At 38.0% G+C, this 132,316-nt stretch overlaps 3 protein-coding genes, 2 long non-coding RNA genes and 1 pseudogene across 8 annotated transcripts; 3 read left to right on the plus strand and 3 right to left on the minus strand.

Annotated features, from left to right (window-relative positions):
- Nucleotides 1-5,007: 5,007 nt before the first annotated feature.
- On the minus strand, nt 5,008-22,098 carry LOC106800010 (myeloid cell nuclear differentiation antigen-like; annotated as a pseudogene). Its single transcript, XR_015548599.1, has 7 exons — nt 21,453-22,098; nt 20,343-20,455; nt 11,007-11,174; nt 9,813-9,896; nt 8,092-8,511; nt 6,252-6,549; nt 5,008-5,253 (listed from the first exon to the last, which is right to left on the minus strand). The product of XR_015548599.1 is annotated as a myeloid cell nuclear differentiation antigen-like (transcript).
- A 5,143-nt stretch (nt 22,099-27,241) lies between these two features.
- Nucleotides 27,242-32,123, minus strand: LOC106803943 (uncharacterized). The gene is made up of 2 exons (XR_015554721.1): nt 31,807-32,123; nt 27,242-27,353 (listed from the first exon to the last, which is right to left on the minus strand). It is a non-coding gene; the product is annotated as an uncharacterized LOC106803943 (long non-coding RNA).
- Nucleotides 32,124-38,971: 6,848 nt separating this feature from the next.
- On the minus strand, nt 38,972-52,134 carry LOC101400583 (myeloid cell nuclear differentiation antigen-like). Of its 3 annotated transcripts, none has more exons than XM_087441092.1 (8): nt 51,862-52,134; nt 49,278-49,659; nt 46,040-46,324; nt 44,941-45,101; nt 44,253-44,405; nt 43,193-43,615; nt 41,568-41,756; nt 38,972-39,260 (listed from the first exon to the last, which is right to left on the minus strand). In XM_087441092.1, exons 3-8 carry the CDS (start codon nt 46,302-46,304, stop codon nt 39,150-39,152), a joined length of 1,302 nt encoding a protein of 433 aa, XP_087297218.1. In that variant the 5' UTR covers nt 46,305-46,324; nt 49,278-49,659; nt 51,862-52,134; the 3' UTR covers nt 38,972-39,149. The 3 variants fall into 3 exon arrangements, with proteins under 3 accessions (XP_087297218.1, XP_087297215.1, XP_087297208.1); XM_087441089.1 differs by having other exon boundaries at nt 49,255-49,659; XM_087441082.1 differs by lacking the exon at nt 49,278-49,659.
- Nucleotides 50,970-94,645, plus strand: LOC147917893 (uncharacterized). The gene is made up of 4 exons (XR_015554718.1): nt 50,970-51,151; nt 89,514-89,690; nt 90,452-90,630; nt 91,567-94,645. It is a non-coding gene; the product is annotated as an uncharacterized LOC147917893 (long non-coding RNA).
- A 13,268-nt stretch (nt 94,646-107,913) lies between these two features.
- Nucleotides 107,914-113,062, plus strand: LOC147917894 (putative NBPF family member NBPF5). Its single transcript, XM_087418872.1, has 3 exons — nt 107,914-108,129; nt 110,167-110,269; nt 111,868-113,062. Exons 1-3 carry the CDS (start codon nt 107,952-107,954, stop codon nt 111,872-111,874), a joined length of 288 nt encoding a protein of 95 aa, XP_087274998.1. The 5' UTR covers nt 107,914-107,951; the 3' UTR covers nt 111,875-113,062.
- Nucleotides 111,915-121,260, plus strand: LOC147917895 (putative NBPF family member NBPF5). Its single transcript, XM_087417459.1, has 4 exons — nt 111,915-112,083; nt 117,102-117,153; nt 119,879-120,042; nt 121,142-121,260. The coding sequence occupies exons 1-4, from the start codon at nt 111,915-111,917 to the stop codon at nt 121,258-121,260; spliced, it is 504 nt and encodes a 167-aa protein (XP_087273585.1).
- Nucleotides 121,261-132,316: the final 11,056 nt, after the last annotated feature.

Consider the following 132,316-nt stretch of genomic DNA (forward strand, 5'->3'; position numbering starts at 1 on the left):
AGAATACAATCCCAATTACAATTGCAACAAAAAGAATAAAATATCTAGGAATAAACTTAACCAAAGAGGTGAAAGATCTGTACACTGAAATCTATAAATCATGGCTGAAAGAAATTGAAGAAGACACAAAGAAATGGAAAGATATTCTGTGCTCTTGGACTGGAAGAATTAACATAGTTAAGATGTCCATACTTCCTAAGGCCATCTATAGATTCAATGCAATCCCTGTCAAAGTTCCAACAACATTTTTCACAGAAATAGAACAAACAATCCTAAAATTTATATGGAACAACAAAAGACCCGGAATAGCTAAAAGAATGCTGAGAAAAAAGAACAAAGCCGGAGGTAACACACTCCCTGATTTCAAAATGTACTACAAAGCTATAGTAACCAAAACAGCATGCTACTGGCACAAAAACAGACACACAGATCAATGGAATAGAATCAAAATCCCAGAAATAAACCCACATATCTATGGACAGCTAATCTTCGACAAAGGAGCCAAGAACATGCAATGGAGAAAAGAAAGTCTCTTCAACAAATGGTGTTGAGAAAACTGGACAGACACATGCAAAAAAATGAAAGTAGACCATTACCTTACACCATACACAAAAATTAACTCAAAATGGATTAAAGACTTGAGTGTAAGACCTGAAACTATGAAACTTCTAGAAGAAAACATAGGCAGTACGCTCTTCGACATCGGTCTTAGCAACATATTTTCAAGCACCATGTCTGAGTGGGCAAGAAAAACAATAGAAAAAATAAACAAATGGGACTACATTAAACTAGAAAGCTTCTGCACAGCAAAGGAAACCATCAACAAAATGAAAAGAAAACCTAAAAATTGGGAGACAATATTTGCAAACCATACATCTGATAAGGGGTTAATCTCCAAAATATATAAAGAACTCATACATCTCAACAGCAACCAATTAAAAAATGGGCAAAAGACATGAACCAACATTTCTCCAAAGAAGATATACAGATGGCCAACAGGCACGTGAAAAGATGTTCAACATCATTAACTATCAGGGAAATGCAAATCAAAACTACAATGAGATATCACCTCACACCCATCAGAATGGCTGTAATTAACAAGACAGGAAACGACAAGTGTTGGAGAGGACGTGGAGAGAAGGGAACTCTCATACACTGCTGGTGGGAGTGCAAACTGGTGCAGCCACTGTGGAAGGTGGTATGGAGATTCCTCAAAAAATTAAGGATAGAACTACCATATGATCCAGCTATTCCACTGCTGGGTATTTATCCAAAGAACTTGAAAACACCAATGCATAAAGATACATGCACCCCTGTGTTCATTGCAGCGTTATTCACAATAGCCAAGACGTGGAAGCAACCTAAGTGCCCATCAAGGGACGAATGGGTAAAGAAGATGTGGTATATATACACAACGGAATACTACTCAGCCATAACAAATGATGAAATCCAGCCATTTGTGACAACATGGATGGACATTGAGGATATCAGGCAAAGTGAAATAAGTCAAAGGGAGAAGGTCACATACCGTATGATCTCACTCATTAAGTAGTAGATAATAACAACAACAAACAAGCACGTAGAGACAGAGATTGGATTGGTGGTTACCAGAGCAAAAGGGGAAAGGGAGGAGAGTGAAAGGAATATTTCAGTACATGTGTGTGGGGATGGGTTGTAATTAGTATCTGGGTGGTGAACATGATGTAATCTATGCAGAAATAGAAGTATAATGATGTACACCTGAAATTTATACAATGTCATAAACCAATGTTACTGCAATTAATAAATAAATAAATAAATAAATAAATAAATAAATAAATAAATAAATAAATAAATATAAAAGAACAAAAGACTCAGGAAGAAACTTTGATCTTTCCCCTAACTGCCTAAAAGAATTTGAGGAAAGAGCTATCCCCACAGATAACTATAGTACATATGAACTATGTGTGGTAGACAGGGAGGAACCTAGCAAGGCCCATTTGGTCTAAAAGTCCTCTCTATTATCTCTGCAATCTCTGCATGACATGGCAAACATTTGTTTACCAAACATTTGCTTTTCCCTCTCTGTGTAAATTGCCTTCCTCCCCTTTGAAGTCCCAAACCACTACCCTTGACATATTCCTTTGTCTTTAGCTGAAGATAGTATTTAAGGCGGTGGCTTCAGCCTTTTGCAAATTTACTCAGTTTTGCTGGGTCTCTCCTATGTATACATGTTATTAAACTTGTTTAATTTTCTCCTGTTTTTCTGTTTCATGTCAATTTAATTCTTAGACCAGCCAGAAGAACCTAGAAGGGTAGAGGAATATTTCTCCCTCCTTTACAATGTCCATGACAGCCCTATTACATAAGTACTATTATTAGCCCTATTTTTACAAATGAGGGAACTGAGGCATACTAATCACAATTTCTGTACTAAAAATTGCATTTCCTTGTGTACATAATCACCTACAAATGAATGATAAAATGTCTGGAAGCAAGCACAGTAAAACAAAGGTGGTGATTTTCTTTGGGTATGAAGGTATGATTGCTTTGGTTTTCAACAAGGATTTTTAAATTACTTGAATTTTTTTACAGTAAGAATATAGTCATTTAGGGCCGGCTCTGTGGCTTAGCGGTTAAGTGCGCGCGCTCTGATGCTGGCGGCCCGGGTTCGGATCCCGGGCACGCCCCAAGGCACCACTTCTCCGACCAACCCGAGGCCGAGTCCCACGTACAGCAACTAGAAGGATGTGAACCTATGACATACAACTATCTACTGGGGCTTTGGGGGGAAAAAAATGAATAAATAAAATCTTTAAAAAAAAAAAAAAAAAGAATATAGTCATTTATTTTATGGAGGAGTGGACATAAATTTTAAAGTGGCTTTTTAAATTAATCATGAATATTATAGTATATGTAAGATATATAAAAAGTAATTCATATATCATCATGCAACTTGAGAGAAAGAATCTTGCCAATACAGTTGGGTATGCCTCTTCTAATCATAGTCATACTATGATGCTCTAGAGATCTTCTCAGAGATAGCTCTCTGCCTCTTGCATACCTTAAAACCACTTGGTACAAACTATATCTCTAAGGTGTCTATGATGGCAGGTAAGAATTTTTATGTGCTGTTGTGACCTTCTCTTTTGTCTACACACTTCAAATCTAGGGGAAGCCCCAGCTTTTTACTTACTTGATGTTGGTCCCAAGGAGGAGCTCCAATATGTGGCAAGGTGCAAAAATATAAGATGAGTAGGGTCACGGCATTATAGAATGAAGATGAAGCTATTTAAGTGAAAACAAAATCAAAGAGGCAAACTCTTTAGGATAGAGGGTCATTTCTTTCTTCTCTCATTTAGAGACACAATGTCCTTGGAAGTTACAAGTTCAAAGGGGAATCGGCGTGACATTAGGGGTAGCAAAGACATTGATTGGACAGGTCCCTGAAATGACTCATTCTCTAATTCCTAATTACCATCATCTACATATTCAAGAATAGCCAAATACAGGAAGTTTACATAAAGTGATAAGAATATGATGTTTTAGAATAACTCAGAATGCAGATTTCATTTGTGTATGAAGCAGTCATTTTCCTCAGTGTTCATAAGTCAAATTTTATTTGGAGGAAGTTTTAGCAGTCTGTGACATCTCAGGATGAAATCTGTTCCCTAACTAGCTGAGTGATGTTCTGATCTTGAGCGCTTCACTCAATCTGTCTCATCTGCAACGAGAAAACTAGATATAGTAACTTCTAAAGTTCCTTCAAAACCTGGTTTCCCAACATTATCTTGAAAAAAATGTCTATATATATATATGAATGTTATTAGAATGATATTGGGCAAGAAAATAAAAAAAGGTCTAAATTTTATTCTTGGCATCTAACCCTACCATAATATAAGACACATAACCAGAAAGGAGGCAGTGCAAGGGAAAGCAACTCATTATTATTCCTTGGATCTTTGGCCCCAACCATAAAGACAGAAATTTAATGCTTTTTTTCCTTAGATTAATTGTGCATAAATAGCCTTGGACCTTACAGTGGGAGATTTCCAATCTATCCTTCACAGCTTCCACCTCATCCACATTCCCCTCCCCATAACACATTTACCCCAAATCAAAATAGTAGCGTAGATTCTAAATGAAGGACTATAATTTACAATCTAAGTATCATTAGGAAACAGATTTTGCTTCTCTGTTACTTGTTTTTCTCATTAGGAAAATAAAAAGGAGAGCCCTATCAACCCTCTGGAGCTAGTGTGAAGATTAAGTGATACAAAATAATTGCAAAACACCAGGTATCGAATATGTGATTATTAAATATACTATAAATTACAGTTTTAGATATCTAATTTCTGCCATTGTACCCTAAAGTGAGTTAATTATTCCTCAGCGTTTGCCTAATGCAGGTCTTTGCTTGGCGCAACTTCCTGATGGAATCCACATATGTGAAATGTGAGAACCAGGAAATATTTTTGGAGAGCTACTGAGCTGTTGGTACTCTACTTAGTGAATGGAACTGGTTATTTCACATCAGACAGGGCTAGAACTGCTTTCAACATATACTAGTGTCTTTGTGCAAATCACCAGAAGCTGCCTCATTTGGCAGACAAATTAACTAGCTATGCCTGCTCCAAGAGATCAATTCTGAAAAGATATTCATTGTTCTGGGCTAAAGCCACCCCTCCTAGGACACAGAGCTGGGCAATTGAAGCACAAACTGGATTTCAGCCCCTGTCTGCCCTCTCGCTGGGTTTCTTTGAGCAGAGCAGAGCCTGTTCAACCTGTCCATTTTTGACCAGAACCTTACCCTGTAAAGATAACACCCAAAGTATAAATCCAAATATTTCTTGGGGCCTGTGTGCCCCACCCTGATTTGTAGGCCACAGACCATTTACTTTTAAGCAATTCACCAATGAATTAGACTCCTGGAGAAACACTCCTTTAGGGAAAAAAAAAAAAAAACAATGTTTATTATTTTTTTTAAATTATGAATTTTATAGATGTAAATTATGGCATTGAGCTGGTAGAGAAAAATATAAAAAAGAAAGTAACAAGCACCTGTAACACACCATTCCCAAGACTTAATAGCTGGTATGTATATCGCTGTATTTCAACCATGTATATACATATATTTTTTTCTGTGTTTAGATCTTGTCTCCATAAACATCATTATTAATGGCACCCAGGTTTTTAGAAGGAGAACTCTAGAGAGGTTTTCATATATGAATCAGGATTGAGCAGTTGTTTCTTGCTTTTCCTGGCCTTGATGACCTTGAAGAAGAAAGAGATAAAGATAGACCAGTTGAGATGCACCTGATCATACAGTTCTCCCTTCACTCACACTGTGTTTCTTTGCCGCAGGCTGTATCCCATTCTCTCTTCCTTTCTAAAAGGCTTTTCTCTCACTCTCTTCTATCTCCTTTAATGATGTCCCGTCTATTTGAATCATTACCCCCTCCTCTTGGTTGGGACCCGGAAATGAGATATTCACTCACACCCAGCATGAGTACATGTGGACAAGCAGGAGCTGTGGGGAATAAAGGGGAGAGGAAGGAGCAGGTGTACTCAATGTCAAGAGTTGAGGGGAAAGTTCTCACTGAGAAGAAAAGTGGGAGGAAGTTGCAAAAGATATTTCTGGTGCAATGTTGTGAGGGAAGGGTTGGAATGTTTGATTGATGGTCGTGAGAACTGGAAAGATCTAAGACCAAGTGCATTTCCGAGCACCTGGACATGTCAGCCTTTGTACTTGATCTGTTTGCATTCCAGTATTAGCCTTTGTTAGTGTCCCAAGAATCCCACATGGATGTATCCACATGAGTGTGATAAGGATTATGTACCTTATCATATAGAACTAACCACCTCTGTTTGTTATTGATCAGCATGTGTATCTCACAAAACACAGGTAATTTTGTCTTCTGAGACACTCAGGGGCATCCTTGATCATTTAATCTGGTATGATCTCTGGTAACCATCCTCTGAGATTGAAGATATTTCCCCCATTTTATAATTGACTAACCTGAGGTTCCTAATGTTTAAGTTCATTAGTCAACTAGCAAATCACAGAACCAGTATTTGAAACAAATCTGCCTTAAAGCAGCCCAAAGTTGCTAAATAATCTCTCTGCTTTGATAAATGCAACCAATTCTATATATTTATCATAGGTATAATATTCTTTGAATGCCTATCTGAAGTTTCTCTCTTTAATATGATTAAAAATATCCTTCTTTAAAACAGAAAGACTGATGGAAAGAAAGAATGTTTACACTCACTAAAGTAAAAGGATCAGTTTTCCACATGCTCAACTCGGTGTAATAGCAGCAGTCTGTTCTTTTTAAAGTCTGCTACTTTGGAAGAATGATGTTTCCCAGAAGTTCCCATCTTGATGAAACTGTGAATTACAGATCTCAGCTTCCTCTTATTTTCACTTAATGCCAATTCAAAGCAGATGAATTGAAGTTTATCTCCTTCCTCACAGTTGATTTGGGCCAGTCATCCATACATCACGACTTCCATCTTCCCTGTATTATCTTTTATTTCATAATAAATGAATTGAATCTTAACTGTTTTCTGCAAAAGAAAAATCACATTCATCCTCTGAGAACTGGATCAGGAATATTCACATCTATGAGAAATATAGAATGTTAGTGAAACTTTTGTCTGACTTGTTACTATGAGCTATAGGTCCAGAATTACAGGTACCAAATAGCTTAACACATCTTATTCAGAGAATTCTCCCTTTTGAATCCTCTGTCTAGGTTTCCTTCTTTTAGGTTTTGTCTGCTGGGTTCTTCTGAAAGAATTGATTACTTTCCTGATTTTTCCTGCTTCCACCTCAGAATAGCTGACATTTCTTAAGAAACTTGGATATATAGTCATGTGCTGCACAATGACGTTTCCGTCAAAGACGGTGGTCCCATAAGATTTACCACGTAACCTAGCTATACCATCTAGGTTTGTGTAAGCACACTCTATGATATTCCCACATCAACAAAATTGCCTAAGGATGCTTTCTCAGAATGTATCCCCATCTTTAAGTAACACATGACTGCATTGAGGTCTGATAACTTTTACAGGTTTCTTGGCACCTGTCTGAGAATAGAGAAGGAAGGCCATTTATGCTTCATTATGAGTTTGAGAAAGAGTGTTGCAAGTCCTAATTAAGTAGATTGTTATATCAACATGTAATTCTTTCTTCTGTCTTCTCTATTTATTCATTCCTTTCCAATCTGCCCAAATCTTGAATCTAGATCATCTAGTCCCATTATTCTTGTTTCTATCTCACTTACTTTACTCATTAATTATATAAACGCATAGGTGTGCACAGTCGTTTAAACAGAATGTACACAAAACAACAGGAGTAAAAGTAAAGAGCCACCCTAGAAGACATATATAATGGAGTATGAAACAATGTTTCATATAAAAATTTAGGTCAGCTAAGCTTAGTATTTCTATGATGTTTTGGGTTGAAATACCTACACTGATTATAAGAATTCACAAAAATTCTGCATTTTATTGTCCATGTTTATAAATTGAAGTGTTAAACTACATGATTACTCTATTCTTTTCAACATCTATATCTCTCTTATTAGTTAATGCCAAAGTCAGTTGCTCAACAATTTTTTGATGAATGAATGTGAAGAGGAAAGGGCATTTTAGCTGTCTGTTGGAAACAGCTGCATTCTAGGGCAGAGTAGTCTATTGATGTCTTAGTCTGGTTATCACAACTGGAATCCAAGCTTGAGAGGGCAATTGTTTATTCACAATTAAGTTAATCTGTCACTGAAACAGATGAGGCAGAACTCAAAGAAACAAAATCAGAAAGATATGTCTATTGACATAAACTCTGCACTGTTCTGGACCAGGGCAGCTGTTAATGGGTCATCATAGCTGATAAAATGCCAAGGTTTCTAAGGAATCTCTTTCTAAAGAACTTGCATGTTGTTACCTTGGGAAGAGGAATGTTCAGAGATTGTCTCTCCCATACGCTGAAGTAGTCAGGGGGACTTTGAGTTCCTGTGTTTAGGACTTTAACCAAACTCAAAATGGCAAGTTAAGACTCAAACTCTGAGGTTGTGAGAGAAATATTACAAAATAGTAGTGTGGGCTTACCTTATGCACCTGATACACTCCATTCACAAATGTTCCTGGAGCTTACGAGTACAGATGAATGATTTTAGGAGTTGCATTTGAATTTTTAATGAGTCTCTTTGAGACCTCCATCTTTCGGTCAGCATTAACATCAGACACAGATGAGGCATTGTAGATCTCCAGGAACCCATTGCACCCAATATAATCTGATATGGCGATGACTTTCTTTGGGATGAACTTCCCCTTCAGGCTGACAGCAAAAACCTTCACTTGGAAGAATTCGTTCTCAGTAGCCACTGTGGCATGAAACATCTTTCTCTCTCCTTCACTGACGGCATATGCAAATTGTACTGTTGCTTTCAGTACCATCACTTCTTTGGGGCCGCTCTGGAAACCTTCTTCCCTTGAAGCTTCTTTAGGTACAGCCTTCAATCTTGGTTTCTACTTAGAAGTACACACCAAAACCAGGCACAATTTAGAAAGGAAATAAAGACTTACTCTCTAGTGAGAACCTTCTCAGGCTTGATGTTGAGCCTCAATGAACACCCTAATTGGGTGAACTTGGAAAAAAACTAAACAAATATGGCTGACATGGCATAATTTAGCTAATGGAAAAAATGGAGAAGATTTAAACAGCAATATTATTTCTTATCGTCATTGTTTTATTACTTTTGTAGGAAGTATATTTTTATTTAAGAAGGATTAATTCAACAAGAAAAGTATTTATCCTATTAGAGTATAGGGGCAGTGAGCAATAGCAATGTTGTTGTGTAGTGATTACGAATAGGGATAAAGATGAAAAAATAGTCTTAATTTATCCCGTCAACTCATTTTAGTGAGCAAAGTAAGATATAAACAGGGAAGAAAATAAGTCATCCGTAATATCACTGAGCGTCAAGAATGGCTCCAGTCAGAAACCATTGATTTCATCTGGAATTAATCCCAGTAGACGTGGCAATTTAAAGGGAGCCCATTTCCAAGAAAACAGTACTGTGTTGAAAGGGGTTAGGAAGACAGTCCCTGGAAGAACCCCAGTAACTTCCCTAATTTAGAGATGTCCTGGATAGACACTTTTGAAGAGTAGTGGAATCACCCACCCCAAAACATACCTTCTCAGCACAGGATTATTTTGAAAACCAACAGACACAAGAGAAGCTCTAAAAACAGCATAGAATTTGTCCCTTTATAAGGGAAATTTACAGCTATAAAGGAAAGCTCCATTTGTAAGGGTGTCTCCCTCTGTACCAGGAAGAGAAGGATGATTCTAAATAAATGACAAAAGAATCTTATCAATGGAGGAGAAACTGACTTAAATCAGAATAACAAATATTACCCTTCTTTATCCTGCTTTTCCCTGGTAACCTCCTCATAACTGGCCTTCTCCCATCTTTCTTTTTTTTGACTTTAGCTGAAGATGATATTTGAGCTGATGGCTGAGGCCACCTCAAGGAGTTACTCATTTATCCTGGGTATCTCTCATGTATACATGGTATACATGTTAATAAACTTCTTCTTGTTTTTCTCTTGTTAATCTGTCCTTTATTACAGGAGTCTCAGCCAAGAAATCAGAAGGGTAAAGGGGAAATTATTTTTCCTCCTCCATCTTCTCCTGTTGAAATAATGGCAAGTATCCTGGATAGAGGCTTAGGAGAAGCCCTTTAGGAGAAGGGGCTCCATTAGGAGAAGCTTCTCCTTTAGGAGAAGCATGTCAATGGAGAAGCCAGATATTAGGGGATTTTTGCTGACCTCCTGGAGAAATCACTCAGTGATCTGCACCATTTCTGAGTTTCAGGAGATCACTTTGAATTGGAGGAGAGACTACTGATCTGTAAGAGGAAATATGAAAGCAAGGGTGGGCATGGCAGTCCTAGGGAATAGCACATGGAAACAGACTAGCTGCCTCCACAGACCAGCAGTGCTTCTTGTGGTCTGACCTGGGAAATTACAGTCCATTGGGTGATGAAGCTTAACTCTGATTGACTTCCCATCAATGTGGCCATTTCACCCTAACATCACGAAGTTCATTCCCAGTGCAAACTAGTCAGTAACAAGAAACCTCACGATAATAACAACAGCAGCACCCTGACGAGAAGTGCACAGGACTTAAGGAGGAAATTATGTATTTACTCTGAGGGTCATGAAAGAAGACCTGATGGACACACGTTCTTATTATGTTCATTGCAGGGTATAGGGAATACTAGAAATAACCTAAAGTCAAATGATACAAGATTATTTTTCTAATTTATTAAATAGCCATGCAATTATTCTTGTATATTTAAATAATAATTTAAATCTGTACTGTTGATTGAAATAACATTTCAAGATATAGTAAGTGAAAAAAAAACCTGAGTTATAGAAAAATATGTGTAATGTGATCCAACCTGGAACAAAATGATACTCTTTGTGTATATATATATATATGTATAACAAAAATCAGAAAGACTTTACCGAAATGTGGCATTTGATAGAGTATAGATTTCTGATAGTTAAAATTTAATTATTTTTGTCTACGCATCTACATTTCCTAAATTTTCTAAGATGATATTATTTACGCAATAAAAATGAAAGAGAAAGAATTGGTGATAGTGCTTTGGTTGGCTCTATATTTCCCCACCCTATTTCACCCTAGGCTGTGTCTTTTACTGCATATTGAGGGAAACAAAAAGCAAACAAATGACTAATTATACTCAGCACAGAATAGGGATGATTAGCTGCCCATGAGGTCATAGACTACCTAATGCAGATGGTGGCAGAGGAAGAGTCGGAATTCGCATATAGCTAAGCATCTCAAAATATACACTTGATAAATAAATGAGTGATTTAAATAAATATAGAATTGTATATAGTTGGAGGTTAGTGAATAGCTCTTTCAAGGTTCTGTTGATCTCTGTTATTATATCATAGGGAAGAAAATATAGGGAACAGGAACCTGGTACCTTGGTTAAGGAACTGCTGGATGGGGTTGGTAGAGGCATCTGAGGAGTCTGGGGAAGGTTCTCAGTTGGGCATGTGCTGGTCCCTGAAGGTTCTGGAAGCTGACTCTGTTCCTGGGATACCTGCGTCCTCATGATGTCATCAGTTTTGGTGGTTATGTCGTTCCTTTTCTGAAGAAAAATAGATGTTTGTTCTTTTTTTCTGGTTAGTTGTTTTCAAAATCAGACAAAACAATATATTTTAATTTCATTCTTACTTTTTAAAACAGGACCTTCATTCTGCTGATTTTCTCAGAAATAATAGCACACATTCAGATACCCTCACCATCTCTACTGCTCCCACCCCACCCAGTATTAAACACTTCACTCTAACAAGTGAAAAGCTCAGATGATTGAAATTTTATTGTTCTCCGATGGAATCCTGGCTCTGCCTAAACTGAAATCTGGCCTGAGCCACTGGGTCAAACACAACCCTTGGGGTTATTCTTTAGTAAGGAAACAAGTCTTAGAACACAATGTTCCGTACTTCTGGATGTTTATTAACTAAGACTTTCACATCAACCAAGTACTCAAATTAGGTTCTATCCCCTGCTCTTCAGGCTTCAGAAAATACAGCTCGCCATTTTTTGTGGTGCTCTGATCTTCACCTTATCAGATGAATTCTCCTAAAGCCACAGTTCCAGAGGCAGGATTCTGCTCTCCTTCTAGTATGCATCAGACAGACAGTTGTTACATTTATTATGTACGTACTGGAGATCATAGAGAAATGATGATCGGAGAGTGAATAAAGCAGGCAGTATATCTATCTTTTACACAAAGAAACAAGAAATGTGTGAGGAATGATAAGACAAAGAAACTTAGATGTGAGGTATGTAATAGTGAGCAATTTAAGCAGAGTTTAGGCTTGAGGTAGTAGATTATCAAGGTTTGTTTACGCAAGCTTCTCAGCCCTGACTTCTCTAGCTCTGGTGATAAGGATACAGGGAGAGAACCTTTCTCACAGGAGATTCATTTCCTGCTTTCAGGGAGGACAGAGACAGCAGGGTCAGAAAGCCCTTTTTGCTTCTCAAGTAACTTTAATTCAAAATAATCAATATGCTATTGTGGGATATTTTGGGGTGGCCTTCCCTGAGCCCCAACACACCTAAGCATTACCATTACCTTAATTTTTATACCACATATAAGCAAAATCATATGTCTTGATTATCTTCAACATCATTAATAAAAAACTCCTTTCTAACATTCATATTTTGATGTTAATTTGCCTCTGAGTTTACCATTTCTAGCATTCAGTAATCTAATTCATATAATGCCACCTGTTGACAGAGAGGTGGAGAAGAGAGCTGCTTAAAGTTCCTGCCTAGGGAGTGACTAAAATATCCTTTTACCATACCAAGCACTTCATTCCTCATTAGAAAACTTACAAAAGCTGAGATAATGAAAACAAGCAGACAAACAAACAAACAAAAAAACATTGCTGTATTGTGAAATTTTTCAAAATAAATTATAGTCATTGTAACAACTGTACTCTGATGCTGGAAGTATTATATGCCTCTTAAATGCTCATGTTTTAGAATTAAGCTGGATTTGAATCCTGGCTCTAACATTCACTAAGTTTGTGATCTTGAGGAAGACTTTTAAACTTTACAAGCCTCGGTATTCTCATATGTGAAATGGCAGTAACAATATCATGCTCATGGGGACATGTAATAAAGAAAAAAATGAGATAATGTACATAAAGAACGCAAGTTTTAGAGTCCTGCTCCCCAGTAAATGCTCAATAAATGCAAATGTCATTATTCCACAATATGTTATGAGTTTGTGTGTCTTCTCTTATGTACAGATGTTTTATGCTTTATGATGACCCTGTTGATGGAAACCCCAGGTTGAGGACTTATGGGAAGCACCTTATAAAAGAAACCTCTCTATTTATGTCTGCCATATGTAGTAATGTAAGCCCCTTGACAGAAGCATCTTGACTATTTTCTTTTAAAAATGAATTAAATAATGCTTCCATCACAACTGTAGAATTTAGATATCTAAAAGCTAATGTTTTGTTGGGTAATACTTTTAAATGGTAACTGGGTTTTCTCCCTCAGTGTAATTCTTTCTAGACTACCATTGCTCATTCTATGTTCACTCATGCCCTTCTATGCTCTTTGTTTGAAGGGAGACGCGATAGAAGAAATTAGAGATACTAATGGTCTGTTTCTGGTTCTGAATCCAAAAGCATAAAGCATCCATATCGTAGACAAAATCTTTGGCAGAAGTCATGAAGAATAAGAGCAAGAATTTCCTGCTCACCTGGTAGATCATACAGAGTGTGTGCCAGGATTATTTTGTAGGCTTCCTCTGAAAGTGGGTGGACACCAAAGAAGAAATGACAGTATGGTGTGTTTACATGCACGAGACCATGGAGGCATATCATTCTCCTTAGGATTCCTGTACTCAAGGGGTTCAGGTAAAACAGAAACATTACTGCGGATGAAGAAATGGCAGAGTCACCCATTTAGGCAAGTGGGATCTTAGCAAGGGTCACACAGACCCTTCCAAGCCAGTATGCATGAGAAAAGTTGAGTTGTCCTAAGATACTCACAAAAGTCAGTGAAGTGGCATCTGAATTGGTAGTGCCTAGACATGGGCTCCACCAATGGCCACCTGTGCCAAGATGGTGAAGACACAGAATGCTTGTTCTACTCCAAAAGTAAAACCTTTAAAACTACCAAGAGAAATATGGACTTTTGGATCTAACAAAAAGAACAACAATAAACATTTAAAAATTAAGAAACCCAGTATATAGGAAGCCTGTCTTCAACTGGTATGCATGGGGTGGTGGTGGAGGCTGCAGCCTGGGTCAGAGTGTGGCTTGGGGGTTGGGCAAGAACCTGGAATAGTCACTTAAGGACCCTCTTGCCTTTCTCTCAAGTTGCCTGCTAGTTCACTGCAGATATAGGCTTCTGTGCCCTGGGTAGAGGTAACTGCACAGGTGACATCATGGCCAAGCAAAAGGCAGGCTAGGATAGGATTTAATGCACATGGATATGAACTCAATATTCCAACCTGTTTTCTGTTCCCCTTGAACAGGAGCTGATAATCTGAATTTATTTCTAGTAGGAACAAAAAATATAGACTTATTACAGCTATGACAAATTCTATAAAGGAAAATATAGGGACCTGTGAAAGGGAACAGTAGGAAGATGTGATCTATTCTAGGAGGGAGCATTCTAGGAGGAGACCTTGCCCTAAGAAAGGAGTAGGTTAGCATCGGAAAATATTGGAGCAATAAACAGACAGGAGAAATAGATTTCAAACAAAAGGAAAGTAGTACATGTCAAAACACATGATATCGGAAGGAGAATGGAATATTGAAAATAAATGGTGACATACGGTTAGTGAGCAAAGGTGAAAGGTGTGAATGGAAACTGGAATATAAGGGATGAACAGATGTAGCCTGTTCATAGTCCTCTCTACTTGTCTGGCTTTTTTTGGTTAGTTCTTGGACCAAAAAATGACAAGAATCATCTTGAGATCAGGAATGATTTAAAGAATGTATACCTTGTAAATAGCAAAAGACTTAGAATCTGGTGGTGTGTCCAATTATATTCTTGATAAATCAATAAGAGATGTGGCAAACAAATTGTATTTAGTCAGAGATTAGATGAGGAACCCTTTCAAGATTCGATGGCACCTGTAAGTAGATTTTAGGCAGGTGTAAGGAATAGGGACAGAAGGATGGTACTTTGTTTAGGGAACCGCTAGATGGAGTTTGTCGAGGATGACCTAACTGAAAATGCATTGATTGCTGGAGTTAGTGGAGGCTGACTCTGCTCCTGGGAGGAACTTCATTCTTCTGGAGTCATAAGTTTGTGTGATTGTGTCTTCAATTGTTTGAAGGAAAGTAGACTATTTTTTTTCCTACATAATGGTTCTAGAGGAACAGATATTTAAGGACGAGATTTCTGAATTATTTTTGGATGGGGTTTCTGAAATTGGTTCTCCAATTTTATTTGATGTAAAGGTGTTAATAATTCTATTTGCAATAGTAAAGAGTGTGAATAGTTCATGGCATAATGTGGTAATAGAGATATGCAAAATATCATCATTGAATACTCATGATCAAATGCTTATGAGACACAGTTCTAGGTGATAATTTATATGACATTTTTGAACATTTTTGTCAAACTAACAAGTATAGTGAGACTGGCTTCTTGCTCCTGATTTCACTTGACAAAGCGGAGAAAGAAAAGGATGGGGTCAGGAATTTGAATTCCCATCTCAAGTGCTGCATAAATGACCTGAAAGCTTCTATCTCTGTCTTGAAAGAGACACTTATCTCCTGTAGCTGTGGAACTGAGATTGCTGATAACCAAATGTAGGGTTATCTCATCCTGTGAATGACTGAAGGGCAATGCAAACTGAATTCCCAACCTTACAGGATACCTAGTGAGGGCATTGACTGGTAAAGAACGAGATTCCGAAAATTGGAATGGAGACATATGGGAAGATCCTGATGAAGCTGGAGACATTAAGCCCTTAAATTCTGATAAGTCTTCTTTGTCAGTAAAAGCAGCCACTCCTCCTCATCTGAGATTAGCCCTGCTTTGCTGAAAAAAACTGCAATGGCTTCCCCTGACGCAGTTGCCTTGCAAGACACTACTGATTCTCCTCAGGACTCACCCCACCATCCTTCTTTGCTTCTAGACTTATAACTAGACCCAAGTCCCATTAGGCCTTGAATATGCAAGTAAATTACCTGATGAAGTGGCCTAAATGCCTGTGGTCTCCACTCCTGCTACACTACCTTCTCTCTCCCTGTCTGCACCTGTGTTCTCATGGGAAGTTCATCATGATCGGTTGACAGAAGAAGGGAAAATTCTGACCTGGTTTATGGATGGTTCTGCATAATATTCAGGAACCACTCAGAATTGGACCTATTCTGAGTCTATAGCACTATAGAACCTCTATCAGATGTCCCTGAAAGATGGTGGTGAGGGGAAATCCTCCTTATGGGCAGAACTTCAAACAGTTCACCTGGTTGTTTATTTTTCTCGGAAGGAGAAATGAGTCAGGCATTTTTATATACAAATTCATGGGCTATGACCAATGGTTTGACTGATTATCAGGAACTTGGAAGGAATATGATCAGAAAATTGGCAACAAGGACATCTGGGGAAGAGGTATGTGGGTAGATCTCCCTAAATGGGAAAAAATATTTGTATCCCATGTGAGTGCTTACCAAAGGATGACCTTAGCAGAAGAGGACTTTTATAATCAAGTGTATAGGGTGACCTGTTCTGTGGTTATCAGCCAGCCTCTTTCCCCAGCCACCTCTGTCATTGCCCAATAGGCTCATGAACAAAATGGCCATGGTGGTAAGGGCGGAGGTTATGCATGGGCTCAGCAACATGGGCTTCCACTCACTAAGGGTGACCTGGTACAGCCACTGCTGTGTGCCCAGTCTGTGAGCAGCAGAGACCAACACTGAGTGATTTCAGTATTGGCACCATTCCCCAAGGAGATCAACCATCTACCTGATGGCAGGTTGATTACACTGAGCTGCTTTAATCATGGAAGGGGTAGCGTTATGTTCTTACCATAATACCACTTATTCTGGATGTGAGTTTGCCTTCCCTGCATGCAATATCACATGCATGCAATGTTTCTGCCCAAACTACCATTGTGGATTTACATAATGCCTTATCCACAGTCAAGGTATTCCATACAGCATGGCTTTCCATCAAGGAACTCACTTTATAGGTTCTTTAGGAGCCAGGATCACAGGTTCAGGAATCAAGGAGAGGAAGTGGGAGTTGCACCATTCACTATTACTGCTGGTGATGCGCTAGCAAAATTTTTGCTTTCTGTCCCCATGAACTCATGCTCTGCTGGCCTAGAGGTTTTAATTATATAAGGAGGAATGCTTTCACCAAGAGACATAACAATGATTCCATTGAACTGGAATTTAAGACAGCCGCCTGGCCACTTTGGGCTCTTCACGCCTCTGAAGGAACAGGCACAGAAAGGAGTCACAGTGTTGGCTGAGGTGATTGACCCTGACTACCGAGGGGAAATTGGACTACTACTCCATGATGGAGGTAAGGAAGAGTACATTTGGAATACAGGAGAGCCCTTAGGAGGTCTTATGCTCTGCGATTAAAGTCAATGGAAAATGCTGTCTCCTTGAGCCCTGACATTGAGAAATGCTGTGGTGGTGGAAACAGTATTCACCAGAGTGCCTCTAGCCTGAACCTATTTAGATAAGGGGCTTTTGGGGGATTCCACCTCTGTATTTTCTCACCTGTTGTAACAGTATTGCATCTTGGATAGAGGCATTTTTAGTTGTACTCTCAAAATGGCTCTGTCTACACTGTAATAACTGAAAACTCTTGATATCTGTAGTTTGTGATAGGCTCTATTTTCCATATCAGTGCCAGTCAATTTTACATTCTCTATTCTTACACTCTCTGGTCCTTTAATCTGGTAAGAGAAAGACTAGAAATTCATTAGTTTATTCTAAAATTTTCTTAAATTTATTTCATGCCAATGCTTTCAGCATCCACTGCTCTTTTGCTATTATGCTTTGCATGCTAACAGAAAACCAGAGATCAGAGCGATTTATCTTTAATGTTGTTTCTCTTTAGTGTCCTGGATTCCTTGAATTTCAGCAGAACACTTTAAATGGAGGGTAGGATGCCTAATCAATGAGAGGAAGTGCTAGAGGCATGAGTGTGCCATGGGCTACAGTGGAACCAGTACATGGAGCCTTCCTAGCCTCACTCACAAATCAGCAGACCCTGGAGTGGTCTGACACAGGATATTACATACAGTGATCATCTGTGGGTGATTGTACTTTACTTGGATCTTACTTTTCATTAATGTGACTAATTCAGCCTGACATTGGAAAATCCTTTCCCCGATGAAGTTAATCAGTAACAGAAGACTCACACATGAGAATAACAATGGTAACAGTGATACGAAACCTGGCAAGGAACCACATGAATACAGGCCCCACGTGAAGAAAATTATACAACTACTTAGAGAGATATAATAGGACAATGAGAGACAAGTAAAAATATGTTCATTGCAAAGACATTTTTAATAGGAGATATTGGAAAGTCAATATACACAACTATTTTTTTAAATAAACTTTAGTATATCAATACAATTGATATACTAAATTTTATACCCATTAAATAATTATTTTTATCTCTATGGACTTGAAAGAATGGTCATAACATGCAAAATAAAAAATAGGTTACAGCATATTAATCATTATACAATACCATTTTCAGAAAATTGTGTATATACTTACATAGGAGAAAATCTGAAAGCGTAGAGAGGAAAATGTGGTATAATCTGGAAGTTGGAATTTCAGGGAACTTTAATTATTTTTAGCTTGATTTGCTGGTTGTCTGCATTTTCTATTTTGTTTTATGAAATAACCTTGTATTAAGAAAAATCTTGTATAAGGAAAATATAACAAGGTATGATCAAATTATGGCTGGTGCTGTGATTTCACCACTAGTGGCCCATCATAGTCTAATCTTCTTTATTGTTTATCAAGGAAATATAAAACCCTCATTTTTGGAGGGTTTTATATTTGGAAAGCTCATTGGAGTTTCAATTGGTTATTAGACTGTCTATGATGAATGAGGAACATTGCAAAAGGCTAGCCAGTCCAATTTTGAGAAGAGTACAGTTTAGTAAGTATTATAAGAAACATCTGATTATAGATTGCAACCACTTCCTTTCATTTCCAGGTCTTGGTGTATGTTCTTCCTTCTGCCTAGATTTTCCCAAACTCCTCAATTTCCCTCCCTATTCCACTACTTCTGTTTGTTTTTTTATACCCTTTAGAACTCACAATAGATATCACTTCTTTGACTGGATTAGATGACACTCATTTGTCCTTCATTAGCTGTGCTGATTCATATTTTAGTACTCAATTTTCGTTTTTCCATTGAGTAAATGTATTTATTGAGAGTTTTCTATGAGGAAGGTACTGAACTAGGCTCTGGGTTACAGGAGTTCCACACATCTGACAAAGTAGCTGTCAATTTGGAACTCAGAGTAAGGTGGGGTAGACAAACATGTATTAAGTCTAGTTGTCATAAGTGATGGAAAAAGGAAGAAATAAGGTCCTACCAAAGAGAACTTCATAATGATTTCACTTAGGCTGCTCGGGTCTAAATGAGGACTCCCTGAGAGTAGGATATCAATATTGAGATCCAGGGGGTAGATAAGTTTGGTCAGTTAAGAGATGTCCAGGTAGAGGAAAAATGCTGTGTGAAAATCCTGAAGAAGAAAGGAGCATGGTGTGTTGAAGAAACTTTAACAGATTAGTGAGCAAAGGGAAGAAGTGTGAAAGAGACTTGAGCAGTAGGCAGTGAACACACTGCTGTATTCACCTGGACTATTCTGGACTCACTCTACATCTCTATCTCCCCCTCCCAGAACAGCACAAGAGAGATACCTAACTGTGGTCAGAGATAACATCAAGTTCACCAAGTATCCCTTGTGGAAGCAAAAGGTTAAAATGTAGTGAATTCTCAATATACATATTTTATTAACTGATTAATCATAGGAGCTATTTTTAAGTAGGGGATGAGATCAGAATTTCAAGGTCTCATTCCTATATTTTGGGTTGAAGAAAATGAAGGAAAAGGGAAACAGGAAGAAAGTACTTCGGTTAAGAAAGTGAAGGATGGAGCTGATGATGAGATCTGAGGCGGCAGGAGATGGCCCGTGGTTTCAGATGTGCCAGCTCCTGCAGGACGGAGAGGCTCAGTGTGCTCCTGGGATACCTTATTCCTTTTGGTTGCCGTATTTTCTTTGGTTGTCTTTTTCTTTTTCTGAAAATAGTTTCATTTTCCTGTTAATGGTTTTTGTATCAAATGAAGCAGGGCATGTTTTCATTACTGAGTGGTCAATTTACTTATAGCTGAAAATGTTTTTAGATATAAGAGAGAATAGAAAATTATACACATCACTCCTCTAAGAACTTCTCTGGTAGGATGTGACTATCAGAATTAGAGAAACTGGGTTTTTGTAAACATGGGCAGAACATTTTCTCATCTGTTTCTCCAGTTAACACATCCCTGTAGAAGAGATTATGTCATTCATATTATATTATTAGAATTATGTCATATATATTCACATTGTGTTTTTAAAGCTCATTGCCTTTCACAAAGAAGATGATCAATTATTATTTATTTGGTATATCTGACCTTGATGGGAAACTAATGAAGAACCAAGTGTCTAATGGGGAGAATGAGTGGAAGTGTCTTAGCAGAGTTTCTTCTGTGGGACTTCAAGCCTGTGTCTTTCTTTCAAGCATACCTGAGCCACAGGAGTCTCCCCTGCTCTTTCAGATGTCAGAGCACTATTCATGGTGGGTGCAGGTGTAGCAGGACCTGCTTCTTCCTGCTTCCTCTTTTTCACTGGAGTTGTTCCTTTTGATGGAGTGGATTTAATATTCTCAACTGATGCAGAAAAAGGAGGAAATGTAAACCCAGAGCAGCTGGTCTCAGAGCGCTGAAGCAGTTTCAATGTTATTTCTTCTCAGCCTCTGCTTGTGGGTCTAGGTATGGTTTTGTCTACCCAGACATTTATTAGCCAGTGGGGCTGCAAGGGGACCAATTGTAACAACACAGGCAGGGGCACTGTCTCATGTTCTTCAGTGGTTTCCATACTGGTCCCATGTGCAGTGAGTACATCCTTTCATCATCTGGATTCCCATGCACCTCCGTCAAACCCTTTTCCTATTCTGTTCTATCATTTCCTTTTAAAAATCCAAGATTTCCTTAATACTGCCTGGTGGGTCACCATCTGTAAAAGATCTGTTCAAAGTGCAGAAACCAGCGAAAAGAAATATGCTCTGGATTTGTGAGGTAACAAGGCAATGTTATTTGCTTTTGCATTTACAAAATCTTTTTGTTTTTTTAACCCAGTGATTTTACAAAAGAAGAATTTCTTCACATCTTTGAGGGGTAAGATTTCATTTAAGTACTGCCTCATCTTTTTTGCCATAAAGAGTAACGACGGAGAAAATAGTCTTAATAGACCAAATGCATTGATTGGTTAATGTAAATATTTTGAATAGAAAAAACAATTTTTGCAATTTTGCTTGTCATTTTCTCATGTTTTTCATGTACTAGAAGTCTCAGTATCTCCTCAATTCCCTCTTGCTTTTGTTTTTTCTCTGCATCCCTAATATGCCCTCCAACATATATCAATCCCCATTAGAAAGGAGATGTCCTAAGTGATCAACTTGTTGACATGTGAGGTACTACGATTATCATGACTACTGAGTCATAATTAGGGAAAGAGATGTATCATCTATGACCAAGAAGGGTTCTATTCAAGCTTGGGAAGCGTATGGGCAGAGTGCCAGTGAGGGGGTATTCCTTATTTCCTTTTACCTTCTCACTTCGTTCTACTCAAGATTGCGAAGGGTCAGGGCAGGACAGTCCTGCTTGGGATCTTCCTTATTACCTTTTTGCTTCTCCTTTCTGAGTTTTTTAACAAGGCCTTTAAATTCTGCTATGTCTTTGAACAATTTTATTTGTTTGTCCACACAGGCAGCACCTCGGAACTTTTCTTCAGATCAGCAATCTTAATTCTGTTATATTCATCTTGCATTTTTGTAGTCAGTCCCAAATCATGGGCCAATAAGGACTTGACTACGTTAAAATAATAATGATCGATGTGCTCTAATCCTTTCAGCAGAACTATTTTCTTATACTCATTCACCATGTCTCAAATTATGGATGAGCCTACAAGAGAAACATGACATGACACATTTATACAGACAATTTAAAAGATTGGTTGTGTCTATGTGAGAGAGTGGCCCATATGAAAGAGCTGTCCATGGGGGTGTGTGACAAAGAGGGACTATAATTACTAGACATGTCACTGTGAAGAATGGGTTGAAAATTACTACAATAGGAACATCTAAGAAATTCTTCCTTATTAATGATGATATTTGAGTTAAGTCAGGGGTGGATATCATGGAAGGAGGTCTGGAAATAGGCAATCATTGCAGTATTTAGAGTATGGGCCGTATAGTGTCCGAGTCCCTGGTTCCTCCTCCCATCCTTATTAGGGCTGCAGTCTATCCCTGAATTCTGCCTATTGGTTCCTGACTCTTCCCATCTACTATGACTAAAGTAGCCTATGTACAAAATTGGCTGAAGCCTCTCACTTTATATGAATAATCTTCAGCCACAGCACTACAGTTCCATGCTGGGATATTGACCATTGTCAATTTGGCTCTTTCCTAATTTGGTCTCATTAGCATGCACTCTCCTTTGGTGTTATTGCCCAAAATGCATACCTTCAAAATTCATATGTTGAAGTCCTAACTCTCACCACTTCAGACTGACTGTATTTGGAGATAGGGTCTTTAAAGAAGTAATTAAGGTTAAATGAGGTCACTAGAGTGGACCCTAATCCAATATAACAGTCATCTTTATAAAAAGAGGAGATTAGGACACAGACACACACAGAGGAAGGACATGTGAAGAGGCAGCAAGATGGCAGCCATCTGCAAGCCAAGGGGAGAGGCTTTAAAAGAAATCAATCCTGCTGACCCCTTGACCTTATACTTCCAACCTCCAGAACAGTGAGATAATGATATTCTGATGTTTAAGTCACTCAGTCTGTGGAACTTTGTTATGGCAGCCCTACCAAATGAATAAACTTTGTGTTTGACCATGTCCTCTGTGTCCCATGTGCCCATATCCTGGTCCTTTTGCTGGGCATCTACCTGCTCCCTGGTGCAAAATCATGGCATTTATTGGATAGAATTATTTTAACAGTTGCTTGATTTTTCTCCCTCCAGGCTTAATTTCTCTAATCAGTTCTTTTTTAAGAGCTAGTTATCTTTTTCCTTCAATAGTTCCCCATTTTCTTTAGGAAAATTTCCTTTCTCCTTAGACTATCTTGGAGACCTTGAATAATTTGTCTCTTTTTCACTTCTACTTACCATTTCTCATATTTAAGCTCCAGAAATATAGCACACCCTGCTTTTTCAGGCCCTTTGTCCAAAAAGAACCTCCTACCTTTCTTCTTGAAAGGTAGAACTAGAGAATCAATGGCCTGCATTAAACCAATCAAATTTAATTTAAGATTCTGCCAAATTATGCAAATAATGGAGATATATTCAGCCTGTTACCAGTCAAATGAAAACCCTTGCACTGAGTATTTTTACACATAGTGTCCTAAACTCCAAATATAATTTCACAAATTCACTGTTTGTGAAAAATGACATTTCTATCAATATGGCATTTTTCTTCCCAATATCTGCCCTCAACACAATGACTCAAGAAGCAGAATATGAGTGCTAAGAGCTTAGGCTTTGGAATTCAGAATACCTGGTTATGGAACTTAATATTTTGGCTATAATGGGAATACCTAGAAAATGAATGAGTGTGTAGGAGAGCAGAATTTGCCACCCCAAAATGTGTCTCTTTGGCTTTATTATTTTTAAGAACAAAAAACTCAGGAAGAAACTTTGACCTTTCCCCTAACTACCTAAAAGAATTTAAGATAGAAGGCCCACTTCAGGAAGGAGCCATCACCATAGGTAATTACAGTACAACGTGAACTAAGTGTGGTAGACAGGGAGGAATCTAGCAAAGCCCATTTGATCAAAGTCCTCTCCATGTCCCATTGTCTCTGCAAGGCATGGCAAACATTTGCTTATCAAACACTTACTTTTCCATCTCCATGTGAATTGCCTTCCTCCCCTTTGAAGTCTCAAACCACTACCCCTAACATCCTCTTTTGTCTTTAGCTGAAGATGATATTTAAGATGATGGCTTTGGCCATTTTGGCAAGTTACTCATTTTTCCTGGGTTTCTCTCATGTGCACATGTTATTAAACTTGTTTGATTTCCTCTTGTTATTATGTCTCATGTCAATTTAATTCTTAGACCAGCCAGAAGAATCTAGAAAGGTAGATGAATATTTCTTCCTCCCCTACAAGTGCTGGTAAAATCAGATTGATAACTGTCTCACAAGGAGATAGGGTGGAACTAAGAAACAGAAAATATAAAAGAAAATGTAAGAGATGTCAGAGTATGGGTTAAAGTGTCAATCAATATCCACACATTATTCATTGCAAAAGGAGAGAAAACCAAAATGGAAAGGAAGACATATTTGAAGAAATAATGGGATAAACTTCGTGGAATTAAAATAACACAAATGTCCTCAAATTAATCAGGCCAACGGAGTGCCAAGTGGGAGAGTTAAAGAAAAACTCATACCAAGACATAATGTAGAGACACCAAAGAATCTTGACAACAAAGCAAAAATTCTAAAAGCTTCCTGAGATACAAAGGCTGAAGAATCAGATTTGCAACAGCAAAACTGCATGTAGGAGGACAATGGGGTAATTTTCTGCATGACTTGTCCTAACTACCCTATCTGAATTTTTGAAACAGAAAAAACTTTTGAAACCAAAAAGTTTGTGTATGTTTGCATGTGAGTGTGTGAATTTGGTAGCAAAATTTATTAGCAAAATAAAAACTGATCTGAGGAGTCCATGTATAATCTTTTTAAAATCCCACTTGAGTGTGAATGTTGTATTTTTTGTGCAGAAGTATCTGTATATTTGATTTGGGAGGCATTACCTAGACCCTACACCATGTGTGGTGTGTGCATTAAATAGCCTTTCTTAAGTCACTCAAATTCTAAATTCCAAACCCAATGTGACTTCAAGAGTTTCAGACAGGTGTTGCCAACTGATCTCAAAGGAAAAATCATTTTGAAACTAGAATGTCATATCTAGGCAAAGTTGCATTTTAATGTAAGGACCTAAAAAACAATTCTGTGATATTAACTGACATAATTAATAATCAGAAGACTTGAAAAACAAAGACACCCATGAAAACACTCTTTTAGGTATAGTGTTCAATAAGAAAACAAATAAATAAAGTCAAGAAATACTTCACGATAAAGGATGAGTGAACAACTAACTTAATTAGGTCTGTCAATGTCTTAAAAAGAAGTCAAGCCTTTACCAAAGAGAAACAAAACAGGAAGAAGATTCACATGATGTGTGGCAGGTAGTGAGAAAAGAGGATATGAGTTTACTAAGTTACTTGTCCTTAAAAGGACAATAGAAATACACATTTAAAAATATTGACAAAGAAGGAGAAGGAAGCCTAGAATAAGGGCTACAAATTGAAACAAAGATGGTGGAAACTAGCCAAAATATAGCATTCAACAGAACATCGTACAGGGTGAACCCCTCAAGAGGCAAAATTTCTTTTTTTTTAATCTACCTATATGTTGACAAAAGTTCATTTAAACGTTGAAAAAAAGTTGGAAAGATTTTATCATGCAAACTGTAATTTAAAAAGAGACTTTTATCTCAATTAGTTAGCTTTAAATAGACCATAAGACAAAGGACTGAAGTTTCATTTTTGAAGGGTAGCAGAATGTACCACCTCAAAATATGTCACTTTGGCATGTGGAGCTGAAGGCAATCAAGACTCTGCCAACTTAGGAAAAGCTTTGTACTTCCCCCTTAACTGCCTAAAAGAATTTAGAAAAGAGGCTTGTACCAGAAAGAGTGCTATTACCAGAGATAACATTTTCATCTGAGAAAATTATCTGCATGGCAGGGCAAGCATTTGTGTACCAAACATCTGCCCTTCTCATCTTCCTGTGAATTGCCTTCTTTTCCTTTGAAGCCCAGACCCCAGACTGCTGTTAATCTGTCTTTTTATTACAGGAGGGTCTCAGCCGAGAACCTACGATAGACGGAAAATTATTTTCCTTCCCTACGTTTACACGATGATAAAAGGTTTAAGACCCAAGAATATACAACAGTTCTAATTATGTGTTTCCTAATATCAATAAATATATATTATGTTTTACTACTTTATATTCTTTCTAGTTACTAAAAATAATATTATGTATTATGTAGTATATTTCTCTATATCTCTTTATACATACAGTACGTGCTGCCTAATAACGTTTTGGTCAATGACAGACTGGACATATGATGGTGGTCCCATAAGATTAGTACCACACAGACTAGATGTGTAGTAAGCTACACCATCTAGGTTTGTGTAAGTACCCTCTATGATGTTCGCACCAAGATGAATCACCTAACAATGCATCTCTCAGAATGTTAAGTGACACGTGACTGTGTGTGTATATACATATGTGTATATTTATATATGTATGTATATATATAGTACATATATGTGTGTATATATATAAATATACATATGTATATCCTTCCAATACTTATATTAGAAATTGGGAAAACTGAATGGAAAATTTGACAATTTCATCCGTATAGTTCACAATTTTAGCATTTCTCACTTAACCAAACAAACAAAATATAGAAAAAATTTAGAAAAATTGACCATCATAGCTAACAAGGTTAAATGAAAAACTTTATCTAATATTTAGAAAATTCCGAAACCCACATTTAACTCTTTACTTTCCTCTCAAGCACATGTGAAAGGTTTGTGGACCAGGCTCTACAGAAAGAGTAAAGCCTTCCGAAACACAGGTATAGATTTGACTCCAGCTACTCCTTTCCTACAAACTCTCACCACTGATGTTTATCTCTGACTTTGAGGAAAGTGGAGGGAGTCCCAAAATAACTGAAATACTAGCTCTAACACATGGTGTAGAATGGAGTAAAAATTAAGCATACTTATAAAAATATTAAGATGTATTCGAGTAACTGTGTGAAACTTAGATATTTTCTACCATGTGTATGTGTTTGTTCTCGTTTTATAAAACTGTGATAGCACCATATAATACAACTTTATATCCAAATGTGCTTTTTACTTAATATTATTTCATGATACTTCTTTTCAAACTACCGTCTTGTCTTTTACCCAGGCTCTCACCACACCCACCAAGTTTCCTGTGTACCCTACAAGCAAGAAAACCAAAGCCTACTTCTAAAAATTAACTCATGTTATAAACATGTGTAGAATGAATTTCAAAATCTGCAATAGTCAAAATGCATTTTGCTTTGTTCAGGCCTCAGTTGTAGTAGAATAAATGATGTCAATCATCTTCCCAGGTAGGTGAAGGATTAGATTCAAGCTACTGTGGTTTTCACTTTTCTGAATACAGCCCTACTGCCCTTACCCCACTTCCCTCATCCCCACCTGGAAGAGCCAAGACTAATTCTCCTTTTGTGATCTTGTGGTTACAAACTAAGTACTGGGATCTGTCTGTTCAGAAAACCTCATAGGACTCACCTAATGTGAAACTTCTACTCTGGTATGTAGATCTTCAGATCTTCACCAGGAAATGTAAGAATCACTGCTTGTTGATATCAGTACGAAGAAAAATCAGTAAAGATTTCAGACTCTGAAATGCAGGACGTTAAAAGTCTCAAGAAGGGCAGAGGAAAATGAAGTATTTTGAAGGATAACTAGAAAAAAAGGTACTGGCTAGAGTCACTTAATTTGGTTAGTGCTGGCTATCTTACACTGCTATCCTTCAGGAAAGGAGAAGTTAGGTATTTATAAAATAATTTTGAGACTCCTCCCATCAATGTTCATAGCTTTTGATTTCCTTAGCCACAGAAACTGAACAGTTCCTTTCCGTAAACATTTTAGTCATAATGAAAATTAGAGATAAGTTTTGCTCTTAAAATTTTTTGTTAAAAATTTTCTATAGCTGAAAGGAGTTAAAACATTAGAACTTTCTTATCCAGCAGACTTAAATATATGGACCAGTAGACACCAATTCCCCTTAAATGAAGCTCAAATTTCAAAGGGAGAAAGGGGGAGTCAGCCAGCCACTTTTCCCTCCTTTCCTGTTCAGAGTCTCAGTGGCAGGAAGATCTTAGTAGAGACAGCTATCATTACCAGTACTTGAGCATACCTCCTGCGCAGAAAAAGTTCTGCTGTGCAGATGCTTGTGGTTTCAACAGTATGTAACACATTCGCATAGTTGGCAAAATCATTATAATTGTGTGAATCCTTCCTAGAGCATTTGTAAATGAATTTTGCACTAGCTATCTTCTCATCTATGCCTAGAGTCCATTACTTCAATGATTGAATTTCATTGTTACCCTTACCATTCTCAATTATACACAGAAAACACAAGTGCATAATTGGCTTATGTAGTTACAATAATGAAGCCTTCAAATTCTGAAAAACACTAAGCCTCTAAGAGGGTTGAGGTCCTAATAAATACTTTTTCCTGCATTGTGGGTTTTTTTTTTTTTCTTTTAATGACACTGGAAACATTCTGGAGAATCTGGAGGTGTCAAATAAATGGAACCAATCAGCAGATGGTGTTGTAGTAACCCACTATCTGATCTTCACGAAGAATGAAGCCATGACTGGAAGAAGGATCTTAAAGTCCAGCTAAATCTAGTACATGATATGAGGTCACTTCAAAGGGAAAGAAAACTTATTGGGCAAATCTAAACTAGGGTGATAGAGCAGAAGTTGAAGTCTGAATTGAGAAACCATCTATATAATTCGACAAAAGCAAGAATAAGTAGAGAAAACCAAGGAGGATCTGCCACAAGTGCCATACATACACCTGCGGAATTTCACAGTTTTTTATTACAGACTTTAGTACTAGCTATGGGGGTGTATTGACCTAGTCTTAAGATTAAGGGTAGAGATGGACATTAAGGAGGCTATTACTCATCAATCATATAATTATGTTTATAAGAATTATCTCTTTAAGACAGTTCACACAAAGTAATAAAGGTAAAATTAAGGGACTATCTTAGGAGACAAGTATAATGGGGTTATGAAGCCTTGGTCATATAAGAATTAACTGAGATGATAGCAACATGGAGATAGTTTTATGGAGTTGAAATATTCTCTCTAACTATAATCAGACAGAGTATACAGCACTGAAAGTTTAAATCATATGCTTAACTGTTAAACGTATTTCCATCCCAGGGAATAGCAGCCAATCTGTTCTTATTCTGATGAAATGTCACAAGCAGAATCCATCTTGCTTGGGAATGTGTTATTCAAATGAAAATAGAATGATTATTGATATAGTTCAGTTGGGGCTTAAGAAGATTCTATCTCACATAAATGAATATCGATTGTTTTCCTCATGTCATTGATCATTATAGCAAAAAACAGACAATCATAGTGATTAAATGTCAAGCTTGCCCAATGAATATTTTTCTACAGAACTTTCAGGGAGATATCTTGAAAGAATGTATACTAATAGGGCACCTAATCCTGTATCCTGTGGGAAGACTTCACCCAACCATCAATAGTTAAGATATCCTGTGTTTTATATTCAGTCACCAGACAAAGCTTAATTTGGCAAGTCAAGACTTTTAATTCCATGTGTTAGAAAAGAAAGTTGAACAAGAATTTGAAGGCTTGCCTTATATAACTTGAACAACCCATTCACAGTTGTTCCTGAAGCTTATTTGTAAAGAATATTGATCCTGGAAATTTTGTTTGCTCTTTAGTTAATAAAATAATAAATTCAAATATACCTTTAACCACTTAAATGGACCAAAGAAAAGAAAAATAGTAAAAAAAAAACCCCACAAAACTCATCTTGAATAGCATTGAAAATGCAGACTGATGATCACCATAAGGCACAAGTATCAACTTTCAGTTGTAACTAGTGTACACTGGGCCATTTTGAGTGTCCAACTCATAGTCCCCATTCCCAAGAAATAGCGCTGTGTTATGGAAGTGAGAAAGACATGTGCTGGTAGACCTCCTTAAGTCCTTTAATGCAAACAATCTCAGGGCATTATTGTTAGAGCAATGGCCTTCAACATGAATACACGGCACTTCTCAATGTCAAGTCTCTAGAGGCCAGCATGCTAACAGAAAACCTGGGAGCAGACTGGTTTATCTCCACTCCCTTCTCTCCATAGTGGCTTGGGATCATATGAGTTGCATCAGAACACTTTATGGAGAGAAAGTTTGCTAATCTGTAGGAGGATGTGCGAGAGGCAAGGATAGGCCATAGGCTTCATAGAAATAAGACCAGGGAGCCAAGCTGGCTCCCTCCTCAGACCACAACTACTTAGAATGGTGTGAGCTGGAATAGTATACAGGGCAAGCCTTCCTTTGTATCTGACTTCTCATCCATGTGACCAATCTAACATAATACAGGAAAGCACATTCCTCAATCAAATTAATCAGTGATAATAGAATTATATATGAAAGTAACAATAGTAATATGGAATACAACCTAACAAGAAAGGTGCAGGATCCACATGAAAGAAATTATACGACTACTTGGAGTGACATAATAGGACAATGGAGGATATAAGTATGTTCATTACGGAGATAATCATAGTAGAGGATATAGAAAATTTATATGTATAACCTATAACATAGGTTGCAAAATATTAATTAATGTCAGATACTATTTTCAGAAAAATTATGTATGAAAATCTAGAAAGGTATACACATGGTATAATTTGGATGTTGGAATTTCAGGTAATTTAAATTTAGTTATATTTTGTTTCAGTGATTTGTTGTCTGCATTTAATCATTTTTTCCTAAAATAATCATGTATTAATTACATAACAGGGAAGAAAGAGAAAATGAGAGAAGGAAAGATTAAAAAATCATAAATGATGTAGTGTTTTGCCACTCTGATCCACCATAATATTTTCCCCTTCATTGTGTATGAAGAAAAAAAAATACTCTCCTTTTTTACACTAGGAGTCATTGGGACATATTTCAATGATTTATTAGACTAGCCTTCATATTTGTGAGATATAATAAGAGTCTGGCAAATCCAGATTTCAGAACAGTACAATCATAACTAATAAAAACATGCAATTATAAAATGCAGGTTGCTCTATTTCATTTCCAGGTGTTGGTGTGTGATTTTCCTTCTACCTGGATTTCCCTAAAACCTTAAACTCTTCTCCATTTTCCATGACTGTCGTGTGTATGTGTGTGTGGTTGGACATGCTTTTTTATTTATATATTGCCTTTTTGCCTGGGTTAGATGACCCTTATATAAGCTTATTTAAGCTTCATTGGACCCTGTGAAATTCTTATCTTGGTACTTGGTATTCATTTTTTTTATTGGGCAATTGTATTTATTGAGAGCATACTATGAAGCAGGTCCTGCACTAGTAACTTGGATAAAGTGGTTTAAAAGGCAGAAAGGGTACTCCTACTCTTGAAACTTATAGTGTAGGTGAAATGACAAATATTAATTACAGTTGTAGTAAGTGGTAGAAAAGAAAAAACAAGATCCTATACAATTAAACACCAGAAGACTTCTCCTAGCCTAAGAGGGGATCTAAAGGAGGATTTCCTGAGAAGGATACATTAAATAGGGACCCAGAAGATGAAAAGTTTTGACCAAGTTAGGTTTGTGAAAATCCTGAAGTAGAAAGAAGCACAATGTATTGAAGAAACTTTGGGTAGGAAGCAAAGGAAAGAAGTGTGAAAGAGACTCAATCAGTAGACAATGCACGCATTGCTGTATTCTCTTGTATTCTTATAGATGTTACATATTTCTCTCCTTCCTTTAAGAAAACAGAAGACGGAAAACTTCTTGAGGCCAGAAACAACGTCAAATTCACTAAATATCCTTTGCAGAAATAGAAGATTAAAATGTAGTTAATTTTCAATATATGCATCTGATTAAATAATAATTGTAGTTGGTTTTTTTTTGGAAGATGAAATTAGATGCTATTTTGAGGTTTAAGCACAATAATACGTATTAAAGAAAATGGAGCAAAAGAACAATAAGAAAATATCTTATTGAAGAGAAAATGTCCCTGTGAACATGTGATTACTAATTAGGTACCCAGATCTTTCACTACAGAAATACCCACAGGTCTTACCTCACTGGAGCTTTTTCCACCGTAGTCTAGATCTTAATATATTATTCAGAAATACAGGAATCACTGTAGTAAAACTCTCTGGAGACGGAACTGCAGAATGTTGCAATCTTGTGAAAGGATAAGAAAATGAAATATTTTGAAAGATTACAATGAAAAATGGTACTAGTTTGAGTCACCTAAAAAGTTGACAAGTGCTAGCTACTATGTCATGTGCCATGAGATAGTTTCTCCCCCATTTGCCTTCCTCCCAGAGAGAAAGAGGTTGTGAAGTTATGAGGGGATTTTGAGACTCCACCCATCAATATACATAACTTTTGAAACTGTTAGTCATGGAAACTGCACAAGTTTCCTTCCTGTAAATATTTTATTCAAAATGAAGGATAATAGCAGAGATATCCTCTTTTGGTGTTTTATAACACATACATAGTTGAAAGAATTTCCAACATTAGAACTTTCTTATCCCGTGAACTTAAGTGTGGATCAGTAGAAACCAAAGCTTCTTAAATGACACTCAAATGGAAAGGTGAGTCACCCAACCACTTCTCCCCTCTTCATTGTTCTCAGGGTGGCGGTGGCAGGAGGATATCTTAGAAGAGGTATCTATCCCTACCAGTACTTGAGTGTACCTCCTAGACAGAGGAAGGTCTGCTGTGAAGTTGCCTATGGTTTCAATAATATGTGACACATTCACATAGTTATTAATAGTTGATATTCCTGGAACCTAATAGAGGAGAATCATAATAAATATGAGACTCCTTCCTAGAGTATTTATAAATAAATTTTTCACTGGTTATCTTCTTGCCTATGACTAAAATCCATTATTTCAATGATTGAATTTTATTATTATCCTTGCCTTTCTAAATTATGCACAGAAAACACAAATGGGCTCATATGACTACAACAATGACAGCTTCAAATTCTGAAAGAGAACTGAGCCTCTTGAACAGTTGAGGGCCTGATAAATACTTTTTCCTGCATTTTTTTTTTTCTGTTAGAAATAATGGATGCACTCTGCTGAATTGTCCTGCTGAGACGTGAAATAAATGGAACCATCAGGAGTAGGTATTTGGTAACCTATTATCTGATCTACAAGAAGGATGAAACCATGACTGGAAATAGGGTCCCAAAATAACTGCTAAATATGTGGATTATCAGAGGTCATCTGAAGGGACAAGAAAACAGATTGAGTTAATTCCAACTAGTGACACAGAAGAGAAGCAGAAGTATGAATTTGGAAGTGGTTTAACTCTACCCAAGCATGAGGGAGTCAGTGAAAATCAAGGAGGATCTGGCATAAACGCCACAAAATCCTGTGAGTTTTCATTATTCTTTTTGACAGACTTTAGTGCTGTTATGTGGATGCAACGGGCTGGTGTTAAGGGTGGAGAGGGACTTTAGGGAGGTCAGGGAGGGTCACCACCAAACTCCAATATACAAGGGAACCTCATAAGGCTATCAGTGGATTTCTCAGCAGAAAGCTTACAGGCCAGGAGATAATGGGGTAATATATTCAAAGTACTTAAAGAATAAAACCGTCAACCAAGAATACTTTACTTGGTAAAGTTGTTCTTCAGAAATGAAGGAGAGATAAACACTTTTCCAAACAAACAAAAAATGAGAGAGCTCATTACCATTATACCTGCCTTATAGAAACGCTGAAAAGAGTTCTTCAAGCTGAAATAAATGAATGCTAAATTAATAACATGAAAACATAAAACATACTGGTAAAGAAAATTATGTAGTTGATTTCAGAATACTCTAATACTATAATATAGTGGTGTGTTAATACTCTAATACTGTAATATAATGGTGTGCTAGTCATTTAACTCTAGTATAAAGGTTAAAGGACAAAAATGTTAAAAACTATAGCTACAATAATTTGTTAATGAATGCATAACATAAAAAGTGGTAAATTGAGAAATCAAAAGCATAAAAGGTGAGAGAGTAAAAGCATAGAGTTTTTGTATGCAATCAAAATTAACTTGTTATCAGCTTAAAAAAGATTGTTATACTGTAAGAAGTTTTATGTAAGCCTCATAGTAACCACAAAGCAAAAATCTACAGTAGATACCCAAAATACTAAGAGAAGGGAATGAAAGCATACCAGTACAGAAAATCATCAATTCACAAAGAAAGACAGAAAAAAAAAGAATAAAGGAATGAAAGAACTACAAAACTGCCAGAAAACAATAACAAGGCATTAGTAAGTCCTTATCTCTCAATAATTACTTTAAAAATAAGTGGATTAAGTTATCCTATCAAAAAGCATAAAGTGGCTGAATGGATAAAAAAATAAGACCCAACTATATGCTGCCTACAATAGACTCACTTCATCTTTAAGGACACACATTGGTTCAAAGTGAAGGGATGGAAAAAGATATTCCATGTAAATGGAAACCAAAAGAGAGCAGAGGTAGCTATATTTATACCAGAGAAAACAAATTTTGAGTCAAAAATTATAATAAGAGACAAAGAAAGTCATTGTAAAATGATAAAGGGCTCAAGTTTTCAAGAGGATATAACAATTATAAGTATAAATGTACCTAACATCAGAGCACTTAAATATATTAAGCAAATATTAACAGATCTGAAGGGACAAATAGACAACAAATAATATTAGTAGCATATTCAATACCCCACTTTAAACAATGGATAGATCATCTAGACACAAAATCAATAAGCGAATATTGTACAAGAACTATACTTTAGACCAAATGGACCTAATAGACATGTATAAAACATTCCATCCAACAGCAGAATAGTTCAGATTTTTCTCAAGTGCACATGAAAATTTCACCAAGCTAGATCATATGTTGCGTCACAAAACAAGTCTTAGCAAATTTAATAAGATTGAAATCATACCAAATATGTTTTCTAAGCACAATAGTATGAAAATCGAAATAAATAACAAGAGGAAAACTGGAAAATTCACAAATATGTGGAAATTAAACAAGACATTCCTGAACAACCAATGGCTCAAAGAAGTCAAAAAATATCTTGAAACAAATGAAAGTGGAAACAACATTCCAAAACTTATGGGATATAGCAAAATCAATTCTAAGAGGGAAGGTTAAGGTGATAAACGACTGCATTAAGAAAAAAGCTGAGTGCTAATGTTAGTTTTGAGATTACAACAAAAATAAATTCATGTGCTAATGTCAGATATGACTACTTTTTATGGCAAACTAACCAGCTATTTTTTTGGTTAATCAAATAAAATATTGTCAAAACTCAGACAGTTCTATTAAAAAAAAAAGACAAAAGAAAGATCTCAAATAAACAACCTAAATTTATACTTCAATGAACTAGAAAAAGAAGAACAAATCAAGTCTAAAGTTAGCAGAACGAAGGAAATAACAAAGATCAGAGCAGAAATAAATGAAATAGAGAACAGGAAAATAAAAAAAAAGATCAACAATATTGAGTTGATTTTTTGAAAAGATAAAATTGGCAAACCTTTAGCTGTACTAACTTAGAAAAGAAAAGGAGAAAATTCAAATAAATAAAATTATAAATGGAAAAGGAGACATTACAACTTATACCACAGAAATACAAAGGCTCAAGAGACTACTATGAACAATTATATGCCAACAAATTGGATAACCTAGAAGAAATAGACAAATTCCTAGAAACATACAACTTATCAAGATTGAATCATGAAGAAATAGAAAATATGAACAGATCAGTAAATAGTAAGGAGATTGGATCAGTAATCAATCAATTTTTGCTTTTTCCCAACAAAAAAAAAGCCCAGGATCAGATGGTTTCACTGGTGAATTCTACAAAATATTTAAAGAAGAATTAACACCAATCCTTCTCAAACTCTTCCAAAAACTTTAAAGAGAACAAAACACTACCAAACTTATTTTACAAGGCCAGCATTACTCTGATATCAAAGCCAGATAAGGACACTGAAAGAAAAGAAAGTTATATAAATATAAATACAAAAGTTCTCAAAAACATACTAGCAAAATGAATTCAACAGCACATTAACAGATTCATAAACAATGATCAAGTGGCATTTATCCCTAGGATGTAAGGTGGTTTAACATATGCATATCAATAAATATTATAAACTACATTAATAGAATGAAAAATAAAAATCATGTCAATAGATGCAGAAAAAGCATTTGACATAATTTAATGTCCTTACATGATAAAAACTCTCAATAAATTGGATATAGAAGGCATATACCTCAACATAATAAAGGCGATATATGACGAGCCCACAGCTAGCTAGTATGAGTATTCACCATACTCAATGGTGAAAGTTTGAAAGTTTTTGCTCTAAGATCAGGAACAAGACAAGGGTGTCCACCCTCACCACCCCCATTGAATATAGTATTGGAACTCCTCACCACAGCAATTAGGTAAGAAAAAGAATAAAATGCATATTAATCAGAAAGGAAGAAGTAAAATTGTCTCTATTTGCAGATGATATGATCTTATATATAGAAAATCCTAAAGACTTCCCCAAAAATCTGTTAGTAGTAATAGGCACATTCAGTAAAGTTGCAGGACACACAAATCAATATACAAAAATCAGTTGCATTTCTATACACTAACAACAAACTATCCGAAAAAGACACAAAGAAAACAATTCCATTTACAAAAGTATCATAAAACAATAAAATACTTATGAATAAATTTAACCAAGAAGGTGAAAAATATGTACACTGAAAGCTATAAGGCATTGGTGAAATAAATTGAAGAAGACATGAAAAAATGGAAAGATATGCTGTGTTCCTGGATCAGAATAATTAGTATTCTTAAAATGTCCATTCTACACAAAGTCATCCATAGATTCAGTGCAATTCCTATCAAAACTCCAATGACATTTTTCACAAATATAGAAAAAAAAAATCTAAAATTTATATGGAAATGGAACCACAAAAGACTCTGAATAGCCAAAGCAATCTTGAGAAAGGACAAAACTAGAGACATCATGCTTCCTAATTTCAAGCTATATTACAAAACAGTAGTGACCAAAACAGCATAGTACTGGTGTAAAAACAGATACAGAGACCAATGGAACAGAATTTAGAACCCAGAAACAAACCTATTCATACAGAGGCAACTAATATTTGACTAGGGAGTCAAGAATACTCAACAAAGAAATGATAGTCTCTTCAATATATGGTGTTGGGAAAACCAGATAATCACATGCAAAAGCATGAAATTGGACCCCTATCTTACATCACAAAAATTTGCTTGAAATAGATTAAAGATTTAAAGGTAAAACTTGAAACAGTAAACTGTTAGTAGAAAACATAGGGAAAAAGCTCCTTGACATCGGTCTTCACGATGGTCTACTGTATATCACACCAAAAACACAAGCAGCTAAAGCACAAATCAACAAATGGGACTACATCAAACTAAAAAGCTTCTGCACAGAAAAAGACACAATCAAGAAAATGAAAAGGCAACCTCTGGAATGAGAAAATATTTGCAAACCATCTCTCTGAAAAAAAGTTAATATCCTAAATATCTAAGGACCTTATACAACTCAATAGCAAACAAACAAACAATCCAGTTTAAAAAGGGGCAACAGACTTGAATAGACATTCTTCCAAAGAAGGCCTACAATGTTGACATATGAAAAGGCGTTGAACATCACTAATCATCAGGGAAATGCAAATCAAAACCAAAATGAGATATCACCTCACAGCTCTTAGAATGGCCATTGTCAAACAGATAAGAGATAATAAGTGTTGGGGAGGATTTGGAGAAAAGTGCACTGTTGGTGGGAATTTAAATTGGCGCAACCACTATGGAAAACAGTATGGAGCTTCGTCAAAAAGTTAAAAATAGAACTACAGTATGATCCTGTAACCCCACTTATGGGTATATATTGGAAAGAGATGAAATCACTATCTCAAAGAAATATCAGCTCCCTCGTGTTCATTGCAGTATTATTCGCAGTAGCCAAAGTTTAAAGCAATATAAGTGTCCATCCATGGATGAATGGATAAAGAGAATGTGGCTTTGTTAGGATGGGTCTAGAGTTGTCCTTAGTCTATTGTGTGATGTTTCCTCCTCATGTGCAACCTCTCTGTTTTGTTAGTTTGATGTCCAGGTGCTAGAGATGTGTCTCTATTCTAGCAACATCCAACGTTGCCAGCACTGTTTGCTTTCTTGTACCTCTGTTCTGTTCTCAACCCCATAGCAGCTACTCTGTGGTAGACCTCATTTTATCTCACCTTCTATATGTGCAACCCAGGACTCAGCCAATGAATAGGGCCCCCTTGTATAGCTCCCTTCTCTCCAGATCCAGCTATTTGGGGGCCATGAAAACTGATGTTTACCCCTTTTGGCCCAGTGTGATTGTCATGCTCTGCTTTGACACCTGCTCAATAGCCTGCAGTCAAGAAATCCTCCTAGGTAGAGATCTGGGGCAATTATAAAGACCGCCTTCTGAGTTGCCTTCTATCAGGGATCTATCTTGATGCTGCCTCTTGTCCAAAGCCTGGGAAATGTCACCCCATGTTATTTTATTGAGTTATATTGTTGCTTATGGTGGCAGACTACTCTGCCATCACCGGGAGCAGAAGCCAACGGTTATATTGTACATATTGATTTTAGATATTTAATTTCTTTAGGTGATATTTACTGTCACTTAGTGTAGATTTAATTCACTATTCATTACTTTTTGTCTTTGCATGTCTCTACTTGGGTAACTTTTCTCTGGAATCCACATATTTAAAACGTGAGAATAAGAAAATATAGTTGGAAAACTAATAGTAGTATGTATCTACAAATCAGATGAATGGGACTAGATATTCCACAGCAGCTAGGAGTAGGGGAGCTTCTTGCATATATTGGTACATTTGTGTAAATCAATGATGGTGCTTCCTGAAGAGAACCAGTTATCCAAATGTTCCCCTTCTGGGGGATATAATTACAAAAAGTAATTCTTTTTTCTGGACCAAATACACTTTCCCCAGGGCACAGGGCTTTTTGGTTTGAATGTGGGCTGTGAGACCAACCTGCCTAACCTTAGACATGGCCATGGTGAGGGCCTTGTTTTCTGGAAATCACTGGTAGATCCCAATGTTGGTGAGGACCTGTGTGCCCCACCCTGTGTGCCTCCTGTGCACAAATAGACCACTCTCAAACAACTCATTTATGGATTAAAAAGACCATATCCAGCACTTTTGGAGAGCGATGGCTTTTAAAAAAGGAAATTTTATTTTTTTTACATTATGAACATTTTAGATTCAAAATGTGATATTCTTAGAAAATACAGAGAAATATAATAAGTAAATTTTATAAAAGTTACCTAATCCATAACTCAGATATAAAAATCTCTTAATGTGCTGGGCTATTTCTACTGAATCTATTGTTTAAAAGTAAGTCTCAACTTTAACAATACCACTATCAAAGCCATAAAATGGATTTGGAGGGGGGTTCTCCACTCTAGGTTCCTCATTCTTTCTTTTCTTAGTCTTGATGACCTTGAAGGAGAGATAAGAAAGACACAATGAGATCCTAGCAGTGGACATGAAGCTTTGCTTATTTTTCTCTCTTCAGCCACACTGTGTCTCCTACTCATGAGTCAATCATCCTTGTTCTCTCTCAAAGGCTGTTCATTCTCTCTCTCCCATCTCCTCTTGTGTTCTAGTATCTTTTGAGTCTCCCATCTCCCTCTCCCCATCATCTGGAGCCTGAAAACATATTTCCTGATGTCCAGCATGGGTACATTTGAACAGGGTAGGAGATCCACAAGGGTGGTAAGGAGGAAGCATAACAGAAACGAAAGTGCTGGTTCACCCAGTGCTAAGCATTGAGGGGAGTACTCATTGGGGCAGAAAAATGAGAGGACGCAACATAAGTTAAATATCTTTCTCAGTACAATTGCTCAGGATTAGAGGTAGAAGACAGGGATTCTTGTGTTAGGGGATCTGGGAAGTGGAACAACTGATGTGCATGTACATGTCTATATGTGTGAACATATCAGTATTTCTAATTTAATTATTTGCACTTAATTTAACTTTGATTTGTGTATCAAGAATCCCATGGTGGACCTCTGTTCATGTTTGTGTGTGTATGTGTTCCTATGTATATGAGACAGAGAGTGTGATGTCATGGACAGTCAACCATATCTTTTTCCTGTGGTCCAGGACGTGCATTTCCCAGTATGGTACATTTTGCTCTAAGGTACAGTTATTTAAGATCCTGGGACCACTTAGTCATTTGTGTCTGGCATGAGCTCTGTTGACCCTCTTCCTCATTAAACTTCTTTCTGATGCTTATTATACACATTTTTCCATTTTACCTTTGATCTCTCTGTTCACTTCTTTTCATTCTCATTTGTGGTATCTTTTACCTCAGACCACTCTCAAATACCAGTTTTTCCCAAGGCTTCACTCTTATCTGTCTGATCTTCTCATTCAGCTTGCCCAAGAATCTGACTCAGGAGCTAGAAAGCCCGGGCCAGGATACAAATCTTAGTTCCACAATTTACTGGCTGTGTCAATTAGGGCAAATTACTTACTCTTTAATGAGCATGAGTATCTATATCACTGAAATGGAAATAACGAATATATTCTCATTGTCTCAATTCCAGCACGTTGTGAGTGCTAAGTGTTTTCTATTAGTATAAATATACGTTATATTATTATTTCTTTTAGGCAATGTCATTCTAACCTATAACTTTAACAATTATCTTTAAACTGATAAATGCTTCCGTTTCTAATTGATATTCCTGTGGAGAATTGATATTCTCCAAACCTAGCTTCTTTGTAATGCATTCCTCCAGATAGTTACTAAAATATTTTTGCTAAGATGTCAAAGTGATCCCTCTGCATACAGTCTTTCAACTTGTTACCTATTGTCACATTGAATTATTTATTTATTTGTTTCTGACAAAGGCTACACTATCTGGCCCTTTTTTCTTCTTTTAACCTTCTGATCTCATCTTCCCACAGTCTTCCACATCTACTGAATTTCAGTTGACTGAACTCATTATGCTACTTCACACTTTTCAAAATATACATGTGTCATTCCCTTTGCCTAGAACACATTCCAGTGTCTTTATTTTGCTAAGAAAAATAACGTCTATTGTAGATTAATTTCTCATTTTGTGTCGGGCAGTGAGATAATGTATGTGCGTCTCACTTTACTTTTAAATCAACCTTGTGAGATAGAGACTTTAATCATTTTAGAGGACCAATTAAAGTACTTCCTCAATAACAGACAACTAGTGAGGGCTGAACCCAGGATTCAAATCAGATCTGTCCTACTCAAAGCCCTGCTCTTCACCACTGTGGGAAATTATTTCCCTTTCCTCCTAATTTCCTCTAATATTTTATTATTTAGCACAAGTGTCATGTCCTTTTGAAGTTTGTATGAATGTCATTTTCTCGTATCTTTTTAAAAGTTCTTCACTAGGGCCAGCCCTGTGGCTTAGCGGTTAAGTGCGCGCACTCCGCTGCTGGCGGCCCGGGTTCGGATCCCTGGCGCGCACCAACGCACCGCTTCTCCGGCCATGCTGAGGCCACGTCCCACATACAGCAACTAGAAGGATGTGCAGCTATGACATACAACTATCTAGTGGGGCTTTGGGGGAAAAATAAATAAATAAAATTATAAAAAAAAAAAAAAGTTCTTCACTTACAAATGAATGCAAGCGAACTGTTTGTGTTCTCCTCTCACCTGCTAGACTTTCTGTGTTCAAAAGACAGGAATCTGGTACTCTCAAAACCTAAACAAAATTATTTGCCTTTTTGGAAAATGGCAATATTCCTCTATCCAGTTCCCACCTGAATGAAACTGTGATCTCCACATGTCAATTTCAGCTTCTGGTCAATTTTTCTCAGTTGAAAGCAGAAGAGTCGAAGTTTATCTCCTTCCTCACATTTGATATTGTGCCATTTTCCATTTCCCACTACATCCATCGTTCCTGTATTATCCTGTATTTCATAGATTGTGTTCTTCTTAAGCACTTTTTTCTGTAATAGAAATTTAACATTCAGTTTCGGAAAACATAATAACTTTCAGAGGTATGAGAAAGACCCTTGTGACACAGTAAATACAAAACATATATAAAAGCAATTATAGACCAGATATACATATGGCTTTGGCAAGGTTTTCTCAGGAAACTTTGCTTTTATTGTTCTGCTTTTTTATTTTTGCCTTTCTTGTTCCAGATGTTTTCTATATGACAATTCTGGAAGAATGAGTTTTATTCCTATTTTCTATGGCTTCTAACTCAAAGGGAGCTTTGATTCCTTAAAACTGGAATCAGAGGAATCAGAAATCCTGGGTAGACTTCCTGGGTTCCCATCCTTATGCAGAAATGAATGGACGTTGACTCCCGCTATTCCTTCAGTAGATTATAAAGACTCTATATAACAAGTAAGGTTCTAGAAACTCACTAATTCTTTTTTCAACCTTCTCCATTTACTCTTCTCCAATATCTTATCCCCATTGACCTAAGTCCCGTGGTTCATATTCTAATGAAGTGTTTCACTTAATTGTGTTTCACTCATTTAAGCTATTAATCATCAATTCTATAGTTGCATTTATAAGCATGATCTCTTAAAGACAGTGTAAGAAAGTAATGGAGGTAAATTGAGAGGTTATCCTAGAAGACAGGTATATAGCATTATGAAGCAATCATAAATAATATTAGGTAAGTTCAAAGCAATTTGTAAATTTTGAAATTTTTACAAAATTGTAAAATTGAATGCATTGAATTCATCATACTAACTAGTACTCTGAATTTGGACATTGATACATCAGTAAAACTCTCTATGCCTTTTTTTTTTTTCCCTGATAAATAAGGGAATTAGATTGCCATATCTTCCAAATATCATGCAATACAATATTTCTCAGTCTTCAGTAAACTGTTCACAAATAATTGATTAAATGAATAAGATAGAGGAGACAGCATTGAATGGTTATGTCATTTGCCTAACTTTTGAATGTAAACGCATTCAGGAGAATACAAGCCCATCTATTTATTACTCTGAATATATGGCACAACTGTAATTCAACCTTGGTAGGGCAATCTATTCTTCAAGGTAAAAAGAAAATAATGATTTATACAGTTGTGGTGGAGCTCAGAAATAAAATTATTAGCATGTGCATATTGATATAGACCCTGCACTGTCCTTGTTTATGATGGCTGAGAATAGATAATCATAATGATGACAAAATTTCTTAGCAAATCTTTTTCAAAGAACTTGTATGGGGATATCTTGGGTTGAAGAATGGTAATAGGTCACCTAGTCCCATTTCTTGTTGTGTGGATACTTGACCACCTATCTCTAGTCAAGATAGAGTCCTGGGTTCCAATATTCAGTCAGTAACCAGAGCTTGGCAAGTGAGGAGGCTTACTTTCAGGTGTTGGTGGAGAAAATGAAAAACAATTTTAAAGGATTACCTGATGTAACGCAAACAACCCATACACAAATGTTCCCGATGCTTGCTTGTAAAGACTATCAATCTTGGGAGTTTCATTTGCTCTTTTGATAATGCTGTTAGGGACCTCAATCTTTTGATCAATACTAGCTTCAGACACAGATGATGCTTCATTTATCTCCAGGATTCCTTTGTCTTCAAAGTAATCTGATATGGTAATGATGTTCTTTTTTGTGAATTTCTCTTTTAGGTTGATGTTTAAAACCTTCACTTGGAAAAATTGACTCACAGTAGCCACAGTAGCATGAAACATTGTGTTTTTTCCCTTTTCTGGGGACTCATATTCGAATGGCTCTGTTGCTTTCAGTACCATCACTGTCATTGGGCCCTTTGGAGGAACACTTCTTCTGGCAGCTACCTGACGTTGGCCTTGCTTTATCTGGTCCTGTGTTGGACAGAAACAGGAAAATAAACTTACAAGTTTGAGCAGAGAATACGAAGTTATTTTCTCATGAATGAAACCCCAATCACAACATTGGGCCACAACAACCTTCACAGATATTTGGAGCTGGGACCAGGCTAGAAAGGAATTGTTTAGCAAAAAGGAAAGGCTAATGAACTGGTATAGCTTAGCCGGCCAAAGTATAAGTAGCAGACAATGGCATGGAAGTTAGAAAACACTCATTTAAACAGAATAATCTTTCTGAATTAAGGCATGATCCCTAGTGAGAACAACATAGAGCTGTGGATGATGAGGGCATTGTTATGAAGTATCTAAGGGATAGATTAAAGTAGAATAATAAATTAAAATATATCCTCTATCCATTTAAATGACTAAAAAAAATAAAATATGTACTTAGAGTGGTGAGACCTGAGATATTACACATGGTAATCACCTGTGAGTGATTGGACTTACCTGGATGTGCCTTCTCATCAATGTGACCAATTTACCATAGCAAACAACTTTGCCAAAGCTAGCCAATCAGTAACAAGAGTTATACATGAGAATAGCAATAGTAACTGTGGAATGCCCTGTTACTGGGTTGAAGCAAACTTGGAAATGAGAAACAGGAAGTGCATACCTTAGTTAAGAATGTGGAGGGTAGAGTCCATGATGAGCTCTGGAAAGGTGGTGGCATGCCCATGGTTGCAGATGAGCTGGCTACTGAAGGACAGAGAGGCTGAATCTGCTCCTGGGACACCTTATTCTTTTTTGTTCCAGTGTTTTTTCTTTTCTGAAAGGAGTTTAATTTTCCTGTTAATGGTTTTCAGTATTAAAAGAAGCAGAACATATTTTCATTACTTTGTAGTCTGTTCTATTTATGTGGAATGTGATGTCCTTGGAAATTCCGGGGAGTTCCAACCCATTACCAAAGAGATGGCCAGTAGGTAAGAGTGGGCATAGATGGCAGCATTAAAAAAGGGATGGCCGATTTAAAGAAACATTACTTCTCTAATCACCACTGTTTTGTGATGGGAAGAGCACTGGTCTTGGAATTAGAAAATCTAGGTTTGTGAAAGCATAGGCAAGATGAATTTCCAATCTGATTGTTAACTTATCTTTATAATGGGGATTATGTCATCATATTTATGTCATAGAAATTTTTACTACAGCTCTATAGTGCCTTGCTCTTTGCCTGGCACAAAGTAGATGCCCCATAATTCCTGAATTTGGTAAATTTGAACTGCTGGAACATTAATAAAGAACCAACTGCCATAGCAGAGTTCCTTCCATGGGACTTCCATCCTGCTTCTCTTCCTCAAGCTTACCTGAGTCACAGGAGTCATCTTTGCTCTTTTAAATGGCAGATTGCTACTTGTAGTGGGTGCAGGTATGTCAGGACCTGCTGCTTCCTGATTTTTCCTTTTCAATAGAGTTGCCACTTTTTTTTTCTCTTTCGCTGCCACTTTTTTTCTCTCTTTCGTTGCCACTGAAGCAAAAACAAGGACACAATAAACCCAGAGCGTCTGGTCTAAGACAGCTGAAGCAGTTTCAATGTTATTTACTCCAAGCTCTTGCTTGTGGGTCTAGATATGCTTTTGTCTACCCTGACTGCATTAGCCAGCCTGGCACAAGGGGACCAAAAGTAACAACATGGGCAGGAAGACTGTCTCATGCTTCTTTAGTATTTTTCGTACTCACTCCTTGTGCAGTGAGCCTGTCCTTCTCATCCTCTGGATCCCATGTACCTCATTCAAACTCTCTCCCAACTCTGTTTCCTTATCATTTCCTTTTAAAAAATCTAAGATTTTCATGATGCTGACTGGTTGATCATGTTCTTTAAAAGATTTATTAAAATTACAGAAACTGCTGAAAGGAAATATGATATGGATTCATAATGTGATAAAATGGTAATATTGGCATTTGAATTTTAAAAATATTTGTTTTTGCCCAGTGATTTTACAAGAGGGTATGTTCTTCACATCTCTGAGAGGTAGGTTTTTATGTTAAGTACTGCTGTGTTTTTGCTTCTAGAGGAGATGATGATCGTGGAGCAAATGCGCTTAATAGAACAGGCACATTAATTGGTTAAATGTAAACGTTTTTAAATGAACCGCAACTCTTAAATTATTCTTTTGTCATTTTCTAGCATTTCTAACATACTAGAAGCCTCAGCCTCTTGTCATCTCCCTCTGTCTGTTGTTCTTTATCCTCACCCCAGATACACCCTCCAACATACATCAATCCCCTTTATAGGAAAGGGGATGCCCTAACGTGTCAACTTGTTGGCTTCTGCAGTACTAACACAGTCATGGCTACTGAGTCCTAAGCTAGGAAAGGGTTGTTTCAACTATGACTAAGTCAGGGTTCTAGTCAAGGTTGAGGATGGTGCAGAGAGAGTGAGATTGAGGAGTTCTTCCTCATTACCTTTTAACTTTTCATTTCTGAGACTTTTAACAACACTTTTAAGTTCTGCTATGTCTTTGTACAATTGTATTAGTTTGTCAACACAGGCGGGTCCCTGGTACTTTTCTGCCATTAAGTTAGCAATCTCAATTTTAGTATATTCATTTTGAGATTTCGCAGTCAGTTGTAAATCATCGGCCAGTAAAGATTTAATAATGCTAAAATGATATCCACTGATGGGCTCTAATCCCTTCAGAAGAACAATTTTCTGGTATTCATTCACCATCTCTCAAGTTATGGATGAGCCTACAAGAGAAAAATAACACACAGTGTTACACATTTATGCAGACAATTTAAAAGACTGTTAATGTTTATGTGTATGAGTGGCCCATGTCCAAGTGTTATCCATGGATGTGTGTGACAAAGAGGAACTTAATTACCAGATGTGTCATTTAGAAAATTTGTTGAGAAATTCTGTACTAGGAAGGCGTAAAACATTATTAATGATGATAGTTGAATTGAGTCAGGAGTAGGTGTGGTGGAAAAAGGCCTGGAAGGGCCGGCCCGGTGGCGAGGCGGTTAAGTACGTGCGCTCCGATGTGGCAGCCGGGGTTCACGGGTTCGGATCTGAGGCGCGCACCACCGTACCACTTGTCAAGCCATGCTGTGGTGGTGTCCCATATAAAGTAGAGGAAGATGGGCACGGATGTTAGCTCAGGGCCAATCTCCCTCAGCAAAAATAAAGATGAGGATTGGCAGATGTTAGCTCAGGGCTGATCATCCTCACAAAAAAGAAAGAAAGAAAGAAAGAAAGAAAGAAAAAGCCCTGGAAATAAGTCATTGTTGTAGTGTTTATAATATGGCCTGTATAGTATCAAAGTCCCTGGTTCCTCTTCCTTTCCTTGATTAGTGCTAGAGCCTGGCCATTAATGTCTGTTGTTGTTTCCTGACTTCCCATACCCACTATGCCTGAAGTGACCTATGTGCAAAATGGGCTGCAGCCCCTCACCTTATGTGAATATCCTTCTGCAACAGCAATACAGTTCCATGCTGTACCTGCCCTAGTCCACTTGGCTCTTCCCTAGTCAGCTCTAATTAGCATCATCTCTCCCTGTGGTTGGACCATGTTCTTTGTGTCCTATGTGCCCATATCACTGTCACTTTGCTAGACTTCTACCTGCTCCCTAGCGTAGGATCATATCATATTGTCTGGGATTGTTTAACAGTTGCTTGAATTTCCTCCTTCCAGGCTTAATTTCTCTAATTAGTTATTTTCATAGATCCAGTTATCTTTCTATAAACCACATTTCTGCACTGCTTGAAAGCATTCAATAGTTCCCCAGTTTCTTTAGGAGAAATTCCTTGATCCTTAACCTGGCTTGGAAAGACTTGAATAATCTGTCTCTTTCTTCTCTCACTTTCCATATTTCATCTTAAAGCTCAAGAACTATGCATATCTTCTCCTTCCAATCTCTTATGGAATATACTTCCTACCTTTCTTCTTAAAAAGTAGATCTAGAGAATACAGGGTCTTCATGAAACTAATCAAATTTAATTTAGAAGTCTGCCAAATTATGCAAATATGCAGATGTACTCAGCATGTATCCAATCATATGGAAACGCTTACATACCATATTTTTATGTATAATGTCCTAAACTCTGAATATAGCTTATGAGAATCACTGTGAAAAATGACACTTCTATCATTTTTTCTCCAATATCTTCTGTCAATGCATTGACTCAGGAAGCAGAATATGGGTGTTAAGAGCTTAAACTTTAGAGTTCAGGGGATTTGGCTCCTAGAACATAATAGTTTGGCAATATAGTTCAATGGACACAATTAGAATCTAAATTATTGATTTGTAAAATTGGATTGAAATGCATCCCACAAGGAGATAGGTTTGAACTAACAAATAGAAAATAGAAAACAAAATGTAAGACATGTCAAAATCCAGGATAAAGTGTCAACATCCACATGTTATTAGTTGCAAAAAGAGTGAAAACTAAAGTGAAAAGGAGGAAATATTTGAAGAAATAATGAGATAAACTTCTTGGAATTAAAGTAACAGGAGCATCCTCAGATTGATCAGGCCAATAGAATGCTAAATAAGAAAGTGAGGGAAAAACCCACACCAAGACATAATGTAGAGAAACTGAAGAATATCCAAAAACAAGAAAAATTTGACACTTCCAGAAAAAAATAGTAGCTTACTTACAAAAGTTCAAAATCAAATTCTCAACAACAAAACTACATGGAGTAATTTTGTATAGTGTTTGCCCCAAATCCATATCTGCACTTTCAAAACCTCCTAAAATTGTGAAACCAAAAGGTGTGTGTGTGAGTGTGTGTGTGAATTTGGTGACAAAATTTATTAGGAAAAAAAGATGATGTGAGACGGCAGGAGTCTATGTACAATTTTTTAAAAATTCTCCTTTAGTGTGAATGTTCATATTGTCTTTCTCCTGAAATATTAGTGCATTTAAGATGAGTCAGGACCTACACCCAACTGGGCAATCTATGTAATATGCTATATATAGTGAGTGCCTTGAATAGCCTTTCTTAAGTCACTCAAATTCTGAATTCCAAATCCTATGTGATCCCAAGGGTTTCAGAAAGATGTTATCAACCTAAATTGAAGAAAAAATAATTTTGAAACAGGGATTTTTTATCCAGCGAAACAGCATTTTAAATGTAATGGCTTATAGATGAATCTTCAATATTTTCCAACACAATTAACAATCAGAAGATTTGTAACACAAAGACACCTACCAAGCACTCTTCTGGAAATAGTATTCAACAAGAAAATAAAGCAATTGATGCCGGCCCTGATATCTGTTCCCCTGCATTGAACCCAGCATATATGGGGTTAAAACCAAAAAGCACTCATTCCCCCTTCCCTGCTTTTCTAAGTTACATTCACTTGTAGATATTGGTTGTTTTATCCTTTGTGTCCAGGAATTCCAGGAGACAAATGGAGGTAATAAATTGTTAAAAGCCCAGGTGGCTACAAACTGAAACTCAGGCTAATTACCAGTTCTTGAGGTTTGTTACAGGGAGACTGGTATCTCGAAATTATCAAGAAGCTGAAGCTCCCCAACTCCTGGTTCCTGGCGCCTAATCCATCATTCATCACAGGGACAGACAAACAGAGGACCCCTGCAGCTTCCCTAACTCAGCTAAACGCAGGCTGGCAGAAGGACAGCGAACTGCAAAGCCACAGCTCCCCCTCCCCTACCTAAAACCTTGTAAACTTTGTACTTGTTAATTGGTAGCGCTTGCAGTCCACTCGCCAAGGCCAAATTTCGGGTGATGTGAGAAGATTGATTCATGGAGCCCTAAATCTCCTGCTGTAGATAGGTATAACAGCCAGCTTGGCGCCAGAGGGCTGGGATCCCTCCTCCAACAAATAATCACAGTCCCAAGGATACATTCTTTCCCACAGACTTTCCTTTAAAAACTCCGACTCCTAATGCTTCAGGAGGGCTGTAGATTTTGGGGCATGAGCCCACAGCAGCCTCATTTTGCTGGCAAAATTAAACCATTTTTCTTTTCCTCGATTCCTGGTCATTGTGTTCATTGATTCCGGCCACAGTGACAGGGTCCCGGGTTTTTCCGGCTACAAAATCAGGTAAACAAAATGCTGCAGGCAAAAAAGTAGGCGTGAACAAGACCTTGATTAAGTCTTTTAATGTTTTAAAAATAAACGGCAGAAGAGAAATGAAACTGAAAGTAGATCAACATGGTGGGGTGAAGGAAGGGAGAAAAGAGGATATGAGTATTCACTAAGTTGCTTGTTCTTAAGAAGTTAGAGATACAAATTTAAAACTATTGACAAGAAGAAGACAAAGGAAGCATGGAATAAGTATTACAAATAGTGTTACAAACTAGTCAAAATACAGCATTTCACCTAATGTACATAATGCTGAACCCATTAAAAGACAAAGTTTTCAAACTGGATTTTAAAAAATCTACCTATGTGTTGTTGACAAAAGATCATCTAAAGGTTTAAAAAAAATAGTTGCAAAAAGTTTTATCGTGCAAACATTAATTCAAAGAAAGCAGTGTATTTGTATTAGTGTAGCTTTAAGTAGACCTTAAGACAAAGACTTTTGTGGGAGATCAAAATTGGCCACCCTGAAACAATATCTCTTTACCTTGATTATTTTCTCTGAAAGAAACTTAAACCTTCCCCGAAACTTCCTCCTAAAAGTGACAGAGTGGGAGGGTTCTTGCTGAGCCCATTCTTTTCAAAGTTCTGTTTACCAAAACATTTACATTTATAAGGGAAATCTCCATTTGTAAAAGTATCTCCCTCTCTGTACTGGGAGGAGGGGGGATGAAATCATCTCTAGAAACTCAAGGATGTGGAAGGTGAGGCCTTAAATCTGTGTAATAACTTTCCTCGTTTCCTGTGCTTTTCTGGTAATCTCCCATAACTGACTCCCCCCACCCCCAACATCCTCCTTTGGCTTTAGCTGATGATAGTATTTAAGATGAGAACCTCCGCCATTTTGTGGAGAAACTCAGTTTCCCTGGTTTCTCCCACTTATACATGTTATTAAACTTTGTTTCATTTTCTCCTGCTAACCTGTCTTTAAATTATTTGGCCAGCCATAAGAACCTTAAGCGAAAGGGCGGAGGGGGATTCTCCCTCTTCCCCAACACTTTCATCAGAACTGGAATTTCACTACACAATGATAAAAGATTTAAGTTCCAGAAAAAATTTAACTGTAACAGTTTTAATTATGTATTTATCTAAAAGTAATAAGTATATTATTTATTAATTCACATTTCTTTATATTATTATAAATAGTATATTATAAATAGTATTATGTAGTATATCCCTTTCACTATATATACACACATATATAATATTTATATTAGAAATTAAAAGAACTATTTGATTCTATGATTGTAGTTTGAGATTTTAGCATATTTTAATTACCGAATGAAGCAAAGAAAAAAATCAGGAAAATATTTAGAAAAACTGACCAATACAATTAAGCTTCAATAAAAGGCTTTATCTAACATTTAGAGAATTCAGAAACCAATATTTCAAACTTTACGTTCCTCTTAAAAACAGGAAATGTTTATGTACCAGGCTCCTCAGAAAGACTAAAGCATTCCAAAAGGTAGGTATAGATTTAATGGTCTCCAACTGCCTCTTTCTTACAAACTCTCATCACCAAAGTTTACCTCTGACTTTGAGGAAAGCAGGGAATTAGTCCCAAAAGAACTGAAATATTGCCTCTAAAACTTGGTGTAGAATGAAGCTAAAGTACTTATGAATATATCAAGACACCATGTATTTGAGTAGCTGTGTTTGTGAAACTGAGAAATTTTTTATTTCATGTGTACTTTTTCTCATGTTTTGTAAAATTGGAATAATGTTATATAATATAGTTTTACATCTAAATGTGTTTTTTACTTAATATTATTGCATAATATTTTTTTCATGCCATTATTTTGTCTTTTACCCCGGCCTCTACCACAAACACTTGTTTCCTGCACAGCTTCCATGTAGGAAACCAAAGCCCTCTTCTAAATATTAACTAATGCTATAAACACCTGGAAAATGAATTTTAAAATCTGCAATAGTCAAAATGCATTTTGCTTTGTTTAGGCCTCAGTTGTGTTGGTATGAATGATATCTATTACCTTCCTAGGTAAGTGAAGGATTAGAATCAAGCTGCTGTGGTTTTCTCTTTTCAAAATGTGTAAATACCAGCCTTACTCCTCTCAGCCCTACTCAAAAGACTCAAAAACTAATTCTCCTCCCGTGATCTTGTGGATATCAACGAGGTAGCCAGATCTCCTCTACAAAAATCCTAACAGGACTCACCTCACTGATAATTCTTCCACAGTAGTCCAGATCTGGAGATCTTCTTCAGAAATGTGGCAGCTGGTATTTGTTTTGTTTGAGGGGGAAGAAAAATCAGTAAAGCTCTCAGAAACTGAACTGCAGGATGTTACAATCTTCTGAAATGCCAAGAAAGCGAAGATTTTTCAAAGATAACACGGAAAAATTGCACTGGTTAGAGTCACTTAGTAACTTCACTAGTGCTGCTGGCTACCTCAGCCTGTGCTACATCCCCAGAGACAAAGAAGTTATGAAACAGTTTTGAGACTCCTCCCATTAACGGTCTTAGCTTTCTATTTCCTTTGTCAGAGAAACTGAATAGTTTTCTTGATGTAAACATCTTAGTCATAGTGAAAAATCAGAGCTAAGTTATTTATTTATTTATTTATTTATTTATTTACAAAGGTCTGAAAGGAGTTATGATATTAGAACTTTCTTTCCAGTGGACTTAAATGTGGGTCAGTAGACACCAAAGCCCCTTAAATGAGTCTCAGATTTCAAAGTGGAAAGGCAAGTCACCCAGCTGATGGGGTCGAAACCTTGTTTATGACTTGTTTTACAATTTCCAATTCTTTCCATGAGACTTCGTTCAGTCTTGCATTACTCAATCGCCTCTGGCTAGGAGCAAAGAAATTTACCTTCAGGAGGTGAGCAATGACTTTACTCTCCTGCCTATGTATTCCTTGAGGCAAACTTTACCTTGGAATGTAAGGACAAATCTCACTCATCTCCTCCATGCCCTAATCTTTGAGGCTAACCAGACCACCTAATACTTTCCTTTTTGACCTTTCTATAGAATAGTAAAATAGCTAAAAATGGTATATCATGGCACCGCACAGACTCTTGCACTACAGCTCTTTACTGCCCATGGGTCCTGTCCCCATGCTGACAACAAAATAAAGGTGCATGAACAAAGGAGCGGCTCGTGTCTGAAAATTCTTTTTCGACTCGTGACTCAGTGGTCCCACATCACAGCCACTTCTTCCTCCTTTCCTGTTCACACATGGCACATGACAGGAGGAGATCTTGGAAGAGACGTCTATCACTACCAGTACCTGACCACACCTCGTGGATGGAGAAAGATTGTGAAGTTGCTTGTGTTTTCAATAGTGTGTGATACATTACCAAGTTGCTAACAGTTGACATACCACAGGCGTAAAATCATTATTCACATGTAAGTTCTTCCTAGAGTATTTGGAAATGCATTTTGCACTAGTTAACCTCTTGCCTATGATTACAGTCCATTACTTCTATGATTCAATTTCATGATTACTCTCGACTCAGAATTATTCACAGATAAACACAAGTGAGTAATGAGTTCATATCATCACGTCAATGAATCCTTCAAATTCTGGAAGAGCACTGAGCTTCTAGAAGGGTTGAGGACCTAAAAAATACTTTCTCTACAATTTTTTTGTCTATATAGTACAATGGATACAATTTAGAGAATTGTAACCCTGAGATGTCAACTAAATGGAACCCATCAGAATATAGTATTGTGATAACTCACTATCTGATCTGAAGAACAAGGCCATGAAATGAAAAGGAATCCAAAGACCTGTTGCATTTAGTAGATGAGTCGAGGTTATCTGAAGGGAGAAGAAAACTGATAAGGTTAATTCAAACTAGGTTTGTGAAGGAGAGAGTTGAAGTCTGGATTTGAAAAGTGTCTGAATGTGCTGGAGTAAGTCAAGGAAAATCAAGGAGGATCTGGCATGAGTGCCACAAAAAATGATGAATTTTCACAGTTCTTTGTTACAGACCTTAGCGCTGCTTACGTGGATACATTGAGCTGTCTTAACGTAAAGGGTACAGAGGGACATTAGGACGGTCAGAGGGTCCCATCCAGAGACCAAGAGGCAGCAGTCACATGACAGAAATGTCTATGAGTCAGGACATTTTCCTCTTCTTCTACTGGAAACTAACTTATATGGATGATACCCCCTGTTGTTTCTACAGCAGAAAATACATACATTACTGGCACAAATAAAGAGAAGTTGGAACAATGCTCCTAAATCTATGTTGTGCAGTTGGAATTTTAAAAGATAGACCAAAGAAATAGAAAACAATAAATGGCCCTTTTCCTGACTCTTAGTGGCCAAACAGTTGGTGATTTGGGCCATCATAGAGATATAAAGTGATTTATGAGGCACTCAACAGTGTTAAGGAACACTGTTCTTTGAGAATTTGTGAAGCTTCATTGTTATAATAAAATGAGCCAACTGGGAAAAGAGCCAAGTGGGAAATGAGAGAGCTCTTAACATGGGGAAAAGTGTCTGGAAAAATCTACAGGATATCCTGTCATCTCAAGTACTATTCCAGAAGATCACTCAAAATCTTCAGTGAAGAGTCCACACCAGGTTGGTGTCCTATGTGTAGCCAACATCAGTGGTCTCCTAAGGAGAGGAGTTAGAGCAAGTAGAAGAGCAATTACACCAAGAAATAACAGTCAAGTCCTTAAAATTCTACATCAAACCTCGGGATAAAGGTATAGGGGTAAGATCTGTAGTCTCAGAGAAGAAAATGGACGAGACAAGTGTGTTGGGTATAGTCAAATGAAAACTCTTCACCTCCCACACCTAAGGGCCAGCAAACCTAAGAGTGAGAGAGCCCGAGCTGGCCAAGTGAATTTATGCATTTACCAAATTATCAGCCACCTGAATTAGTCTCTTATAAGAACCAACATTTGGCTGTATTCATTTTCTTTGTTTTTGTCAGTTTTACTGTTTGTCTGCATACTGATTACTGTTTGTTTGCTTTGTCTGTCTATCTGTGTTTTACACCACCTAAAATCAATTTGTGCATTGTTTTCTGCTTATAGCTCTGTTATTTCTTTTTATTTTATTTATTTTATTTATTTTTTTGTGTGAGGAAGACTAGCCCTGAACTAACATCCAATGCCAATCTTCCTCTTTTTTTGCTGAGGAAGATTGGCTCTGGGCTAACATCCGTGCCCATCTTCCTCTATTTTATATGGGTTGCCACCACAGCATGGCTTGACAAGCAGTGCATCGGTGCACTCCCGGGATCCGAACATGTGAACCCAGGGCCACTGCAGTGGAGCGTGCACACTTAACCGCTGCGCCACTGGGCCAGCCCCTATAGCTTTGTTATTTCTCTACACTATTTATTGTTTGCTTTGCTTTCTTTTTTTTTCAGTGTTGTAAGATGTAAATTTACAACAATTACATTAAAATTCTCTTCTTTTTTAATATAAACACTTTTATATTAAGAATTTTTTCCTGTAAGTACTACTTTTGCTTTGTTGCCTAGGTTTCATGGGATGTATTTTTATTGTCCCTAATATTCCTTGGCATGTATTAACTAATGGCGTATTTTAAAATGTGCTATATAATTTTGAGATATTTGAGAATTTTCTAGATATCTTATTGTTGGTTTCTGATTTAGTCCTGTTGTGGTCAAGAAACATACTCTAAGATTTCAGATGTGAATTTTACTGTGACTAACTGTAAGTGCCTGCTTATGTTTTATTTTGGTGAGCATTCCATGAACACTCAAAGACAATGTGTAGTCTTCAATTGTTTTTATGGTGTTCTTTAAGAGAAAATTAGATCACAGTGGTTGAATGTGGTTTTAAAATATTTTAGTATCCTTTCTGATTTTTTTCTTCTTCTTCTATCTATCATTATTGAATAGGAGATTTTAAATATCCAATTATTTAAATATCTAATTATGATGGTTGATTTGTCTTACACTACATTCAGTGCTGTTAGTTTTTGCTTTATAATATTGAAGCTCTGTAATTAGGTGCATTTATGGAATTCTTATGACTTTCTGATAAATTGGTCAAGATATTTTCCAAGCTTCTCTTGTTGTCAGGATTTTTACTTTTCTCTGACTCATATCAGGGTGTGGTTTTAGGCTTTGTTAGGATGGGTTTTATAATAGTCTCCACTCTAGTGCTTGGCCCTTACTCCTAAAATTCAATCTTTCTGGTGTCAAGCTGGATGGCAAGAGTAGTAAATATATGTCTCTACTTTAGTAACCTTCAATGTCTCCCAGCACTGTTTGCTCTCTTGTACCTGAATTGTTTTTCTTTTCCAGCTTTATTAAGGTATAATTGACATATAAAATTGTGTAAGTTTAAGGTCTACAATTTGTTGATTTGATACACTTATGTATTGCAAAATGATCACCACCATAACCTTAGCTAACACCTCCATCATGTCAAAAAATTGCCATTTCTTTCTTGTGATGAGTACATTTAAGATCTACTTTCCTAACAACTTTCAAATATATGATACAATATTGTTAACTGTAATCACGATGCTATGCCTTAGATCCGCAGAACTTATTCATCTTGTACCTGGAGGTTTTTACCAATATCCCCCCGTTTTCCCCACACTCCAGGCCCTGGCAACCACCAATTTACTCTCTGTTCTGTGAGTTTGGCTTTTTCAGATTCTACATATAAGTGAGATCATACAGTGTTCGACTTTCTCTGTTGGAATTATTTTACTCAGCATAATGTCCTATAGGTCTGTCCATGTTGCCGCAAATGGCAAGATTTCCTTCTTTCTCTTGGATGAATAATATTCCTGTGTGTTGTGTGTGTGTGTGTATGCACTTAGGTTGTTTTCATATCTTGGCTATTGTGAATAATGCTGCAATAAACATGGAGGTGTAAATATGTCTCTTTGATATCATGTTTTCATTCCTGTGGATATATACCCAGAAGTGGAGTTGTTGGATCATACTATAGTTCTATTTTTAATTTTTGAGGAATCTCCATACTGTTTTCCACAGTGGCTGCACCAATTTACATTCCCACCAACAGTATACAAGGGTTCCCTTTTCTCCACATCCTCTCCAACATTAGTTATCTCTTGTCTTTTTGATAACGGCCATTCAAACAGGAGTGAGATGATATCTCATAGTAATTTTGATTTGCATTTCCCTGATGATTAATGATGCTGAGCATCTTTTCACGTACCTGTTGGCCATTTGTACGTCTTCTTTGGGAAAAAAATATATTCAGTTTCTCTGCCTACTTTTTATTAGATTGTCTGTTTTTGTTATTGAGTTGTATGAATCTGTTTATATTTTGGATATTAACCCCTTATCAGATATATGGTTTACAAATATTTTCTCCCATCTCACAGACTGCTTTTTTGTTTTGTTGATTGTTTCTTTTGCTGTGCAGAAGCTTTTTAGTTTGATGTAGTCTTACTTATTGATTTTTGCTTTTATTGCTTGTGCTTTAGGTATCTTATCCAAAAAATGGTTGCCAAGACCAAGGTCAAGGATCTTTTCCCTGTGTTTCAGAGATTTATGGTTTTGGGTCTTAAGTTTTGATCTTTAACTCATTTAGAGTTCATTTTTGTAAAAGGTATAATATAGGGGTCCAATTTCATTCTTCTGTATGTGGTGATCCAGTTTTCTCAACATCATTTATTGAAGAAATTACCCTTTCCTCATTGAGTATTCTTGGCTCCCTTGTCAAATACTAGTTAACCATATATGCGGGGGTTTATTTCTGGGCTCTTGCTTCTGTTTCATTGGTCTATGTGTCTATTTTTATGTCAATACCATACTCTTTTGACTATGATAACTTTGTAGTATAGTTTGATATCAAGAAGTGTGGTGCCTCCAGATTTTTTCTTCTTCCTCAAGATTACTTTGGCTGTTTGGAGTCATTTGTGGTTCCAGACAAATTTTAGGATTGTTTTTTCTATATCTGTGAAAAATGCCATAGGAATTTTGGTGGAGATTGTATTGAATCTATTGATGACTTAGGGTAGTATGGACATATTAACAATATTTATTATTCTGATCCACGAACACAGAATATTTTTCCATGTGTTTGTGTCTTCAATTTATTTCAGCAAAATCTTATAGTTTTCAGTGTACAGAACTTTCACCTCCTTGGTTAAATTTATTCCTAAATATTTTATTTTTTTGATGCTATTGTGAATGGGATTTTTAAAAAATTTTTTTTTCGGATATTTTGTTGTTAGAGTACAGAAATGCAACTGATTTCTGTATGTTGGTTTTTGTATCCTGCAACTTTATTGAATTTGTTGATTAATTCTTACAGTTCTTTTGAGGATTTTTAGGATTTTCTATGTATAAAACCAAATCACTTGCAAACAAAGACAATTTTACTTTTTCTTTTCCAGTTTGGATATCTTTTATTTCTTTGTTATGGCCTGATTGCTCTGGCTAGGATTTCCAGTACTATATTGCAAAAGAGTGGGCACCCTTGTCTTTTTCCTGATCTTACAGGAAATGCTTTCAACTTTTCACCATTGAGTATGATGTTAACCATGAGTTTGTCATTTATGGTCTTTATTATGTTGGGGTATGTTCCTTCTATACCAAATTTATTGGCTGTTTTTTATCATGAAAGGATGTTAAATTTTGTCAAATGCTTTTTTTGCATCTATTAACATGATCATACCACTTTTAATTTTTCATTCTGTTAAAGTGGTGTATCACATTTATTGATTTGTGTATGTTAACCATCCTTGAATCCTGGAGTTAAATCCTGCTTGATCATGGCGTATGATTCTAAAACGTGCTGTTGAGTTCAGTTTGTTAATATTTTGTCGAGAATTTTTGCATCTTTATTCATAGGGGATATTGTCCTGTAGTTTTCTTTTCTTGTACTGTCTTTACATGGCTTTGGTATCAGGGTAATGCTGGCCTCACAAAATGAGTTTGGGAGTTTTCTCTCCTCTTCAATTTTTGGAAGAGTTTAAGAAGAATTGGCATTAAATTCTTATTTAAATGTTTAATAGAATTCACCAGTGAAACCATCTGGTCCTGGGCTTTTCTTTGTTGGGAGATTTTTGATTATAGATTCAATCTCCTTACCCATTATTGATCTATTCAGATTTTCTATTTCTTCATGATTCAGTCTTGGTAAGTAGTATGTTTCTAGGAATTTTTCTATATCTAAATCCAATATTTCTATTTGATAAATTTCTAGCTTATCCAATTTGTTGGCATATAATTGTTCATTGTAGTCTCTTATGGTCCTATGTATTTTTATGGTATCAGCTATATTGTCTCTTCTTTCATTTCTGATTTTATTTATTTGAGTCTTCTCTTTCTTACTTAGAGACGCTAAAAGTTTTTCATTTTTTTATCTTTTCAAAAAACCAACTCTTAGTTAAGTTGATCTTTTTTATTATTTTCCTATTCTCTATTTCATATTTCTGCTTGGATCTTCATTTCCTTCCTTCTGCTAACTTTGGGCTTAGTTTGTTCTTCTTCTTTTTCTAGATCTGTAAGTTGTAAAGTTAGATTGTATTTAGATCTTTCTTTTTTTCTTAATATAGGCATTTATCTCTATAAATTTCCCTCTTAGAACTGCTTTTGCAACATCCCATAGATTTTGGTTTATTGTGTTTCGTTTTTTTTTGTTTTTGTTTTAAGATCTTTTTTTTTATTTTCCTTTTGATTTCTTCTTTGATCTCATTGGTTGTTCGGGAGTATGTTGTTTAACTTCCACATATGTGTGACTTTTCCAGCTTTCCTCCTGTTATTGATGTCTAGCTTCATACCATTGTGATTGGAAAAGATACTTGGTATGATTTCAATCTCCTTAAATTTGCTAAGACTTGTTTTGTGGCCTTTAACATAATCTGTTCTGGAGAATGTTCTGTGTGAGCTTGAGAAGAATGTGTACACTGCTGCTGTCGGTTGAAATGTCATATATATATGTTTTAGGTCCAATTGGTCTAAAGTACAGTTCAAGTCTCATGTTTCCTTATTGCTTTTCTCTCTGATGAGCTACCTGTTGTTGAAAGTGGGTATTTAATCCCCTTCTATTAATGTATTGTTGTCTATATCTTCCTTCAGATTTGCTTAATATATTTAGGTGCTCTGACATTGGGTGTGTATATATTTATGATTGTTGTATCTTCTTGATGAATTGACCCTTTCGTCATTATATAATGATCTCCTTTGTCTCTTGTTAACATTTTTTACTTAACGTCTATTTTGTCTGATCTAGATATAGCTATGCTTTCTTTTGGTTTCCCCTTGCATGGCTTATCTTTTTACATTCTTTCACTTTGAGCCTACATGTTTCACTAAAGCTGAGTGAGTCTCTTGAAGACAGTGTATAGTTTGGTCTTGTTTTTCTTTTTATCCATTCAGCTACTCTGTGTCTTTTGATTGGGGAAATCAATCAACTTACTTTTAGATTGATTATTGATAGGCAAAGACTTACTAATGCCATCTTATTATTTTCAGGCTGTCTTGTTCCCTTGTTCCTTTCTTCCTCTATTGCTTCCTTCCTTTGTGAACTGGTGATTTTCTATATCAGTAAGTTCAATTCCTTCTCTTTATCTTTTGTGAATCTACTATTGGTTTTGCTTTGTGCTTACCACGAGGCTTACGTAAAACATCGTATAGATATAACAGTGGATTTTATGTTGATAACAACTTATCTTCAATTGCATACAAAACTCTTCCTTTTTACTCCCCCTCTTTGATGTTTTTAATCACTGTCACAATTTACCTCTTTTTTTTATTGTGTATTTATCAACAAACTACAGTAGCTATAGTTATTTTTATTACTCTGGTTCTTTAACCTTTATACTATAATTAAGTGGTTAACACACCACCGTATTACAATATTTGAGTATTCTGCATTTGGCTATATATTTACCTTTATCAGGCAACATGGCAGTCTGATTCGTCCTGGCATAGACCCCACAGCTCATTATACGCTCATTGTAATACATTACCATGGTACCTAATACACCCACCAGTGCCATGACAGTTTACAATTGCCATGGCAATGGCAGGATGTGACTAAAGAAAGACAGGAGGTAGCACACTTGTTCTCCTGAAAAGCCTGCCCTGTTCCCCAAACACCATGAATATTCCTCCCCTTCATTACTTTGTCCCCTTATAACAGCTGCTTACTTGCCCAAAGAGCCTAGAAGTTGATTTGTGAACATGGTTCCCACTTCTCCATTCTTTGGCCACTGAATAAAAGCTTGTGCTGTTGAATGCTCAGTTTTAATTTTGTTTCAAATCCTTGACACTGAACAGGAAAGAGCTCTATGAGGAGCAGATGGATTGTAGGTACAAGGCCCACCTGTGGGCCCCTCCTCAGAGCTCCTCCAAATGTGGGTCAGAGTCCCACCAGAGTGAGGTGAAATTGCTAACAGTAGCAACTGCTGTCTCATAGGCCTCATGTTGTCTCATCCACATAGCTGTAACCATGGACTCAGCCAATGAATGGGCCACCTCTATATAGCTCCCATCTTTCCTGAATCACTGAGAATTGGAGCTCTGGATGTGTGGTGTATGCATTCCTTTGTGCAATAGAAAGGGAGTGTGATGCTATGTAGAGTCAAGCAGATTTGTCTCCTATGGAGTTCTTGACAACACAAATCAAAACTAAATGTGAATGAAAATAATGCAAGTCCAAATACTGACATATTCAGGCACATTCACATGCACTTAAATTGCCTGTTTCTAAGTCAACCAACTTTGCATTTTAATCTAAGCAACAGCAATTAAACCAAGAAAAGTGTTACTCAGTGTACTCTTCCATATAATGCCAGAAAAAAAATATATACATAAAAAATGCAAAAGTGATCTGGCATTCAGCAACAGAAAATCTTTCAATTTATGGGTGTTTTTCACACCGAAGTTTTCATTTTCTGTATTTACAACTGAAGGTCACTCATTATCTGGCTCCATTTATTCCTCTCTAGCCTCATTTTCCTGCACACTTCTCTATCTACCAAAATTTAATCTGTATACAGCTCATTAGGCTGCTTCACACTTTTGAGTATTTACATGAGAAATTTCCTCTGCTTAGACTCTCAGTTTCTTTATCTTGAAAAGAATAATGCTATCCACTGTAGACTGATTCCTCATAAGGTGCCAGAACTGCAATAAATAATGTCTATGCATTCTCATTTACCTTTCAAATCATCTCTATAAGATAGAGAGTTCCTGTATTTCAGAAAAACCCATTTAAGCTATTGCTCCAATATCACGCAGCTAATGAGCTAAAGCCAAGATTCAAACCAGGTCTTGAACAGTAGGTGACATTAATTCCCTGCCCTGCTAATTTCTACAAATCTTTTCACATTTAACACAGGTTTCATATCTTTTGAAGTCTATATGGATGTGATTTTCTTAATTTATTTTTTTTAATCTTCCACTTAAAATATAAGTACAAGGGCATTGTTTGAATTCTCATGACTCCTAGTGTATTATGTATGTGTAAATCAGGAATCTTTCACAAAGCCTAAACCATATTATTTTCCTCTCTGAAAAACTAATATTTGTCTATCCATCTCCCACCTGGATGAAACTGAATTTCAGATGTCAGCTTTGACTGCTGGTCTGTTGTTCTCAGTCGAAAGCAGAAGAATCAAAGTTTATCTCCTTTTACACATATGATATTGTGTCATTTTTCATTTCACACTATATTCACATTTAGTATATTATCCTTAATTTTATAGATTGTGGCCTTCCTATTCATTGTTTCTACAACATAAAATTCACATACGTTTTTTGAGAACATGGTCAGTAACTGCCACATATAAGAAAGATGCTTGTGAAAGTGTAAATACAGGGTAACTATTACAAATACAGTTACACATGTACCTTAGGCTACATCTTCTTACAGAGCCCTCCTTTTAGGAAACGACTTTCAAGCTTCTCTTGCACAAGGTTTTTCTTTGCTTGACATTTCTGGAACAATGAGTTATCTTCCTATTTTCTGCTGCTTCCACCTCCAGGGTGGCTGAGCTTGTTAAAGTTCTTGTATAGAAAGATGTCGGATATCCTTTGGGGGGAGGTTTATGCAAGAAGAATAGATATCTGCTACAATTATTCACTCAGTAAACTATGAGGAATCTGCATAACATCTATGCTTTTAGTAACGAATTCCTCTATCTACCTTCTTAATGTACTGAGTCTTCTCCAATATCTGTTCCTTTCCCAGACTTTAGTCCTCCAGCTAAAACTCTTCAGTTTCTTGCTCAGCAAGGCTATCTCTCATCAATTCTAGAATTGTGTTTCTAAATATAATCTCTTAAAAAGAGTGTAAGGAAATAATAGAGATAAAATTAAGGGGCCGTCCTAGAAGACAAATATAATGGGGATATGAAGCTTTTGGTCATATAAGAAGTGAATGAGGGGCGGCCCCGTGGCTTGGCAGTTGAGTGTGCACTCTCCGCTACTGGGGGTCCCGGTTCAGATCCCGGGCGCACACCAATGCACCGCTTCTCCGGCCATGCTGAGGCCGTGTCCCACATACAGCAACTAGAAGGATGTGCAACTATGACATACAACTATCTACTGGGGCTTTGGGGGGGAAAAGAGGAGGAGGATTGTCAATAGATGTTAGCTTAAAGCCGGTCTTCCTCAGCAAAAAGAGGAGGATTAGCATGGATGTTAGCTCAGGGCTGATCTGCCTCATACACATACACACAAAAAAGAAGTTACTGAGTTGAGAGCAACATGTAGATGGTTTAATGGAGTTAAAAGCCTTGCCCTAACTAATGGGAGTAGATAGCACTAATGTTCAAATCATATTCATAACTGTTGGATGCATTTCCATCCCAGGAATAGTAGCCAATCCATTTCTTACTCTGATAATGTCACAACCACAATCCACGTATGGTTGGGAATATGTTATTTAAATGAAAATAAAATGATTGGGATTACAGGTTTCTGCTTCTGCATGTAAGGAGTTTGGAAGTCACTATTCCAGTGAAAAGCTGAACAGCCTGAACATCAACAAGTTTTCTAGCATCTGTAAGAGATCAGAACACAGGGCAAACTGCTGCCCCAAGATTGGAGAGACAGAAATATGGAATACAAGGAGTCACAGCTTAATGGAGTAGTGACTCAGGAGTGGAAACCACTATAAGAAACACCAATGGAGTAGAAAACCTGAATTGTAATTGACCAATTGCTGCATGCTCCATGTGGACAACTCTGAGAGTTCAAATCTCCAGGGGAACCCAGTCATGGGGAAGGGGTTCCCACAATTACGTGAGATATGCCTCCAGGAGCTTGACCTGGTTCTTAAAGTAAATACTGGAGAAACTTCATGTTTCAGGCAGGGAGAAGGTAAAAGGAAACATTTTGAAATATACCAGAGCACTCTGTTCTTTTTAAAAAGGCCTATCCTCAAGGGAAACTTGTTACTCAGAGAATATCTAACTCCAGCCCACTCTAGCCATCCTTTCTCCCCTAAGCAGGGAGAAAACACTGAGAAACACTTGTGAAGTTCACAATCCAGTGTCAAAGGCTCGCTAAAAGACTGAGACCTAATCCTAGAACTATGGAATGCTTCCCCACCCACTATGCATCACCACCACATTACTGAGAGCTTATTTACTGCAGTTCTTTTTGCCTGGCACACCATATCTTGCTATCAAGAAAAAATTACAAGGGATACCAAAAGGCAAAAAACACAATTTGAAGAGACAGAGCAAGCATCAGAACCAGACTTGATAGGGATGTTGGAATAATCAGACTAGAAATTTAAAACAACTATGGTTAATATGCTAAGGGGTCTAATGGGTAAAGTAGACAGCATGCAAGAACAGATGGGCAATGGAAGCAGAGAGGTAGAAATCTTAACACAGACAAAAAGAAATTCTAGAGATTAAAAACACTATAACAGAAAGAAAGAAAGCCTTTGATGGGCTTAATAGTAGACTGGACATGGCTGACGAAAGACTCTCTGAGCTTGAGGATATCTCAATAGAAACCTCCAAGACTGAAAAGAAAAGAAAACAAAGACTGAAAAAAATAGAACAGAATATACAAACAAAACACTATGGGACAACTAAAAAAGTTGTAACGTAAATGTAATGGGAATATCAGACTGAAAACAAGAAGGAAAGGAACAGAAGAAATATTTGAAACAATAATGACAGAGAATTTCCCAAAATAAATGTCAGACACCAAAACACAGATCCAGGAAGCTCAGAGAACATGAAACAGGATAAATGCTGAAAAAGAACTACACGTAGGCATATCATCTTCAAACTACAGAAAATCAAAGATAAAGAAAAATCTTGAAAGAAGTCAGAGGAAAAAATACTTTACTTATAGAGGAACAAAGATAAGACTTACATGTGACTTTTCCTCAGAAACCATGCAAGCAAGAAGAGAGTGGAGTAAAATATTTAGCTTTTAGAGAAAAAAAACCATCAACTAGAATTCTGTAAGGTGCAAAATGAACCTTCAAAAGTAAGGGAGAAATAAAGACTTTGTCAGACAACCAAAAACTGAGGACTTTGTTGCCAGCAGACTTGCCTTGCAAAAATAAATGTTAAAGTAAGTTCTTCAGACAGAAGGATGATGATATTGGTCAGAAACTCAAATCTACATGAGGAAAGGAAGATCATCAAAGAAGGAATAAGTAAAGTTAAAAAAAAAAAAACTTTTATTTTTTGTTCTTAATTGATTGAACAGATAACAGTTTGTTTAAAATAATAATAGCAATAATGTATTCATAAATATATATATTTTAAACCGGTGTAATTTAGTTGGAGAAGGAGACAACAAGGGTAAAAGTCAGATTCCTTTAAATGGGATAATCTTTTGAAGTAAAGCATAATCCTTAGCAAGAGCAACGTAAACCAGTGATAATGATAACATTATTATAAAATGACTTAAAGGAAAAATTAGAACAAATAATAAATTCAAATGTATCTTTTAACTACTTAAATGACCAAAGAAAATAAAAAACAGTGAGGAAAATATCTTGAATAGTAGTGAAAATGGAGAATGGTGACCACCACAAACCACAAACATCAAGAGTTTTCGGTTGTAACTTGTGTACCTAGGGCCATTTTGAGTGTCCAGATCATGGTACCCATTGTTATCAAGAAATAGTGCTGGGTTACAAGAAGTGAGGAAGACAGGTATTAGTAGGAACTCCCCTCTCCAAAATCCTTTAATGTAAACAGTCTCAGGGGTCTCTGGCTAAAGCCATGGGCTTGAACGTGAATAGTTAGCATTTTTCAATCTCAAGGCTCTGGGAGCTAGCATGCTAACAGAAAACCTGGGAGCAAGTTGGTTTATTTCCATTCTCTTCTCTCTACAGTGTCCTCTGGTCATATAAGTTGCATCAGAATACTTTTTGGAGAGAACATTGCCTAATATGTGGGAGGCAAAGTGTGAGCCATGAGCTTCATAGAAACAAGTCTGAGCTGGGATACTACACATGGTGACCACATGTGGGTGATTCATCCGTACTTGTATCTGACTTCTTATCAGTGTGAATAATTTACCATAACACAGAAAAGCACTTTTCCTCAAGCAAGTTAATCAATGATAATAGAGTTATACATGAGAATAACAACAGTAACAGTGGAATACAACTTGACAAAAAGGTACAGGACCCATAAGAAGGAAATCCTGCAGCTGCTTGCAGGGACACAATAGAGCAATGGGGAACACAGGTATGTTCATTGCAGAAATAGTTGTAATAGGAGATATTGGAAAGTCATACTGTGGGATTTTTTTTTTTTTTTTGTGAGGAAAATCAGGCCTGAGCTAACATCCAATGCCAATCCTCCTCTTTTTGCTGAGGAAGACTGACCCTGGGCTAACATCCATGCCCAAATTCCTCTACTTTATATGGGATGCCGCCACAGCATGGCTTGACAAGCGGTGTGTCAGTGCGCTCCTGGGATCCAAACCTGTGAACCCTCGGGCCAAGGAAGCAGAGTGGATGCACTTAACTGCTGCACCACCAGGCCAGTCTCCGATTTTTTTTTTTAAATAAATTTTAGCACATCCATATTGTTGAGCATTTTCTACTCATTAATTACTTTTTTCTATATTTATGGAGTTGGAAGGCTGGTCATATTGTTTTAATTTTTTTATTTTTGTGAGGAAGATCAGCCCTGAGCTAACATCCATGCCAATCCTCCTCTTTTTGCTGAGGAAGACTGGCCCTGGGCTAACATCCGTGCCTGTCTTCCTCCACTTTACATGGGATGCCACCACAGCATGGCCTGACAAGTGGCGCATTGGTGCCCACCCGGGATCCGAACCCCGACAGCCAGCAGCGAAGCGTGAGCACTTAACCGCTATGCCATGGGGCTGGCCCCAGAAGGCTGGTCATAATAGGTCAAAAATAAAATGGACTACAGAGTATTAATTATTGTACAATACCATTTTCAGAAAAATTATGTATTTATATAACATAGGAGAAAATCTGAAAGGGTTTGTAGAAAAATGTGGTACAATGTGGATGCTGGAATTTTAGGTAATGTAAATTTAATTATTTTTGGCTTAAGGGGTTTGTTATCTGCAAGAATCATGTATTAATTATGTAGAAAGAAAGTAAGAAAGAGAGAGAAAAGGAAAGAACAAATTGTAGTTGATGTGGTTTTGCCTCTCTGGCCCACTGTAATTTTTTTGGGGGGGGAGTCAGTGGAGAGGGCAGTTTGTGCCTCCCCTTACAAGCTCCTCTGTGCCCCTTGGCTTTTTTTAAAAAATTATTTTATTGAGGTCATATTGGTTTATAACATTGTGTAATTTCAGGTGTACGTTATTATATATCAGTTTCTGTATAGACTGCATCGTGCTCACCATCAATTGTCTAGTTTCTGTCTGTCACCATGCATATGTGACCCTTTACCCCTTTCGCCCTACCCCCACCCCTTTCCCCTCTGGTAACCGCTCATCTATTCTCTTTATCCATGTGTTTGTTTATATAACTTTTCCTTTCATCATGTATTAAGGAAAAAAGATACTTTATTTTAGACTGTGTCATAGATATTTGAATGAGTTATTAGACTTGCTCTGATATTAGTGGAATATAATAAGACACTGGAAAGTTCAGATTTCAGAGTAATATTATCTAATAAGAAGTAACAAAAACATGAAATTATAAAACACGTCTGACTTCCTTTCATTCCAGTCTTGATGAGTGATCTGTCTTCGGCTTGGATTTCCACCAACTCCTCAACTCTCCTCCCTTTCCCACCACTGTGTGTGTGTGTGTGTGTGTGTGTGTATGTGTGTGTATTGTGGCTGGACAGCCTTTCAAGCACAATTTACATGCCACTCCCTTACCTAGATTAGATGACTTTCATTTATGCTTCACTTAGACACTGTGAGATTCTTATCTTAGTACTTGGTATTCATTAGGTCATTGCGTAAAAGTATTTATTCATAGCCTGCTATGAAGCAGACACTGAACTAACCACTGCGGTATAGTGGTTTAAAAGGCAGACAGGGTACTCCTACTCTTGAAACTTATAGTCTGGGTGAAAAGACAAACACCCACTAACTATAGTTGTTCTAAGTGGTAGAAAAGGAAAAAAAAAAACACAGTCCTACAAAAGCAAACACAAAAGGGGCTTATTCTTGCCTGAGATGAGATCTAAGAGAGAATTTCCTGAGGAGAAGACAATAACACTGGGACCCAGAGGATTGATAGGTTTGGTCAACTTAAGAGATTTCCAGATAGAGGAAGCACGATGAAAACCCTGAAGAAGAAGGGAGCAGGGTGTGTCGAAGAAATTTTAATAGATTAGTGAGCAAAGAGAAGTACAAAAAAGCAACAATGAATCCAACTGTTTGTTTTTGTGGACGCTGTACATCTCTCTCCCTCCTCCAGAATGACACAGACAGAAAACTTTCAGTGGCCAGAGACAATGTTAAGTTTGTAAAGTATCATTTTTAGCAAAAGATTAATCGTAGCAAATTCTCAGTGTGTTCATTTGAGTAATTATCCGAGTTATTTTTAGATAGATGGGATGAAATGCTCTTTTGAAGTTTAAGCCCTATGTTAAAGAAAGTGGATTAAAAAAGAAACAGAAAGAAAATGCCCCAGTTAAGAGAAAATTCCCCTGTTATCTTGTGGTTACCAATGAGGTACCCAAACCTTTCTTGTGGAAATCCCCACAAGTCTCACTCCACTGGGAATGTGTTCCACAGTAGTCTAGATTTTGAGATTTTTTTCAGAAATGCAGGAATAACTGTTTGTTTTGTACTAATAGAAAGATAAATTAGTGAAACCACCCAGAGACTGAACTGTAGGATGTTATAATTTTGTGAAAGACTAAGAAAATGGAGTATTTTGAAAGATAACAAGGAAAATGGGCAATGATTTGGGTCACTTAAAAACTTCCTCATACTGTGCTATGCCCCAGGGAAAGAGAAGTTATGAAAGAACTCTGAGACTCAGCCCATCAATGTTCAGAGATTTTGATACCCTTAGCCAGGGAACTGAACTGTTTCTTTCCTGTAAATATCTGAGTCACAATGAAAAAACATAGTAGAGTTATTCTCTTGTTCTTTTGCAACATGTCTGTAACTGAAAGGAATTCCAATATCTGAACTTACTCATCCAGGGGCTTAAATGCCCCTTGAATGAAGGTAAAATGCTCAAAGGGCGATTTGAGTCATCCAGCTACTTCTTCCTTCCCTGTTCTCAGAGTGGCAGTGGCAGGAGGAGATCTCGGTAGAGGTATCTATCCCTACCAGTACTTGACTGCACCTCCTGGGTGGGAGCAGGTCTGCTAAGAAATCACTTTTGGTTTAAATTGTACCTGAAGCATTCATGCAGTTATTAATTTTTGACAAACTTGGGGCCTGACAGAGGTAGAAGGTCATTATGAATATATGGCTCCTTCCTCAAATACATTGAAAGAGTTTGGCATTAGTTGCCCTCTTGACTATGACTAGGCTACATTACCAAGATGACTAAATTCATGATTACTCATATTTTGTTGCATAGTTCATGGGTAAACACATGTGGATTGTAAGCTTATATCATGTCAGCATCGAATCCTTGCAAATTCTGGAAGAGCATTGAACTGCTGATAGAGTAGAAGGCCTGATAAACCTTTTGTTCTGCAGTGTTATTTCTGTGAAGGACAGTGGATGCACTCCAAAGGACCATAAGGGCTGAGATGTCAAATAAAGGGCACCAATGAGCAGACATTACAGTGGTAAGCCCCAGCTGGTCTGCGAGGGTAAAGCTATGATTGGAAAAAACCTCCTGAAAGACAGCCTATGTTGGTCAATCATCTCAGGCTGTGTAAAGAGAAGAAGAAAGTTGATTGTTTTAATCCAAACTTGGGTCATGGGGCAGATAGTTGAAGTCTGGATGTGTAACCTATTTGAATAGCTCCTTATTGCTGAAAGCAGAAGTAAGCCAATATAAAGCAAGGAGGACATGGCTTTAAGTTGCTGCTCCTGTGGACTCGCAGGGCTGGTATTAAAGTAATGGAGAGAGAGAAACTTTAGGGCAGATCCGAGAGGGCCCAATCCAGAGATAAGGGAGTAGAAGATAAACGGCAAGAATGAGCATGATTCAGGACATTTTTCTGCCCTCTTCTTATAATCAATTTGCGTAGAGGGATAATCTCTGTTGGTACTCTAGCAGATAACACACAAATTACTATCATGAAAAAAGGCAATTCAGAACATTGCTCAATAATTCAAAGTACTGTACAGATAGAATTTTAATAAATGGACCAAAGAAATGCAAAAAAAAAAGAAACATGCATTTTTCCTGACCTTAGGCAGTGGCCAAACAATTGATGATTTGAACCATTACACAGAAAGCTCAGAGTGGGAAATGAGACAACTCTTAATAAGGGGAAAAGATATCTCCATAAATCTGCATGATCTGCAGTAATCTCAGTACAAATTCACCAAGTCATTGAACTTCCTCAGGGAAGAGTCTTCACCAAGTTGATGCCCTAACAAATCAGTCTAGCGGATGGGGGAAGTCTTCTATGAAGAAGGATAAGAGCAAGTAGAAGAGCAATTATACCAAGAAACAGCATTCAGGCACTTTAAAGTCCATGTTAGGCCCAGGGAAAAAGCTATATGGGTGAGGCCCACAGTCTCAGAGAAGAAAATGGAAGCAGGGAGTGTGTTGAGCATGCTCATATTAAAAATCTTTCTCCATCTCCTTATCCCTAAGGGCCAGCACAAAATCTTTCAGTGTGGGAGCCTAAGTTGGCCAAATTGATTTCTGCACTCACTTAGTTTTCACTCACCTCCTCCTCAACGATAAGGCAAACAATAAGCCTCTCAGTTTGCCTTCTTGGGGAAATTGGGTTCATTGCTCAACATAAGGCCTGTGGATGATAGTATTTCCGTAAAGTCACTTTAGCAAGATTAGAATAATAATTTTAAATATATCTTCTACCTACTTAAATGACCAATAAAAATATAAGGCAAAAAAACACAACTCAATAGCCCTAAAATTGCCTTGTGGCATGTTTAGGCAGGCAGGGTCTTAGAAGGTGTTGCATAGGTCTTTCCAAGCTCATATGCATTGGAAAAGTAGAGATGTCTTGAGATATCCACATGTCATTGAAGTAGCAAAGAGACAATGAGCTTGAGGTGGCAATGACTATACAAGGGCTTCATCTGTGGTCACCTGGACCAAGATGGCAAACAGACACAGGCTGCTAACTCTGCCCCTGAGGCTCCCCGGATAAAACTTGGAGAAACTATAGAGCAAAATTTGGATTTTTAGATATAACAAACAAGCAAAAATTTATGAGAAACCCCTATCTGTAACAAAGCTTATCTTGAGATGGTGGTAGAGGCTGCAGCCTGGGGCAGAGGACATCTGGGGGCTTCTTTTAGAAAATAAAGAAAAGTGATTTAAATTCTGCTCTTGCCTGTCCCTCATGTTACCTTGGGGCAATCTTTGCTTTTGCATTTCCTATATGTACAGGTAACCACTTTAGAGAGCCAGATGCTGGTATCTGGATCGAATCAGGACAGAGCAGAGGACAGGTTGGGATAAGCAGCAGACAAAATAGGTGTGACTTACTCTGGTTCTGGTGCATTACTTCCAAGGGAGGCTGACTTCTCCTAAAGATAATTCTCTTAAAGAATTTAAACTTTAAACTATGACCACTGATCTGTCTGACGTGGAGGGATCAACTGTAGTTTCATGGGACTGTGTAGTTCTGAGAGTTTTGGACCCCTTACTCCTGGGCTCCTCTTCCTTAATGTATGGCATTGACCCAACTTCAAATTTTGACTTTGGCCTTTCTCTCTACAGACCAAGCAAAGTAGTAGATTCCTCCATGGGTGAATGAGATCACAGGAAAAGCTAATTAGATGCCTGATGAGTATAGTTGTCTCAAAAAAAATGCCTCAAAAACTGCTTTGAAAGTAAAACAGCACACCCAACAACATATACCATTTAAACCAGAATGTTATAATAGATGGACCATGATTTTAAAATAAGCAAGCCAAATATACTTAATTAGCAAGTGAAACAAGGATAAGAAATAATAATATAATCAAGTGGAAGTATTCAGTAATTAAAATATAGGAGTCAAAATAAAGAACCCAAGACATGGGATTAATGATGGAATGCACAAGATTCATGCATTTCTTACTTAGTAAGAGGATCAGATTGAGTAACTCTCCCAGAATAAAGTGGCAAAACAGAAAAAAAGAAAATATGAAAGAAAGCTTAAAGGATAAATATAGAATTGCCATCATCCAAATAGTAGTAATCCTAGCAGAAAAGAAAAATGCAGGAGAGGAGAGGGAAAGCATATTTTAATAAATGATATAGATAAATCTTTCAGAATTAAAGAGAAAAGAATTACCTCAGATCAAAAGGTATGAAGTGTGCCAAATAAGGTGGAGAAAGAAATTCCCCCTTCTACACATGTTATGAGAGAGTTAAAGGGATATCAACAACAAAGGGAACTTTCTAAAAGCTTCCAGAGAGAAAGAACGATCACAAATGAAGGAACTCAGACTCAGATGGACAGCAGAATTCCGGACACTGGAAGAATATTTTAAGGCACAGGAATGCAAATAATTACACATAATTCCAAATCCCCAAAGCTCTAAATTTTATTCTTTTTAAGAATGTTTCAGTCAAAACTTATTTGGCTGTCAAGCCTGAACTGAATTGATGCCAGGCTATTTATAGCCACTATTTGTGTTTAAATTGAGAAGTGTTGGTCAAGGTCTAGCTGAGTATCTTACATAAATATGGTATATGCACATTCATTTTGCCTTCCTAAATCAGAATGATTCTGATTTTCAGAATCTATTAGGTCCCAAGTGTTTTAGTTAAGATATTGTGTACTGAAGCAAAATAATTTTGAACATAAAATTTTGTATAAGGCTAAATTGTCATTTCATATGTAGGGTATAATTCATTTGTTCTTAAGCATTCAAGGATTCTGAAAGTTTGAAATATAGAGACCTACTGTTAGAGAAGGTACTCAAGTAAGAAGAGAAGCAAATCCAGGCAATATCACAATCCTGTGAGGGCTAAGCATGATAAAAAAACTTAATAAAGTTAAAAATAATAAATGAGATTAAGGCCAAAGAAAGAAAATGAAGAAGGAAAACCATGGTGGCACAGAAGCAAAATTCTAGATTATACTAACACAGTAGGAGAGGAACAGAGCAAGACCAGGGGAAATGAGAACCAGCTAAAGTTCCTGATTTATTAGAAGAAAAATATAGAAATCAATTTTAAAAGAGCAAAAAAAGTGTAAATGAAAATAGAGAAAATTTGTTCAAATTAAAATAAAAAATGACATGTTAGAATATGGTCCTATTTATTAAATACTGTACTATATGTAAGTAAACTAAACTCACCAGTAAAAAGACAGATATTGTATGATTGATTTTCTAAAATAATTTAGCTATATGTTCCTTATAATATTGTATAAAAGAGATCTATCTGAAGCATAAGGAAAGCAAAAGTTAAAAAAATAGGAAAAGTTACAGCATGCAAATAATAACCAAAGAATACCAGACAAAATAGACTTTAAGAAGTAAAAAATATTTTTAGAGATAGGGATTGTCACTATAATGATGAAAATTTCCATTCACAAAGGAGAAAGAATGATTATAAATATCTCTGAATCTGATAAAATAGCTTCAGCATATAGAAGACAAAACTTTATAGAACTGCAAGGAGAAATTGACAAAACTGCCATCAAAGAGATTAGAGATTTCAGCACACCTGCTACACGCAAAAATCTAGCAGTCTAAAGTCAGAAAATATGAGGACAATCTGAACAGTACAATTGGCAAGCTTGATCAAATGGACTTGTATGGAATTCTGAACCCAATAATCAGCATATACACATACTTCTCAAATACACTGGAACATTTAGATATAGTGATTATATACTATGTTACAAAACAAATATCCACAAAAATTTAAAGAATAGGTGTCATCAGGATCTAACAATTTCTCCTTGTTTTCTTTCATACTTGACATTCCAAGAAATAAGCCATGACCCTTGGAAAAGCAGTAGAGAAGCTAATAATGTCGGAAATTAAGTTTCTGTCACCTAGAGTAGAATTGAACTTTAAATATAAATTAAACCAAGATATGCAAAAATATAGTGGTCATTTTTCTTACAAATCTAAGTTGATCAAGAATTTTTCAATTAGGAATTGTGTGTATGTGTATGTGTACATGTACACATGCATAGAGGGAGGGAATTTGCATCATACTGCATGATACAGCTGGTATCCTGATGCGTTTTTTCCTTCATATGGTATTGTAAATATTTCCCATGCCCTTTTCTTTTTTTCCAGACAGAAACTTCCCCAGCCCGCAAGTTCTTTCCTCATTCTCCAGCCTGAAAAACCAAAATCATCTCTTGACTATCAAATCATGACATCCAACATATATGGAAAAATTTGAACCCCTTCTAGGTTCAGTCTGAACCAACTCCTATATAATTTATTTTTGTACAATTTATTTTTAGTCTTATTAAAGACAATATGCACATCCTTTTGTTCAGGTTTCATTTGCAGTGAAATAAAGATGGACACTATCCTTTCAGACAGATGACGTTTGAGATTAGGCTACCAGAGTATTCACTTTCATAAAATATATATAGTCAATACCAGCCCTTTTTCCCATCAAAAAACTCCATAACTGGTTCTTTTCTCCTAACATTCTGTGCACCAACTAGGTTTCCAAAACATTTTCTATAAAACTTCTCATAGTCCTTACCTTTTTGAAACCCTGAAACTTTTCTCCACAGTAGACTGGTCCTTAAGTTTATTACTATTATTATTATTATTTTTACTATCATTATTATTTTAGAGCTTTAGGGATATTTGTGGTCTTATTTTGTTAGAGCAGAAAACTATATTTAAAATATCTTTTTATAGACTAACAGCAGAATCTGACAATCTGGTGCCAAATTGAGCTGAAAGAAGTTATGAGAAGGGTGGATTCAAAACAGTGGCACAGTCTGGGTTCACATGCTTGATGAATGCTGCTCACCTCACACTGTGCTAAAGTTCTTAGTCTGTTCTATTAATAGGTCAACTCTTAACACTTTACTTCCTGTTAACTTAAAATTTCAGCCACACAGATAAATAAAATCAAAGAGCTCCTTCTTTGTTGTTTTATGTTACAAATATAGGTAGCTGGAGGGAGATCATCACATCAAGGAAAGGTCAGAAAGTCCTTGTAGCCATTGCATAAGATTCAGGTTGCCTTTATGGTAAACTAGCAGAGAGAAATCTTGAAGTATATGTGGGTCAGGCAGTAAATTCTCCCTACTAAACAGAGTAGCCATGCCTGATGGAGATCTCCATGGAGGCACCTCTCTCTACTAGTACTCTGCTGTACCTCTTGTAGAGGAGTAGATCTATTATAAATTTATTCTTATGCTATGCATTCCAGAAACAACCTGTTTTTATGTAATGTTTATGTAGCTGGGCATGACATAGGTAGATTACTTGGGACATATTTTTGTGCAAATTATATTAACCTTAAGATTATGTTTCATGATATTCCACCCCTCTGTATTGCTCACAGCTAAGGAGAACTGGGTGGTGGATTTAAATCGTTGCAGAAGACGTATGAATTCTGTAGGAGCCCAAATGGCCCATGTCTTTTCTTCAAGAATATCCCAGAAACCCCTAAGAGTAAGTTGAGGGCCTAGCAAAAGTTTGAGGCCCATTCTTATCTACATAATTGCAGAGAGGCTGAGTTTCTACTTTCATGAGTGAAATCTGCAGAATATCAATTATAAAATTGAATTTGTTGCTTGAAATTTTTCTACATTGGGTTCCTTAGGGAGCAGATCTTAAGAAAAGAATTTGAGAGTAAGTTTTTTGCCAGGAGTTGATTTCAGGAAGTACTGGTAGGGAGTAGAGATGTGAAACAAGGAAACAAGGGATGCTTAAAAGGGATTGATTTTCATGCAGGAGTCACTGTAGGCCACTGGTGAACTGTTGGAGACAATGTAGAAAATACCTTAGAATTATCCCAACCAAGGGTAAAGAAAGATACTTATATTCTAGTTTCCATCCAGTATTGCCTTTTCAGAACAGGTAGGTCAATAAGAGTCTATTAGTCTCCCTTGGCCTGTGGCATGTTGTGCATAGCCTTTACCACATCTGGTATAACTGAAGCAATCAGAGGAACCACATTTTTTTAATCCTCAAGAGACTACCAATAACATCCAGGAAACTTTGGCTTTATGTAGTGGCTAGGCAGAGGTAATACTTAACATTCTAGTTCATGCCGAAGACATCCTACTGTATGTGGACATTCTCTTGCTTGGCTTATGCCTGGAATGTGCTGAAAGTGCCAAGGAATTAATGCCCAAGGAGCAATGCTTGGTAACTGCTTGATGGTAATTGGAGCTAAAATAACTCAAACTGGATAACTCTGAGGTAGGTTTGACTTTGTCTCCTACATATCCCCAGTAGGCTTGAGTTGCCTACACTGGTAATCTGCTCAATAAGACATCCTTTATTGACTTCCTTCCCCTCCTTATCTCACTTCCCCACTCTCCTACCAGTGCTTCGTGGGACCAATCCCCAAATACACTTCTTACACTCTCTTATCTAAGTGTCTGTTTCTATTGGATATCAAACTAAGATGGTTGGTACCAGAAGTAGACTATAGATAGGATATTGGAATTAGATCTCCTTCTTGCCAGATGGAAACAAGAACTCCATTGCAGGTGAGAAGTGGAGTGATGACAAACTTTGGTATGCCATAGCATAAAAATTACCAAGTGAAGAAGGATAGAATATAGATGAAGGTAGACACACTGACATACACAATCACTTTAGCATTTGAGAGATATGGGGGCATTAATACTCATAAGAATTGAATGGTTGTATTTAACTTTCTTAAGGAAGACAAAGAGGCACAGGTCAGCCAACTGTCAAGTCAGGGTACTGTGTGGAAGGCAAAAGAGCTCCACATCCACCACTGAAAGAAACTCTCATCTCCTGCAACTGAAGAGCAGACTGCTGAAAATCTAATGCTGAAGACCTAATGGTGTGAATGTCAGAGTTATAAAGGAGGTTTACTTCAGAGACCTAGCAAATCTACTATGCTAAAATTGAGACCTTAATAGGAAAGGAGAGAGGTTCTGTGATCTGGGGTGGAGAGATATGGATGTACGGGAGGGATATGGATGTCAAATATCCTCAAGTGTTTGGGCTGGAACACATGTCCCTTCCAAGCTAACTATGTTCAGCAGCAGAGTTTATAAGGAACTCTTTGCACTAAATAAATAAATCTCAGTTTTGTAGTCTAGTTGGGTACTATTTGCACTCTTGTAGAGTGAGAATCACTATGCATTCAATGTATCACCATAGGGATATTTGAATTCACAGGCATATTGCTATAATCTAGTGAAATGGGATTGAATTTAACAAGCATTCAGACTACATTAATGCTATCGTGATAATTCCTACCTCAAAGAAACTCAGGGGGAGTCAAGACCATAATCAACAACGTAACAAAGAGAGACTGACCAAAAATCTAAGTAAAATCTAAAGTACTATTTCTGCTTTTGACCATGTCTTAGTAACAGAGTCAATAATTACCTACATACTGTAAAAAAAAAACTTAGAAAACTGGACAAAATTTTGGAAACAAAGATTTTTAGGCTTTGAACAACAGGTAGTGCAGGACTGAAATACCTAAGAGAAGGGAGACAATTGAGTGAGACCTATGACAGCTGCAGATTTTTGAGAGCAGTCTATTTTAAGACTGGTGCAGGTAGAGGGAACCCAAACAAAATTTGGTAATCTTGCTGTATAGACGAATGAGAGATTAAAGTTCAGATAGGCTGAGGTGGCTAGAATTTGCAGAGCAGAGTGCCATAGATGAGCGAGCTATGCAGAAAAAGCTCCAGAAATCTGTATGGTGTTCTTCAGTCTTTGGCTTAATATCACTCTGTATATCCACAGTAGAAACTGCACAAGGATGGCCAAAGAAAATCTTCTCAGGAAAGAACCATTATTAGGTAGCTTTTAGATGAGGAATTTCCTGAGCTCATACAGAGATGAGAGTTGTTTGATTTCTTGCTAGCCAGGCTAGATAGGCTTTATTAAATATACAGAGCCTTTGGTAGAGATCTTGGTCTCTCATTTGGTTAAGGCTTAAACATAAAGATACATTAGCTCTAGAGTCAAGGCTAATTTTTACCTGACATAAATTGACCCTAAATAGGAGACTCAAAAATATCAAACTGTTTGAAAAGAACGGTTTTAGATTTACAGAAAAATGAGGAGAAAGTACAGAGGATGCCCATATGCCCCCCAACCTCCCAGTCTCCCCAATTGTTATTAACATCTTATATTAGTGTGGTACATTTGTTATAATTTATGAGCCAATACTGATACATTGTTTTTAACTAAAGTCCATAGTTTACATTACAGTTCACTCTTGGTGTTGTACCCTCTAGGGTTTTTGAGAAATGTGTAACGACATGTGTCCACCATTATGGTATCATTCTGAGTAGGTTCACTGTCCTGAACTCCTCTGTGCTCCACTTATTCTTCCTCTTCCCCTCCCCCTGACCCCCTAGCAACTACTGGTCCTATTACTCTCTCTATAGTTTTGCCTTTTCCAGAACATCAATAAAGTTGAAATCATATAGCATGTAGCCTTTTCATATTGGCTTCTTTCACTTAGTAATACACATTTAAGATTCCTTCATGTCTTTTCATGATTTGATAGCTCATTTCTTTCTATTGCTGAATAATATTCCATCATATGAATTTACCACAGTTTGTTTATCTATTCACCTATAAAGTGACATCTTGGTTACTTCCAGGTTTTGGCAATTACCAATAAACCTGCTATAAACACTTGTGTGTAGGTTTTTTGTGTGGCTCCCTGTTTTGGCTCAATACAAACCAATTGGAGTCCATAGTGTTCTCTGGCCCCTTCTTGTTTGGGAGCAGAGTTATAAGTGATGTTTTTAACTCTTGTGAGATGATAGAAAATATTATCTGCCCTTGTTTCCTGGCACAGAGTTACTGAAACCCTTGTAATTTGTCATAAGAACCCTAGGAGCATCTCTTGTTCTAATATTTGGTCTTTGACGCTGTCTCTGACACAAGGCTCCTAAAAACCTTGTAAATTCCTGAGTGATAAGAGCACTGGGAATATCTTTTGTTCTATTGAGTTGACTGTGGGCGGGCTTCTGGATAGGAGCTGGTCACCAGAAAGTTGAAGCTGTGGTTAGAGGCTTGGAATTTTTAGCTCCATACCTCACCCTCCAGAGAGAGGAAAGGGGCTGAAAATGGAGTTTATAATTGATCATGCCTACATGAAGAAGCCTCTATAAAATCCCAACAATAGGGGGTTTATGGAGCTTCCAGGTTGGTGAACACATCTACATTGGGAGGTTGACGCACCCTAACTCCACGGAGACAGAAGCTCTTATGCCCGGGACCCTTCCAGACCTCACCCTATGTATGTCTTCATCTGGTTTATCATTGGTTAATTGAACCTGAGGAGGAAGTTGTGGTAACTTCCAATTTGTAGGCAAGTCAGACGGAAGTTGTGGGAAACCTGGGGACCTACTATATGTGATTGGCATCTGAAGTGGGCTGGGAACACGCTTGTGGGACTGAGCCCTTAACGTGTGGGATCTGACACTATATCCAGGTAGATAGTGTCAGAATGGAGTTAAGTTGTAGGATAGCCAGCTGGTGTCGTGGAGAATTGCTTTGTGTGGGATAAACAAAAACCACATATTTGGTGCCCAGAAGTGTCAGAAGTGAAGTATTCTATAGAAGGAATAAAAGAGACACACAGGAAAGAAAAATACAGGAGGAAAGAATTGGGTGTTTTCTTTACAACTATGTGAATCCCTAGCCCTTTGAAATATTTGTTGAGAAATTCAGCTGCCATTATCCTAGGTGGGCCTGTACTCTGTATCATACTGTTTCAAATGCAGAATTTCAATAGTACACAAAAATAGAATTATATAACACAACATCCCTATCTTCATGGACCAGCTTCAATAATGATCAATTTATGACTGAACTTGTTTTAACACAATCACACTCACTTTTTTCCTATATTATTTAAAGCAAATCCCAGATATCAAGTTTTATCTGTAATTATGACAATATGTTTCCCTAAATGATGACTCTTTGTGAAGGTATTATCACAATAACCTTATAATAATTCATAAACTCATTTAAAATCTTTACTATAAAATAGAGAGTGTTCAGATTTCCCATTATTGTTTTTAAGTTGGTTCCTTTCAATCAGGATCCAAATAAAGTCCAAAAGTTATAATCACTTGAATATGTCTTTAAGTCTCTTGCATATACAGGTTCTCCCTCAGTTTTTTCCTTTACCTCTCTTGCCTTCACTCTTATTCTCTATTTTTTTGTCAATTATCTGTGATGAAACTGAGTTTCTTGTTCTGTAGCATCCCCACAGTCTGAATTTGGCTGGTTTTGTACCCGGGTATACTTTACTTTAACACATTCTTCTGCCCTCCACACTTCCTCTCAGTGGGTGGCAGAATCTACAGCAGTGCTGTCTGATACAAAGAAAGTGGAAACCATATCCGTAATCTAAAATTTTAGTAGCCACATTGGAAACTAAAATGCGTAAGCACACAACAGTACAAAATACTAATCTTTTACATTACTACAGTTAAGGGAAATAGTTCTACCAATGTTGTAAAGTTCTGTTTAATAAAAAAATATTTTGCGTGTTTTCAGCCTGGCCGATGTAGAGGCTGATCAGGTCCATGTTCGATATGTTGGCAAGACTTCCTCAAAAATGGTGTGTGCTCTTCCCTCAGGAGGCACATGATGTCTTGTGTGTTTCTTCTTCTTTTTTTTTTTTTTGTGAGGAAGATCAGCCCTGAGCTAACATCTGTGCTAATCTTTTTTTGCTGAGGAAGACTGGCTCTGAGCTAACATCTATTGCCAATCCTCTTCCTTTTTTTTCCCCCAAAGCTCCAGTAGGTAGTTGTATGTCATAGTCGCACATCCTTCTAGTTGCTGTATGTGGGACGCGGCCTCAGCATGGCCGGAGAAGCGGTGCGTCGGTGCGCACCCCGGATCTGAACCCAGGTCGCCGGTAGTGGAGCGCACACACTTAACCGCTAAGCCACGGGGCTGGCCCTGTGTGTTTCTTCTAATGATCTTAGTAGCCCTTATGTTCAAGGCCTGGATCATTAATTGATTATGTGGAGTAAAATGATGATAGTCCCTCATCATGTATTATTACCTGGAACACTTGTAGAAAGAGAAACTTCCCCTAAATATTATTGAGTTACCACGTGGTACAGTCTGTAAAGAGAACTGCAGTTAAATGAGCTGGTCCAGTAGCATCCTTCACTGTTCACCAATTAGTTTCTTTTCTTTTTATTTTTTATCCTGTGTTACTATGAACTCAGGGATTCAAACACATTGAAGTATTTCAACCCATTAGACTATGGTCCTCACTGATGCTCCAATTATCCTCTCTTTCAGCGGTGAATGTGAATTCAAGTTGGCGCCTTATTCCTTTTGATGGGACTGTAATAGTCTTTGAGACCTTTCCTGATATCAGTATGACAAGGTGTTTCTGTCTCATCTTGAATACTTACTGCCCCTGACCTGAGCTCAGCCATTTCTTTAAGAATCTCTGGTTTCTTTTTGAGGGAAACAGGATTCCCAGATCAAAATGTGTATCCCACAGGTACTCATTGCAATTGATTAATTTCTAGTAGACAGAGCTCGGAAAGGCATATTCATATTCATATTCATATTCACATGTAGTCATGTATTCACAGAGATTCACAAACACTGCCAATTCAAATTCAGAACTACAGGGTTTTTATTGAACATCTATCTTTCATCTGAATCTCCTTACTCTAACACCAAGCATTTTCATCTTTAAGGACATGGGGAATAATAGAATTAGAATATCCCATAAAGACTCATTTGCTTTTTCCCACATTATATGTACAAAACAATAAAGATAATAGCAATAATACTGCTAACCACATGATTGAGGAAAATGGTTTTTTAATTTGTTACTATCTTCGGGTATAGATAAATTATTGTGTTTTGAAGTCTCTTGGAATTATTCTTATATATGGTTATTCTATAAAAGGGACACACAGGTTCATTTGTTCCATTGTGTTTTCCATGTCTACAGGTGAAATTTTCAAAATTTCATTTAGTCTTATAATTATGTAAAAATTAATATGGTTTGCCACTCATATCTAACTAAACAAGGTATATTAGAAATAGTCTAGCCTTGACTGTAAGATCTGTAAGTGTCTCAAGGGTTAGGCAAAAAGATCTTTTCTTTTATAGGGAGGAATAAGCAAGGGGAGAAGAACCAATGTGGAGAAGTGAGATGAAAAGGTGGCTTGACTGGACAGCAGATCAGGGAATGTGTTACCCTTAGGTCAGCCCATTCTCAGATCAGGCTGAGGACCAGTCAAAGTTCCAGGGCCTGGAGGAAGGAGAGACACTTAAACAGAGCTGGATTAACAACCATTTTGTTCTAGGTGGTCAGTAGGTTCAGGCAGTTCAGCTAATTATGTATGAGGCAAAGAATGAGAATTGGGAGGGTCTGTGTCTGGCCTTGCCGTAAGTAAATAAGAAAGGTATCCGAGTCTTATCTAAGTCATATGGGAAAGAGTTGTTCTTTGCAGTTAGCCATCTTCCGGGACACAAAGAGGGGCAGATTTCTTAATCTGCTCTATTTTCCAGGATCACAAGGCTCAGGTAAATTTGACCTTATCAAAGTTCAAGTGCCTGGCACATAGTGAGTACTCAATATGCATTAGCTCTTGTCAGTCCATTACTTGGCATTTTCATTATCTCCCTTGTTCTCTAAAATGACTGCATATCCTTCTATGGTGTGGACAGACCAATATGTATTGAAATGTTTCCCAATTGATGGATATGAAATTGGTTTCAATGTTTATGGTTACAAATAATGCTGGAGGGGACACCATTACACATATATCCCTCATCTTTTATACTCTCTCTAGGATAAATTCCTCATAAAGGAATAGCCTGATTGAAGTACCTGTGCATTTCTTTTTTTGTGTTGAGGAAGATCAGCCCTGAGCTAACATCTATGCTAATCCTCTTTTTGCTGAGGAAGACGGACTCTGAGCTAACATCTATTGCCAATCCTCCTCCTTTTTTCTTTCCCCAAAGCCCCAGTAGATAGATGTATGTCATAGTTGCACGTCCTTCTAGATGCTGTATGTGGGACGTGGCCTCAGCATGGCCAGAGAAGCGGTGCGTCGGTGTGCGCTCAGGATCTGAACCCGGGCAACCAGTAGCGGAGCACGCGCACTTAACCGCTAAGCCACGGGCCGGCCCTACCTGTGCATTTTTAATTATGCTAAGCCATTCCTCAGCGTCCTGCAACAAAGTTGTACCAAGTTACAGTCTCACCATTTATGAGAATATTCTTTTCTCCAACCTCTTGCCAACATTCATAGTACCAATACCTGCCATTTATTTTTGCCAACAATTACCCCTTGTTAGGAAATTTGCTCAAAGGACTTTGCATTTAATTGCAATCTGGACAATGAGCCCAACTAACTGGCATCCTGGAAAGGCTAAAACCAGAATGTTTGTTTCTCTGTTCTCTTCTATTTCTGTCTTCTCTGTTCTCTTGGATAACCTGGCAGCCAATAGCACTGCAAACTCATCACTCTTGCTGGGAATGCCACTGCTGGTGGGCTTCACATGTTGTTCTGGATTTTGTGAGGGAGGGGCTGATTCACAGGAGACACTTGAAGTTTGGTTAACCTGACTTCCTCCAAGAGAGAGGCCAGTGAACTGAAACCATCCACCCTGTGGAGTGAGGCCCTGTGGGGCACGAGAAAAATAAAAATCAGAAAGCAAAACCTTCAAGTTTAAAGTTTGGTTGGGTTGGGACTTTCAACAATGAAACTTTTCCATATTTTTCATGACTAGAAGAGGAGGGCTTGCATTGTTGAGACTTTAGTTTATTCGGGGAAATTGAATAACATTGGTGGTTTTTGTTGTTTTGGAAGAATTTTGTATGTGCCAGTAAGTGGTGCTTGCTTTAAAATCTTGTCAGGTGAGCTCCAGTGTACAAGGAAATAGTATAAATTTGAAATAGGAAATAGAAATAGATGGAGAATTCTCAGATAATTTTAATTTAGAGTTAAGCATTGTACATTTTTTATTTTTTCAGATATTTGGTTGAAGAGACACTCCTTGAGTGTCTGAAATACCTTTCATGGTTTTCCTCAACATGCAAGGGCTTGGGGCCAGTCACATGAGTGTGTATGCAGAACTTTCCTTGCAAGTTGTATGATATTTTTCTCCTGTAGACATCAGATTATGTGTATCTGACAAGAAAAAAACTCAGCAGCATAGAAATAGGCTTCTGTGTTAGTTTTCTACTGCTGTAGAAATTACCACACATGTAGTAGTTTAAAATAATGCCCATGTATTGCCTTGGACTCTGTAGGTCAGAATCTGGGATGCCATGCCTGGGTTCTCTGCTAAGTGTTTCACAAGGTGGAAATCCAGATGTTGGCTGGCTACATCCCTCATCTAGACTCAGAGTCCTCTTCCAAGGTCATTCCTGCATTGGCAGACTTCAGTTCCTTATAGTAGAAGGACTGAAGTCCCTGTTTCCTTGCTGGCTGTAAGCCAAGAGCCATTCTCTGCTTCTCCAGACAGACCGCATTCTTTCTCAAGTGGCCTTCTCCATCCTCAAATCAGCAGCAGTGTAACGGTGCATTGAGTCTTTCTCATGCTCCACGTCTCTCTTACTTTGTCTTCTCCTACCATCCGGAGAAAGCTCTTTGCATTAAAAGACTCATGTACTTAGATCTGGCCCACCCAGACAATCTCCCCTTCTTAAAGTCAACTGTGATGTATAACATCATAATCACAGGGGTGATGCCTCAATTTCTTCACAGGTTCTGGGATGAGGGTGAGACATACTTGGGAGGACATTTCAGAAATTCTGCCTACCACAGTGTGCCCTTTGGCCCCCAAAGATCCCACATACAAAATATATTCACACTTTCTTAAGGTTCCCAAAGTCTCATCACATGACAGCATCAAAGTCCAAAGATCTCATCACTAAATCATATGAGATGTTGATGAGACTCCCGAATGTAAAGCATTAAGTACAACTCCTGGGCACAATTCCTCTCCAATCTGAGATCTGTTCTCAACATATAATTGGTGGGACAGGCACTGGATAAAAATTATAGACATTCAAGTTCAAAAAGGGAGAAAAATGAAGGTAAAAAGGACTCATTGACTCCAATGAGTTTTGAAATCAAAGGGCAAATATTAGCAAGAGTTCCTTGCTTAGGTTTCAAGGCCCGGAAATAATCCTCTGTGGTTTGAGGGCTGTAATATCCTGTTTCTATTTCCTGATATTGTTAATTTCTGTCTGTCTCCCACTGTCCTTTCCTCCCTTCCTACCTCTCTTTTTTTTTCTTTTTTTGTCTGATTAGTGTTGCTAGAGGTATATCAAATTTATCAATCTTTTTAAAGATTCACTTTTGCTTTTGTTGATTTTCTTTATTGATTCTTTGTTTTTTTCTTTATTTCAATGGCTTGCTTTATTATTTACTTCCTCGTACTTATTTTGGCATATTTCACTTTTCTTTTCCGATCTTCTCAAAGTGGTAGCTCAAATATTGATTTAATTCTTTTCTTCTTTTCTAACATAAGCACTTAGAGAAAGAAATATTCCTCTAAGGACTTCTTCAGCCTCATCCTATCAATTTTGATACGTTACGTTTCAGTTATCTCTCAGTTCAAAATAGATTCTAATTTCTGATGTAAATTCTCCTTTCACCTGTAGGTTTTTTATAAACATATTGCTTAACTTCAAAACACTTGAGAATCTTTCAGATATCTTTTTATTATAATTTCTAATTTAATTCTCTTATGGTCAAAGAATATACTCTGAGTCCTATTCTTTGATATTTTTGAGACACGATTTACAGTGGAGCCTATAGTCTATTTCAGTGAATGTCCCATATAAACTTGAAAAGAATGAGTGTTCTGAAGTTGTTGGGTGTGGTGCTCTACGAATCTTAATGACATTCCAATCTTTCAGAGCATCACAGATGTTTATTTTCAGTCTCTCCCTTTTGAAATATGTATGTCTATCCTATGCCTGTCCCATCATTGTATTTTGTAAGCACATAACTTTAGTTTCACAGGTTCACAGGGGGAGGAACTGTGCCTCAGGATGAATTGTACTTCTAGTCTCACTCATACATGATTTAAATGATACTCAGATGAGACTTTGGTCTTTAGACTTTAGAGTTGATACTGGAATGAGTTTAGATCTTTAGGGCTGTTGAGATGGAATGAATGTATTTTTCACAGTAGAGGAACATAAATTTTAGGGGGCCGGGGCAGAATGTTATGGACTGAAATTTTGTGTCCCTCCCTCAACAAATTCATATGTTGAAGGCCTAACCCCGAAAAATACCGACAACACCGAGTAGCCAGGATGTGGAACAACGGGAATGCTTATACACTGCTGGTGAGAATGCATAATGGTACAGCCCCTCTGGATAAGATTTGGCAGTTTCTTATAAAGTTAAACATACATTTCCCATATGACCCCAGGGAAGGGGTCCTACCTGGAGGGTCCAGAGTAGATTCCACCATCTGAGACTTTAGCTCTTTCAGTTCAGCTGTGGTTTATCACTTTTCCTCTTACTGTTGGATACCCTCAGCGCTCAGGGGAGAATATTTTCTTGAAGAGCACAGTTACTGCCTCTTCTATGAGAAGATAGAGGAAGAGATGCATTAGGCATCTTATCAATGACCCACTTTTCTCCAAATCCATGTGGATGAGCTGAAGTGAAATAACAGTTGAAAGAGGTCAGGTCGCTAAAGAGGCCCCATCTGAACATGGCCCCACAAAGGCAGCTCCTAAGTGAAGAGTCAGCCCTACTGTATGGCATCCGGATAACTGCTTCCTCAGCCGTGTGGGAGCTGGAGAGGACTGTGGGTGGGAGATAAGGAGAGATAGAGCCATGAGGAGGAGGTGGAGGGGCCCAAAGTGGGTGAGAGGAGAAATAAAACAACAATAAATCAATTTATTGAAAACAAAGGTGTTTTTAGTTATGCTGGAGGTGAGGAGGCTGTGATGCTTCTCTTCTCTTCTCGTTGAAATAAGATCCCCTAAAATAAAGTCACCTATAAGTCAGGAAGATTTATCAGACCACCACAACCTTAGAGTTGCTGACCACAAACAACAAGGCCCCCGATAGCAGAGCTCCAAGGCTGCTTAGCTCCTCTGTGAAGATCTCCCATGAAGGAGACCATCCTTCTCAGCCCCTTTCAGATTTTGGCTTCCCTGTGCTGATCCTTCCAAACACTTTCTCAAATCTGAGAATTTCTCCCTGTTCAGTCTTGCACGTGCAGAGAAAAACATCAAGGCGGCCGTATTTCTCAGCGACTTTCTTTTATCGAAGACTCTGTTCTTTTAGAGGTTTGGTTGGTAACATTAAGAGACATTCCTCCAGTGCCTGAAATGCCCTCCATAGTGTCCTTCACATTACAAGGGCTCAGGAACAGCCACATGAAGGAGCACAAGATTTACACACACACAAGATCTTTACTGTGGTTCTTTGATGTTTTTGCATTACAGAGAATAGTCTACACGTTTCTGAAAATTAAATAATCCATGAGAGTAGAGATGAGCATCTGAATTAGTTTCCTATTGCTGCATATTAACAGATTGCAAAACCAGTGGTTTAGAACAGCACACGTTTGTTGTCTCACAGTTCTGTGGATCAGGAGTCTGGAATGACATGGCCGGGTTCTCTGCTCACAGAATTGGTGGTGTGCCCTCCCCGCTCGAATAGGTCTGATATTGACCGTCTTGTTTTTCTGACTGTGTCCCATGAGGGGCTGCCCTCGTGATCCCATGCTCCTCTGGGATCCTCTTTGAGGACCTGATTTCTGTCAGTCATGACCTTTCAGCTCACTTAGGTGGCTTAGGAGAAAGCCTAGAACTGTGGAGCCCCAGAGCTGATCTCTGCCATCTCCTTCTCCAAGAGGAGAATAAAACAGTAGAGGTCTTCCTAAAGAAATGACCCCTCTGAGGGCTAAGACCCCCCGGTGATTAGAGCAGAGGAGAAAACCTAGAGGACAAGGGAGGCACTGAAAGCGCAGGCTGGGGAGGCAGGGTCCTCTATGTGTCCCACGTCAGGTAGGAACTCTTCCTGGAAAGGGGACATTTCCCATTGAAAGGCCAGCTTGGACAAGGGACTTGCTGGTCTCAAAGCTGAGTTGTTCTTATTACTACTTGGGCTCTCGAAGTCTCCATCTTAGGAGTTTTTTCTTTTTTTTTTAAGTTGGGGCTTTTCCTTGCATGAGAATCTCCTTGGAATTTTAGTCTGAAATGCAGTTTCTTGGGCCTTATCCCCAGAGGATTTTGACAAGCACCGCATTGACTCTGAAGTAGGTGTTCTTTAGCTCTGCAGCTGGTGCCCAGGGATTGGAGCCCTGTCTGCTGCCTGATATCACATTTAACGATCCAACACTCTAGTGGTCAATGCTGCTTCTCTATTTTACCTTAGACATTCTTCTCTCTTACACATGAGATAAACATGCTCAAAGCAGGTAATGAAATCATCCACTAAAGCATACTTGGTCCATGGTGGAGTTGGTATTTGAATCTTTGACTGCTTTTCCTAAGTCTGTGCTTTTATTGCTTCAGCACAGACCTAGGATAAGATTTGACTAGAAACGTGGTTAGGAGTAAAAGACAAGTACAAGTTAGTTATTCTTGGTAACTGTTATTTATGTACTTGACAAGTATTTACTGACTGTTTTATCTGGCATGCTCTTGTGGAGGCACTGGGGACATGGGGTGAGCAGGCAGACTGAGTGTACGCTCTCAGGAAGATGAGCTTCTGGCACCAGAGCCGGATATTTTACAGATAATCACATAAATACATTTTAATTTTGGCTGTGATAAGTTTTATTTAATACTTACGTGTTCCTTGGCCCCATTGTGTCAGCCAGGTTAGATAACTGACTCAGTATAAATAATAGGACCACAAAACTGTGATAAAAGATTTGTCCCCAGAAAGGTCCTTAAGATATTTTAGATTGAACAGTGGAAATCCTGATGCTTGATCCTTTGTCCCCTGAAATTCAGATGTGGGTTCCTGGAGGGTGTGTTAGTTGCTTTGGACAGGGAAGATTGTGGCCAAGGCTTGTGTGGGGGCTCTGCTGCCATCAAATGGTGAGGGATTGTAGGAAAATCTCCTAGTCTCTCTGGGCCTCAGTTTCCCCATCAGTAAGATAACATTGTTGTTCAAATTCTCCAAAGTCCCTTCCTGCTCACTTTTCTCTGGGTGCATGTGGGACTGAGATGCATATTAAATGTGCCCTGGGAACTGCAGGTGAGACCAGGCCTTGGTCCCTTCTCTGTGTGTGTCCTGTGGGAGCCTGAGCTGAGCCCACACCCTGAAAACACAGAACTGAGGGAGCAGATGGAAGAAAGAATATCAGAAGTTTGGAGGATGAGAACAACCCAAAGAAGAGCAAGGTACTCGTGGAGCAGGTGGCTGACAAAGGAGGTGAGAATAAAGACAAGTTGAGTTCAGCAAAGCAAGGGAAACTGAGGAATGAGTACAGCATCATCCACTCCTCAAGGAGCAGCCTGAGCTGAGCAGTGAGGACTGGGAGAGTAACTTACTCCACAGTGAACTTGGAGTTCCAAGGTTGAGGCTGGGGGATCTGGGGCTCAGATGACAATATTTCCTGGAGGAAATCAAAGGAGTGACAGGGAGAATATAAATGGACAGTTTCAACAAAATGTGGTAGGTCTCCCAAACTGGAGTATTGTGGCAGCCCAGAGGATGGGAGAGTAGGCCGAGGACATCTCTTCCTAATGACGGGGTGAACTACTGTGAGGAATCCTTGAGGATAGTCCCTTCTTTATCAGAGCTGACCACAGGTGAGTGTCTTAGGACATGGGGAGGGTAGGGCAGACCCCAGTCTAAGGAAGCAGATTTGCTATATCCTGGGAGAAAGCAGAGCATCCATCATGGGATATTTGGGACAGGAATGTAGTTGAGATGATTGGAGATTTGCAGCCACTTTTATTCAATTAGTTGAACAAATGTCACTGAGAGCCTCCTCAAGTGCTTGACTCGGTGCTAGGGTCGTGAATACAGAGATGAATAAAATATTATCCCAACTTTCAGAGAGCTCTCAGTCTAGTAAGCAGGAAGTTATGAGAAGTGTAGTGGTGGTGCGTTCATTGGAGGAACTGGCCAGTGCTGGCCAGGGATAACCTCAGTGGTTGTCCTGGTTCCCCTTCTGCTTTTCCCAACAGCTGGATGACCTGTCCTGGCCCAATGACCCTGGAACCTCAGCCAGACTGCAGCCTCTCAGAGTACAGCCAACACTTGGGCTCCATGCTGGCTCCAAGCCCTCAACACTGCCAAGGTCTCCAGAGGAAACTGCTGATGTGTCAGTAGCTATTATGTCCTGACCAGCTGGAGAAATAAAGCGGCAAGTTTAATATGTCTTTTTTTCTTATTATTTTTTATTGAGGTAACATTGGTTTATAACATATAGATTTCAGGTGTACATCATTATAATTAGACTTCTGTATATATTACATTGTGTTCACCACCAAAAGGCTAGTTTCCATCCATCACCATACAAATGACCCCCTTTACCCATTTTTCCCTCCCCTGACCCCCATTCCCCTCTGATAACCAGTCTTACAGGTTCATCTAAGTTAAATACTTTCCAGACTTCAAGATTCTCTCCCCACATCAAAAATAATTTAAATATCAGCCATGGTCCTAGAATTTTAGAACTTGGTATTTTATCCTCAAATTTTAGATCAAATAACTAAAGTAAAAAAGAAGCAAAACAACTCCCAAGTTTGCAGTGAGAATGTAGGGAGGTCCAGGACTAAAATCCTGGCTTTCTGATATTTAAGTGGTTGATAAACCCAATGGCTTTTATTCTTTTAGAAAGAGAATAAACTAACACTCCCTGTTTCACTCCTCTATTTATCATATCAATTTCTATAAAATATAACATCTCTGCTTATCTAGATAACTTGGATTCTAAATTAGTTGAGCTCCATGAACGCATTTACTGAGCCTCTGTGGGTAAAGCATTGTGCTAATTACACTTGGGGATACAGAGGAAGGGTATACATTCCTTACAGAAGAGAGCTTAAATATTTCTGTTCCCAGCTCAGCCTGGGTTCTCTGTAAGTTAGAGCATCAACAGTAGACAAAATAGTCTCATCTTGGGGAAAGGGAAGACCATGATGAGGTGTGATGAAAGCATCTGCCTTTCTACCTCCTGAAGGGTCAGGTCAAAAAGCATCTGGAGAATCTCCTCCAGAGAGTGTCCCAGCTGCCAACTGTCATAGATGAGTGTCACAAATTCTTGACATGGGCCCCCTCCCTGTGTTTCATTTCACAGATCCTTTTGAGATAGTAGCAAAATCAAGAGAAAAAGCAGAGAGATGGACTGATTTTTGACAAATTCAAAAAGGCAATGCAACGAAGAAAAGACAGTGTTTTCAACAAATGGTGAAGGATGATCTTTTTCAACCTCTTCAACTAATGGATATCTATATCCATATAAAAATAGTTAAATAAACAGAATTCATATCTCAAGCCATATACTAAAATTAACTCAAAATAGATAATAGACCTACATGTAAACCTTAAAACTGTAAAAATTCTAAAAGAAAACATAAAAGAAAATATTTGTGATCTGATTAAGATTTCTTAGATTGATACCAAAAACATAATCAACAAAAGAATACATTGATAAATTGGACCCATAAAAACTGAAGACTTTTGCTCTTCGAAGGACACTGGTAAGAGAATAAAAGGTCAAGACACAGTTAGTAGAAAATATTTGTAAATCACATATCTGATAGAGGGCTTATACCCAGACTATACTGAAATTCATAAAACTGAAGAATAAGAAGACAAACAAACAAATATTAAATTGGATAAAAGATTTGTATAGACACTTCAGCAAGGAAGATATACGGAAGGCACATAGGAACATGACAAGATGCTGAAAATTATCAGTCATTAGGCAAATGTAAATTTAAACCACAGTGAGATAGCTCTTCATACCAATTAAAATGGCTAAAACTGAAAACGCTCCATTCCAAGTATTGTTAAAAATGTGTAGTGTATTAGTTTCCTAGGGCTTCCATAACAAATCACCACAAACTTAAAACAACAGAAATTTCATCTCATACAGTCCTGGAGCCTAGAAGTCTGAAACCAAGGTGTTGTCAGGGCCATGCTCCTTCAGAAGGCTCTAGGGTAGAAGGCTTCTTTGCCTCTCCCTAGATTCTGGTGGCTCTACACGTAGGAACTGGAACTCTCATATGGTGATGAAGGGAATGTGAAATTGTATAACCACTTTAGAAAGGAGTTTGACAATTTCTCAAAAATTTGAACTTATAAAGTAGCTACCATATGATACAGCCATTCCATCCAAATGCAAAGAAAGGATATGCCTATTAAAATCTGCTCATAGAAGCTTTATTTTTAATACCATAAAAAGCCCTCAAATCTGTCCAGAGGTGAATAAATAAAAGAAATTTAGTATACCCATGCCATGGAACACTGCTCAGCAATAAAAAGGAATGAACTATTGGTACATACAACAATATGGATGAATCTCAAATAATTGCGCTGAGTGAAAAAAGATAAATGAAAATAATATAAATACTTATATACGTCCCCCTGTATTAAGCCTTAGAAAATGCAAATAATCTGTGGTGACAGAAAGCAAATCAGTGGTTGCCTGGGGTGGGAAAAGGGTGCAAAGAAGGGGTTACAAGGAACACTAAGAAACTTTTGGAGGTGGTATATCCACTATCTTTATTGGGATATATATAAATATATGTCAAACGTGATTAAATTGTATTCTTTAATTACTTGTAATTTACTGCATGTAAATTATACCTCAATATAGCAGTTAAAACAATTTAAAATGAAAGAAATTACCCTTAATAACCAAATTCAATAAATATTCTTTCATATTTAAAATATCAACAGTATAATTCTTCATGTTAGCAGGATAAAGGAGACATCATATCATCAACTCAATATATGTAGAAAAAGTATTTAACAAAATGAAGACCTTTTCATGAGGAAAAAAAGACACAAAATTCCCTACTAAGAATAAAAGGCAACTTTTTCAATCTACATTAGAGCATATATGAAAAATCTACAGATAATATAATACTCAATGATCAGTTATTTAATGCTTTTCTATTGAGATAGGGGAAAAAAACAAGAAAGTCTGCTAATCCACATTACATTGGAGATCTTAATCAGTGAAATAAGACAATAAAAATAAATAAAAACATACCAATTGGAAAGGAGAATTGAAACTATTTTTATTCACAGAATAAGTGATTGTGTATCTTAAAAAGCCTAAGAAATCTGCATAAAAATCTACTAAAACTAATAAGCGAGTTTGGCAAGATTTTAGACTATAAGATCAATATAAAAAATCTATTGTATTTCTGTGTAGTAGCAACGGACATTTGGAAGGCAAAATAAAAATACAATTTCATTTAAAATAGCATCTAAAAACGTGATATGGGGGACAAATTTCAGAAAATGTGCATAAGAACAGTACACTGAAAACAATAGAACCTTACTTTGAGAAATTAAAGAACTAAATAAACCGAGAGATAAAACTTGCTGCAGATTGAAAGACTCAGGGTGGTTTAGATGTCATTTCTTCTCAAATTGATCAACAGATCTAATTCAATCCCAATCAAATTCCAGCAGAGGGGCCGGCCCAGTGGCACAAGTGGTTAAGTGCGCGTGCTCTGCTGTGGCGGCCCGTGGTTTGCCGGTTCAGATCCTGGGTGCAGAACGTCGCACCGCTTGGCAAGCCATGCTGTGGCGGTGTCCCATATAAAATAGAGGAAGATGGGCATGGATGTTAGCCCAGGGCTGGTCTTCCTCAGCAAAAAGAGGAGGATTGGCAGATGTTAGCTCAGGGCCTATCTTCCTCACAAAAAGAAAAAAAAAAATTCCATCAGAAATGGTAGACATTTAGAAGCTGATTCTCAAATTTATGTGGAAATGAAAATGATCTTGAATTATCAAAGCAATTTTACAAAAGAAGAATCAAGGTGGACGAGTTGCATTGCTCATATTCAGAACTCCTATAAAAGTAGAGAAGTCAAGATAGTGTGGTATTGGCAAAAAAAATAGCATATAATAAATGGAACAGAGGAAGCGTTCAGAAATAGATCCACATCCACGTGGTCAATTGATTTTCAACAAAGGTACCAAGGCAATTCAAAGGATAGTCAATTATTTTCAGCAAATAGTGATAGAAAAACTATATCTCCTTATGTAAAAATATTAACCTTTATCTCAGATCACACTCAAATATAGCTAAAAATGAATAATAGACATAAATATAAAAGCTACAACTATAAAACTCCTCAAAGGAAAACATAGGAAAATAACTTTTGCATCCTTAACTTAGACAATGATTTCTTATAGAGGATATCCATTATATCTATATATGTAAATAAATATATAACAATGAAATATATTTATAAACAATAATCATATATGTATTTACATATCCATATACATAAATATCCAAAAAAGATACTATTAAGAGGACGTAAAGACACGTCACTGAATAGGAGAAATTATATTTATCTCCCACAAAAGATTGTCTCTAGAATATATCATAGAGTCTTATAAGACAATACAATAAAATGATTAGTCAAAAGACTTAAGGAAATACTTCACTAAAGAAGATACATAAATGACCAAAAAGCACATGAAAAGATGTTCAACTCAGTCATCAGGGAAATGAAATAATACCACAGTGAGTTACCATTACATGTCCATTACCACTGCTAAAATTAAAAAGACTGAAAATACCAAATGCGATGATGATGTAAAACAACTAAAAGTCTCTTACACTTGTGGGAATGAAAAATAGTACAACCACTTTGAAAAGCAGAATTACAAAAATATACCAATCATATGAACAGGCATTCCACTCCTAGATATTTACACAATCTAGCCACACAACGATCTGGATGTGAAAATTCATAATAGCTTTATTCATAATAGCCAAAACCTGGAAACTACACAGATATCTATTAATGTCCGAGGGAATGTATAAATAGATATGGTATAGCCATACAAAAGTATACTACTTAGCAATAAAAAGGAATGAACTGTTGATGCATGTAGTAATGTGGATGGATTTTAAAATCATTGTGCTGCATGAAGGAATGCAGACACAAAAGAGTACATGTACGGTTCCTTTTATACAAAGTTGTTAAAAATGCAAACCCATCTCTAATGACAGTGGTTGCCTGGGGCTGAGGGTTGAGGGACTGATGGACTGCAAAGGGGCACAAGGAAAGTGGTGGGATAATAAAAATGTCCTGTGTCTTGATTGTAGCAGTAGTTTCATTAGCGTCTACATCTGTCAAAATGCATTTAATTGCATACTTTAAAGTGGTGCAGTCTATTGTACCTAAACTATACCTCAATAGCATTCATATAATAATCTATTGTATTTCTCCATTTTAGCAGTGAATATTTAAAAAATGAAATTCAATAAAACACAATAGAGATTAACATCCACAATCAATAAATGCTTAAGAACACATGTAATGAAGACCCCTGAAAACTATCGCAGAGAGAAATTAAAGAAGACCTAGATAAATAGAAAAATATATATCAAATTCATAGATTGGAAGATTCAATACTGTTAGAACATCAAATCAACATTGTTCCAATTAATATTGAAACAGTATTTTTTGGGGAACACTTACAAGCTAATTCTAAAATTCTAAAATATATGGAAATCAAAGTACCTGGAATAGCCAAGATGACCTTGAAGAAGAATTAAGTTGGAGGATACATTCTACCAGATTTCAAAACTCACTTTAAAGCTACAGTAATTAAGACATTATTGTATTGGTGTAAGTAAACATAACCTAAATATATCAATGTGAAAGAGTAGAGAGTAAAAATTTACCCACACATATATACAATTATTTGAATTTTTAAAAATAAAGTCAACAATATATTTAACTGGGGTAATGAAAGACTTTTCTGTAAAAGGTGTTAGAATGAATGAATATTTGTTAAAAAATAACTTAATATTAAAAACCACTTGCGAAGAGAGAGGACAAGAAGTCAAGATGGCAGTGTAAGCAGACTCTGAACTCACCTCCTCCCGCGGACACAGCCAATTTACAACTGCTCGTGGAAAAATTACCCCGAGATAGAACTGAAAACTGGATAAGAGGAACTCCTGCAACAAAGGACAATCCTAATCGAGGTGGAAGAGGCAGAAACTCCCTTCTGGAGAGAAAAAACTCCACCTTCACAAGCCGCAGCACCTCATGGCCACCCGGGAGCAGCCCACAGGTCTGCAGCCATCCTTGGAGGAGCAGGGCCCTGAGCAGGGGAGTGCTCCCACTGTGGGCATTTTGTGGACCCAGCACAATCGAGATGAATGGCATAATATCTGACTTTGCCCACTACTAAAACGTTGGGGAGTACCCCCAGAAAAGCTGGTTCACATAGAAATTAAAACCGGCTCTTAAAGGGCCCATGCACAAACTCACCTGTTTCAGAAAGCAACCTAAAATCACCAGAAAGAAAGGTGCACAGCCCTTTGGGGAAAAGAGATTCACCTGATAGGCTCTGAGTGCATTGCAGTGAGAGGTGAGACCTCTGCAGGGACTGGGACATTGGCAGCAGCCATGGTAGTGGCCTGGTGTGGGTGTGCTCACACAGACGCCATTGGAGTTCTCCCTGGGGCCTGCTAGCCCAGAGTCTGCCCCAGCCACTAGAGCACCAATTTAATCCAGCTCGGCCAGAGCAAGCAGCCCACCCTAGGGACTGGCCCCACCCAACAACAAGCCCTCAGGCAACTTGTGGTCCTGCATAGATTGGTGACTGGATTCTCTGCAGCCTGGCAACTGAGCCAACGTCAGTGGGGCAGGATGTGCACAAGGAGTGGCTGGAGACTGTGGAGCAGTGTTGGAGTGAGTGAGGCTCCTGCCGTGGAGAAACTGGGTGCACTTCAGGAGGTCAGGGTGTGCACACGGGGCAAGACTGTATTGACTGTGCGTGTGGACCTGTGGTCAGTGGGGATTCTCAGCTACAGAAGACTTGTGCATCTCAAAGACCCACATAGGGGGTTTGCCCCACCTTCTAAAGCCTGAAACAATTGGGTGCTCCCATGCCTGAGGCCAGCCCCACCTAGCTGCAATCCTCAGAGAGCTGACAAGAGACTAAAGGCTGGAGGCTTATAGCAATTGTAAGCCCCTGAGACGAACAACTGGTCACACTGGGGGCCTACTCACTTAAAAGACATACTGCAACACAAATGTGGTATTAGAACTTGCAGCCAATTGTGCTGGGGCTCCCCACACACAATAAAGAGACTGAAGGGCCCACAACAACTACAAGCAGCTGAGCATTACAACAGCTGGCCAGGAGCATAACTCAGCCTTTCTGGGCACCTACAGGGAGAGCAAACACGCCACAACAGAAGGACAGACATAGCCCACATAGGGGTCACTCCTGGAACATTTGGAACTGAGGAAAGCACACTGCAAGCCTCCTAAGGCATCATTTATATAAGGTTACCTATCCAAGAGCAGGAGACGTAGCTGACCTACCTAATATACAGACACAAGCACAGGGAAAGAAGCAAAATGAGAAGGCAAAGGAATACATTCCAAGTAAGGGAAGAGGACAAAAGCTCAGAAAAGGAACTAAGAGAAACAGAATTGAGCAACCTACTTGACAGAGAGTTCCAACAAAGAGTGTTAAGGATGCTCACTGATCTGGGGAGAAGAATAGATGAACTCAGTGAGAATGTCAACAAAGAAATGGAAGATATAGAGAAGAACCAATGGGAAATGAAGAATACAATACTGGAAAAGAAAAATTCACTAGAGGGACTCAAAAGCAGAGCAGAGGATACAGAAGAACGGATCTGCAAGCTGTATGAAAGACTAGAAGAAATTACCCAAGCTGAACAGGTAAAAGAAAAAAGAATTAAAAAGAGTGAGGACAGTCTAAGGGACCTCTGGGACAACATCAAGCATGCTAACATCCTTGTTATAGGTGTCCCAGAAGGAGAAGAGCGAGACAAAGGGGCAGAGAATCTATTTGATGAAATAATAGATGAAAAGTTCCCTAACATCAGGAAGGAAACAGACATACTGGTACAGGAAGCACAGAGAGCACCAAACAAGATAAACCCAAAGAGGCCCACACCAAGACACATCATAATCAAAAAGTCCAGAATTAAAGATGAAGAGAGAATCCTAAAAGCCACAAGAGAAAGACAGTTACATACAAAGGAAACCCCGTAAGGCTATCAGCAGACTTCTCAGCAGAAAGCTTACAGGCTAGAAGAAAGTGGCATGATATATTTAAAGTGCTAAAAGGAAAAAACTTACAGCCAAGAATACTCTACCCGGCAAGGTTATCATTCAAAATAGGAGAGAGAAAAAGTTTCCCAGACAAGCAAAAATTAAAGGAGTTTGTCACCAAGAAACCGGAGCTACAAGAAACGTTAAAGGGACTGATTTAAGGGGGAAAAAGAAGGCTGAAAATAAGAAAAAATATCTATTTCCATGATAAGAGGGTAATGGATACAATTGCACAAAAAAGAGGTCGGATATGATATCAAAAACATAAAATGAGTGAGGAAGGGAGTTAAAGAGTAGAGCTTTCAGAGGTCAAACTAAAGAGACCATCAATTCTGTATAGAAGACTACTAAAACACTGAGGAAAAAAAAAGTTAAAAAATGGCAGTAGGTGCATACTTATCAATAGCTACTTTAAGCATCAATGGACTAAATGCTCCAATTAAAAGGCATAGGGTGGCTGATTGGATAAAAAAACAAGACACATTTATATGCTGCATACAAGAGACATACTTCAGACCTAACGACACTCACGAACTGAAAGTGAAGGGATGGAAAAAGAAATTCCATGGAAATGGCAATGAAAAGAAAGCTGGGGTAGCAATAGTCATATCAGACAAAATAGAATTTAAAACAAAAACTGTAAAAAGAGACAAAGAAGGGCATTACATAATGATCAAGGGAACAATCCAACAAGAGGATATAACACTTGTAAATATCTATGCACCCAATGTAGGAGCATCTAAATATATAAAGCAATTACTAACAGACACGAAAACAGAAATAGACAGTAACACAATAATAGTAGCGGCCTTTAACACTACACTTACACCAATGGATAGGTCATCCAAACATCCTAAAATTTATATGGAACAACAAAAGACCCCGAATAGCTAAAGGAATCCTGAGAAAAAAGAACAAACCTGGAGATATCACACTCCCTGATTTCAAAATATACTACAAAGCTATAATAACCAAAACAGCATGCTACTGGCACAAAAACAGACACACAGATCAATGTAATAGAATGGAAAGCCTAGACATAAACCCACATGTCTATGGACAGCTAATCTTCGACAAAGGAGCCAAGAACATACAATGGAGAAAAGAAAGTCTCTTCAACAAAGGGTGATGGGAAAACTGGACAGTTACATGCAAAAAAATGAAAGTAGACACCTTACACCATACACAAAAATTAACTCAAAATGGATTAAAGACTTGAATGTAAGACCTGAAACTATGAACCTTTTAGAAGAAAACATAGGCAGTATGCTCTTCAACATTGGTCTTAGCAACATATTTTCAAGCACCATGTCTGACCGGGCAAGAGAAACAATAGAAAAAATAAACAAATGGGACTACATCAAACTAAAAAGCTTCTGCACAGCAAATTAAACCATCAACAAAACGAAAAGACAACCTAACAATTGGGAGAAGATATTTGCAAACCATACCTCTGATAAGGTGTTAATCTCCACAATATATATATAGAACTGATGCATCTCAACAACAAAAAAACTAACAACCCAATTAAAAAATGGTTAAAAGACTTGATTAGACATTTCTCCAAAGAAGATATACAGATGGCCAACAGGCACATGAAAAGATGTTCAACATCATTAACTATCAGGGAAATGCAAATCAAAACTACAATGAAATATCACCTCACGCCCATCAGAACGGCTATAATTAACAAGACAGGAAACAACAAGTGTTGGAGAGGATGTGGAGAGAAGGGAACTCTCATACACTGCTGGTGGGAGTGCAAACTGGTGCAGCCACTATGGAAAACAGTATGGAGATTCCTCAAAAAATCAAGGATAGAACTACCATATGATCCAGCTATTCCACTGCTGGGTATTTATCCAAAGAACTTGAAAACACCAATGCGTAAAGATACATGTACCCCGTGTTCATTGCAGTGTTATTCACAATAGCCAAGAATTGGAAGCAACCTAAGTGCCCATCAAGAGATGAATGGATAAGGAAGATGTGGTATATATACACAATGGAATATTAGCCATAAGAATTGATGAAATCCAGCAATTTTTGGCTACATGGATGGACATTGAGGGTATTATGCAAAGTGAAATAAGTCAGAGGGAGAAGGTCAAATACCGAATGATCTCACTCATTAAGTAGTAGATAATAACAACAACAAACAAACACACAGAGATAGAGATTGGATTGGTGGATACCAGAGGGGATGCGGGGAGGGAGGAGGGTGAAAGGGATAATTCGGCACATGTGTGTGGTGATGGGTTGTAATTAGTATTTTGGTGGTGAACATGATGTAATCTATGCAGAAATAGAAGTATAATGATGTACACCTGAAATTTATACAATGTTATCAACCAATGTTACTGCAATAAACAAAAAATTAAAAAAAAAAACAATCACTTCCCACCATGTGTTGAAGTTAATTGGAGATGTGAAAATCAAAATTATAAACCTTTCAAAAGAAAAATGGAAATATTTTCATGACCAAGGCTTAGGCCAAGATTTCCTAGACATAACACCAAGGCACATACCATAGATGAAAAATTGATTAAACTGGATTTTATAAAATATTGAATCTTTAGCTTATCATAAATTACTATTTAAAAAGTGAAAAGGCAATGCACAGACCAGGAATAATTACTTGCATTACATGTATCTGAGAAGGAACTTATCCAAAGTATATAAAGAACTTATACAAATCAGAAAGAAAATTACAAATCACCTAGTTTATTAATGAGCAGAAGATTAGAAAAGTTACTTCACAAAAGAAGACACCCCAATGACCAGTAAGCTTTGAAAACCAAGTGGGAAACCACTACACAGCCTGCAAAATGGCTAAAATTGAAGAGACTGAAAATACTAAGTGTGTGGGAATGTAGAGAAACAGGAGCTCGCCTGTATTTGCGGGGAAAGGTAAAATGATACAACTACTTTGCAAAAGTCAGTTTCTACCCTTCCACCAAGCAATTGTGTTCCTAGGTATATATACCCAGGAGAAACAATTCGCTATCTCCACAAAAAAATGTGGACATGAATATTCACAGTTACTTTGTATATAATAACTCTAAATAAATCTGTCCATTACAGAAAAATGGATAATCAAACTGTGCTATAGTCATAAAACAGAATATTTCTTGGCAATAAAAAAAACCAAATTACTGACATACAGCCAATTCAGACTGAATCTCAAAACCAGATATTGAGTGAAAGAAGACAGAGCAAAAGAGAACATACTACATCATTCCATTTATATGAAGTGCAAGAATGAGCAAAATTAATCTATGGTGAGAGAATTCAGAATATGTTTACCTTTGGGGGATGGGTATTGATTCGCAAGTAGCACAACAGAAGTTTTAAAGATGATGGAAAATGTTCCACATTTTGATCTGGGTGGTGATGACACAATGCATGCATATGTTAAATTCATTGAGCTGTACCCTTAATTTTATGCATTTTGCTCTAGGTAAATTATACCTCAATAAAAAAGCATTATCATTAAAAAAGACAAAGGAAAGACAAAGACTAAAAACAGTGACAAATAATAGAAAATAGGTAACAGATATTCAACATGTAACTAATAAAGAATCCCTTGAGATAGTTAAGAATCCCTTGAGAAGAAATCCAAAGCAGGAATAGAACAAACATTAAAAAGTATACTTTAACGAAAAAAGATAGTTAAATTTGAAAATTCAAATAATATTAAAATGACCCTCTGCTACTTTGGGATAACCACCCTAGAACAACAAATACTGAGACTTATTCTACCAAAAGTACAGTCATTCAGTTTGATATAATGGGACAAGTTTGACTTGGAAGGCCAGACAGAAATGGTTTCTAATGTTCAATCCTCTCCTCACTAGATTTGTGATCTTGGGAAATTTTGTAATCATTCTGAATTTTTTTTCTCATAATGAAAGGATAAAACCTGACTAATAAGATAGTTCTTAGGATTAAATATAATCACTTGAATAATAATAGACACTAAGAACATATTTGTCTCTGAGTCCTCCTTTACCCACTTTAAATCTGTAGCCAGAAAACAACTGGCAGAGAACAGATAAGATGTTCTAAAATAACTATTTTTCCACCGTTTCTAGAAAGAAGTTATGTATATGTAAAAAGTATTGGAGAGGAACAAGAGCCTTTGAACAGCCATCTCCAAACCCTGAAGCAGGGCTAGTTTCCACCTAAGACCAGAGATCAAAGGCTTGACTAGGTCCAACCCCCACAGCCTTCTCTGTCTGGAATGAAAAGAGGAAGTCCACTAGCTTTAGAACAACATGGACTCTCAAGCTTTCCTTAGAAAGACACTCAACCAACTGCTCAACTCTAAAGATATTGAACAATTTTTGAAACCAGGAGAGGTCAAGGAAAAGCTGAACCAGCTGACCAGGACTCTCATCTGAAACAAAGCCAGGATATTAATAAATACCATTTCGCAGATCTCTGAAACAGCACATGGATGCTCCATTGAAGTGGATGACAGACCTGTGAATATCAGTCAGGAGGGATATATATCAACTTACAGGAAACAAGATCCAAAGATGTCCCCCTACTCTAACCTAGGAAAGTTATTCAAAGCAATGTGGTGAAGAAAACATAGGTGTAAGTCTTCGTGATCTTTGATTAGGTAGTGATTAGATATGACAACAAAAGCAAGAACAACCAACGAATAAATAGATAAATTGGATTTCATCAAAATTAAGATCTTTTGTGCTTCAAAGGATGCTAAAAAAAGAAGTGAAAAGACAACCCACAGAATTGGAGAAAATAGTTGTGAAACATATCTGACAAGTGTCTGGTATCCAGAATATATGAACTCTCACAACTCAACTGTAAAAAGACAATATAATATGTCAATGGAAAAAGGATTTGAATGGACATTTCTCCATAGAAGATGCACAAACGGCCAATAAGTCCATGAAAAGATGCTCAACATCATTAGTCAAGAAAATGGAAATCAAACCCACAATAAGCTACCCCTTCACACCCACTAGTATGACTGTAATAAAAATATGGGCAATCACAAGTGTGGATGAGGATGTGGAAAAATTGGAATCCTCATACACTGAGAACGTAAAATGGTACAATTGCTTTTGAAAACAGTTTGTCAGTTCTTCAAAGTTATATATAGAGCTGATATTGATATAGCAATTTTACTTCTAGGTATATACTCAAGAGAATTGAAAACATATGGTTATGAACAAATTTGTACACAAATATTCATAGCAGTATTATTCATAGTAGCCAAAAGTAGAAACAACAAATGTCCATCAACTGATGAATGAACAAATTGTAGTATAGTCATAAAATGAAATATTATTCAACCATAAAAAGAAAAAAGTACTGATACCTGCCAAAACATGGATGAACCTTGAAAACATTATGCTTAGTGAAGAAGCCAGACACCAAAGGCCACATGTTATTTGGCTCCATTTAGAAGAAATGTCCAGAATAGGCAAATCCATACAGAGAGAAAGTAGATTAGATATTACCAAGGGCTGGGAGAAGGTGAGGAATAGGGAGTGACTGTCAATAGGGACGGAGTTTCCTTTCTAGGGTAATGAAAATATTCAGAAATTTGATAGTGGTGATGGCTTCACAACCTTGTAAATAAACTAAAAGTCACTGAATTGTATACAAAATGGTGAATTTTATGGTATATAAATTATGCCATAACAATAATAATGATAATAAGGCAATGATTCTCTGCACATTTCCAGGCCCTGTATTTTCATGAAGCAATGTGTCTCAAATTAACAGTTGGTGGCCGGAATACGAAGCTTTTAGCCTGTTGTGAAGAAATTTATCAGATGAAATCACTGAATTCAGGAAGTTTTTGGTAGAAATGAGGTATAGGCAGGAAGCACCTGGTTGGAAAGACCTGACGCAGAGTGAATTGGAAAATGTGGGAGGGGGCTTTGGGGTGGAGGGGGACTCTACCTGACACCCGGCTCTAGCGCTTACAACAAGGGGACCTGGGGCCAGTTACAAACCCTGTCTGTGCCTTGGTTTCTTCATCAGCAAACCAGGGAAAGGTAATGCTTTCCTCACAAGTCAATCGTGACGATTAGAAGTAATAATATACATGAAATAATCATTACCCAAACTGTGAAGAAGGTTGATGATATCAGTAGGTCCTCAACCTGACTGCACGTCTGAGTAACTTTAACAAATAGATTCCAGGCCCCCGCTCAGCCCACTGAATCAGAATTGCTACAAATGAGGACTATGAACTTGATTTGTACTAACTCTTCCAGGTGTTTCTGAAAACTATCCCATTGGGAGTAGGAAACACTGGGCTGTATAACTTTTACCCAAAACACAAAAGTAGAACAGAGTAGAGTAACAAGGTTATTTTCAATCCAGTCTCTAAAGCAGAGGAGAAACTGTTGGAGAACTCTAGAATTGAGGGGGACCTGGCCCATCTGACCCCATTTTAACTTCACTCATTTTACACCAGAGACGCAAGCCCTTGGGGGCATACGCCTGAGGCACCTGACAGTTCACCTTGAAAACAGTTAGAGCCCTACTTTCAAATTCTAGCTTGCTTTGAATGGAAGTTAAATTTACGCTTTTTTGCTCATTGATGAGACCAGTCTTCTCCAAGCCTCTCACCTTAAAAAAATAAATCATACTGCCATTAATTCAAATTTCTACAGAGATGTTTAAGTAAGAAAGTCGTATAAATATTCCAGCCACTTAACAAGAAATCAGAAAGTTAGCAAGTTCATTCACGTTCAGGTCAGTTCAGCCCAATAGATCACAGTCACTGAGACATGACTCCATAGTTAAAGGGAAATTATCCCTTCCTGTCATTTGACATCATGCCGACTCTAATGAGGTGGGAAAGCAGCTACCCATTCTCAAACATGGGTCGCTATTGCCTCCAGACTGTAACAGACGTCCTGACACCCATCACCATTTCAGGGAGCCTCTGGAAGAGCCCAGCCATCACTCCTGCTATTGGACGTGTGTAGAGATGGGTTAGTAGAACAAAGTAGGGCTCTAGAAGCAAAGCTAGGTGACAGAGAGAGAAAAGGAGCAGTACTGAATTGGACAAATGCAGGGTAAAAACAAAACAGATTTCTCTTACAGTTCCAAAACACAAAGCTATCATTTACTAGCTTTGATAAATAAAAAGTATTTTTTTCTATTTTAATTTGGTCAAATAAATTATTTAATGTCCCTCTTCCTCAGGTCTTTTTGCTTTTTTTTTATGAACAATGATATGACTTCAAATGATTATGATGAAAATAAAATGCCATAATAAGTGTACAGTGCTTAACAAAGTACCTGGCTCAATATCACTCAATGAACTATTACTGTCATTGTGGTTACTATAATTAGCACTGCAAAAAACTCATCCCTGTGTGACTTCAAGTAAGTTATGTAACTTTTGTAACCTTCAGTTTCATCACTTTTAAAGTGAAGGAATTTGACAAATTTTTACTTCTCCTACAGAATGTCAGGTCCCAGAGACACCAGAAAATAGATTTCTTGAAAGCTTTGGATGGATCTCACACACCAATATCATTACACAGTGTTGTTGGAGGATGGCGTGGGGTGGGGAGAAGATGGGTTTCAAAAGCGGTTGATGTAGTCCTCTGTCCTTGACCTGGACATAAATGTTCAGTGGTACGTGGTCACACACCTCTCACCCTCAGCTCAGGCAAGTCCAGCAGCTAAACTGAAGAGACCAGTGCCACAGGGGGTCTCCCAAGTCTCAGGCTCACAAGACGCAGGTGGCAACAGATGACCAGAAAGTGAGGAGGACCTTCAGGGCATCACTTTCCCCTCCCTGCCTGTCCCTCTCTCCTCAATCCCAGCTTCTCTGTCACTGAATCCCACTGTACACATACACTGTGGATCGTCAACCATCCCTGACCCCTGACCTTTAATTTGCCATGTTCTCTTAGTGGACTACAACCACAGTTCAATAGCATGAGGATAATTCAAAGAGTTGTGTCAAGCAATGTTTCATAAAACCTGCTCTTGATCCCATTCTGTTCAATATGTGAGTGAATTGAATGAATATAAAAAGATAACACCAGGTTTATAAGTCTTTCCAAAATAGATGGCCACTACACGTATGCAAGGACATATACATAAAGTTTTGACAGCTGGAAAGAGCTCTTGAGGGACTAGAATGACATCCATAAGTGACAATTATGAAATGCAGTGTTTAGTAACATTAAAACAACAACAACAACAAAAAACAACCAAAAAAGGAACCCACACATAGAAAAGGATTTTAGGAGGTAGGGATGTCACACTTAAGTTTGATGAAAAGCCAACATGCTGTCCCAGTGAGGGATAAGAAGCCAACATAACACAGGGATGCAGCAAGAAGAACATTGCGAGTTGGGATAGAAAGCATTTTTAAAAATTAATTATTGTGGCCAGCCCGGTGGCACAAGTGGTTAACTGAGCGTGCTCCACTGCAGCTGCCCGGGGTTCACCGGTTCAGATCCCCGGCACGCACTGACGCACTGCTTGGCAAGCCATGCTGTGGCAGCGTCCCATATAAAGTGGAGGAAGATGGGCATGGATGTTAGCCCAGGGTGAGTCTTCCTCAGCAAAAAAAAAGAGGATTATTGGCAGATGTTAGCACAGGGCTGATCTGCTCACAAAATAAATAAATAATAAAAATTAAAATTAATTATTCACTTAGTATTATACTCTGCTTTTTGTCCTACATTTTTAAATGGATGTAGAAAAAACTGGAAAAGACCCAGAGAATAACATCATGAGAATCTAGAAGTTGGACATCTTTCACATGTGGAAAAGCCTTAAGATCTGTTTTAATTTAAAGAGAAGGTGGGGTGACTTCATGACAGTGCTTAAAAAAATAAAACCTGTTAGGAAACTATTTCTGCCTTGATGTTTTTATATAGACACATGAATGCGCAGTGAGAATTATGCTTAGATATTTTTTGGAAAGAGATAGGTCGGTGGTATCAGCACAAGGGTAGACAGCTCAACGGTCTTCAGAAGAGACCAGGTGGCCTTGTTATCAGCGTGGCCCAGGCAACTGGAAGGCAGGGGCTCCTAAGATTCCATGACACCCCATCACCTTCCAATTCTGTTATTGTGACTCCAGACCGTTAACTGGCACGCTGAGTCTACTATTCATCATCACTCTTGTCTGAGTCTGAGCTACAGGCAGTGACTTGGGCTCTGAACTCTGGCATCTTGAACCTTGTTTTTGCAGTTACAGACTCTCAAGTATTGATCAAGTTGTTTCCAACAATAAGTTAAGAATTCCTGTATCATCACCCCTCAGGCCTGATGGAACCTATGTGATTTCACTTGCTTTTAACCTTATGTGTTTGGATTTCTCTACCAGTCCCTGGCTCTACCTCTTCTGCCACACGTCACCATGGCAGTATGTCTTAGCCCGTTGTCTGATCCGAGGGCAGAAATTACAATCCTGGAAATCAACCAGGAATTGTGTTCCCAGCTGGCAAAAAGCAAGCAGGACTTCCGAGACCTCATGGAGAAATTCCTTGTATCCCAAGCTACTGCCTACTCCTGGGCCAACCAACTGCAGAAATACAGTAAGTCCTTCAGGGCCATGGTCACCAAAGGGATGATTGATCACTGTCTTCCATCTAAGAAACTAAAAACTCTTCAGACTTTATCTTCTATTCCCTTTGTCCAAATAAATTTCATTCTGACAAAATCCAGGAAAGGTAGAAGTGGGTATTTTACCCTCAGTTTGCTGGGGATGGAGATACTGAGGCACAGAGAGTTTAGTAACATTTTCAGGTTTGCAGTGTGGTGTAGGGTGGAATTAGAATAAAGTCCCAGACATCGATTGCTGGTGCAGCCACACAACTGCCTGCTTCTCTCGGGAAAGGGCTAGACTGTTTCTCTCAGCATCCTTTCTGTCCTGTATCAGATCCCACATCCCTGTTGGCCTAAATTTCTGGAACTAATGAACTCCATCAGTTCAGGCTTCTCTGAGGTCCCAGCGGCATAGCACTGTGCTACTTACACTACGGAAACGGATGATAGTCCACACTGGGGAAAACAGGTGATAGGACCTGCTTTAAAGGAGCTTAAAGATGAGGCTGCTCCTCACTGAAACTGTGGTATCTGTGAGTGACTCCGTCAAGACAGGGAACAGCCTGGTGAGAGGGAAGCCCTGCTTCCAGGGCACAGGCTCTTCTTCCTGAGTTCAAGGAAGCCATTGGACACCTGTGGTGAGGTTGAGGCTGTTTCTGTGAAAATCAGAGATTGTGTGCCACCCCCTCTGTCTCTCTCAGCTGGTGAACCCTCAGGGATGCAGGACAGCCAGCAGGTCCAGGTGACCTTGAGAGTCTAGGCTGTGAGACATGTGCCCAAAGTGAGAATGAGGGTAGGTGGAGGAGACCTCTAGCCCCAGGAAGAACTCAAGCCAGTGTGTGAGGCAGGCCCTTTCCTCCCCCAGTCAGCCTCAAAATTGGAAGCTCGATTGCCTGTTCAGTAAGACTGGGCTGTAGTGATGAAAGGCATTGTGAGAACCTGGGCACCTGCACAATGGAGTGTTTAGAAGGAGTCTGGACACCTCTGAGCCTGAATTTGTGTCATGTCCTACAATTGCTTTTCAATAAGCCCTGTGGGTGTGGTGATTAAAAATAACTGATACAGGGAAAAATTGAAGCCTGCCATTTAAAAACGTGAAGAGATGAAATTTCAGGAAAGGACAAACTAAGTTGTATAATCATAACATAATCATATATATACATAATCATATATAATAATAGCATAACTGTAGGAAACAAATTTTGAAGATGATGAAGAAGAAAGATATCACTTAAGCCTGGGTGTCAAGGTAACATGGTGCAGTGGTGAAGAGCACAGACTCGGGGCCAGTCTTCCTGGGCTCCAATCCAAGCTGTGTATCTTTCTGAGCCTCAGATTCCTCCTCGGTTAATACAGTACTGTCATAGTACCTACTTCTTTGAGTGGTTGCAATGAATCACACGAGTGATTTCTGTAAAGCTCTTAAAACAGTTCCTGTCACAGAGTGAACACTATTTATTAGTTCTTCCCTCTACTATTTTTAGTTTAACACAAACTTTATTAATATCCGTGCATATTTCCTTCAGGAATTTATAGTCTAATGCATTATTTTCTACAGAATTGCATCCACATAAATTTTTTTATCTTTGAGGTACTTGTGCTTGAAATTCTGAGCTCAAGGGAACCAACGGTCAGTATAGTCCGTGGGGCCTTCCCAAGCATACAGGAAATCGCTACTCCATGCCTCTGCTCAGTGTTTCCCTTAAGAGCCTGCAAGGCTTGGTAAAGTGGCCCAGGACTCAGGGTCAGTCTCAGGGGATGTGAATACTGGCCTTGCCAAATACCAGTTAATCTGTCTAGTTACTTTCTGTGCCTTGGAGCTTCTCTTTCCTCAGCTCTAAAATGGGGAGTAACCAAATGCCGCGTAGTAGTTGGGAGGCTGAGGAATAAGATGTGGAAATCCCAGCGTAGAGCCTGGTGCTGGGGTTATGTCTGTCCCGGGATGGACCCTGCGTCCTCCCTTGAAGGCGGTGACCACAGCAGCATGGCCAGCTTTCCACTGAGCAGGGCTCTCCGTCTTTTCTCAGAGTGTGGAGAGTACCAAGACCTCGTTGAATCCGTGCTGGGGGAGAAGCTGCATCTTGAGGAGGGGAAGCTGGCAGAGCAGTGGGCGCTAGCTGAGAAGTTCAGGTAAGGGGAGTGTGTGTGGGGAGGCTGGAGGGAAGGGGTAGGACTCTCTGAAGTGGGGCAAGGAGCAACTTTGGGCCAGTAGAAGGCAGAAATGTACATGGCAGGCACATGTGCAGAAATATTTATAAAACTATTAGAGAAAAATAATTGGTGAATTATGGACTCCAATTATTCAGAAGCTCATTCACTCTTTTTTCAAAAATATGATTTATTGAGCTGAAATTCACATAACATGAAATTCACCAAATTCAAGTGAACAATTCAGTGGCATTTAGTACATTCACAATGTTGTGCAATCACCACCTCATTTACCTTTAATCACAATCACCTCCTGACTCACTATGGCTTGTCATCCTTTCTTTCAAAAAAATGCTATCTTTTTTTGAAGAACCTCCCTACTGTTTTCTGTAGCCGCTGTACCAATTTACATTCCCCTCAACAGTGTATGAGGGTTCCTTTTCTCCACTTGTATGTGGAATCTAAAAAAACAAAACAAATGAACAAACAAAACAGAAACAGGCTCACAGATACAGGAAACAAACTTGTGGTTACCAGAGGAGGGAGGAGTTGGGGGGTGGGTGAAATGGGTGAAGAGGATTAAGAAGTACAAACTTTCAGTTATAAAATACATAAGTCGAGGGGGTGTTATGCACAGCAAAGAGAATGTAGTCAATAATATTGTAATAGTTTGTATGATGACAGACGGTAACTAGACTTAGCATGGTGATCATCTCATAATGTATATAAATCTTGAATCACTATTATGTACACCTGAAACAAACAGGATGTTGTATGTCGATTATACTTTAATTAAAAAAAAAAAAAAACTATCTTCTCAGCTCTGTCGTTCTCTTGTTCTTTCCGATTAACACCAGCCGTACATGTCCACATTGCTGTGTCTGGCTTTGTATCCCTTCACTCCGTAATGCACTATGTGTATTTTTACATGGAAATGGACATGGCTGAAGTCAGGAACTGAATGGACATCTTTATGTAGCAGGTTTAGGAAGACGTTTGGTTTTGTTTACAGAAGAAAAAGATGAATGGGATGTCAAGGAATCTTACAGGAGTACTCTCTGATACAGAGGAAGCCTTTGTTTTACCTTCTCCTTGCTCTTTGCCACAGGCAGGTCACCAAACATGTGCCAGAATTCTACTTTGAAGGCACTTTGGGGATATTCTCACAGAAATCTCCATTAAAGTCTTTATGAATTTTTTTTTTTTTTGTGAGGAAGATCAGCCCTGAGCTAACATCCATGCCAATCCTCCTCTTTTTTTTTGCTGAGGAAGACCTGCCCTGAACTAACATCTATTGCCAATCCTCTTCCTTTTTTTTTTTTTCTTTTTCCTTTTTCCTCCCCAAAGCCCCAGTAGATAATTGTATGTCATAGCTGCACATGCTTTTAGTTGCTGTATGTGGGAACCGCCTCAGCATGGCCAGACAAGCGGTGCATCAGTGCGTGCCGGATCCGAACCTGGGCCGCCAGTAGCAGAGCGCACGCACTTAATCTCTAAGCCACAGGGCCGGCCCCTAAAGCCTGTATAATCTGTTGTTCAGTTGTTTGCATTTTTAAATTTTCTCTTCTGTCCTGCCTTAGGAAATAATGATATCCTAATTCAAGATCATGCTCCAGAGCTGACCCAGATGCGGCAGAAGTTACAGGAAGGGAAAGACATCTCTATTCTCCTCAGTCAGCACCTCAATGGCCTCCTCACCCACGAAGACTCTGACAACTACCAGGGGCAGGACTTCCGAGAGCAACTGGCTGAGGGACACAGGCTGGTGGAGCGCATTGACCAAAAGCTCAGCCCAAGTAGGGCGGCCACAGCCTTGATTGCACTAAGCTGCTCCAAGAGACTCCACTCACAAGGGATTTTTTTGTTTGTTTGTGTAGCCAGCTATTCTGGTCTCCATGTCATATCTGGGGCCATATCAAGACCAGGATCGGTGGTATGGGACTAGAGAGGACAAGTGCCCTGGGTAGAGGTCCTAGTATTCCAGCTGTCTGCTTCTTCCCTGATGGACAGTGAATTACATTAATTGATTTTTGAATGTTGAACCACTCTTGCATACCTGGAATAAATCTCACTGGGTTGTGGTATATTATTCTTTTTATGCTTTGCTGGATTCAATTTGTTAAATTTTGTTGATGATTTTTGCACCTACGTTCATGAGAGATGTTAGCCTATAGTTTTCCTTTTTGTAATGTTTTTGTCTGGTTTTGATTTTAGGATAATGCTGACCTCAAAGAATGTGTTGGAATGTATTCCCTCTGCTTCTATTTTCTGGAAGGGCCTGTAAAGAACTGACATAATTTCTTCCATAAATGTTTGATAGAATTCAACAGTGAATTTATGTGGGCCTAGTGTTTTCTGTTTTAGAAGGTTATTAATTATTGTTTTTATTTCTGTAGTAGATACAGACCTATTCAGATTATCTGTTTCCTCTTGTGTGAGTTTTGGTATATTGTGTCTTTCAAGTGATGATCCATTTCAAATTTGGGGGCATAGAACTGTTCATAATGTTTCTTTATTATCCATTTAATGTCCATGGGATCAGTAGCGAGAATCCTTCTTTCATTCCTCATATTAGCAATTTGTATCTTCTCTCTTTTTTTCTTAATTAACCTGGCTAGAAGTTTATCAATTTTATTGAGCATTTCTAAGAGCCTGCTTTTGGTTTTGTTGATTTTCTTTTTTGTTGATTTTCAATTTCATTGATTTCTGTTCTAATTTTTATGACTTTTTTTCTTCTGCTTACATTAGATTTAATTTGTCCTTCTTTTTCTAGTATCCTATGATGGAAACTTAGGTTATTGATTTTAGATCATTCTTCTTTTCTAATATATGCAATACAATACTATAAATTTTCCTCTAAGCACTGCTTTTGCTGTATCCCATGAGTTTTGGTTGTATTTTCATTTTTGTTTAGTTCAAAATATTTTAAAATTTCTCTTGAGACTTTTTTGACTTGTGTGTTACTTAGAAGTATATTATTAAATCTACAGATATTTTGGAATTTTGTAGCTATCTTTCTGTTATTGATTTCTAGTTTAATTCCATTGTGGTCTGAGAGCATATTTTGTATGTTTTCTGTTTTATATTTGTTAATGTGTGTTTTAACAGCCCAGAATGGGTCCAGTCTTAGTTAACATTTCATGTGAGCTTGAGAAGAATGTGCTTTGCTATTGTTTGATGAGTATTCTATAAATGTCAATTATATCGAGTTGATTGATGGTGCTGTTTATATCAACTATGTCTTTACTGATTTTCTACCTACTGGATCTGTCTGTTTCTGACAGGGGGGTGCTGAAATCTCCAGATATAATATTGAATCCATTTATTTCTCCTTGCAGTTCTCAGTTTTTGCCTCATGTATTTTGGTGCTCTTCTGCCAGGTGCATACACCTTAAGAACAGTTATATCTTCTGGGAGAATTGACCCCTTTTTTGTCCTCTTTATCCTTGATTATTTTCATTGCTCTGAAGTCTGCTTTGTCTGAAATTAATATAGCTATTTCATCTTTCTTTTGATTAGTATTAGTATGGTATATCTTTCTCTATCCTTTTACTTTTATTCTGTGTCTTTTTATTTAAAGTGGAGTTCTTATAGAAAACACATAACTAAGTCTTATTTTTTTATCCACTCTGACAGTCTATCTTTAAATTTTAATTTAATATTTAATTATATTTAAACAATTGATGTTGAAGGTGTTTATTGAAATACTTGGATTAATATCTACCATATTTGTTACTGTTTTATAGTCATTGCTTTTTTTCTTTTTTTGTCTTTCACTCTTTTTCTGCCTTCTCTGGTTTTAAATAAGAATTTCATGTGATTTCATTTTTTGCTCCTCTCTTGGCGTATCAATCATACTTCTATATTTTTTTTACTTTAAAAAAAATCTTTTTCAGTGGTTGCCCTTGAGTTTGCAATATACATTTACAACTAATCCAAGTCCTCTTTCTTATAACATTATATCATTACGTGTGAAGGTGCCTGTACCTTGTAACAGAGTATTCCCAATTCATTCCTCCCATTCATGATAGAATTGCTGTCATTAATTTCACTTATTCATAACCTGTAGTCATTGAGTACATTATGGCTGCTATTATTTTGAACTGTTATCAGTTAGGTTAATCAAGAATAAGATAAATAAACAATTTTGTTTTAATTTATTCCTTCTCTAATGCTCTTCCTTTCTTTGCGTAGTTCCAAGTTTCTGACCTATATCATTTTCCTTTGTTCTGTGGAATTTCTTTTAATATTTCTTCTTTTTTTTTTGTAAGGAAGATTAGCCTTGAGCTAACATTTGTTGCCAATCTTCCTCTATTTGCTGAGGAAGATTGCCCTGAGCTAACATCCATGCCTATCATGCTCTATTTTATGTATGCGATGCCTGCTACAGCATGGCTCAATGAGTGGTGCGTTAAGTCTGTGCCTGGGATCTGAACCCACGAGCCCTGAGCCATCAAAGCAGAGTGAGCAAACAACCACTACACCGCTGGGCTGGCCCCTTAACATTTCTTGCAAGACAGGTCTACTGGTGACCAATTCTTTCAATTTTTGTTTGTTTGGGAAAGTCTGTATTTTTACTTTGCTTTTGAAGGATAATTAACTGGATACAGAATTCTAGGTTGGCAGGTTTTTTTTCTCACACTCCATTCTCTTCTTGCTTGCATGGTTTCTGCAGACAAGTCTGATATAATTCTTATCCTTGCTCTTCTGTAGGTAGGTGTTTTTCCTCTGGCTTGTTTTAAGATTTTCTTTTTGCCGTTGGTTTTCTGCAGTTTAGGTATCATATTCCTAGATGTTTTGGTATTTTTTTGGTATTTTTGGTATTTTTTGGTATTTCCCTGCTTGGTAGTCTCTGCACTTCCTGGATTTGTGATTTCGTGCCTAGAATTAATTTAGGGAAATTCTCAGTCATTATTGCTTCTAATATTTCTTATTGTTTCCTTTCCTTCTGATTTCCTATTACACATATCTTACACCTTTTGTAATTGTAACATAGTTCTTGCATATTCTGTTCTTTTTCGTTCATTTTCCCTTTTGCATTTCAGTTTTAGAAGTTTCTACTGATATTTTTCAAGCTTACTGATTCTTTCCTCAGCCATGTCCAGTCTATTGTTGATCCTATGAAAGACGTTCTTCATTTCTGTTACAATGTTTTTGATTTCTAGCATTTCCTCTGAATTCTTTCTCAGATTTCCATCTTCCTACTTACATTACCCATATATTCTTGCATGCTGTCCACTTTTCCCATTAGAGCCCTTAGCATATTAATTATAGTCTTTTTAAATTTTTCGTCTGATAATTACGACATGTCTGCCGTAGCTGAGTCTGGTTCTGATGCTTGCTCTGTTTCTTTAAACTGTGTTTTTTGTCTTATAGTATGTCTTTTAATGTTTTGTTGGACGTCAAACATGTTGTATTGGGTAAAAGGATTTGAGGTAAGTGGGCCTTAGTATGAGGTTTTGTCTTTATCTGGCTAGGGGTTAAGCTGTGTTTACTGTTTAGTGTAGCTGTAGGTGTCAGAGGCTTAAATCTCCTCTGGCATTCTTGTTTTTGTCTCCTCTCTTGTCTTGAGTTTCCCTAGAGATTTCTGCTTAAATGAGGTCTTGCAGTTTTTTTAATTGTATTACTCTGTTATCATATAGGAGCCCTACTGATACAGTGCTGAGGTGTATGTGTGTGGAAACATTCTATAGTCCTGTGATTAGGTCTGTCTTCAGTGAGCCTGTGACCCTGGGAGTGACCTGCATGAGTACTTCTCAGGGTTCTCCCTCAACACTCTTTAGGTGAAAAAAGAAGGCTAGTTGGGGCTGGAATTGGGTATTTACCCTCCCCCGAGGTCAGTTAGGATCTGGTAAAATCTCAGTTGGTTAGGGTCTGGTAAAATAGTTTCTTAGAAGGCAGGCCTTGTCAAGAAAAACAGAATGCTCTGGATGTATTTCAAAATGGCTACTTTCCCCTCCCCTGGCCAGAAGCAAGAGGGGATTTTTCTGCAGTTTCCACTGCAAGAAACTGGTAGTTCTCCCAGGGATATATCTCTTCAGAAGCATGGGGGCCTTCCTAAGACTGCTCCCCTGGTGTTTTCAACTCAAACTTCTCCACACTGAGTCTCCAGCAATTAGTCAATTATACCTTAAGTTTTGCTACGCTGTTACTGGTTTCCACCCAGGTTTTTGCTCCTGAGTTTCTGCTCCAGTAAGTAGTAATTCTCTGTAGTCATCTTGCCTGTCTGTATCTCCAGTTTTTGGGGCAGTGGTTTGCCCTCTGACCTTCATTCTCTAATGGAACTAAGAAGAGTGGTTAATTTCAGTTGGTTCAGGTTTTTTCTTGTTGTGAGGACAGGAGTGATGACTTCCAAGATCCTTACATGCTGGACCAGAAACTGGAAGTCTCTCCAGACGTTTTGAGGGGAGAGCAAGAGGATTGTTTATTGTCTCCTTGGAGAAAGTTCCCACTGTCCCTAGGAACCAGCTTTATGCCACTATGGATGATATGGCATTAGGAGTCCAGATAGAAGCTGGCCAAGTATATGGTGATCTTGGGAACAAAAGACAGTTTTAACATTTTTCTAATTTTAGGCAGAGCATGCTGTGATGATGATACACTAGAATAGAGAAGTTTTATCTGATTGGTCATAAAGAAAGCCAGGCCATTTATTTAAATACAAAATAAGAGAACTTTCAGTACAATTCTCTCACTGTATCCTGAAATCATATGTAGGTGTTTATATCTCCAAGCCCAGATAGGCCACTGCGTTTGTAATGGGTGATGTGGAACTGCTTAATGCCTGACTGGACATTTCTGAAATTGTTTGCAGAAAATCATGAAGATGAGGAGGATGAAGAAGAAAAAGCATCACTGGACCTCAGGTAACAGTGAATGATCAGAGCCTGGAAGAAGATGGGTAAAACATGAGGAGGTTCCCCAAATGAACAGACTAAGAGGTCAAAAGTAGCTACAGATTTCGAATGCAAAGGTAAAAAAACTGCTGATTGAATGATTATGTTCACTTAATCAGTAAGGAAATAGCCTTCTAAAAAGATTGTCAATTGTCTTTGTGGTACTTGTCAATCTTACCTAAGGGAAATTAACCAGTCTCAGGGAATTTTTTCTACTGGCAGAATCTGTCTGTTGTCTCCTACATGGCTAAACTCAGACAAGATGCATATCTGCTATTTGCATGGTTGGCCTTAGCTTGTTGGCAGGGATTTCACAGTAAGAAATGTAACTAGACAAAAAAAAAATCAAGTCATGTCATAATATTAGGAAGTGGTCTAGAAGGCACAGGATCTCTGGGAATCTACAGTGTCTCAGGAACCTGTATTCCCTGGGCTGCTGTATGAATAATTCAACACAATTTCCAAACAAGATTGAACCACTGTTTTGGTTCTCTGTGTATGCTGCGTGACATGACTATATCATACAGGTAGAATTGAGTCTCCTTCCTCATCAAATGTTATCCAGCCAGTTCACTGAGCACCTCCTCCTCTCTCTCCTGCCCTCCAAGGCAGGCACACCCTGCCGTCATCATAGGAGGATTGTTTTCTTTCTCTTTGAGGGAACTGTCCCTTGCCTTCTGTGACCACTCCTCATGCTTCAAGTCAGGATCACCTAAGAATCTGGTATCCGATTCCTCTTGGTTTAATCATATTCTTTATCCCACTAGCCTGAGCAGAGAGGTATAGAAGGAAAACGTGAATGAAGTCCTGTAGGACTCACTGGATGAATGCCATATGACTTTTTCCAGTCACTATGACCTGTCTGATGCCCAACAGTCTCCCAGCACCACTGTCTTCTTGTCTGATCAGCATGCAGGCTGCTCTGCTCTGGATGTAGCTAGTAAGTACTCCTTTCATAGAGAGAATAAAGCTCCAACTGGTCCCCCCAGCTAGCCTCCATATTCTTTCTCCATATTCTCATACCTCTGTCCAGATAGAGAGATATCATCTCTTCCATCAGGTCCCAGAGACCTATCTTGGTTTGAATCAGAATCTAGGACTCAGTTTTAAGCATAGACATCAGATGCATCAGGCAGTTTTGCACTCTTCCTAGTTCCAGGCCTAATCTCTGTCACCCTCTTACCATGGTTCCTCAACTCCAAGCTGCAGTCTCTCTCTCTTCTAAGTTGGCTTGTCTTCAATAAGAAACCATCTAAGTACCAAAAGATAAATATCTCTTGAATGTGTCTGGAATTTTCCCTGAAGGTATGGCATGGACCCTGGCACCCTTCACCTCTTTGAATGGCAAGAATCCTGTTCTCTAGGTAGCACCAAATATTCTTTCCTATTTGTGGATGAATAAATTCCTTCCATCAGTCTAGTCTCAGTGTATAACTTCATCTAAATGAACAACAATCAGGTTATCTGATGGAATAAGAGCTGAATCTTTCAGAAACCTTTCTACACAGCAACTGAACAAGCTCCTCATGACCTTTAGGAGAAAAGATGTGTTTAATGTTTGCCCAGATTCAGGGCAGAGGACATCGTGATATTGATCTACCAGGTCAAGGACAGTCTGCCCAATGACTCAAGAAAGGAAGCTTGGTCACTTTTGAGACCTGAAAATGTTCAGACCCAACCTGAGGCCTCCTAGAATATTCTCAGAATATCCTGTTCTCACACTAAGAATACTTATGTCCCTGTGTTTAAATAGACCCCTGGGTTTGTAATGTGTCAAGAGGCAACTTTTTATTGTGACTGGCCCTGTTTGAATTTATTTGCAGAAACTTGAAAGGATCAGAAAAATGAGGAAAGAGAAAAGTGAATAGCCGCCAGATAAGTCTGATAATCATGGCTGTGAATGTAATGACATCTGAAGATCTCAAATCCAGGGAAAAGCAGAAAGTGCCAAATATACCTATTTCATCCAATCATCCAGCCTCAAATTATCACTTTTAAGATTGCTGTCTGTTTTCTTGAGAGTTCTTACATTGGTTTCCACCTTCTACTAACTTCTCAAGTTTAGTAACCTAGAATCAGTTTGACACAAGGTGAACTAACCAATCTCAGAAATTTCCTGCACTCAGGGAGAACACCTGTTCTGTTCTATTCGGGGAAAACCAGGATGAGATGCATATCTTCTTTCTGCACAGTTGGCCTGTTTGTTGGCAGAGATTTCATAGCAAGAAATATAACCATACAAAAAAATTCATATTGTGTCACAATATTGAGAGAAAGAGGCCTAGAAGGCATGAGATCTCTGGGAGTCAGCAATGCCCCAGGAGACTTCATTCACTGCACCTCTGTAAGAAGAGTGGAACAAAACTTATGCTTTGGAGTTGTAGGAGCTGTTGTGGTTCTCACTGTGTGCTGTGTGTCATAACTGTACCATCCAGGGAGAGTTGAGTCTCCTTTCTCAGAAACTTTTTATCTGGACAGTACAGTGAGCACCTGCTGCTCTCTCTCCCACCACCTTGGTAGCATCACTTAGTTCTAGTCATAGAAGGATTGCTATCTTCCTCCTATTTCAAGGGATGGCCTCTTTGCCTTCTGTGACCTCTCATTTTGTCTTCCAATCAGAACCAGTTGGGAAGTCCTGGTGTCCAATCTTGCCTTGTTTAATATTCTGTTCTCTTTGTGCCTTTGGGCTCAGCAGGGAGCTACAGGATAAGGAAGAAATGAATGATGTGATTCAGGACTCATTGGATGAACAGTGTTTGACTCTTCCCAGTCACCATGACTTATCTGACTCCTGCCACTGTCCCGACAGTATCACCATCCTGTCTGATGAGCATGTCTCCTCTGCTCTGGATGTAGCCAGTGAGTACTCCATTGTAAAGAGAATAAAGCTTCAAATGGTCTCCCAGGTAGCCTCCATATTCTTTTTGCCTCACTCATTTGTCCAGTTACGGAGATGTCTCTGCCAGGAGGCCCTGGAGACCCATCTTGGTTTGAATCAGAATCTAGGACTCAGTTTTAAGCACAGACATCAGATGAGTCAGGCAGATTTACACTCTTCCTGGCCCCAGGCCAAATCTCTGTCACTCTTGCCTCCAATGCCAAGTATTGAGTGATGAACACCAGGCAAACCAGGGTGGGAAGATTGAAGAGATCATAGTAAACTCTCAGCCACCACCAATGCATGTGCATAGTGGGGGTCTGCATGAGCTCCTTCTTTTGGGACCTCTGATCTCTCCCACAATTTTCTTACTAATTGTGTTCCTGAACCGAGCATTAATGACTGTCTAAGTAGGTTCTAGTCTTGCCTATATCTTTGGAGATGTTGTTACCATGGTTCCTCAGCTCTGAAATCCAGTCTCTCTCACTTCTAAGATATCTTGTCCTTGCTAAGCAGTCATTTGAGTACCAAAACAAAGACACCTGTCTTTCTATGTCTGGAGTTTTCCCTGGAAACAACGCATGGGCCCTGGTGTCCCCACCTCTATGAATTGCCAAGTATCTTGGACTCTCTAAAACACCAAATATTCTTTCCTAGTTGGAGTGTATAGGTTTCATCCATCAGTCTAGTCTTAGTATATAATCTCATCTATCTCAACAAGAACTAGGGTGTCTGTTGGGGCAAAGCTGAATCTTTCAGAAGCATCTATTGAAGGCTACAAGATATGTTCCCTATAATCTCTGGGGAAAAAGACCTGTTTAACTGCTGTTTGCTTGATTCAGGGCAGAGGACATGGTGATGATGATCCACGGTCTGAGTCAGTCCATTTGATGGGTCAGGAAGGCAAGCCTGGCCACCTCTCACAAGGCCCAACTTGAGGCCTCCTGCAGTGTTCCTCTCAGAAGATCCTGTTTTTTTTTCCCAGAGAATGCTGATATCCCTATGCTTGCAAAGACCTCTGTATAATGTGTGATGTGGGAACTGTGTGATATGACTGGCCTTGTCTAAACTTATTTGCAGGAAATCAAAAGGATCATGAGGAGGAGGAAAGACATGAGCCAATGGTCTCCAGGTACCTCATAATCATGGGCTGTCAATCCAATAGTGACATCTGGAGATGTCAGATCCAGGAAAAATAGAAAGTGTTGAACATACCTATTTTATTCACTCAGCAAAAAACGAATATCCCTTTTAAGAAGGTTGTCTTGGCAGTTCTTATATTGGTTTCTACTTCCCACTAATTTCTCAAGTTTTGTAACCTAGAGTCAGTCTGGTGCAAGGTGAACTAATCTCAGGTGTTCCTGCACTGAGGGAGACCATGTGTTCTCTCCTGTAGGAGGAAAACTAGGAAGAGATGTATATCTTCTTTCTGCAAGGTTGGCAGGGACTTCACAGCAAGAAATGTAACTGGACAAAAAAAAGTTGATATTATATCACAATACGGAAAGAAAAGGGCCTGGAAGGAACAAAATATTGGGGAGTTGACAATGTCTCTGGAACCTGGATTCATTGGGACAGTGTACATGAAATTCAACAAAATTATGCACAAGGGAGAGCCATTGTTATAGTTCTCATTGTGTGTTGCATGTCATGACTTTTCCATACAGGGAGAGCTGAATCTCCTTCCTCATCAGCATGTTATCTGGCCAGTGCACTGAGTACATGCTGCTCTCCCTGCCTCCAGCCCTTACAGCAGCCATTCTCTGCCCTAGTCAGAGGAGGATTGTTTTCTTTCTCCTCTTTCAAGAGATAGCCCCTCTGCCTTCTGTGACCTCTCACTTAGGCTTCCAATCAGGACCAGCTGGGAAGTCGTGGTATCTAATCCTTCCTTGTTTAATATTCTGTTCTCTTTGTGCCTCTGGGCTCAGCAGGGAGTGGCATAAGTAGAAGGAAATAAATGATGTGCATCAGGACTCATTGAATGAACAGTGTTTGACTCCTTCCAGTCACCATGATTTTTATGACTCCCACCAGCTTCCCAAAAGTACCACTGTCCCATCTGATGAGCATGTCTGCTCTGCTCTGGATGTAACCAGTGAGTACTCCATTGTAAAGAGAATTAATTTCCAAAAGCTCTCCCCTGTAGCCTCCACATTCTTTGCACTCACTCCTCTGTCCAGGTAGAGAAACGTCTTAGAGACCTTCTTGGTTTGAATCAGAATCTAGGACTCAGGTTTAAGACACACATCAGGTATGTCAGGTAGCTTTAAACTCTTTCTAGTCCCAGGCCACACTTCTGTCTTAGTGGAACTCACTGGAGAATGCAAGCTGTTAGAACCAAGGCAGTCCAGAGCGAGGAGAATGTGGGTACATGGCAGACTCTCTGCCCCTCGTACTGCTTATGCACTGAGTTTGTCTGACAGACCTTTTGACAATGGGACATGTCATCTCTACTTCAATTGTCTTGCTAATTGTTATTCCTGAACAGTGTTTTGAGCATCTATGGCTGTCCAAAGATGTTGATGGTTTTGCCTATATCTTTGGAGATATTTTTACCATGATTACTCGTCTCTGAGCTCCAGTCCCTCTCCTCCTAGTTGGCTTGTAGCTGATAAGCAGCCTTCTGTGTACCAGAACATAAACACCACTATCTATGCCTGTATTAGAATTTTCGCGGAATGCAAGGCTGGGCCCTTGCACCCTCCACTATCCAGAATGGCCAAGGATTTGTGCACTCTGAAGCACCAAAGATTCTTTCCTTTATGAGAGTTTATAGATGGCATCCATCAGTCTAGTTGCAATGTCTGTTCTCATCTAAACCGACAAAAACTAGGGTATCTTATTGGGCAAGTTGAAACAACACATCTAGAAAGCAGCGAGACAAGTTGTCCATGATCTCTAGGGAAAAAAAATGTTTAACTGTCTGTCCAGTATTCAAGCAGTGGTCATGTGTTGATGATCTATCAGATCAGGAACTATACTCGATGGCTCAGGAAAGCAAGCCCAGCTACTTCTCGCAAGACACATCTTGAGGCCTCCTGCAATGTTCCTCTCAGAATATCCTGGTTTTTCCCAGAAAATATTTATATCCCCGTGATTATATCAGCTCCATGTGTTTGCGATGTGTGAAGCAGGAGCTGTGTAATGTGACTGGCTCTGTCTGACTTCACTTGCAGAAAAAATGATCATAAGAATGAGGAAGGATAAGAGTCAATGGCCCCGAGGTAACTCTGATAATCATGGATTGTTAATGCTCAGGTGATATTTGGAGATTTCATGTGGAAATTTTAGGGAAAAACAGAAACTATTGAATATACCTATTTCATTCAGTCAACCGCAGAGTATTTCTTTTAATAATGTTGCTTGCTTTCTTTGCTGTTGCTGTATTGATTGCCACTTGCTATTAATTTCTTAAATTGAATAATATGGAGTCATCCAGAGGGATTAACAGTGCTCATAGGTTTGTGTGCCCCCACACACACCACCTGTTCTCCCCTACATGGTTAAAATCAGGGAGGACTACTTATCTGCTTTCTCCACTGTTGGCCTTAGCTCATTGGCAGGTATTTCACAGAAAGAAAAGTAACTAAACAAAAAAAAAAAAAAAAAAGAAAGAAAATTCATATGAAGAAGGCATAAGATCTAAATATACAGTGCTTCAGGAATTCACTTTCTTCTGCATGTAAATATTCAAAAAAATTATGAGCAGTCACTGAACATGTGCCAGAATTCTGCTTGGGAATGTATTTATAGAAATCTTTGTTAAAGTTCTTATCACTTATCACTACCCCATTTCCATTCTGACATATTTTCTATCCAACCTTAGGAAATATGATTTCCTAATTCATGATCATGCATGAGAGCTGACCTGGTTATGCCAGAAGTTATAGGAAGGGAGAGATGTCTTTCCTACTTGATTGGTAACTCAAGGACCTCCTCACCCACAGTGACCTTGAAAACTACCAGGGACAGGGCTTCCAAGAACAATTGGCTGAGAGACAGAGGCTGGCAGAGCACCTTGCCCACAAGCTCAGCTCAGGTAAGGTAGCCACAGGTCCTGATTGTGCTGAGCCACTCCAACGTCCCTGGCTCACAAGAGACTCCACATCTCCACTCATATTGCTTTTACCAGCTCTCCTGTTTTCCATGTCACATTTGGGGCCATGACAGAACCAGAACTGGCTGGGTAGGAGCAGAGAAGAGAAATGCACAATGTGGAAGTTGTAGTGTTCCAACCTTCTGCTTCCTCCCTGATGGACAGGGGCCTTTAGGGCAGGAGGTACCATCCACCCAACAGAAAGGAGGACATGATAGGAGGCAGCTTGTTAGAGTAAATAGAGCCCTGAGCTAAGTGTGGAAGTTTCCAGGCTCCACCCTGAGTGCTATCTTTACTAATAGTGGGCAAGTGATTGCTTTATCCTTCCTGGATTTCTGTTTCCTCGTCTCTAAAATGGTGAACAATGAGTTGTATGGTAGTTATAGCATTCAAATAGGGAATGTTCATGAGTGTATGTTCAAAAGAATAAAGTTACTCACAGGGTTGATTTAAGTTCTTAATGTAGTAGAATATGAGAGTGGGATGTTGGTTTACACTAGAATGTTTAGCATTTAACATGGAGAGAATCTTTCTTGATAAACAGTAGAGCAGACATGGAAGTCTCCATGAAGTACCAAGATATATGAGAGTCATGGGACAGAATTATTTTTCTTCTCCTTAGAGAAAGGAGGAGATTCTATGTGAAAGCCATGATGAGACATAGAGCCACTGAACTTGGGAACCAGCTTTATGGCAGGAGGGAGGATACACCTGAAGAAGCCCCGAGGGTAGCTGGAAAAGTATCTCTTCATCTGGGTAACAAGTTTAGCTCTTCGTCTGGTTCAACACAAAGCATGCCATTCTGGTGATCCATCAGATCAGGGCCACTTTGTCTGATTAGTCAGAATACTGTGGCAGGCCATTTCTTTAAAGACAAAACATGAGACCTTTCTGAACTCATACATAGATAATTTACGTCCCCATGCCCAGATAGGCCCTTGTGTTTATAATGGGTGAAGGGAAACTACTTAATGTCTAAATGGACTTTTCTGAATTTGTTTGCAGAAGATCTTGAAGATGAAGATGAAGAACAACTGGAATCACTGACCCCCAGGTAATAATGAAAGATCAGAAAGGGTAATGTGCAAGTAAAATATGGAGAAGGCTCTGGAAAGAACAGGCCCAGAGGTCAAAAGTAGTGCTTTCCTGGTACAAGGGAACAAAAATTGCTGATTGTACTGGTTTCATTCACCCCACTAATCTGGATTGTGTATGGTCTTTGTAGTATCTGTAGTGTGTCTCACTCAAAGTGAACTATCCAGGCCTAGGGATTTCTTGCACTGTCAGAGATGACTTCTCTTCTGTATGGTTGGAACTCAGTGTAAGTGTAAAATACATATCTGCTCCTCTGCATGTAGGCCTTAGCTTGTTTGCAGGTATTTCATAAAAAGGAATGTAAACATACAAAGTAAACATTCATATTTTGTCTCAACATTTAGAGAAGGAACCCTAGAAGTTACAAGACTTCTTGGGGTCTATAATGCCTCAGGAGCATGTTTTCACTGGGTCAATGCATGTAAAATGCAGGGAAAAAAATGTGGTTCACCAAAAATGAGGCAGAATTACACTTAGAAAGCTCTCCTGGTTTCCATGTCACGTTTGGGGCCATGACAGTACCAGGATTGGCTGGGTGGGAGCAGAAAGGAGAAATGCACCGGGTGGTGGTCATAGTGTTCCAAGTGTCTGATTCCTCCTTGACGGACCATGGCCTTTGGTTTAGGACGCAGCATCCACCCGGTGTTAGAGCACAGAAAGGAGGATGTGACAGGAGGCAGCTTGTCAGAGTGAAAAGAGTCCTGGTCTAAGCATGAGTTTCTCAGGTTCTTGCCTGATCATTGGCTTTAATAACTATAGGTGAGTGATTGATTTATCCTTCCTGGATTTCTGTTTCCTTATCTGTAAAGTGGGTCAAAAAATGTGTTGCATGGTAGCTATCACTATCAAATAATGGAATGCTCATGAATGTACTTCCAAAAAGGATGAAATTCCTAACTCTCTGGGGTTTATTTAGTTAAAATAGTAGATTCTGGTGGTAGATACGTTGATTTATACTAGAACACTTTTCATAAAGAAAATTTTCCCCTCTTACACTGTAAAAGCCAACTTGGATGAACCCATGAAGTGCTGGGATGTATAGAGGGGTGTGGCATAGGGTTTTTTATCCTCCTTTTAAAGAATGGAGTAGGGTCAATGTGAAAGTTGTGAGGGGATATAGAACCACTGAGTCTGTGAACCAGATTAGTGGAAAGAGTGAGGATATAACTAGAGAATTCCAGAGGGGAACTGGACAAGTATCCAGTGATATGGAGACAAAACATATTTGACATTTGACCAATTAAAATGAGAGCATGCCATGATGGGGACCCACCAGACGAAGGACATTTTGCCTTGATGGATCAACACACCATTCCAGGCCATTTCTTTAAAGTTAAACATGGAACTTTCAGTACAGTTCTCTCAGTGTATCCTGACTTCACACATAGATAATTGATGTCTCCGTGCTCAGATCAGCCTTTGTGTTTGTAACAGGAGAAGGGGCACTTTTTAACTTCTGTCTGGACATTTCTGAATTTGTTTTCAGAAAACCATGAAGATGAAGAAGAACAAGAATCACTGACCCTCAGGTATTAATGAATGCTCAGGGGCTAATAAGCAAGCATAAAATATGAGGAAAATACCTGAAAGAAGAGACCATGAAGTCAAAACAGCCCCAGATTTCACATGAAAGGGTGAACCAAAACTACTGATGGTACTGATTTCACCCACTGAAGCAATGATAGCATAGCCCTTTCAACAGGGTTCTCTGTTATCTTTGTGGGGCTTGTAGAGTCAATCTAACCAAGAGGAACTAACTGGTCTCAGGGATTTCTTGCCCTTAAAGACATTGTTCTGTCTTAGAAGGCTAGAACCAGGATGAGATGCACATCTACTTTCTGAACTGTTGGCCTTAGGTTTTTATAGGTATAACATAGCAAGAAAAATAACGAGACCAAAAAAATCATAACATGTAACAATATTGATAGAAAAAGGCCTAAAGACGTAGGATATCTGGGAATCCACAATGCCTCAGAAGCCTGTATTCACTGGGGTGCCACATGTGAATTCAACACAATTTATTCATAAAGTTGAAGCCGTTGTTTTGGCTCTCCATATGTGCTGTGTGTGTTGCGTGTGATGACTATACTTTTCAGGGAGAGTGGAGTCTCCATCATCACCTCATTGTCTGCCAGTGCACCAAGAAACTTCTGCTCACGCTCTCTCTCTGTCTCGCTCCTGCTCCAGGGCAGCCATGCTTCACCCCAGTCAGAGGAGGATGGTTTCCTGCCTCCCATTTGAAAGGATACCCTCATGCCATTGGACCCTACCCTTAGGCCTCCAGTCAGGACCAGCTGGAATGTTGTGGCATCCAAACCCTCTGGATCTAATCTTTTGTCTTCCTATCTCACCAGCCTCAACAGAGAGCTTCAGGAGAAGGAAAAAGTGAATGCAAGATACATTGGGTGAATGGTATTTGACTCTTTTCAGTCCTCATAATCTCTCTGCCTCCAGGGAACCCTTCAGAAGCACTGCCTTTCTGTTTGACGAGCCTAAATTCTGCTTGACTCTGGATGCAACCAGTGAGTACTCCCATCATCAAGTAGATAAATCCAAGTGGTCTCCCAGTTAGCCTCTATATTTTTTGTGCTCACCACCACTGTCCAGGTAGAAAGATATCATTTCTGCAGGCTCTTGGACAAAGTTTATGTACAGATGCCAGGTGGGCCTGACATCAAGATTTGATTTAAATGGTCTGGGGTGGGATTTGTGTTTCAGTGGATTTAAATATGTAGATCTTTCACCCATTTTTAAATTGGGTTGTATGTTTTCTTGTTGAGTTTTAAGAGTTCATAAGAGTTTTAAGAGTTCTTATCTTCGGATAACAGTCCTTTATTAGAAACGTCTTTTGCAACTGTTTTCTCCCAGCCTGTGTCTTGTTATTTCAGTCTCTGAAAAATATTTTTCTCAGAACAGTTTTTAATTTTAATAAAGTCTTGATTATCACATTTTTCTCTCATGGATTGTGCTTTGCATGTTATATCAAAAAAATCATCAACATACCCAAGGTCATCTAGATTTTCTCCTGTGTTATGTTCTAGGAGTTTTTATGGTTTTGTGTTTTACATTTAAGTCTATGATCCCTTTTGAGTTAATTTTGTGAAAAGTTTAAGATCTATTTGTAAATTTATTTTTTTGCATCTGGGTGTCTAGTTGTTCCAGCACTGTTTGTTGAAAAGACTGTCTTTTCACCATTGAATTGCCATTGCTCCTTTATAAGGATTAGCTGACTGTAGTTGTGTGAGTCTGTTTCTGGATTCTTTATTCTGTTCCATTGATCTATTTGCCTATTCTTGCACCAATGCCACACTGTCTTGATTACTGTAGCTTTATAGTTAGTTTTGAAGTCAGGTAGTACCAGTCCTCTGACTTTGTTCTTCTACATCAATATTGTGTTAGCTATTCTGGGTTTTTTGCCTCTCCATACAAACTTTAGAATCAGTTTTCCAATACTGATTCAATACATGAATTCAGTGCTATAAATTTCACTCTAAGCACTGCTTTGCCCCATCCCACAAATTTTGATAAGTTGTATTTTCATTTTTATTTAGTTCAGAATATTTAAAAATTTCTCTTGAGACTTCTTCTTTGATTCATGTATTATTTAGAAGTATGTTTTTTAATCTTACAGTATCTTGGGATTTTCAGCTATCTTTCTGTTGTTGATTTCTAGTTTAATTCTATTGTAGTCTTAGAGCATCCATTGTATAATTCCCATTCTTTTATGTATCTTAAAGGATGTTTTATGGCCCAGAATATGGTCTTTCTTGGTGAATGTTCCATGTGAGCTTGAGAAGAATGTGCATTCTGCTGTTGTTGAGTGAAGTACTCTGCACATGTCAATTATGTTTAATTTGGTTGATGGTGTTGTTTAGTTCAGTTATGTCCTTATTTATTTTCTGCCTGCTGGATCTGTCAATTACTGATAAACGAGTGTTGAAGTCTCCACCTGCAACAGTGGATTCATCTATTTCTCCTCGTAGTTCTATCAATCTTTGCCTTACGCATTTTGACACTCTGCTCTTAGGAGCATACGTGTTAAGATTGTTATATCTTTTTGGGGAATTGATCCCTTTATCAGTATGCAATGCCCCTCTCTATCCCTTATAGTTTTCTTTGTTCTGAAGTTGTTTTGTATGAAATTGTTATAACAAATCCAGCTTTCTTTTGATTAACATTAGCATGGTATATCATTCTTCATCCCTTTACTTTTGATCTATCTGTGTCTTTATATTAAAAGTAAGTTTCTTATACACAACATGTATTTGTTTCTTAATTTTTAGCCACTCTGGCAATCTCTATTTTTTAATTCATATATTTAGACCATTGATATTTAAAGTGATTATTGATATGTTGGATTAGCATCTACCATATTTGTTACTGTTTCTTTTCATTGCACTTTTTTTTGTTATTTTTTGTCTTCCACTCTTTTTCTATTTTTTTCTGATTTTTAATTGAACATTTTATGCAATTACATTTTGTTCATTTCTTAGCATATCAATGATACTTTTCTGAAACTTGTTTTAGGGTTGTCCTTGAGTTTGAAATATAAATTTACAATTAAATCTGAGTCCTCTTTCAATAACACTATATAACCTTTCACAGGTAGTGCAAGTACTTTATATCAGTGTATTCCCAATTACTTTCTCCTGTCCCTGAAATCATTGCTGTCATTCATTGCACTTATCCATAAGCTATAATCACTGATGCATACATTGCTGTTATTATTTTGAGCAAATTGTCATGTGTTAGATCATTTAAGAAGGAGAAAAATAAATGATTTCATTTTGCCTTCATTTATTCCTTCTCTGGTGTACTTCCTTTCTTTTTTGTAGACTTGAGTCTCTGACTTTGATGTTTTTCTTTTTCCTGAAGTATCTCTTTTAACATTTCTTTCAAGGCAGGTCTCCTGGTAACAAATTCCCTCATTTTTTGCTTGTCTGAGAAAGTCCTTATTTCTCTTTCCCATTGGAAAAATAATTTTGCTGAATACAGAATTCTAGATTGGTGTTTCTTTTTCTTCTATTTTTTTATACTTCAAATATTTCATTCTCTTCTTGCTTACTGGTTTCTGAAGTGAAGTGTGACATAATTCTTATCCTTGCTCCTCTATAAGTAAGGTGTTTTTTTCTCTGATTTTTCTTCTGTTATTGATTTTCTGCAGTTTTAATATGATATGTGTAGGTGTAGATTTTTTGGTATTTATACTGCTTGATGTTCTCTCAGGTTCCTGGATCTGTGATTTGTTCTCTGTCATTAGTTGGCGGAAATTTTCAGTCATTATTACTCCAAATATTTCTTATTTTCCTTTCTCTCTTCTCCTTCCACTATGCCAATTACATGTGTTAACCTCTTTTGTAAATGTCTTACAATTCTTCGATATTTTGTTTTATTTTTTTCATTCTTCGTCTCTTTGAATTTCAGTTTTGGAAGTTTCTATTGACATTTCTTTAAGTTCAGTGATTCTTTCCTCAACTATGTCCAGTCTACTGATGAGTCCATCAAAAGCATGCTTTATTTCTGTTATAGTACTTTTGACTTCTAGTATTTCCTTTTGATTCCTTCTTAAAGCTTCCATCTTTCTGCTTACACTACACATCTGTTTTTGCATGTTCTATGCTTTTTCCATTAAAGCCCTTAGCATTTTAATCATAGTTGTTTTAATTTCACGGCCTAATAATTCCAACATCTCTGCCATATCTGACTTTGGTTCTGATGCTTGCTCTCTCTGTCTCTTCAGACCTTCAGACTGTGTCTTTTGTCTTTAATATGTCTTGTAATTGTTTCTTTGAAAGCTGGACATGATGTACGGGATAAAAACAAACTAAGGTAAACAGGACTTTAGAGTGAGGTTTTATATTTACTGGCTAGGTGTTAGGCTGTGCTTATTGTTTGCTGTAACTGTAGGTGCCACAGGCTAAAATTTTTCTCGCATCCTTATTTTTGTCTCTCCAGTTGTCTTTGGGGTTCTCTAGAGACTTTTTCTTAAATAAGGCCTGAGACATGTATTTCTTTCATTTGTATTCCCCTGTTACTAAACAGGAGCCCTATTAATGTGGTGTAAGGTGTGGAGATGAGGAGTCCAATAGTTCTACGATTAGGTTTTAGTCTTTTAGTGAGCTTGGGTCCCTGGGTTGTGACTGTCACAAGTGCTTTTCAGTTCCCTCTCCCACCCTAGGTATGAAAGAGGGCTAGAAAGGGCTGGGGTTGGGTATTTCCTTTCCTCCCTGTTAGTTAGATAAAATCCCAGTTGGCTAGGGTCTGGTGAAACAGATTTTTTTGAGGGCAGGTCTTGTTAAGAAGAATAGAGTGCTCTGGACACATTTCAAAATGGCTACTTTCTCCTTCTCCCTTCTGGAAGCATGAGGGGATTTTTCTTCCTATCTTTCCTGTGAGAATCTGGTAGGTCTCCTGGAGACAAAACTCACAAAAGTGTTGAGGTGCTCCTAAGACTGGGCACTCCTTAGTTTGAAATCTTTAGACTTGTCCACACTGAGCTTCCAGCAACTCATCAGTTCCAGTTTAGATTTTCCTCCCCTGGTACTGGTTCTCAGGAAGGTTTCTGCTTGTAGGTTTTGGCTGTGGTAAGTGCAGATTCTTCATATCTGCCTGTCTGTGTCTCCACTTTTTTAGGGTAGCAGTTTGCCTTGTGATCTTAATTCTCCAATGGATCTAAGAAGAGTTGTTGATTTGCAGTTTGTTCTGCTTTTTCCTTGTTTTGTAGTTGATGACTTTCAAGCTCTTTACATGCCAGTCCAGAAACTGGAACCGAAGTACAATTTTAGTCAGAACTATAAATTCAGAGATGCAAGGAGCTCAACAAAACAGAAACACAAAGAAAACCACACTGAGACAGATCATTATCAAATTACTGACAACCAGTAATAAACAAAAATTCTTAAAAGAGCCAGAAAAAGGAGACACAATCTGTACAGAGGAACACCACCTCTGTAGGGGTGCTCCTCTGTAGGCATGACCACCTTTTATAAATGCAGCACATTTTATAAATGCATTTCTTATCAAGAAGTATAAAAGCCATAAGAAAAGAAAACAACATGTTTAAA

The sequence above is a fragment of the Ceratotherium simum genome, chromosome 2 (genome assembly GCF_057802395.1).
Source record: "Ceratotherium simum simum isolate JZ-2026a chromosome 2, ASM5780239v1, whole genome shotgun sequence".
Lineage (NCBI taxonomy): Eukaryota > Metazoa > Chordata > Mammalia > Perissodactyla > Rhinocerotidae > Ceratotherium > Ceratotherium simum.

Excerpts from the sequence above, each read along its gene's own strand:
- LOC101400583 (XM_087441082.1), bottom strand. The coding sequence starts at position 46,304 with ATGGTGAATGAATACCAGAAAATTGTTCTTCTGAAGGGATTAGAGCCC. Across the intron at positions 45,102-46,039 it reads CAGAAATGAAAAGTTAAAAG|TGGCAACGAAAGAGAGAAAA; the intron begins GTAATGAGGAAG and ends TTTTTGCTTCAG. Across the intron at positions 44,406-44,940 it reads AGATGACTCCTGTGACTCAG|AAAAGAAAAAACACTGGAAC; the intron begins GTAAGCTTGAGG and ends AACTCCTTTCAG.
- LOC147917894 (XM_087418872.1), top strand. The coding sequence starts at position 107,952 with ATGGCAGTATGTCTTAGCCCGTTGTCTGATCCGAGGGCAGAAATTACA. Across the intron at positions 108,130-110,166 it reads CAACCAACTGCAGAAATACA|AGTGTGGAGAGTACCAAGAC; the intron begins GTAAGTCCTTCA and ends GTCTTTTCTCAG.
- LOC147917895 (XM_087417459.1), top strand. The coding sequence starts at position 111,915 with ATGCGGCAGAAGTTACAGGAAGGGAAAGACATCTCTATTCTCCTCAGT. Across the intron at positions 112,084-117,101 it reads TGACCAAAAGCTCAGCCCAA|AAAATCATGAAGATGAGGAG; the intron begins GTAGGGCGGCCA and ends AATTGTTTGCAG. Across the intron at positions 117,154-119,878 it reads AAAGCATCACTGGACCTCAG|GGAGCTACAGGATAAGGAAG; the intron begins GTAACAGTGAAT and ends TGGGCTCAGCAG.